This window comes from Suncus etruscus, chromosome 11, assembly GCF_024139225.1.
Source record: "Suncus etruscus isolate mSunEtr1 chromosome 11, mSunEtr1.pri.cur, whole genome shotgun sequence".
Lineage (NCBI taxonomy): Eukaryota > Metazoa > Chordata > Mammalia > Eulipotyphla > Soricidae > Suncus > Suncus etruscus.
In genome coordinates this window covers 76,924,915-77,069,093 of record NC_064858.1, presented here as the reverse complement: position 1 = coordinate 77,069,093, position 144,179 = coordinate 76,924,915, and the positions used below count along the sequence as shown (strand labels likewise).

At 41.2% G+C, this 144,179-nt stretch overlaps 3 protein-coding genes and 2 non-coding genes across 5 annotated transcripts in view; 1 reads left to right on the top strand and 4 right to left on the bottom strand.

The window, feature by feature from the left end:
- Positions 1-49,588, bottom strand: part of TMPRSS12 (transmembrane serine protease 12) — a 60,458-nt gene extending 10,870 nt beyond the window's left edge. The window contains exons 1-5 of the mRNA XM_049782967.1: positions 49,399-49,588; positions 47,539-47,731; positions 37,746-38,008; positions 14,626-14,768; positions 6,880-7,041 (exon numbers count right to left, since the gene is read on the bottom strand). Of these exons, the coding sequence (XP_049638924.1) occupies positions 6,880-7,041; positions 14,626-14,768; positions 37,746-38,008; positions 47,539-47,731; positions 49,399-49,588 (951 nt within the window). The remainder of the gene's footprint in view (positions 1-6,879; positions 7,042-14,625; positions 14,769-37,745; positions 38,009-47,538; positions 47,732-49,398) is intronic.
- A 23,186-nt stretch (positions 49,589-72,774) lies between these two features.
- Positions 72,775-135,959, bottom strand: ATF1 (activating transcription factor 1). The gene is made up of 7 exons (XM_049783584.1): positions 135,934-135,959; positions 112,933-113,033; positions 97,909-98,009; positions 91,817-91,947; positions 84,365-84,535; positions 84,124-84,283; positions 72,775-73,306 (listed from the first exon to the last, which is right to left on the bottom strand). Exons 2-7 carry the CDS (start codon positions 113,023-113,025, stop codon positions 73,162-73,164), a joined length of 801 nt encoding a protein of 266 aa, XP_049639541.1. The 5' UTR covers positions 113,026-113,033; positions 135,934-135,959; the 3' UTR covers positions 72,775-73,161.
- Positions 89,372-89,478, top strand: LOC126023671 (U6 spliceosomal RNA). Its single transcript, XR_007500771.1, has one exon. It is a non-coding gene; the product is annotated as a U6 spliceosomal RNA (small nuclear RNA).
- LOC126022115 (uncharacterized) lies at positions 117,407-129,522 on the bottom strand. Its single transcript, XM_049782965.1, is given in 3 exon segments — positions 117,407-117,435; positions 124,287-127,985; positions 128,064-129,522. Coding segments are annotated over 3 exon segments (5,187 nt in total).
- Positions 119,388-119,494, bottom strand: LOC126023415 (U6 spliceosomal RNA). The gene has a single exon (XR_007500539.1). It is a non-coding gene; the product is annotated as a U6 spliceosomal RNA (small nuclear RNA).
- Positions 135,960-144,179: the final 8,220 nt, after the last annotated feature.

Sequence of the window (144,179 nt, the reverse complement as noted above, 5' to 3'; positions counted from 1 at the left end):
AGACATGTGTGTGCAACCCTTGCTCATCACAATAATATAAACATAGGAAAAGAAATGAGGGAAGGAGATGAAGGATATGAGAGGTAGACAATCTTTAAAAATTCTTAAATGAGAAAAAAAGATGAATGTTTGAAATGGTGACCCGAAGCTGATGTACAGATGTACCAGAGCTCTCGCAATACAATTGCAGGTTCAAGTGTTGAAATTTGCCATGAGACAAATATCTCTTAAATTTATGACTTTAATACAGACAATGGATCAGGTGAGATGGCAAGCCCAGTTGGCTGGTTCTGCTCTTTCAAGTAATGACCCCTGAGGTGTTTCACAAGCAAGATTAAACCTGAAGGTCTGCAGACATGTCACATGGTCAACCTCCCAAACTGGCCTCTTCCACTCATGTGCTACCTCTTCACTCTGTTTGACCTATAGCTTCTTTACTGAAACTATACTTTACTGTACTTTAACTGAAACAGATCAAGGTACACTGTGTCCTGGGAGCCAATCTCAGAGCCACACCATGTGACCTATGCCACCGCAGCCTGCAGGGATGGGGAGAGACCTCATTCCTGATGGCAGAGGCAGGCAGCATGCAAGATCTTTAGAGCAGTTGGCCTATGCACTGAAATATGAAATGTTACTTAGAAATTTCAGGGGCCGGGCGGTGGCGCTCGAGGTAAGGTGCCTGCCTTACCTGCGCTAGCCTAGGAGACGGACCGCGGTTCGATCCCCCGGCGTCCCATATGGTCCCCCAAGCCAGGAGCGACTTCTGAGCGCATAGCCAGGAGTAACCCCTGAGCGTCACCGGGTGTGGCCCAAAAACCAAAAAAAAAAAAAAAAAATATTTAAGAAATTTCAAAGGTAGTCCTGCAAGCAACAGGCCTGTGAAATTGACTCTGGCCAGTGCTACATGGAATCCTAAGTCAACTCAACTGAAGTGAAGGAAGAATTGAGCAGAATTACTTGGGCCATGGCCAGTGACAAAAAGTCTGACTAAAGGGGATACCTTGCTGCCAATCTGACCCACCTGGCTAATGGGTCTTTTTCAATTTGTTTGGCTATGCTCAGGACTTACTCCTAGCTTAGTGCTCAAGAATCATACTCAGTAATGTTCAAGGGACATGTGGTGCCAGGGATAGAACCTGAATCCAGTAAGTACAAGGCAACTACCCTACCTATTATACTATCATTTCCTGATAAAATAGAATGAAATTGAACACAATATAAAGGTTATGATTTCTGTGGCACCTTAGATGACATATAGATCTGTGGAGCTGTTAGAGATTTCTAAAGGAATAACTGCAAAATGAATTGTCTCCTGGTGTGATGCCATGTCCTGAATACAGACTTGTCTGAGGGAATCTATACCAAAAATAATTTCAGCTAAATCAAGGAAAAGCATTAGTTTTAACTGCCAGATTATAAAAATGCAACCACAGGTAAGAATAAAATATAAAATAGCATATTTTATATTTATATATACATATTTAATATATTATATATTTTATATTTTTATACTTATATAAATATTTAAATTTCTAGAACAGTGAGGAAATTATTCTATAGTTAAAACTATATATTTATCTATATTTAAAACTGTTCTATATTAAAAAATACTTAGTATCCCTCTGTTATGAAAGTTGAATGCATGTTTAGTCACAGACTAAAGAGTCAATTTTCCGGGCCCGAGTATGGCACAGTGGGTAGGACATTTGACTTGCACTTGGACAACTTGGGTTAGATCCCAGCATCCCATATGACTGGCAGGAGTAATTTCTGAACTCAGATCCATGACTAATATCTGAGCACAGCCAGATGTGATCCCAAGACAAACAAAAATCAATTTTCCTCTATACTGAATCAATTTTCCTCAGTATTCAAAAATACTTCTCTTTTAAAGATACTTCACACCCTAAGGCCTCACTTGCCCCTGCACACCTGAGAGGACCACCAAACACTGAATAGCTGGATTGTGAACACTGGCTCCATCAAAGGTCAGCATTATAGTTTCTTGAAGCAATAGCCATTAATATGGCTGCAAGATAATCTCCCTTCCTCACTAGAGCTCCTCCAGAGATCTCACTGAAAGTGAGGGGATACTAAGAGTGAAGTGGAAAATGCTACACCTCAGACTATAAAAAGAACCATGGTTAAGTGCTAAAATCATGGGTAATAGGTGAATTTTGAAATCCTGAGGATACTCACCTACATTTCTCTATACGTCACTTATATAATCTCTCTGAATAGGGCTTTTGAGTAGAAATACTTAAGATTTTTAACAAACTCAAAGCAACAATAGGACAGAACACCAATAAAACACAAGGATGAGAATAGAAATGAGAAAACTACAAACAGAAATAACTGGATTGGGAAAAGTGGTAGGCAAAATTAAAAACTCATTCAATAGCCTCACCAGCAGAATACAGCTGCTTTGGACAGACTTAGTGAGCTCAAAGATGAGGTGAAGAAATCCTCTAGACAACAAAAAAATTAAAAAAAGCCTCAAAGCAAATAAAAGGTTGACAAGAGAACATCAGTGGGTTTGGTCCAAAAACAACAAAAGTGATTCCTGAGTACAGAGCCAGGAATAAGCCCTGAGTACCTTGAGTTATAGCACAAACAACAAAATAATAATTTAAAAAAGAACAGTGACCATTACCAAGAAACTAGTAAAAGTTTTAAAAGACAGTCCAGGCATGTGCAGAGGGACTGGGTTGTATCATCCACACCATATGTCACCCCAACACTACTGGGCAGCACTGGGCTATCAAGTTTAGCACCCAACTCCAAACTGTATGGTCCTCCCCGTCCTGAGCATTATAGGATATGTTGTGCTCAATTAAAAAGATTAAGTAGGTGCTGGAGCAATAGCACAGTGGGTAAGGTATCTGTTTGCATGTCAGAAAATGAGAAAAGTGTAATTGTGTATAAAAATGTATAATGTATAAAAACAATGTATAAAAACAAATGTTTTTATAACTAATGTATAAAAACAAAGTTTTGTTGTTGTTGTTGTTTGTTGTTGTTGGTTTTTTGTTTTGTTTTTTTGGTGGTTTTTTTTTTGGGTCACTCCCGGCAGTGCTCAGGGTTTACTCCTGGCTCCATGCTAAGAAATTGCTCCTGGCAGGCAAGGGGGACCAATGGGACTCCGGGATTCCAACCGATGACCTTCTGCATGAAAAGCAAACGCCTTACCTCCATGCTATCTCTCCGGCCCCTAAAGCTTTTTTTGTTTGTTTGTTTTTGCTTTTGGGTTACACCCGGCAGCGCTCAGGGTTTACTCCTGGCAGGCTCGGGGGACCACATGGGATGCCGGGATTCAAACCACCGTCCTTCTGCGTCTAAGGCAAACGCTTTACTGCTGTGCTATCTCTCCAACTCCCCCCCAAAAAACCCAAAGTTTTAAATAAAATTGACTAAACCTGATATTTAAAAAAAAAAATAAAACAAGAAATAAATTACTCCTGACAGGCTCCAGGTACCATATGCTATGTCAGGTATTGAACCCAGGTAGGCTGAGGACAAGGCAAATGCTCTTTCCACTGTGCCACTGCTCTGACCCCAGAAGTTTCTTAATATTAACAACATTCAGGACCACCAAATGAATCTTAATAATACTGAGTAGTATGAACAGGAAAAGATTAATCCATTATGATGAGTGCTTTATCACTACTTCCAACTAATTCCTTAGAATATCTTAGAATGGGTAAATTAAAATCTCTTTCAAAAAGTAACAGTCAGAGTTAGAGTGATAGCACAATGGCTAATGCATTTGCTCTGCATGCCACTCACCCAGTTTCCATCTCTGGCTTCTTCTAAGGTCCCTTGAGCACTGTCAGGAATGACTCCTGAGCACGGAGAAGAGCAAGAAGTAATCCCTGAGCACTGCCAGGTGCCCCCCCCCTCAAATAAAGCCAGTAATGATACCTTACAAAATTAATAGAAGGACAACTCACGTTTACTTTTGACTAAATCTAAAACTAGATGATTAAAGCAAAGCAAAACAAAACTATGAAGTGTGAGTGCATGTACGAACACACACACACACACACACACACACACACACACCACTTGACATTTGCTGGTTGAGTGTAAAAAGAAAGGTGAGAGGGAGATGTGAGTTGATTTATAGTAGCTAACTTTTTTTTTTTTGCTTTAACGATTCATCTTTAGGTCAGTCACTGTAAAATTTATCCCAGTATGGCTTTTCTCATTTATGCTTCGAGACACCTTTCCTCAACAGTTAAGTTAGAGAGTCCAAGAACAAATTGTTAGCTAAGACTTGTAAAAATTAAGGTTTAGAAAGTAGGTTAGAAGGATGCCCCACAGTCACAAAGTAATATTTGCCTAAAATAGTTATAAAATAATAGTACAAGGGCCTGACTGTTAGCACAGTGGTATTGCTTTTGCCTTGCATGCTGCCGACTTGGGTCCGACCCACGTTTGATTCCTAGCGTCCCATATGGTCCCCAAGCTTGCCAGGAGCAATTTCTGAGCACAGAGCCAGGAGTAACCGAGCATCTCTGGGTGTGACCCAAAAACGACAACAACAACAAAATACAAAATAGTATATTATTAAATTGAAGTTTAAATATAGTTATATTTAGATAACATTTATTTTATAACTATGATATAATAATTATAAAATCATACAAATAATGATAAAAATAAAACACAATTTTATTTTATTTTTTATTTATTTATTTGGTTAGTGCCACACCTGACTGTGCTTAGGGGTTACTCCTGGCTCTGCAGCCAGAAACCGCTCCTGGCAGGGTTGGGGGACCATATGAGATGCTGGGGTTCAAACCCAGGTTCATCCTGAGTTGGCTGTGCAAGGCAAATGCCCTACTGCTGTGCTATTGCTCCAGCCCCTACTATTTTATTTTCTGAATTTAAAAGTTAATTTGAGATTATCAGCACTAGTTCTCTCTCCCTCTCTCTGGTTTGGGGGCCAAACCAGGCAATACTCAGGACTTATTCTGGGCTCTGCACTCAGTGATCACTCCTGGTGGGCTCAGGGAACCATATGGGATGCTGGTGATCCAAGTCCAGGCCAGCTGTATGCAAAGCAGGCACCCTACCCACTGCTCTGGCTGGCTCTAGTACTTTTCTCATGGCACAAAAAAGAAAGATTTCCTCCCCTCAATTTATGAGGCATAACAAAATGATTCAAGTTATGTGGTTCTGTTTGAAGAAAAAAAGAAAAGAAAAAAGAAAACAAAGAGAAAAAACTGGGAAGAGTTCGTCTAGCGGTTATAAATATCAATTCAAAAGAAGAAAGGAAAAAAAGAAGAAAAACATAACAAAAACAAAACAAACAAAATAAAAACGGATGGTACCAGGACCAAACAGTCGTATGAACATTGAATATAAATAAAAAATAATCAGACTTGGGGCCGGAGAGATAGCATGGAGGTAAGGCATTTGCCTGGCAATCAAAAGGACGGTGGTTCAAATCCCAGCATCCCATATGGTCCTCCGAACCTGTCAGGAGTGATTTCTGAGCGTAGAGCCAGGAGTAACCCCTGCCAGGTGTGACCCAAAAACCAAAAAAAAAAAAAAAAAAAAAAAAAAATCAGACTTAAGCACCAAACCCAAAGTCAATGACAACAGAATCGATACCCAATCTACATCAAGCTATACAGAGGAGACCTGTTACACTAGCAGTCTGAGGTGAGGGGCAAAGAAGGGAGATATAGGATGCATACTGGAAACAAGGGTGGAAGGAGGACAACACTGGTGGTGGGAATACCCCTGATTCATTGTCACTATGTATCTTAAATATTACTGTTAAACACTCGTAATTCACTTTGTTCACAATAAAATTTTTTTTAAATCACTGAAAGTCAAAAAGAAAATTAACTTTTTTTTTGCAGGGGCACACACACAGTGGTAGTCAGGGCTTCTGGCTTTGTGCTCAGAAATCCTGGCAGATTCAGGGGACCATACGGGATGCCAGGGATAGAACCCTAGTCGTTGAGTGAAAGGCAAACCTTATGTGCTATTTATCGCTCCAGCGTCATGAAAGATAAACTTCAAACAAACTGCTTTAATGAGAATTTTAGGGGTCGGACAGGTGGCACTAGAGATAAGGTGTCTGCCTTGCAAGCACTAGCCAAGGAAGGACTGCGGTTCGATCCCATATAGTCCCCCCCAAGCCAGGGGCGATTTCTGAATGCTTAACCAGGAGTAACCCCTGAGCATCAAACGGGTGTGGCCCAAAAAACCAAAAAAAAAAGAGAGAGAATTTAAGAAATTAGCAAATGTTTATTTATCCAGTATGCTCTCATAACCAAAAACAAATAGATAATTCAAAAGAATAAAATAGTTTGGAAATATTTTGAATAAAATAAAATCTGACTTAGTGTTTTGACTAATTAACTAAAGAACAGCTTTCATGTTAAGTATGAATTCTTTAGTACATAGTACTTTATTATATATTTATTACATATTTAATACATATCTTTATTACATAGTATTCTTTGCATATTTAAAATATTCAGTTGCACATTTTATACAAACTCTACGAAATTTTATTCAACTCTAGGAATATTTTATACAAATTACAGGAAAGTATTCCAATTGCAAAATTATCATTATAAATACAACAATCAAATACATCAAGCGTGTGGTTCTGTGCCAAATTTATAATCACATATTTAATATGTCATCATCTTTTGCTCTACAAATTGCTCACATGAGAACTATAAAGTAATTACTTGCTAAGAGACTAGACAGTTTTCATTACGTAGAACATTAGAAGGGACACAATTAAAGGTAATGCTTCTTCAGAATTTCTTTATGGATTTAATTTAAGACAATATATACTAATGCTACAAAAACTAAGATATGTATATTAGATTTGCAATGGCTTTTTGCCCGGCTGAGTTGCTGGATCAACCAATTTTGGTAGAAGAACGGTGCGCTATACACACCAGGAAAATTTTGTCGACCACATCCGTGTCCATAACTGGTAATTCCCATTACAAAAAACTGCTCATGTTCTTGAAAGTAGCACATTAGTGGTCCACCACTATCACCCTATCAAAGAAGCCCCAAAATAGTGTTAATTACTTCTAGTTGCCTTTAAGTTAGAATGAGTTTATCATGATGAATATATATTTTTATAAATATACATTTCAATTAGACCTTAGAGTTAGAAAGACTCATATATATATATATATATATATATATATATATATATATATATATATATATATTGGTTTTTGGATCACACCCTGCAGCACTCAGGGGTTACTTCTGGATCTGTGCTCAGAAATCACTCCTGGCAGGCTCAGGGGACCATATGGGATGCTGAGAATCAAACCACTGTCAGTCCTGGGTTGGCTGCATGCAAGGATCATGCCTCATGTTACTCGGTGAAATATTAGCAAGATTTTTAGGAAAGGGACACAAGAAATTTAAATCCTATATTTCAAATTTCAGGGAAAAAAAAACAGAGAAAGATTATATCATGGGCAACTGCCTGGAAATTAAGTGAACAGAAGCAGGGAATAACAGGTGAGTGAAGAAATATTATGAAACTAGAAACACAAACAAAATACAGATAAATTGAACTTCATTAGAAAGAATAACCTTTGTGCTACAAATGATAATATTAATAAAGTGAAGGCAAATTGTAGAATGGGAGAAAATATTTGCTAACTTCAGAAAGATATATTTGTACCCTGAATAGATGAAGAATATTTCTGACTCAATAATAAAATTTAAATGGGCCAAAAATAGATATTTCTCATTACATGTACAACTGACTAATAAGTACCTGGAAAGATATTCAGCATCATTAGTCATTAGGTCTTTACAAATGAGATAGCATTTCATAAATCTGCACAGTTATAAATTATACGTAGCTATAATATAAAAGACAATAACAAGGACTACCAACATTTCTTTGTGGAGAAATTGCAAGCTTCATACATTGTACATAAGAATATAAAATGGGGGGCTGAAACAGTGGAGCAGTGGTAGGCCATTTGCCTTGCATGCAACTAGGACCTAGGACAGACAGCAGTTCGATCCTCCCCTGGTGTCCCATATGGTCCCCTGAGCCAGGAGCAATTTTGGAGCACATAGCCAAGAGTAACCCCTGAGCTGAGCGTCACTAAGTGTGGCCCAAAAACCAAAAAAAAAAAAAAAAAAAAAATCAACATCAATTCAACAATACCACTCCTACATGGAATTTTCAAGATAAATTAAAAATATAATTAATTGGGCCCGGAGATATAGCACAGCGGTGTTTGCCTTGCAAGCAGCCAATCCAGGACCTAAGGTGGTTGGTTCGAATCCTGGTGTCCCATATGGTCCACCGTGCCTGCCAGGAGCTATTTCTGAGCAGACAGCCAGGAGTAACCCCTGAGCACCGCCAGGTGTGGCCCAAAACCAAAAAAAGAAAAATATATATATAATTAATTATATTATATATTGATCACATTGTTCTACTTATATTTTATTCAATTATACTTAATTATTTATATTGTATATTAGTCATATACAATATAAATAATTTCCAAGAGAAATTAAAAATATACATATACAGGGCCAGAGTGACAGCACAGTAGGTAGGGTATTTGCCTTGTATGCAGCCTACCCGGGTTCAATATCCAGCATCCCATATGGTCCTCTAAGCCTGCCAGAAGTAATTTCTGGGCTCAGAGCCAGGAGTAACCTCTGAGTGCCACTGGGTGTGGCCCACCCCCAAAAAATATACGTAGACATAAAAATATGCACAAATGTTCTAGCAATAGTATTTAGTAATAAAAAAGTAAAAATTATTCAAATGGCTGTCAACTAATATGCAATAAGACATGTAAGTTCATGCAATGGCATAGTTTTTATCAATAGAATCTACAAAGTAGTAATACATAATCCAGTGTGAATAAACTATGAAAACTACTAAATGAAAGAATCAGTCATAGAATACCACATATTGAATGATTCCATTCATGTCAAAGAGACATTAGTAGTTTCTTAAGTCTAGAGGTGGGTAAAAGAATGACAAGTGACTCATAATGAGTACAGGTATCTTTTTTTTTAAGATCAGAAAAGTGTTTAAAGTAGATTATGGGGACCTAAAAGATAGTAAACAGGTAGGACACTTGTCTTGCATATATATGACCCAGGTTCAATCTCTGGCACCATGAATGATCTCCTGAGCCTGTCCTGGGTGATTCCTGAGAGCAGAGCCAAAAATAAGCCCTGAACATCACTAGGTGTGATATAAAAACAAACAAAAGAATATAAAATGATCATTAGGAGTTCAGGGCTCTTTTCCTGTGACATATTCCAAGCTAAGACAATTTGGAGATATTGGATATAACCTTCTCCTAAAAGCCATTCTAGGCTGTTTTTCTCTTTGAGAAAATCCATATTCTCTCTTGAATACATCTCGCTCTCTCTTTGTCTTTCCTCACATTTCTCTAAGTAAATTTCTTTAAACAAAACTATTTTACTTCACTATTTGCTACTCCTGAATTCTTTTTCTGTGAGGGAAGTAGATGTTCCTGAAAAGCTGAAATAAAGTTAAGATTGATTTTCCTTTTCCTGCAAAAAGCAAGTCCTCACTCCATCCTGAATGCAGTTTCCCAAGAATTTGGGTCATAGGGGCCTATTCCTGCACTGTGCTTGCCTTGCCTGTGACCAATCAAGTTCAATCCCTAACATCTCACATGGTTCCCTGAGTCCACCAGGAGTGACCCCCTCAGAGCAAGAATTAGCCCTGAAAATCACCTGCGGTAGCCCCAATACCAAAAATAAAAAAATAAACTCACTAGTTTAAAGGCATATAATAGGGCTAGGGAACAAGTTTGATGGGGGGAGTACATGCTTTGCATGCCAGACTCTGGGTTCAATCCCAGCACCATCTACCTAGTCTCCCAAGTCCAACCTAAAGTGATCTCCAACACCGAGCCAGGAATGGCTAGTCAAACACTGCCGATTGTGCTCTACAGCTCGAAACAAAAACAAAACAAAACAAAAAACAGGTGGCTGTTTTATCAGAAGACAATCCCCATATTTATGTTGCTTACAGGTTCAAAATAAAAGGTTGAAAAAGAAAACAGACAGACAAATGAAAGGTCCCAAAATGCTGGAATGTCATACTTATATCACACAAAACAGACATCAAACTAATGAGACAGAATAGGCATTAAATAACTATTCAAGGGGCCAGAGAGATAGCAAAGCAGTAGGGCAGGAGAATGGTGGTTCAATCCCGGCATCCCATATGGTCCCCCGAGCCAGGAGCTATTTCTGAGTGTGGAGCAAGGAGTAAGTCCTGAGTGCTGCTGGGTGTGACCCAAAAACCAAAGACCAAAAAAATAAATAAAGAAAAGAAAAGAACAGCGTGGGATCTCACATCCTGGTTCTCACCCTCCTCTCAGCTTGCCCAGATAAAAAGTACCTGGCTTGGGCCTGGCCAGGGGCAGACACCGGGGCCTGGTCCGACTGGATAAGAAGCCTAAGAAGAACAAGTTGGACAAACACCTCTACTAGGAGCATATGAAGAACCCTTCAAGCTGGTCCTCAAAGTCAGAGGAAAACAAAGTTACCAAGCGGGCCACGACTCCAACCTCTTCAATGACAAAAACATGAAGTCACAAGGATCAAAAGTGGAAAAAGAGAAAGAAAGGAGAGAAGTGGGTCTCCAATGAGAAAAAGGAGAGGAAGTGGTGATGAGTGAAGGAGGACAAAAACATCATGTACGTGTGAAGAATGAGGCATAAAAAGACTTTCAGTGTCGGGACCTGTGAGATTAGAGTTGTCTTCTGAGAAGCTTCTCGCAAGCTCAGCTCTTGAATAGAACAAGTAAAGTAGATACACCTTCAAGAAGCTTTGAGTCAATTGATAGACAACTGCAAAGGAAAGACCCATGTACTTTCTTTTCATTTCCTGTGACTGCTTTTACTGCGCCCAGCTATTCCATGATCATTAAACACCCAATGGATTTCAGTACTGTGAAAGAAAATATCAAGAACAATGACTACCAGTCAGTCCGTAGAAGAACTAAAGGATAACCTTAAGCTAATGTGAGCTAATTTACAACAACCCAGAGACAATTTATCATAAAGCTACAGCAAAGCTGTCACATTCAGGGATGAAATTTTTTAGCCTGGAAGGAATTTAGAGCCTGAAACTTCTTGACAAAATTTTGCAAAAATGTTGAAAGCAGAGAGGACAGACATCTTACAGCTGTGCTTAACTAAGAGAAAGGGAATACACTGGTGACTTTAGCATACACTTCCAAGAGTCCCTATAAAGAAAATAAAAAGACGGGGCCTGAGCAATAGCACAGTGATAAGGCGTTTGCCTTGCACATGGCCAATCAAGATGGACCCAGACTTGATTCCCAGCATCCCATATGGTACTCCAAGCCTGCCAGGAGCACAGAGCCAGTAGTGGCCCCTGAGTTCCCTAAGTGTGCCCCCCCAAAACAACAACAACAACAACAAAATAAAGACAAAGATATGCTTGATAACAGATGTAAAAGCAGTAAGTTAGAAAAAAGAGTAGGAGCAGACTGATCGTATCTTTAAAGAATCTAGAGAGAAGCTGATCAAGTGACTTGTTAATAGTCAGTGTGAGTTTGAAAGAAGAAAATAAGATGGGACAACAACATTGGGATGTCCTGTCTACCTGACTGTAGGAGAGTCAGACTGCCTTATGAGACTGGGAAAGACAATAGGAAGAATGCAGTCTGGAGTGAATATTTTTCAGGAGTTCAAAGAAGATAAGGGGAACAAAATAACTCTTATATTAAACTTAAATTATTGACCCTACAGTTTTTATGTTCCACATTATGATTTCACACTTGCAAATATCATAAAGGGCAAATCTGATTAAATCTATTCAGTGTATGGAGAAGTCTCTGATCTTCCAGATGACTTCACTTCAGGATCCATGAGTTTTGGGCTACATCCAGACAGTTAACTGAATGTTTTAACAAAAGGAAGGTACTCTAGAATCCTACAAGAATTGGAGATGATATCACATCTTTACCTGAAGATGAAGAACAGACTATGACACTTGATATAGTAAAAGAAAAAGAGATTACAGAAATAGAACTAGAGGGAACATTTGCAATCCAGCAATCAATACTGTTTCACAGCATTGAAAACACTACAAACTATGGTGCTCCCACCGAAGAATTTGACTCTGAGAAGCTGAAATGTACCCACTCCCAATCTAATTTGTCTCTGGGGTCCTTCATACAAGGGACCTGTATGCATCTGCTGAACTAATAGTAAATAATCTTAAAGAATGTGCACAGCAAGTAATCCCAGGTGATGTCCTTAGCATGTTTGGAGTTTGGAAAGCAATGAAGATTTCTGTCCCCTCCTCCATCATAGAAAGCAACTTGGTAGATTTGACACAGATTTTGAAGGTCTTCAAAAAATAAGCATGGCTGGGGCCGGGCGGTGGCGCTAAAGGTAAGGTGCCTGCCTTGCCTGCGCTAGCCTTGGACGGACTGCAGTTCGATCCCCCGGTGTCCCATATGGTCCCCCAAGCCAGGAGCAACTTCTGAGCACATAGCCAGGAGTACCCCCTGAGCGTTACCGGGTGTTGCCCAAAAACCAAAAAAAAAAAAAAAAAAAAAAAAGCATGGCTGAGTATGGATCTGATGAGGTAGAAAACTGACTGGAGGGGCCAGAGAAATAGCATGGAGGTAAGGCATTTGCCTTTCATGCAGAAGGTCATCGGTTTGAATCCCAGCATCCCATATGATCCCCCGTGCCTGCCAGGAGCAATTTTTGAGCATGGAGCCAGGAGTAATCTCTGAACACTGTCGGGTGTGACCCAAAAACCACAAAAAAAAAATTGACTGGAATTACATTACAGACTATATACATATTTTTTTCATTCTTTATAAATGTTTCTCAGAAGATGCAAAATATAAACTGTGTTTTTAATTAAAGAAAAATTCATTTTAATGTTCCAAGATTGGGATTATATTAGGTAATAAAGCTGAATCTCCATTAAAAAAATAAAAAAGAAATGATATAGGAATGTTAAAAAAAACACAAAAGATCAGTGAAACCATGAGCTGTTTTTCAGAGGAATAAACATGATTGATAAACCCTTAGATTCTTGAAAAAAAAAAGGGCAAAAATTCCAGTAAGCTGAACTAAAAATGAAATTACAATACCACGGAAATATAAATGACTGTAAGAGACTATATGAACAATTCCACACCAATAATCTGGGAAACTAAAAAGACATGGATAAATCTTTAGTCACATACTTTCTTAAAGCTGAACCAAAAAGTATAAAATCTTAACAGGCTAATTATTAGAATAGAAACAAAAACAATAATCAAAAATATCTCCAAAAAAGACAGATAGATGGCCAACAGGCATATAAAAAAGTGATATCACTTATTTTCAAGGAATGCAAATCAAAATGACAATGGGATACTACCTTACAATACCTATGAGAATGCCTACATCAAAAAGACTGGAAACAGGATGGGACTGGTTCAACCTCTGTGAAAAAGAATATGGAGAGTTTTAAAAAATATAAGAATAAAGCTTCCATATGATCTAGGGATTCCAATTTGATCTGTTCCAAGAACACAAAAAGTCTTATCCACGGAGATATATAGGATTTATGTACTTCCATCTTCAGTGCAGTGTTATTTAAAATAGTCAGTATTGGGCACTGGAAACAACCCAAGTGCCCAACAATAGATGATCAAGAAATTGTGGTTAATATAAATAATTGAATATTTCTCACTTAAAAGAAAAGTTGGGGTGGAGCAAAAGAAATAGACAGTACATAGATTAAGGTGCATACCCTCCATACAGCTGACCCTGGCCCAATCTCAGCACTACATGGTCCGTCAAAAAATTTCAGTGCACGGGGCCGGGAAGGTGGCGCTAGAGGTAAGGTGTCTGCCTTGCAAGCGCTAGCGTAGGATGGACCGCGGTTCGATCCCCCGGTGTCCCATATGGTCCCCCCCAAGCCAGGGGCGATTTCTGAGCGCATAGCCAGGAGTAGCCCCTGAGTGTCAAACCGGTGTGGCCCAAAAACCAAAAAAAAAAAAAAATTTCAGTGCTGTTCTGGAGGTCCCTGCATATGACTCAGTTAGCAGGTAATCCCAGGCACTGCAGAGTCTAAGAAACATCATAGCCTCAGGCACTGAACCCTGACTGGTCAAGAATTCCAGTAAGTGGAGCCTGTATCCCTTCTTAGAAGGTCCTTCCTGCCTCCCCTGCCCCCCAAAAAAGATGAAATCATGAAGCTCGCTGAAACTTGGATAGAACTAGAGGATATTGTGTTAAGTGAAATAAATCAAAGGGAGAACAAATGCCAGATGATTTCTCTCTGTTGTATATATATAAAATAAAACAAGAAAATAAACAATGAATAGTGAAAACTAATTCTTGATTCCATCAAAAGAGCTGAGCTTACCAAGTAAGGATGGGGATGGGTAGAGATAAAAATGTGGGTTGGATAATAATGAACCTGAGCATAGTGGTGGAGGAATATTGGCAGTGAAGGTAATGTAATTACATTTTATGCCTCGGGCATAAATATTAATATTATTTTAAACCATGTTGCTGCAAAATGTTTAATAAAATAATTCTAGTGAAAATTACTTGGTCTTACCCTGCATGTATCATATTTTCCATCTTCATCGCCTGCACAAAATGAACTATTAGGAACTATTCCCGCATAGCTAGTCACAGAATTGCAAATCGTTCGAGAAATATAATGAACTTGTGCCTCCTGTAAAATAGTTGTAATATTACCTATTAAAAAATCAAAAAATTATTTTGAATATTAGGCATTTTGAAATTATTTAGTGTTTACATTTAATAAGTTTAACAGATTTTAATGATTCCAAAGTGATTATTTCAACAATAAAGTAAAATTGTAAATGTATATGTACCTGTGTTGAATATCTGTACAATAGATGTATTTATACACGCCTATGAAGATTGTGGAAGAATGTTCATCAAAAGTGTATTTAGCTTACTCTAAGTTGTAGGAACTTCAGATGACTTTGTATTATCTTTGTTTAATGTATATCCTGAAGATCTTACAAAATGATCTTTCATTTTTACAAAATTAAGGTATATTAAAATTGGCAAGGATTAAACAGGTAAATGTTAAGATCTTTCTTAAGTTGCAAGTTGTGAATAATTATCACAAAATTTATAATGATGCTACCTTGAAGTATATAAATATAAAGATAAAAGAGATTTCAATTCATGTATGCCCAAAATTTCTTTCTTATTCCTGGACATAACATACCTTGGAGTAAGTGCTTCAAGGAAACCAGGGCCACACCCAATTATACACAGGGGATTATGCAAAGCTGGGGGCTGAATTCAGGACCTTGGGTGGGCAAGAAATACAGGTCAGTCCTTTATGTACCTCCCTGGCACCATAAAGTAGCTCTCTGTAACCAACAGGACAAACATAATACCTGACTCCAGGGCTGCACCTGACTCTAGGAATCATTATGGCTTCACTATCACCGGTTAATCTAAAGCTGCTATAACAGCAGTGTCTGATTCCATAGGCCACTGTAGTAATAAACTTTTCAGTAATTATTTCTTTTGGGTGCAGGTGAGTACATGGTTCAAGATATATAAACTTCTATTCACAGAATTTCATTCTACTAGCTACAATAAATCATCTAAGAGTAATCTAAGGGTATTCAAAGGTAATTTGGAATAGGCTGAAACCATTGAAAAAGGTCTCAAAATTCATTTCTTTACCTTTTGGAATTCAGGGACAATGTGGTGCCAGGAATCCACCTGGAGCTCCTGCATGTAAAATCTATGGTCTTACCTTTTTTGTTATCTCTCAGAGCCCTCCCCAGCATTTTTTAAACTGGAGCTACCAGTAAACCTATCCACTCTAATTGCATGAGTGTTCTTTAAGTGAAAATTAGCCTAAAGCCAGTTTCAACCTTAGGAGGACTGATAGCCTGAGATAACAGTCAGCATGCAGAAAAGATAGGAATAGTATAATAGGGAATATGTCATCAAGACATTCATATTTCTGAAATAAAGGCTTCTTAGAAGCTAGCCACATGGATGCAATTTATTAAAATAAAACAGCAATACTTGGGCTGGAGTAATCGTAGAAGGTAAGGTGCTTGTCCCAGAATCCCATATGGTACCAAGTACCACCAGGAGTGATGCCTAAGTACAGAGACAGATGTAACCCCTGAGCATTACCAAGTGTAGCCCCAAACCCAAAACCAAATATTTAAATAAACAAGCAAACAAAACACCACTGGGCCATAGAGATAGTACAATAGGTAAGGTGTTTAGCTTGCATGCAGCAAACCCAAGTTCAATCCCAACATTTCATATGGTCCACCAAGTACTGCCAGGAGTGATCCCTGAGCATAGAGACAAGAATAAGTCTTGAGTAGCACCAGCGCCAAGACCAAGATAAGTAAACAAATAAAGTATTATTGATCATGTAATAAAACATTATAACAGAGTATATAAGTTTTGGAATATAGTAACTAAATTGATATCTGAAGCTCAGCTATACTGTTTCCAATAATATATTTGTATAGGCCTTATAAAATACTGTGATGGGGGAGGTGAAGAGATAAGTCAAAAAACACATGGTGGGGCCAGAGAGATAGCATGGAGGTAAAGCATTTGCCTTGCATGTAGAAGGATGTTGGTTCAAATCTCGGCATCCCATATGGTCCCCCAAGCCTGCCAGGAGCAATTTATAAGCATAGAGCCAGGAGTAACCCTGATAGCTGCTGGGTGTGACGCAAAAACCAAAAAAAAGAAAAAAGAAAAAGAAAGGCACATGCTTTGCATGTTGATGCCTGAGTTTGATTCTTTAACATGTTGGGAGAGACCCTCCCACCCACCCAAGCATAGAGTTGAGTACTTTCCAACTCCAAACTAAAACAAAATAAGCAGGGAAAGGAAGGTATAGGAAGATAGTTAAAGTAGTAGAGCACATGAAAGGACCTGGATTTGATCTTGGTACAACATGTAATCCTAACCAATGAAAATCCAAGGGGTTCCTGAGCATTCCTGAAAGTGACCTCTATGAAAAAAAGTTAATACAGGGGAGTGGTGGAATAACTCAGTGGGAAGCATGCTTTGAAAGTGTAAGGCTGGGTATTCAATACTGAAGATGAACGTGAATCATGCATGATCCTAGCAACTCCTAGTCTATGATCACTGCAAAGGATTTTTGTTTTGGACTTTTTTTTTTAATATTTTATTTAGGGGCCAGAGAGATAGCACAGTGGTAAGGCATTTGCCTTAGGCGCAGAAGAATGGTGGTTCAAACCCCGGCATCCCATATGGTCCCCCAAGCCTGTCAGGAGCGATTTCTGAGCATGGAGCCAGGAGAAACCCGACCATTGCCGGGTGTGACCAAAAAAAAAAATTTTTTTTTATTTAAACACCTTGATTACAAATATAATTGTGGTTGGGTTTCAGTCATGTAAAGAACACCCCCCACCCCAATCACCAGTGCAATATTCCCATCACCAGCGTCCCAAATCTCCCTCCTCCTCACCCATCCCCCACCTGTACTCTAGACAGGCTTTCTACTTCCCTCATACATTCTCATTGTTAGGATAGTTCTCAATGTAGTTATTTCTCTAACTAAACTCATCACACTTTGTGGTGAACTTCATGAAGTGAGCTGTAACTTCCAGCTCTTCTCTTTTGTCTCTGAAAATTATTGCAAGAATGTATTTCATTTTTCTTAAAACCCATAGGTGGGTGAGACCATTCTGTTTCTATCTCTCTCCCTCTGACTTATTTCACTCAACATAATAGATTCCATGTACATCCATGTATAGGAAGGTTCCATGACATCATCTCTCCTGATGGCTGCATAATATTCCATTGTGTATATGTACCACAGTTTCTTTAGCCATTTATCTGTTGAAGGGCATATTAGTTGTTCCCAAGTCTTACTATAGTAAATAGAGCTGCATTGACTATAAGTGTAAGGAGGGGATTTTTGTATTGTATTTTTGTGTTCCTAGGGTATGTGGTATAGCTGGATCGTATGGGAACTAAATTTCCAGTTTTTGGAGCAATCGCCATATTGCTTTCCATAAAGGTTGGACTAGACAGCATTCCCACCAGCAGTGGATAAGAGTTCCTTTCTCTCCACATCCCTGCCAACACTGCTTGCTCTCATTCTGTGTGATGTGTGCCAATCTCTGTGGTGTGAGGTGGTACCTCATAGTTGCTTTGATTTGCATCTCCCTGATGATTAGTGATGTGGACCATTTTTTCATGTGCCTTTTGGCCATTTGTATTTTTTTTTGTCAAAATGCCAGTCCATTTCTTCTTCCCATTTTTTGATGGGATTAGATGGTTTCTTCTTGCAAAGTTCTGTCAGTGCCTTGTATATTTTTCAATATTAGCCCCTTATCTGATGGGTATTGGGTGAATAGTTTCTCCCACTCAGTGGGTGGCAATTGTATCCTGGGCACTATTTCCTTTGAGAAGCAGAAGCTTCTCAGCTTAATATATTCCCATCTGTTAATTTCTGCTTTCACTTGTTTGGAGAGTGCAGTTTCCTCCTTGAAGATGCCTTTAGTCTCAATGTCATGGAGTGTAATAGCTACGTTTTATATATATATATATATATATATATATATATATATATATATATATATATATATATATAGTTCTATATAACAAGGTATCAGGTCTGATATCAAGGTCTTTAATCCATTTGGATTTTACCTTCATACATGATGTTAGCTGGGGGTCTAAGTTTAATTTTTTGCAAGTGGCTAGCCAGTTGTGCCAATACCACTTGTTGAAGAGGTGTTCTTTGCTCCATTTAGGATATCTTGTTTGGTTCCTTTTATTGAACACTTTCTAATTCTATGATCTGCATCATTAAGCTATTCAGGTATGCCCCTTCTTCCTTCCTGATGTGTTTACAAAGCTATAAATTTTCCTCTCAGTACCACTTTTGCTGTGTCCCATAGGTTCTGATAGTTTGGGTCTTTATTGTCATTTGTTTCCAGGAAAGTTTTCATTTCCTCTTTGATTTCATCTCGGACTCACTGGTTGTTTACTAGTAGGCTGTTTAATTTCCAGGTATTAAGTTTTTCTTCTGTGTCCCTTTGTAGTTCACATATAATTTCAGAGCCTTGTGGTCAGCAAAGGTAGCCTGCAAAATTTCTATCCTCTTGATATTATGGAGGTATGTTTTATGTGCCAGCATGTAGTCTATCCTGGAGAATGACCCATGTACAATGGAGAAGAATGTGTATCCAGGTTTCTGGGGGTGGAGTATATATATATATATATATAATAATATATATATTAGGCCTCTTTCTTTCATTTCTCTTTTCAGGTCTAGTATATTTTTGTTGGGTTTCAGTCTGGTTGACCTATCAAGTGTTGACAAAGCCGTGTTGAAGTCTCCCACAATCATTGTGTTGTTATTGGTATCCTTTTTCAGATTTGTCAACAATTGCATTATATATTTTGCTGGTTCCTCAATCGATGCACATATGTTTAGGAGAGTGACTTCTTCCTGCTGTACATATTCCTTAATACAAAATGTGCATCTTTGTTCCTTACAATTTTTCTGAGTATAAAGTTTGCATCATCTGATATTAGTATGGTCACTCCAGCTTTTTTATGGGTGTTATTTGCTTGGATGATTTTCCTCCAGCCTTTTATCTTGAGTCTATGTTTGTTCTGACTATTTAGGTGTCTTTCTTGTAGGTAGCAGAAGGTTGGATTGAGTTTTTTGATCCATTTAGCCACTCTGTGTCTCTTAACGGGTGCATTTAGTCCATTGACATTAAGAAAAAGAATTGTCATGGAATTTAGTGCCATCTTTGTGTAGAACTTTGCTGTGTCTGTTGGTCAGACTTGTCTTAAAGTAGATCTTTCAGCTTTTCTTTTCAGGCTGGTTTTGAGTCTGTAAAGTTTCTGAGCTGTTGTGAAATTTCTGAGCTATCTGTGAAGCCACGTATACTTCCTTCAAACCTAAAAGTGAGTTTTGCTGGGTGCAGTATTATAGGCTCATTTATTTCATTCAGTTTTGTCACTATGTCCCACCACTGCCTTCTGGCCTTGAGTGTTTCTTGTGACAGGTCTGCAGTAAATCTCAAGGATGCTCCCTTGAATGTAATTTCCCTTTTTAATCTTGCTGCTTTCAGTATTCTGTCTCTATCTGTGGGATTCATCATTGTGAGTAGGATGTGTGTTGGGGTGTTTTTCCTGGGGTCTCTTTTAGCTGATACTCTTCGGGCATGCAGGATTTGGTCACATGTATTCTTTAGCTATGGCAGTTTCTCTTTAATAATGTTCTTGACCATTGATTCTTCCTGGAGATTTTCTTCCTGGGTCTCTGGGGACTCCACTGATTCCTAAGTTGTTTCTATTGAACTTATCAAAGATTTCTATTTTCATCTTTCACATTCTTTGAGTAATTTTTCCATTGTCTGATCATTTGCTTTAAGGCTTTTTTTCAATCTCTTCTGTTGTATGGAGCTGTTATGCATTGCATCTTCCAGCTCACTAATTCTATCCTCAGCTGCTGTTATCCTCCTGGAGAGGTTTTCCATTGACTCTTTCAATTCATCTACTAAGTTTTCAGACCTGTTATTTGACCTGTTATTTCAGTTTGGAATTTTCTAATTTCTGTCTTCATATTTTCCTCGTTCTTATTAGTGTTCTGTTCAACTCGATCTATGCTTTCTTTGAGTTCTGTGAATATCCTCCATATTTCTTCTCTAAACTCCATATCTGAGAGACTATCTAAGTGGTTGGCTGTTTTTGGGTCGTCAGAGTTGCCATCTTCATTCTCTATGCCTAATGTTGGCCTGTGTTGTTTCCCCAGTGTCACACTTCTATTGTTGGTTTTTCTACATGTTGTGGTGGAATTCATTGGCTAAATGATGTGCGTAGCCAAGTATCTTAGCAGAGTGGCCGCACTCCTCTGGCTCCACCCTTTGTGGGCAGGTCGACTCACCTCCAAGGAAGGGGAGCCCTCTGGCGATGAAGTCACACTGGATCAAATCTTAGGCCCAAGCAGGCAGAACAGGCAGAGAGGATAGTCAAAAGAGGTATATTGGCTCCATCCTTTGTGGGCGGGTGGATTCACCTCCAAGGAAGGGAGCCCTCCAGCGATGAAGCCACACTGGATCAAGTCTTAGGCCCAAGCAGGCAGAGCAGGCAGAGAGGACAGTCGAAAGAGCAAAGGATTTCTTGACTACAGCCCAGCCTTGTATATGTGAACACTTGCAACAAAGGGGCACAATCCCCAGAAAGCACTGCAAATAAAAGATATGCAAGTACCAAAGCCAGGAAGTGTGACTACTATGTGAGCATTGCAACTAATCTCTGATCTCCCTTGTGTTAGTCTAGTTAACATTACAACTAAAATGTGTAGTAACAAGCACCACAGCTGTGTGTGCATGTGTATAACCCCCATCCACTACAACAAAACAATACAGGAAAGGAGAGAGGGAATAATAAGATTATGCAGGGATTTTCAAAATGAAAGCAGAAAGAACCCAGAATTATATCTCTGTATCTGTCTCACTGGCCATTTAGAAAAAAATCAAAATTTAATATAGTGAGAGCAAAGCTTTATTTTTTTTATTTAAACAACTTTATTACATACATGATTGTGTTTGGGTTTCAGTCATGTAAAGAACACCACCCATCACCAGTGCAACATTCCCATCACCAATGTCCCAAATCTCCCTCCTCCCCACCCAACCTCCTCCTGTACTCTAGACAGGCTTTCTATTTCCCTCGTACATTCTCATTATTAGGATAGTTCAAAACATAGTTATTTCTCTAACTAAACTCATCCCTGTTTGTGGTGAGCTTCATGAGGTGGTGAGCTGTAACTCCCAGCTCTTTTCTCTTTCATGTCTGAAAGTTATTGCAAGAATGTCTTTCATTTTTCTTAAAAACCATAGATGAGTGAGACCATTCTGCATTTTTTTCTTTCTCTCTTTGACTTATTTCACTCAGCACAATAGATTCCATGTACATCCATGTATAGGAAAATTTCATGACTTAATCTCTCCTGACAGCTGCATAATATTCCATTGTGTATATGTACCACAGGTTTCTATATCCATTCATCTGTTGAAGGGTATCTTGGCTGTTTCCAGATTCTTGCTATGGTAAATAGTGCTGCAATGAATATAGGTGTAAGGAAGGGATTTTTGTATTGTATTTTTGTGTTCATAGGGTATATTCCTAGGAGTGGTATAGCTGGATCGTATGGAAGCTCGATTTCCAGTTTTTGGAGGAATCTCCATATTGCTTTCCATAAAGGTTGAACTAGACAGCATTCCCACCAGCAGTGGATAAGAGTTCCTTTTTCTCCACATCCTGCCAACACTGCTTATTCTCATTCTTTGTGATGTGTGCCAATCTCTGGGGTGTGAGGTGGTACCTCATAGTTGCTTTGATTTGCACCTCCCTGATGATTAGTGATGTGAAGCATTTTTTTCATGTGTCTTTTGGCCATTTGTATTTCTTTTTTGTCAAAGTGTCTGTCCATTTCTTCTTCCCATTTTTTGATGGAATTAGATGTTTTTTTCTTGTAAATTTCTGTCAGTGCCTTGTATATTTTGGAGATTAGCCCCTGGTCTGATGGGTATTGGGTGAATAGTTTCTCCCACTCAGTGGGGGCTCTTGTATCCTGGGCGCTATTTCTTTTGAGGTGCAGAAGCTTCTCAGTTTAATATATTCTGATCTGTTAATCTCTGCTTTCACTTGCTTGGAGAGTGCAGTTTCCTCTTTGAAGATGCCTTTAGTCTCAAAGTCCTGAAATGTTTTACCTACATGTTGTTCTATGCATCTTATGGTTTTGGGTCTGATATCGAGGTCTTTAATCCATTTGGATTTAACCTTCGTACATGATGATAGCTGGGGGACTAAGTTAAATTTTTTGCAAGTGGCTATCCAGTTGTGCCAACACCACTTGTTGAAGAGGCTTTCTTTGCTCCATTTAGAATTTCTTGATCCTTTATCAAAAATTAGGTGATTGTATGTCTGGGGAACATTTTCTGAGTATGCAAGCCTATTCCACTGATCTGAGATCCTGTCTTTATTTCAATACCATGCTGTTTTGATAACTACTGCTTTGCAGTACAGTTTAAAGTTGGGGAAAGTAATTCCTCCCATATTCTTTTTCCCAATGATTCCTTTAGCTATTCTAGGGTATTTATTGTTCCATATGAATTTCAAAAGTGCCTGATCCACTTCTTTGAAGACTGTCATGGGTATATTTAGAGGGATCGCATTAAATCTGTACAATGTGGGGCCGGAGAGATAGCATGGAGGTAAGGCGTTTACCTTTCATGCAGAAGGTCATCAGTTTGAATCCCGGCGTCCCATATGGTCCCCCGTGCATGCCAGGAGCAATTTCTGAGCACGGAGCCAGGAAAAACCCCTGAGCACTGCCGGGTGTGACCCAAAAACCACAAAAAAAAAAAAATCTGTACAATGCGTTGGGGAGTATTGCCATTTTAATGATGTTAATCCTGCCAATCCATGAGCAGGGTATGTGCTTCCATTTTCGCATGTCCTCTCTTATTTCTTGGAGCAGAGATTTATAGTTTTCTTTGTATAGGTCCTTCACATTTTTAGTCAAGTTGATTCCAAGATATTTGAGTTTGTGTGGTACTAATATGAATGGGGTTGTTTTCTTAATGTCCATTTCTTCCTTATTACTATTGGTATATAGAAAGGCCATTGATTCTTGTGTATTTATTTTGTAGCCTGACACCTTGCTATATGAGTCTATTGTTTCTAGAAGCTTTTTCGTAGAGACTTTAGGGTTTTCTATCATGTCATCTGCAAAGTGAGAGCTTGACTTCTTCCTTTCCTATCTGGATTCCCTTGATATTTTTTTCTTCCCTAATCGCTATAGCAAGTACTTCCAGTGCTATGTTGAATAGGAGTGGTGAGAGAGGACAGCCTTGTCTTGTGCAAGAATTTACAGGAAAAGCTTTCAGTTTTTCTCCATTGAGGATAATATTTGCCTCTGGCTTGTGGTAGATGGCCTTAACTATATTGAAAAAGGTTCCTTCCATTCCCATCTTGCTGAGAGTTTTGATCAAGAATGGGTGTTGGACCTTATGAAAAGCTTTCTCTGTGTCTATTGATATGATCATGTGATTTCTATTTTTCTTGTTGATGTTGTGTATTATGTTGATAGATTTACAGATATTAAACCAGCTTTGCATTTCTGAGATGAAACCTACTTGATCATAGTGGATGATCTTCTTAATGAGGCATTGAATCCTATTTACCAGGATTTTGTTGAGGATCTTTGCATCTGTATTCATCAGCAATATTGGTCTGTAATTTTTTTTTGGAAGCATCTCTGTCTGGTTTAGGTATCAAGGTGATGTTGGCTTCATAAAAGCTATTTGTAAGTTTTCCTGTTTTTTCCATTTCATGAAAGTATCTTGCCAGGATTGGTAGAAGTTCCCCTTGAAGGTTTGAAAGAATTCATTAGTAAATCCATCTGGGCCTGGGCTTTTGTTTTTGGGCAGACATTTGATTACTGTCTTAATTTCCTCAATAGTGATGGGTTGTTTAGATATGCTACATCCTCTTTATTCAACCATGGAAGATTATAAGAGTCCAAAAATGTATCCATTTCTTCCAGGTTTTCATTTTTACTGGCATAGAGTTTCTCAAAGTAGTTTCTGATTACCCTTTGGATCACTACCATATTAGTAGTGATCTCTCCTTTTTCATTCCTAATATGAGTTATCAAGTTTCTCTCTCTCTTTCTTTGTTAGTTTTGCCAGTGGTCTATCAATCTTGTTTATTTTTTCAAAGAACCATTTCTGCTTTCGTTGATATTTTGGATTGTTTTTTGGGTTTCCACTTCATTGATTTCTGCTCTCAGCTTTGTTATTTCCTTCTGTTTCCCTATTTTTGGATACTTTTGTTGAGTACTTTCTAATTCTATGAGCTGTGTCATTAAGCTATTCAGGTATGCTCCTTCTTCTTTCCTGATGTGTGCTTGCAAAGCTATAAATTTTCCTCTCAGTACCGCTTTTGCTGTGTCCCATAGGTTCTGATAGTTTGTGTCTCCATTGTCATTTGTTTTCAGGTTTTGATTTCCTTTTTGATTTCATCTCGGACCCACTGGTTATTCAGTATTAGGCTGTGGAACTTCCAGGTATTAAAGTTTTTCTTCTGTGTCCCTTTGTGGTTCACATATAATTTCAGGGCCTGTGGTCAGCGAAGGTAGCCTGCAAAATTTCTATCCTCCTCTGGGGCCGGGCGGTGGCGCTAGAGGTAAGGTGCCTGCCTTGCCTGCGCTAGCCTAGGACAGACCGCAGTTCGATCCCCTGGCGTTCCATATGGTCCCCCAAGCCAGGAGCGACTTCTGAGCGCATAGCCAGGAGTAACCCCTGAGCATCATGGGTGTGGCCCAAAAACCAAAAAAAAAAAAAAAAAAAATCGATCCTCTTGCTATTATGGAGGTATGTTTTATGTGTTGGCATGTAGTCTATCCTGGAGAATGTCCCATGTACATTAGAGAAGAATGTGTATCCAGGCTTCTGGGGGTGGAGTGTCCTGTATATATCTACTAGGCCTCTTTCTTCCATTTCTCTTTTCAGATCTAGTATATTCTTGTTGGGTTTCAGTCTGGTTGACCTGTCAAATGTTGACAATGCCGTGTTGAGGTCTCCCACAATTATTGTGTTGTTATTGATATTATTTTTCAGATTTGTCAACAATTTTATTAAATATTTTGCTGGCCCCTCATTCAGTGCATATATGTTTAGAAGAGTAATTTCTTCCTGCTGTACGTATCCCTTGATTAATACAAAATGTCCATCTTTGTCCCTTAAAACTATCCAAAGTATAAAGTTTGCATCATCTGATATTAGTATGGGCACTCCAGTTTTTTTATGGGTGTTGTTTGCTTGGATAATTTTCCTCCAGTCTTTTATTTTGAGTCTATGTTTGTTCTGACTATTCAGGTGCATTTCTTGTAGGCAGAAGAAGGTTGGATTGAGTTTTTTGATCCATTTAGCCACTCTGTGTCTCTTAACTGGTGCATTTAGTTCATTGACATTGAGAGAAAGAATTGTCCTGGGAGTTAGTGCCATCTTTATGTCGAAGTTTGGTGTGTCTGTTGGTCAGTCTTGTCTTAAAGTAGGCCATTCAGTTTTTCTTTTAAGAATGGTTTTGAGTCTGTAAAGTTTCTGAGCTGTTGTTTGTCTGTGAAACCATGTATTATTCCTTCAAACCTGAAAGTGAGTTTTGCTGGGTGCAGTATTCTAGGCGAAGCATTTATTTCATTGATTTTTGTCACTATGTCCCACCACTGCCTTCTGGCCTTGAGTGTTTCTGGTGGCAGGTCTGCAGTAAATCAAGAATGTTCCCTTGAATGTAATTTCTCTTTTCGATCTTGCTGCTTTCAGAATTCTGTCTCTATCTGTGGGATTCGTCATTGTGACTAGGATGTGTGTTGGGGTGTTTTTTCTGGGGTCTCTTTTAGTTGGTATTCTTCGGGCATGCAGGATTTGGTCACATATATTCTTTAGCTATGGCAGTTCCTCTTTAATGTTCTTGACCGTTGGTTCTTCCTGAAGATTTTCTTCCTGGGTTCTGGGACTCCAATGATTCTTAAGTTGTTTCTGTTGAGCTTATCATAGACTTCTATTTTCATCTGTTCCCATTCTTTGAGTAATTTTTCCATTGTTTGATCATTTGCTTTAAGGCTTTTTTCCAATGTCTTCTGCTGTATGGAATTGTTATTCATCTCATCTTCCAGTGTATTAATTCTATCCTCAGCTGCTGTTAACACATGGGAAAGCTCAACCATGTTTTTCTTCAATTCATCTACTGAGTTTTTCAGACCTGTTTTTTGACCTGAAATTTCAGTTTGGAGTTTTCTGATTTCTATCTTTATATTCTCTTGATTCTTATTAGTGTTTTCTTCTATACTTTCTTTGAGTTCTTTGAACATCTTCCATATTGCGACTCTAAACTCCTTATCTAAGAGACTGACTAGTTGGTTGGTCATGTTCAAGTCATCAGAGTTGCCATCGTCATTCTCTATGTCTGGCGCTGGTCTGCGTTGTTTCCCCATTGTCATGCTTGTATTGTGGGTTTTTCTACGTGTTTTGGTTGTATTCATTGGCTAAATGATGTGCACGGCTGGGAAGTGAAGCAGAGCGGCCAAGCTCCTCTGGCTCCACCCTTTCTGGGCTTATAAACTCACCTCCAGGGAAGGCTCCAGGGAAGGTGAGCCATCCGCAGATGAGCCACACACAGGATGAAATCAGGCCAAAAAATGGAGCACAGCACAGAAAACAGGCAGATAGGGGTGCTGGCATCTGCGTTCCAGCAGAGTACCACAAAGTTTTATTTCTAAATGGCAACTCCTCCAACATAGTTTTTTTTTTTTTATAAGAGTTTGTAAGTTATTCTTGAATCTTTTAGCTTATCATCTCAAAATTCATGTCAGGTTTTATCATTCCCTGTTTTCAGTTACTCAGCTGGAATTGACGGCTTTGATAATGAGTCTTTCAAGTCAAGAAAAAAGTATACCATTTAACTTACTTAAGTATTCTTAAATATTTTTAGAAATGTTTTAGGAAGTCGGTGATGTAACTCATTGACAGTGAACTTTTCTTGTAATTGTAAGAACCTAGGTTTGAAACTGGCATTATCCCCTAACTAAAAATTATAACTAAGATATGTTTTTTATTTTTATAAATATCTGTACTATTTTCTTATATGTATTTCTAGATATGTAATAATTTGTTGTTATATATGTCAACTTCATTTTCCAATATTTTATGAGGAAGTCTCAAATACAAAAATCAAATATTGTCTCAATGAACTTCCACATGTAAATACCTGCTACATAACTTTATTTTATCTACTGTTTCTTTAAGCCATTTACTCTGATAACTATTTATTTAGATATAATTTCAAAATTATATAAAAACAAGCAATAATAGTACAAAGAACTAGAAGTACCCTTTACTCAAAGCCACCAATTGTTTTCTTTTTCTCATATCTGCATTATCTCTGTGGTTCAGAATCATATGAGTGAACAGAAATATTGTTCTGTTCCTTATATCCTTAAATTCATGTGCATTTTTAACAACAAATATTTTTGTTTGTTTTGTTTTGATTTTTTTTAGCTACATCCAGCAATTCTCAGTGTTTTCTCCTGTTTCTACACTCAGGGATCATTCAAGGGACCATATGAATTGGTCATATTGAACCTAGATTAGTTTAATGTAATGCAAGCACCCTACTCATTGTACTATCTCTCTGGCTCCACAACAATGACATTTTTATGCAATCACAGTATAATTATTCAATTCTCATTTAAGCTTTAAATATCATTATATTTCTAGTTTTTTTCCTTTCCTTTTCTTTTTTTGGTTATTTTGAGTCACATCCATTGACCTCAGGGGTTATTCCTGGCTTTGCGCTCAGAAATCTCCTGGCTTGGGGCACCATATGGGATGCCAGGGATCAAACCCATGTCCATCATGGGTCAGCCATGTGTAAGGCAAACTCTCTACCACTGTGCTACCATTCTGGCCCTCTAGTTATTTTTCTATTATTGATTTATAGTTTAATTCTAATGCTATGAAATCATACAAAAGTTCCTTTTATATTTGGGTTATTTAGCTTTGCATAATAAAGCTGTAGCATGTACTTTATGTTTTTATTAATAGATAACATTTCGTTATAGAAATATTTTATTTATTTTATTTTATTTATTAAACATATAATTATCCTTTTACAGGTGTTCTTTTTATTAACTACTTTATTTAAATAACTTGGTTATAAAGTTGTTCATGATTGAGTTTCAATCATACAATATAAACCACCATTCACTGTTGCACATTTCCCACCACCAATGTCCACAGTTTCCCTCCCAACCTCCCCCATACCTGCCTCTGGGGTAGATATTTTATTTCTCTCTTTTTTCCTTTTGACACTGTGATTTGCTCTCTTGTTCATAAAGGGGTACCATGCATATTACTTTATCACCTTTCAGCACCCAGTTCCTGTCCAGAGTGATCAATTCTAATTATCACTGACCTAGTGGACCCTTCTCTACTCTAACAGCATTCCCCACTCTTTGTGGCAAGATTCCTACCATGGACTGATACTCCTTGCCCTTGTTTCTATTATCTCTGGATATTATAATCATACTATCTTTTTCTCCTTATATCCACAAGTGAGTGAATTATTACATGTTTGTTCCCTCTGACTTATTTTTTATTTGGCTCAATATTCTCCATATCCATTCATGTATAAGCAAGCTTAATGTCTTCAATTTTCCTAATAGATGCATAGTATTTTATGCTGTAGATGTTTCACAGTTTCTTTAGCAACCCATCTGTTCTCAACACGTGTTGTTCCCAGATTCTGGCCATTGTAAATAATGCTGGGATAAACACTGGAATGTTAAGCATGGTTTTGGGTTCTTTGGGTATATCCTTAGGAGTAGTAGTGATGAATCATATGGAAGCTCAAATTCTATTTTTTTGAGTAACCGCCATATTGTTTTCCAAAAAGGCTAGGCCAGTCCTCATTCCAACCAGCACTGAATGTTCCTTTCTCCTCAACACTGAGCCAGCACTGGTTGTTCTTGTTCTTTGTGATGTGTGTCATTCTCTTTAGCATGAAACAATATCTCATTGGTTTTTTGATTTGTATCTCCCTGATGATTAGTTATGTGAAGCATCTTTTCATGTGCCTTTTGGCCATCTGTATTTCTTCTTTGTGGAAATGTCTGTTCATTTCTTCAGCCCATTTTTGATGGAGTTAGATGGCTTTTTTTTCTTGCTAAGTTCTATCAGTGTCTTGTATATCTTAGACATTAACTCCTTATCTGATGCATGAATAGTCTCTCTCATTCAGTGGGTAGTCTTTGTATCTTAGTCATCATTTCCTTTGAGGTGCAGAAACTTCTCAGTTTAATGTAGTCACATCTGTTTATCTCTGCTTCCACTTAGTTGGCCAGTGGTGTTTCTTGAAGATGTCATGGAATGACATGCCTACATCTTCCTCTATGTACATATGGTTTCAGGTCTAATATGAAAATGGGTATAACCCATTTTGATTTGAACTTTGTGCATAGTGTTAAGGAAAGATCTGAGTTCACTTTTTTTTTGCATGTAGTTGACCAGTTTTCCAATATCATGTGTTGAAGAGGCTTTCCTTGCTCCACTTTGTACTTCTTGCCCTTTTATCAAAGATTAAATTATAAACCTGGGGATCAGTCTTAGAATACATAAGTCTATTTCCTTGATCTGAGGGTCTATTCCAGTACTATATTGAATAAATGTGGCAAAAGCGGACAACCTTGTCTGTGTCAGATTTCAGAGGAAAATCTTTTAGTCTTTTCTTATTGCAAATAATGTTTGCCATGAGCTTGTGGTAAATGGCTTTGGCTTAAATTCCCCTTCTTGTTGAGCTTTTTTTATATATTGGTATCATGTTGATTTGATGTATTATATTTATTGACTTGTAGATGTTAAACAACCCTTGCATCTCTGGAATAAATCCTACCTGGTTATGCTGTATAACATTTTGATGAGTTGTTGGATTCTATTTGATAGGATTTTGTTTGAGGATCTTTGCATCTGTGTTAATCAAACATATTGGTCTGTAGTTCTCTTTTGGGGGGCATCTCTGTCTGCTTTCGGTATCAGGATGATGTTAGCTTTGTAAAAACTATTTAGGAGTGTTTCTGTTTCTTCAAATTCCTGGAGAAACCGGAAAAGGACTGAAAGTGCTCTTTAAAGGTTTGAAAGAATTCACTAGGGCCGAGAAGGTGGCGCTAGAGGTAAGGTGTCTGCCTTGCAAGCGCTAGCATAGGACGGACCTCGGTTCGATCCCCTGGCATCCCATATGGTCCCCCCAAGCCAGGGGCGATTTCTGAGCGCATAGCCAGTAGTAACCCCTGAGCATCAAACGGGTGTGGCCCAAAAACAAAAAAAAAAAAAAAAAAAAGAAAGAATTCACTAGTGAATCCATCAGGGCCTGGGCTTTTGTTTTTGAGAATACTATTGATTACCATTTTAACCTCTCAATAGTGAAAAGTCTGTTCAGATATGCCAGATCATTTTGGTTCAATCTTAAGACATAATAGGATTCCAAGAATTTGTCCATTTCTTCCAGGTTCTATTGTTTTCTGGCATCAAGTTTCTCAAAGTAATCTCTAATTAACCTTTAAATTTCTGTAGTATCTGTACTAATCTCCTCTAAATTTCTAAATTGATTTATTAAGTTTCTCTCTCTCCCTTTCTTTATGAGTTTTACTAACAGTTTATCAATCTTGTTTATTTTTTTAAAGAACCAACTCAATTTCATTGATCTTTTGGATTGCTTTTTGGTTTCAAATTCATTAATTTCTGTTCAAAGCTTTATTATCTCCTATCCATTTAGATCACTTTCCAGTTTTATATGCTATGCCATTAAATAATTAAAAGTGTAATTTCCTTTTCTGATCTTGCTGCTTTTAGTATTCTATTTCTATGTGTGGTATTTATCATTGTGAGTAGGATGTGTCTTGAGGTGCTTTTCTTTAGCTCTCTTTTAGCTGGTATTCTTCAGGCATGCAGGATTTGGTTGCATGCAGTCTTTAGATCTGGGAGTTTCTCTGCAATGAGAGACTGCTGATTTTTGACTGCTGGTTCTTCATGGGGATTTTCTTCCTCTGGGACTCCAATGATTGTTATGTTGTTTCTGTTGAGTTTATCGCAGACTTATATTTTCATCTGTTCACATTCTTTAAGGATTTTTTCCATAATCTGAGTTTTTTGTTTTAAGATTCTTTTCCAACCTCTTCTGTTGTATGGGGTTGTTATACATCTCATCTTCCAGATCATTTATTCTGTCCTCAGCCACTATTACTCTGCTGGAGAGGCTTTCCTGTGAGATTTTCATTTTGCGAACCAAGTTTTTCAGTCCTGTTATATCACTTTGAAGTTTTCTTATTTCTATTTTCATATCCTCTTGATTCTTATTTGTGGTTCATTCAGTTCGATTCATGGTTTATGTTCTTTGGGAATTCTTCAGATTTCCTCTCGAGTCTTTATTGGAGAGTCTGTATAGGTAGTCAGCACTTTCCGGATCATCAGAACTGCCATCTTCATTCTCTATATATGGTGGAGACCCGCAGAGATTTCCTCATTGTGTCTTTTGCATTGTGATGTTTTCTAATGTTGTGCTGAGGTTCATTAACTAGAAGATATGTTCAGGGTTACAGGGGTCAGGGAGGGAACTCACCACACCACTGTTCAGCCCTCCTGCTGGTTCCCTTTAGGGTTGTAGGCCAGGTGCCTGCTGCTTGCCATCTCTGGGATTCTGGGGGAGTTTGATGCCTGTTGTCTTTGTTTTTGGTATCAAACATAAAAATTATTGGAAGACTAACGTCAAACAATTTTTGCTAATGTTTTATTCTATGAAGTTTTATGTTTTTCTTCTATGATTTTAGACCTTTGCTCAATCCATTTTGAATTAGTTCTATTTGTTTGATTTTTTTTTTTTTTTTTTTTTTTTTGCTTGGGGGACACACCAGGCAGTAGCCACACCAGGCTCAAGAATTACTGCTGGCTCTGTGCTGAAGTATCATTCTTGGCAGGCCTCAGGATCCAGAGAAAGAATCTGGGTTTATCATGTGCTAATTATTCCCATTTTGACTTAGTTTTTGTGTTATTTTCATTATTTTGTATGTGGGTATCCAGTTTGTCCCAATTATTTATAAAAGAACCTTGCCTTTACCCATTATATATTCTCAGCTCTATTATCATAAATTAAATATATATGATGTACAAAATATGCTTATTTCTAAATTATTGATTCTCTCAAAGTGATCTTTATGTGTTTCTGTGTTGATATAACTATTTTAACAGAATCAATGTATTCCTTATCCAGTTTCTTGAAATAGTTATATCTACATAACTGAAGTACATCAAGATCAAGACCGCTGACATTAGTGTGTGAGATTTGTGTCAATTCAACAATTGTATAGGTTTATGCAGTCTCCATCACAATTAATATATAGATCTAATCCATCATCACAAAAAGATCTCTTTAATGCTGCCTACTCTTATTATCATCAGAAACCATTAATGTGTCTATCTCTATTTTTTAATTTTTGCCATTTTTCAATTTTATATTTACAGAATTATAGAATGACTTTCTGACTAGCTTTTTATTTAGTATGATGCTATCATTATCCATATAAGTAACTGCATGTATCACTAGTCAGTTCTTTTTAATTGCTTGTTAAGGATTTACTAGAATTAATTTTTATTAACATTCACATGATATTTGCCTATGAAAGATATTTAGCTTGCTTTCAGTTTGAGAACATTAAAAATAAAATTTGTTAATCATTTTGATGAAGTTTTATATGAATATATATTTATTTCTCTAGGAAAGAGACTAAAATCATTTTATTAAAACTACATATACTTGTAAGAACAGAACAGAGTTAGATTACATTTATTGTTAACTAGACTTATGATTCCCTCAAAAGAAATATGTTTTTTCTTTACTTTTTTTTTTTTTTTGCTTGTTTGTTTTTAGGCCACACCCAATGATACTCAGGGCTTACTCCTGGCCCAATACTTACTCCAGGTGGTGCTGGGGATGGGAAAAATGGGAAACTACATGAGATTGAAACTATATTAAAAATTGAAACTAATTAGAAACTATAGGAGATTACAGAGGTATCAAGCATGTAAGGTAAGCATCCTACCAGTTGTACTCTCTCTCCAGTCTTAGAAATTTGTTCTTGGGGCTGGAGAGACAGTGCAGTGGTAGGGCATTTGCCTTGCATGCAGCTGATTTAGGACAAATCTCAGTTTGCTCCCCCGCATCCCATATGGTCCACAAGCCAGGAGCAATTTCTGAGAGCATAGCCAGAAATAATCCCTGGGAGTCACTGGGTGTGGTCCAAACACACACAAAAATCTTTGTTCTTAACAAAGTTTTTAAATATTCAGGCTAGGTTGCTCCAGATCTCCAGGGCTTCCCTGGTCCACATGCCTGGGCAAGCCAGCGAGGTGGGTCCCTTCGTGGGGCTTGAAGGTACCCTAGGCTTTCCCCCATTCCCCACTCAGTTCCTTAGGGAAGGTCTGGGTGGGGCGCTAAACTTTTGGCCTCCCAGCTTCTTGAAGGATCTCTTTCCTTGCTGGGAGCTGGGAGTCTCTAGCAGCATGGGTTTCGACAGGCCTCCGCCATGCTGGAGGCCTTCTTAACCAGGCCTTGGTACGGGACTTGGGTGACCCCAGCACCCTCTACCGCCTTGCTCCAGATCTCCAGGCCTTCCCCGGGCCACATGCCTGGGCAAGCCAGTGAGGTGGGTCCCTTGGCGGAGCTTGAAGGTACCCTAGGCATTCCCCCATTCCCCACTCAGCTCCTTAGGGAGGGTCTAGGTGGGGCTCTGAACTTTCAGCCTCCCAGCTTCTTGAAGCAGTCACTGGTAACCTTTTACCAGTCTATATTTTCAAAACCGCGCGGGGGCACTAGATACATTAATAGTACTCACTATCATTGAATTATGTTTTTATGTATGCAGAATATCCATTTTGTACTCTGCCCTTTCACACACCCCTACAAAAGATCATTTTTCTCTTTAACTCTCTTACCCCCTATCATCATTACTCCACATTTACCCTTTTTAGCTGAAGTACTATAGAGTCCTAAGTCACAGACCAAAGTGGTGCCCTGGAGTTAACACCCACCCAACTATCCCAAAAGGCATAAAAAGGACACGTATGTCTTTTCAACATTTTATGTGTGTTTCTTTTACGGCTATAACTTTTGCTGAATATTTTCTTATACAGTGATGATTTCCCCCCTCCCCTTTTTTATCTTTTCTTCTCTTTGTGAACTGTTCAATAGAGAATTTGGTGAAAGAGTTCCTCAGTTTAATGCTTATGTTTGAACCAAGTCATGGGTATTGTTGGACGTGTTCTTACACCCCCATATACTCTGATAACCCCATGTGGCTTTATTTCTTGTTTGCATAGGCACACTAAAACAGGAAAATACTATACATACAAATAAATTCTTATCTAATAGAGATGGGGACACACAAATCTTGTAGTGCAATGGGACCTTACACCCTGAACATTGACATAAAGACCTGGCACAGGCCTCAGAAGAATGGGCATTCTTCATTCACCCCTGATCTAGGGAAGATATCTATGAAACATCCAAGGTTGTCTATAACATCACGTGGAGGCAATCCTCTACCAGGGAAGACCCTACCGCTGCTCTGACATCGACCTACTCAAAAGAGACTTCCCTTAACACTGAGAGACTTAACAACAACAATGGCCTGTTACTGGACAGGGCTTTCTGTATTGCCCCTTAAATGTGAGGTGAAACTAGAGAATACTCCACACCAGCCTGACTTCAATGTAAGATGTGCAGATTCCAGGATCTTTAATACAGAAACCTGATGCCAACAATAGAAACTGCATGAGCAATAAAACTGTATTGGCACTACAGACAATGACGTGGATTGAATAAACTAGTTTGCCTGGAGCCTAGAGTTGGTCTTATGCCAGGAAACTTCAGGGGTAGGGTCTCCTTTTCCTTTCCATGTCCCCCATATCTTGGTGGGCCTATGCAAACAATATTTGCCACTCTAACACCGTTTTTATTGTGCTCTTTTTACTAACCCACCCCCCAAAAAAAACCTCTTAAACTTTTGATGTTAACTTAAACTAATATGCATGAAAATATAAAAAAAATACTATGCCTTCAATGTATAAGGAGTCACATAAATCTCATGGCTTTAGGATGCTTTGTGTACTGCTAAGAAATGTTATAATGTACTACAATCTGGGGACTGGTGGAGAAAGTAATTGTACATGGGTTCTGCCTTATTTTTCTTAATGTTCTTTGACTGTAAGTTCAATATTTAGGCGTTAGCAAGGAGATTTCTTCTGAGAACTCTGTTTATGGGCGATTGTTCTTTCACTGTAACTTTACCTTGTCCTCTTTGCATCATTGTTCTTATAATTAAAAATAAAAAATTAATCAAAAAAATTCAGGCTAGGGCTGGAGCGATAGCATAGTGGGTAGGGCATTTGCCTTGCATGCAGATGACTCAGATTCAATCCCTGGCATCCCATATAGTCCCCTGAGCCTGCCCAGAGTAATTTCTTTACCCAGAGCCAAGAATAACCACTGAGCACCACCAGATGTGGCCCCAGAAATAAATAAATAAATAAATATTCAGGTTGTAGAGCACAAAGACTTAAGTTCCTAGCCTCTAAGACTTACAATTTCTGTTTTGTTAATTAGAAATAATAATATTAACTGCCCCAAAGGTATGTTAGGAGTATGACATAAAAAAATATTGGGCCGAAGCAGTGGTGCAGTGATAGGGTATTTATGTTGCATGCGGCTGACCTAGGAAGGACCGTGGTTTGATCCCTCAGCATCCCATATGGTCCCTGAGCCAGGAGCGATTTCTGAGTGCATAGCCAAGAGTAACCCCAGAGCATCAATGGTTGTGGCTCCCCCTCAAAATATATATATATATATATATATATGTATTTTAGAACATCATATACAACAAAGTAAATGGTCTGAAATAGTAGCTGTTATTACCAAAAGCAGATACTATTTTATTTTTTTCTCCCATTAGTTCAGTTAGTCAACATCTATTGCTCCTTTATGTACCAAGTTCATGCCAATAAATCTGTTTGATAAACTAGATATTAAATAAAAAAGAACGTTAAATTTTATTACTTACAACCTAAAAATTGGCAATTATGTCAAAGTTGACTATTACATATGACTCTTTGAAACTAAAGAAACACTTAGAACCATAATTCTTTTGTTGTTTTGTTGTTTTGCTTGTGGGCCTCTTATGATGCTATTCAGATATTACTTCTGTTTCTGCATTCAGGGATTACTTTTTTCTTCTTTTTTTTCAGGGATTACTTTTGGCTCTGCACTTAGGAATCATTCCTGATGAGTTTGGGACACCATAAAGTATTCCAGGGATAGAATTCAGAATGTTCATGGGTAAAGCAAGTGCCCTATCTGCTGGCCTTTTGTTCAGGCCCATTGGAACTACGCTTCTTTCTGAAGTTGTTTTTTGTTTGTTTTGTTTGTTTGTTTTGGTTTGGTTTTGGTTTTTGGGCCACACCCAGTGGCACTTAGGGGTTACTCCTGGCTATCTACTCAGAAATAGCTCCTGGCAGGCACGGGGAACCATATGGGACACTGGTATTCGAACCAACCACCTTAGGTCCTGGACTGGCTGCTTACAAGGCAAACACCACTGTGCTATCTCTCTGGCCACCTTTCTAAGGTTTAAAAGCTCAAATATTTTATCATTATACTCAAAGAAAGTTTCTGTTTATGCATTGGAATATTATTTTCTCTCTCAAGAAAACTTTTTTTAAAAAAAAAATTTTCCTTTTGGGGTCATAAGAGAGTGGGTAAGGTGCTTGCCTTGCATGTGGTGGACCCAGGTTCAATCCCCAATATCCCATATGCTTCAGTGTGTACCACCAGAAATAATTCCTGAGCACAGAGTCAGGAATAATCCCTGAGCATTATTGAGTGTGGCCCCAAAATCAAAATAAAATAATGGTTTCCTTTCACTTGTTTATAGTGACCAATTTTTCAAATTCATGATATAAAATAAATATATGTACATATATATGTGGATTTATCCTCTGTCAATAACAAATAAGTTTATAACAATAAAACTCAAAGTTAAATTACCTTCCTCTTTTGTTCTTCCCCAACCACTTACATAACACTGAGTGTTTTGGTCCAGTTTTTGGAAAACATTAAAAGGTAGACAGATGGGCTGTATATAGTCATTATATGTCACTGCTTTTTTTAAATGAAGAAGTGCAACATCATTTAAATAAGTTTCCAACTTGAAATCAGGATGGATAATGATCTCTTGAACTATCATCATTTTGGGTCGTTTCTCATATATAATATTAGTTCCAATCACAACTCTCCACATGTCTGGATCTCTAAAAAAGAGTAAATATTTTCATAAGTATGTTTACATAACTAATACAGAATTATAATATGTTGTTTTTCTCACATTAAACTAATAAAAATGTTAATTCTATTTCTATGTAACAAAGTCATATCAAATGAAAGAGAACATGTTTTGGGGCCAGAGAGATAGCATGGAGGTAAGGCGTTTGCCTTTCATGCAGAAGGTCATCAGTTCGAATTCAGCATCCCATAAGGTCCCCCGCACCTGCCAGGAGCAATTTCTGAGCGTGAAACCAGGAGTAACCGCTGAGCGCTGCCCAAAAACAAAAAAAAGAAAAAAAAAAAGAGAACATGTTTTAATGTAAGAAAGGAGTAAAATATTGAAAGAAAGTTTTAAAAAATCCCATATGATCCAACTATACCACTCCTAGGCTTATACCCTAGGACTGCGATGGCGAACCTATGGTATGTGTGCCAGCAGTGGCACGTGAAGGCCTTGCAGCTGGCATGCGGGAAGGTCCACAATTAAGATATGCGGCATGTGCCGTATAGTTTTTAATATTAAAATCTTGTTATTGATGCCTGAGAGATAGCATGGAGGTAAGGCGTTTGCCTTGCATGCAGAAGGATCGTGGTTCAAATCCCAGCATCCCATATGTTCCCCCAAGCCTGCCAGATGCGATTTCTGAGCATAGAGCCAGGAGTAACCCCTGAGTGCTGCTGGGTGTGGCCCAAAAACAAAAATAAAATAAAAAAAAAACTTTTTATTAAGGTTTAATTGACGTCTTGCACTTTTGAGGAAATTCTTTGGTTTTGTGCAGCAGTTTGGGCATTCGAGCTCAAAAAGTTTAGCCATCACTGCCCTAGGAATACAAAAATGCAATACAAAAATCCCTTCCTCACACCTATATTCATCGCAGCACTATTTACAGTAGCCAGACTCTGGAAACAACCAAAATGCCCTTCAACAGATGAATGGCTAAAGAAACTGGTACATATACACAATGAAATATTATGCAGCCATCAGGAGAGATGAAGTCATGAAGTAGAGGAAAAAGCCATTAAGGAATCAATTCCATTTAAAATAGTATTTAAAATTATGAAATATACATAGGAATTAACCTTACAAGAGAACTGAAAGATCTATACAATGAAAACTTCAAAATGCTTCAGAAATAAATAGAAGAGGACTTAAGGAAATGGAAGAATATCCCATGCTCTTGGGTAGGAAGAAGCAACAAAATCAAAATGACTATCCTACCTATTCTACTATAGAGGGTCAATACAATCCCTATCCAAATTGAGACATCATTTTTCAAGGAATTAGAGCAATCAATTATAAAGTTCATTTGGGATCACAAAATACCAAGGATAGCCAAATCTCTTCTAAAAAAAAAAACAAACAAACAAAAAAACAAAAAAACAAAAAAAACAAGAAACTGGGTGGCATTTCTCTACCTAACCTGAAGCTTTACTATAAAGCTGTAGTCATCAAAACAGCATGGTACTGTAACAAAGACAGAGTATCAAATCAGTGGGTTAGAACAGAATATCCAGAGAGACTGCCCCAAATATATAGCCAACTAATATTTGACAAAGGATCAAAGAACCTGAAATGGAACAATGACAGCCTCTTCAACAAATGGTGTTTGAAAAACTGAGTAACCACCTGCAAGAAACTAAAGATTGATCCATACCTCACACTCTACTCAAAAACCAACTCAAAATGGATTAAAGACCTGGAAATCAGACCTAAATCTATAAAGTTCATTTAGGAAAAAATAGGAAGAACACTCCAAGACTTATACCTCAAAAAAGTCTTTGATGATGGAATGCTAATGGCAAAAATAATAGCAGCAAACCTAAATAAATGGGACAACATCAAGCTAAAATGTTTCTGCATGGCAAAAGAAATACTGGCTAAAATTAGAAGATAGTTAACAGAATGGGAAAAAATTTTCACACTTGACACATCAGGTAAAGTATTAATATCTAGGATGTACAGAGCACTCAAATACATGAGCTTCACAAAACCTATTAAAGCCATAGAAAAATGGGGAGAAGAAATGAACAGACACTTTTCCAAGACCAACAGATGGCCAAGAGACACATGAAAACTTGTTCACCATCACTTATCATTAGGGAAATCCAAATCAAGACAACAATGAGTTGCCACCTGACACCAGTGAGGATGGCATACATCAAAAATAATGGGTTCAATCCCTATTGGTGGGATTGTGGTAAGAAAGGAACTCTCATCCACTGCTGGTGGGAATGCAGCCTGGTTCAACCCTTATGGAAAACAGTATGGAGAGTGCTCAGTGAACTCAGAATTGAGCTGCCATATGACCCAGCAATTGCACTCCTGGGTATCTATCCCCTAAATGAAAGGATATCCATCCCAAAGTATGTATGCACTCCATTATTTATTGTAGCAATCAGCACAATAGCCAAGATATGGAACCAACCTCGATGCCCAACCAAAGATGAGTGGATCATGAAGATGTGGTACTTATACACAATGGAATACTACATACCAGTTAGAAATGATACAATCATGGATTTTGCAGCAACATGGATGAACCTACAGAATACTATGTTAAATGAAGTAAGCCAGAAGATGAAGGATAAATACAGAATGATAGCACTTTTCTGAGGTACATAGAATATACACTATACATACATACAATATTCTGGGAATAAATAAATGGTCTAATAGGGTAGCAACTCCAAGCACTGTAGTTGCCTGCATCTACTGAGAAGAAGTATATGAAACAAACGGAAGAGGAACAACACAAAGCCTTGACGATCCTTTATTCCATAAAGAAACCAGCAACAACAGAAACAACGAATTAGTGAACAGGTATGTAATCAGCCTTTTTCAGCAATGGCCTGTAAGCTTATACACAGATATAGATGAAGAATAGGATTAGGTGCCAAGAGACTCAATATGTTTTAATGCCTTAATCTTACTTGGTATAAAATAACTTCTCGGGGCTGGAGAGATAGCACAGCGGTGTTTGCCTTACAAGCAGCCGACCCAGGACCCAAGGTGGTTGGTTCGAATCCCGGCATCCCATATGGTTCCTCGTGCCTGCCAGGAGCTATTTCTGAGCAGAGAGTCAGGAGTAACCCCTGAGCACTACCGGATGTGGCCCAAAAACCAAAAAAATAAAAAAATAAAAATAAATCAAAATAAAATAACTTCTCAGCTGCTCTATCCACAGGGATTCTTGGATATGAAGGGTGGACACCCTAATTTGACACTTTGGTGCTCAGTCATACTAGATACCATATTCAGTTTGCATTATGAAAATGTCTGGATAAAACAATCCAATATATCTTCTTTCTCTGATATATGTTCTCTAGTAGGACATGAATCATATGATCATTCAGACCACTAAAACAGCCAATTGCTAACCACAGATTTATATTACAGGACCTACTCATCTAACATGCTCGGGCAAATTAACATTTCCTTTCTCACTCTTTCTCTCTCATTCTCCCTACTTCTTTTCTTCACCCCTTTTTCTTCTCCCTCTTCTTCCTCATCCTCAATGCAATCTATGTCAAATAAAACCCTCACTGATAGTTCCTCTTTTAGGAAAGGATTCTTTTTTTTTTTTTTTTTTTGGTTTTTGGGCCACACCCGGTAACGCTCAGGGGTTACTCCTGGCTATGCGCTCAGAAGTCGCTCCTGGCTTGGGGGACCATATGGGACGCCGGGGGATCGAACCGCGGTCCGTCTCCTAGGCTAGCGCAGGTAAGGCAGGCACCTTACCTCCAGCGCCACCGCCCGGCCCCAGGAAAGGATTCTTGACGCAGTGAACAATACTACGTTAGGTAGCCACCTACATAAGTAGACCTCATTAACACATTGTTTAGTACTCAACATGTGAAGACTATGGTATCCTAGACTGCTCCAGGTTTTGTTTTTTGTTTTTTTTTTGGTTTTTGGGCCACACCCAGCGGTGCTCAGGGGTTACTCCTGGCTGTCTGCTCAAAAATAGCTCCTGGCAGGCATGGGGGGGGGGGGGGAGGGACACATATGGGACGCCGGGATTCAAACCAACCACCTTAGGTCCTGGATCGGCTGCTTGCAAGGCAAACACCACTGTGCTATCTCTCCGGGCCCTCCAGGTCTTTTCTAATGCTGAAATCTTCATTTAGCAAGGCCCAAACTCATCACTGACAGATTGTCTGGAAACTGGGAAAACCTCCCAACTCTGATGCACCAAACAATCTCTTTAATTTGATTTATTAAATTTATGATTAATTAATTTTACTATATTTACCTATTTTTTTGTTCTCTCTCTTATCTGTGGCTCTTGCTTCTACTGTCTCCTACGCTATACCTAAGCTAATTATTCATCTTAACTCAACCTGCCTCATCACTGACCTCATCATGATTCCTTGCAGGGACACTGATCTGCTCACACTTCAGGTACGCTGGTTGTTAGGCTAACCACACCAGGGCTTTTTCTGGAGTGTGGGCACCCTCCCTGTATTTTCCTTCTTCCAGGAAAGCCTGGCAGCTATAACCATGCCCACAAATGCAGTCACCATGTTCGAACCAGGCCTTCTTCCAAGGAGCCCTGAAACTGAGTATATGTTCCTAACATTTATAATATTGTGGCTTTGAATTTCTGGATAACTTCATTTGTTTGATGCTATCATCCCTAAAGTAATACCCCAATTTAATAGACTGGACATATACAAGACTTTACTAAATCTTCTGCTGTTATTTTAATGACTTCATTGCTAATACATTAATTTTCACAAATGAGCTTGCTACTGTGCTTTTTTCTCTTCTCTTCCAATTTTTTATATTTTTCTTTCAATTTTTTCAATAACTTTGCTTTCATATATCTGAAGCAAATATGTTATGATCAACTATGTCAGATGAGATGCATTCTTCAAATTTTAAAAATAAAAATAACTGCAGTTTAGATTATATGATTACTATTGTGTTAATACTTATGGTTTCAGTGTACAAAGTTATTGCATCACCACCACTACCAAAGTACCCAGTACTCTCCAAGATTCTCTGCTACTGTCAGTCCCAGTCCTCCACCTTCCACTCTCCAATCTCTGCCCCACACTACTTGGTAGACTCAATTTTGAATTCATAATCAAGTATTTATTATCATTACATATTGTCCATTCTCATATTTTGTTGCAATATATATTACAGAAGAGTGGGATCATTCAGTATTTATTTTGTAAATTCAGTTTTGCAATCATAGTCAAGAATTTGATGGGGCCGGAGAGCACAGCAACAGCAGTAGGGCATTTTGCCTTGCACGCAGCCAATTCAGGACATATGATGGTTCGAATCCCAGCATGCCATATGGTCCCCTGAGCCTGCCAGGAGCAATTTCTGAGCACAGAGCCAGGAGTAACCCCTGAGCTCCACCGGGTGTGACCCCCCAAAAAAAAACATTGTGATAATTATATACTGTCTATTCTCATATTTTTATTACACTATATATTACAAATAAGAGATAATCCAGCATTTGTCCTTCTCCATCTTACTTCATTAATATGATGCCTTCAGTTCCACCCAAGCTGCTTTGAGTTGATTTTATCTTTTCCTATTACTGCAGTGTTGTGTGTATATATCTCACAGCTTCTTTTTTTTTTTTTTTTTTTTTTTTTTTTTTTTTTTTTTGGTTTTTGGGCCACACCCGGTAACGCTCAGGGGTTACTCCTGGCTATGCGCTCAGAAGTTGCTCCTGGCTTGGGGGACCATATGGGACACCGGGGGATCGAACCGCGGTCCGTCCAAGGCTACCGCAGGCAAGGCAGGCGCACCTTACCTTTAGCGCCACCGCCCGGCCCCCTCCTCACAGCTTCTTTATCCATCTATCCATCATTGAATATTTGGATTGTTTCCAAATGCTAGTTATTGCATTTAGTGCTGCAATAAACATAGGTATGCATATATCTTTTTGAAATAATGTTTTGTTTGGGGGCTAGATGTCAAGAAGTGCAATCACTGGATCACTTGAAAGCTCTATTTTTAGCATTATTTTGAAGAACTCTCCATGTTATTTTACATAGAGGCTGATCCAACTGACATTACTGCCAACATTGAATGAGGGATCCTTATTCACATTTCTATCTACACTAATTGTTTCTTATCATGTTGCTATATGAATTCTCACAGTGTAAGATCTCTGTCTTTTTAATTTGCAATTCCCTAATAAGTGATGAGAACCATTACCATATTCCTATTGATCATCTGTATGTCTTCTGATATCTGTTCATCTCCTCTTCTCATTTTTGATGGGGTTATGATGTTATTTTGATGAGTTCCAGTCTCTCTAGTGTGAGGGAGTATCTCATGGTTATTTTGATTTACATTTCCTTGATTAATTGTATAGAATATTTTGACCATTTGTATTTCTTCTTTGAGGAAGTTTCTGTTCATTTCTTCTCCCCATTATTTTTGATGGAGCTGGGGTTTTATTCTTGTAGAGTTCAAACCAGTTTTTTTGTTTTTGTTTTTGAGCCACACCCGGCAGTGCTCAGGGGTTACTCCTGGCTGTCTGCTCAGAAATAGCTCCTGGCAGGCACGGGGGACCATATGGGACACCGGGATTCGAACTAACCACCTTTGGTCCTGGATCGGCTGCTTGCAAGGCAAACGCCGCTGTGCTATCTCTCCAGGCCCTCAAACCAGTTTTTTATATATATATTTTGGATATTACTTCTTTATTGGATAAGTGGTAGGCAAATAATTTTTCCAGTCTGTGGCTATCCTTGGATTCTGATACTCTTCCTTTGAGGTGCAGAAATTTCTTAATTTAATATGGTCCCAAATGTTTATCATTGTTTCCACATGTTTTATCAGTGGTGTTTCATCCTCTAGCTTCAATGTTTTTGAGAGTTCTGCCAGTATTTTCCTTTATGGATCCTGGTCTGATATCAAGGTCTTTATTCCATTGGTTTGTATGGGGTTTGTTAAAAAAAAAAGATCTGAGTTGTTTTATTTTTGTTTTGGGGGGTTTTTTTGTTTTGTTTTGGCTTGTGATCAACCAGTTTCCCAACAGCATTTGTTGAAGAGGTTTTCCTTGCTCCATTTCATATTTTTTGTTCCTCTATCAAAGATTTACTGACTCATACCTGTGGGTTATATATATAAAACTTTCTTATTCCAAAACTACAATTTTAATTACTAGTGTTTGTAGTAGTAATTAACTTTGAATATAACTTTAAAATTGAGGAAAGTGTTGCCTCCCATCTTCTTTTAATTACTCCTGATGGTGCAGAGGGGCCTATATCAGGTGCTAGGGATAAAACCCAGGTCAATCATGTGTAAGGCAAACACTCTCCCCACCCATTCCATAAGCAGAGAATGTGTTTCTATTTCTGTGTCCTCTCTTATTAAAGGGAAATCTTTTACATTCCTATTTTTTTTTGTTTTGTTTTTGGGCCACACCCGTTTGATGCTCAGGGGTTACTCCTGGCTAAGTGCTCAGAAATTGCCCCTGGCTTGGGGGGGCCATATGGGACACTGGGAGATCGAACCACGGTCCTTCCTTGGCTAGTGCTTGCAAGGCAGACACCTTACCTCTAGCGCCACCTCACCGGCCCCGGGGAATCCTTTACTTTAATGTTGCAAGAGTCCATATAGAGGATAGAACACTGAACTATAAGTGGGCCTTTGAATATACATATATATATATATATATATCCGATCCATATTTTGCAATAATTTAGAAGCTAAAAGAAAAAGCTTTCCATGGGCCATAGTGATATCACAGTGAATAGGGTGTTTGCCTTGCACATGGTCAACCTGGATTTGATACTGGCATCCCATATGGTCCCCCAAGTCTGCCAAGAATAATTTCTGATCACAGAGTCTGGAGTAACCCCTGAGTGCTGTCAGGTGTGGCCCAAAAACAAAACAAAAATGAAATAAAAATAAAAATAGTTGAGGAAGCATCAAACTGACAAAGTAGTTTGGGGCAAGTTCTATAAATAAAGTTTTATTTGATCACAGGCACATTCAGTCAGTTTTTTTTGTTTGTTTGTTTGTTTGTTTTTTGGGGGGGGTTTGGGCCACACCTGGCGGTGCTCAGGGGTTACTCCTGGCTGTCTGCTCAGAAATAGCTCCTGGCAGGCACAGGGGACCATATTGGGACACTGGGATTCGAACCAACCACCTTTGGTCCTGGATCGGCTGCTTGCAAGGCAAACACCACTATGCTATCTCTCCGGGCCCACTCAGTCAGTTTTGTATCATCTGTGGCCACTTTGATTGTATAAGTAGTAGAGTTGAGCCGTTGTGGTAGAGACTGCACAATCTGCAAAATCTAAAATATTTACTATCAAAGCAATATTACAGCAAGTGGGGACTTGATTTGTAGGCAGCCTACCCATGGTTCAATTTCTGGCACCACATATAGTCCCACAAGTCCTGCTAGGAGCATAGAACCAGGAGTAAGCCCTGGGCACTGCTGCATGTGACCCCAAAACAACAACAACAAATAAAATATTTACTATCATTAAAGGAAATGTTTATCAATCTCTTATTTAAAGGATTCATAAACTTTTTATATTATTGCTTCCCCCCCTTATATTATTGTTTTATATTTAGGCACTGTAATTTACAATAGTGTTAATATTAATTAAGAAATACCACATTAAAAAAAAAAAAAGAGGTTAAAGTTTAGGGCCCGGAGAGATAGCACAGCGGTGTTTGCCTTGCAAACAGCCGATCCAGGACCTAAGGTGGTTGGTTCGAATCCCGGTGTCCCATATGGTCCCCTGTGCCTGCCAGGAGCTATTTCTGAGCAGATAGCCAGGAGTAACCCCTGAGCGCTGCCGGGTGTGGCCCAAAAACAAAAAAAAAAAAAAAAAAAAAAAAAGAATACTACACCACAACCACCAACAGAATAGCAGTATCCAGTATCTCTCCACCACTATCTCTAAGTCCCCTTTCATCTAATCCCCAGTTACTGTAGTAAAAACTTGTACAGTTCTCAGCCAACAATATTATTAGTTATTGCTATTCCCTTACTATGTATCCTTATATTCCACATGAAGATAATTCTGTATTTGACACTGTTAAATAATTCTTTAAAAATATTCAGAGTAGGGCCCGGAGAGATAGCACAGCGGCGTTTGCCTTGTGGTTGGTTCAAACCACGGTGTCCCATATGGTCCCTCGTACCTGCCAGGAGCTATTTCTGAGCAGACAGGCAGGAGTAACCCCTGAGCACCGCCGGGTGTGGCCCAAAAACCAAAAAAAAAAAAAAAAATTCAGAGTAGTGAACAGAGCATTGGCGCAAGTGGTAGTGCGTTTGCCTTGCAAGCGGCTAACCTAGGAGAGACTGCGGTTCGATCCCCGGGCATCCCATATGATCCCCCAAGCCTGGAGTGATGTCTGAATGCATAGCCAGGAGTAACCCCTGAGTGTCACTGGGTGTGGCCCAAAAAGAAAAAAAAATTCAGAGTATTATTTTACGGCATTGTGGCTACTTGTAAATAGAACTTAAACAAAATATCCCCTAAGATAGTAAAACAGGAATTATATACTCTAAATACATACCTAATTTTAATGCAGTGAGCAGCTGTGAGAATCCACCTTTCAGCTACTAAGCAACCTCCACATACATGAACAAAGTCTTTCTCAGTTTGAATTTGCAGACTAACAATCCATGGCCAGGAACCATTTTGAGCATCTTTACCCCCTATAATCCGAGAGCCTTCCCAGACAGTATTAAGCGGTGCTTTTCCACAACCTAAAAATAAAAACAAATTATTATTTGGTCTGAACGTCTTTCATTTGTATAATTTCCTAACCACAACACACTGACATATTTAAATTTTTGTTTGTTTTTGGGACACTCCTGGTGATGCTCAGGAGTTACTCCCAACTCTGCACTCAGAAATCATTCCTGATGGTGCTTGGAAGACTATATGAGATGCTAGGGATCAACCCAGATGGCAACATGCAAGGCAAGTGCCTTGCCATTGTACTATCTCTTCAGTCTAATAACTTTTTTTAACCTATTTTTTTAAAGCAATGGGTTAGGGAGATAGAAGGTATGACTTGAGCATGTGCTTTATAAGGAGGGGCTCTGGGTTCAATTCCCAGCACTACACCCAGTATCCACACTTTGGATACTTTCAGAAATGTAATCAAACTCCACCAGATGAATGCCACCCATATCCCCTGCAAAACAAAAATCCTTAATAAAGATGGATACCTGAGGGGCCTCAGTGATAGCACAGTGATAGGGTGTTTGCCTTATATGTGGCTGACCCAGGACAGACCTGGGTTCGATCCCTGTTGTCCCATATAGTCCCCTAAGCCAGGAACGATTACTGAATGCATAGCCAGGAGTAATCCCTGAGCGTCACCAGGTGTGGCCCAAAAACAAAAACAAAAAAAGATGGATACTTGAAGCATAAATATGTATTTTTCAAAAGAACCACAAAAATAAATAAATAAATAAATAAATAAACTAAAAAGATGCCCAGAGGACTAGCACAATAGCTAAGCATGCCTGCCTTGAATGTGTTCAAATCCTTAGGGCCCCATATGCAGGTCATGAGCTCAAATCCTTGTGCCCCAGATGCAGAGTCAGAGTTCTGTTTGCATTTGATGCAATACTACCTGTAATCTGCCAGTAGCACCACAACCAAATATATGTAAGCACCACTGAAAAAGGGATGCAACCCAGAGTCACACTAAAAAGACATGAGAGCCTTGGGGGAGCACACCAACTTCAGAGATAGAAACCACAATGAACACCTCTAGTATGCAGATGCATCACAACTTGATGTGATCCTCATAACTGGGGTTAAGAAGGAATGTGTGAGCACTACAACCAGGCAGGAGAGCAACACATGTCCTCACTACATGAATAATGAAATGAAGGGATTTTTTTTCCAACACCAAATCCTTAATGGAGAGATTAGATAAGCATGCCTTAATTGGTGACATAAGATAGAAGACAGTAAATCAATGCAATTCGTTAAATTTACAACACTATTCCCTCCCCCCCCCAAAAAGCATTAAAATTAGAAAAGTTTCACTGACCAGACCATTGCTTTGTGGTGAAACAATGACTTGATCAGGAATTTGTGAATCAAGAACAAGTTCTAATAACTACCGTTAGGTTAACTTTTTTCAACTAGAGTGAAAGGTCACCTAGCTGGCCTTACAACTCAAATCTGATAAATTATCAGAAAACATACACACATGCACCCCACAGCAACAGACACTAACATATTTTCCAGCACTCGGCATGTGGTGTATACCATTTCACTCATAAGTGGACTACATCTTTAGAGGTGTTTGTCACACACAGAAAAGAAAGGAATGGCCCAAATTAAAACACTACAGTAGTAGAGAAAAGGCAAGGAAGAATGTTTCAAAGAGAGGATGGAACGGATCTACTACCCTCTGCGTCCAGCTTTCTCCTTTCTAGGCCAAGCCGGGTCTTGTGACCCACCCTGAAAGTCTTGGGTTGCTTCCGCAGGGCAGGAAGGGCCTGTTTGGGCATAGTTTCCAGCCGACTCCCTTCCGAGGAGTTGAGTTCATAGTATGCGAAAACTAGCACCAAGATAGCTCTCAGGAGTCGCAGCCCCATCTGGGAACTCAGTAAGAGCAAGATGGCAGCAGGGACATCCGGGATCCAGAGAGGTGTGTGAGACAGCTCTGGGGGCGTGGCAATGGCTCGGTGGGCGTGGCTACGGGTTTGGTGGGCGTGGCAGAGGATTGGAGGGCTTGGCACAACGGAAGGCGGGGTGCGGGGTCTGGAGGGGCAGAGCGGGAGGCAGCACGTCAGGACTATCGGGCTTGGCCTGTGGAGGCAGGTCGGGAAGCCTATTCAGGTAGAGGCCACAGGACTGGCAAAGTTGCCCTGTTGAGTGGCCTTCCAGTTGATGGCATTTTCGAGACAGACAGGATTTGAGGTTTCATTAGCTGGTGAGACTTTTAGTTCCTAGACCCGATTAAATGTGTTGGTCTATGGAAGGGGAGCTGCTGGAATCACTGACCACAAGCTACACGCGTTCAGTCCCTTCAGCTTCTAATCTGAGAAATTCATCGTTTTTGGTCCATGGAAGAAGTCTTGAGATGCCCATTTGATAAGCTTGGGGGACAGGATGCAGATAAATGCACATAAGTGACTCTAGTTAATGGATCCAGTTAGCAAGTAGAGAACCACGTCATACTCAGTATGGTGCAAATAAATAAATATATAAGTATCACAAACCTAGCTGTTTAACCCAGAGAAAAATTTTTGTTTTGTTTATCTGTTTGTTTAGAGTCATACCTGGCAGCACTCAGGATTACTCCTGGTAGACTTGGGGGATGTCAAGGTTCGAACCTGGGGTCGGCCAAGTGTAAGGTAAACGCTCTAACCGCTGTACTATCGCTCTGGCCCCCAGAGAAAACAGCACTTACTCCTTGGTAAACCTGATATATCTAAGCCTAAAATGAATTTCAAACACACAGACACACACAGACACACACACACACACACACACACACACACACACACACACACACACAATGGTGTGGGCTCTGGCAGCCTGGGAATGCTGTTTATAGTAGGGGAATGTGCGTCTCACCTACAACAGTCAAGAAGAAGTAGAGGCCAGAGATTGAACCAAGATTGGCCACATGCAAGACACCCTATCTGCTATGCTATCACTTTGGCCCCTACAAATAATTTTAATAAAAATACTTTAGAATCTCTCCCCAAACAAAGTCCTAATCCAGATAGGTTTGCAGGTGGTTTGTCAAATCTTCAGAGAAAAATTACTGCAGTTTGATGTTCCAAAATATCAAAGAAATAGAAATACTTCATAATTGGAGTTAAGAGGGAATCTTCTACAAACTTAACATTACACTAACACCTAAGGCAGATGACACATTCCTAAAAAAAGAAAACCAGATCACTCTCTTCAGACCAATCTCAGACAAATTCTGAGACTGACTTGTGGATCAGTTGATCAAATATCAATTGATCTTTGATAAAGGGGCAAGAAAACATGAAATAGAGCAGACCAACTCCATGACATTGAAGCTAAAGGCATCTTCAATCATGAAACACCAATAACCAAGCAAGTGGAAGTAAAGATTAACAAGTAGAACTATATAAAACTAAGACGTTCAGGGTCAAGGGGATGGGTAGAGTATATTACAGGGAGTAGGCCCTTTGCCTTATATGTAGCTGATCGTGGTTTGATCTCCAGCATCCATATTGTTTCCTGAGCACCTTCAGGAATGATTCCTGAGTGCAGGAGTAACCTCTGAGCACCTCCAGGTGTGCCCCTCCAAAAAACCCCCACAATTTTAAATATCTAAGAATCTTCTGCACCTCAAAGAAAATGGTGAGTAGGATACAAAGCCTACCCATAGAATAGGAGAAACTATTTACCCAATATCCATCTGTTAAGAGGTTAATAACTAAGATATTAACCTGCTGTTAGGCATGCATCACAAAGAACAAGAACTATCAATGCTGGTTTAAATGAAGGAAAAAAGGGACTATTATTCACTGTATATAATTGAACTCATCTGGTATTTGTTTTTCTTCTCCTGACTTACTTTGCTAAACATATCTTTCATTTCCATCCAAGTTGCAGTAAATTGCATAATTTTATTGTTCCTTGAAGCTGCATAGTATTATTTCATACATTCATTATCCACTCATCTGTCATTGGACATCTTAGTTGATTCCATGTCCTAGCTATTGTGTCAAGTGCTGGAATGAATAATTGTGTGCATATGTTCTTTGGAATGAATGTTTTAGTATCCTGGGTAGATACCAAGGAGTAGAATTAGTAACCAGCCCCAATATTTCTTTTAATGTTCATAAATTCTATAAGAATATAATGTAACATAACATAATATAACATAACAACATAACATAATATAATATTGGTGTCCTTGATCTTTGTATATAGCTTGCTATATATTTTCAATTTTATTCATTTTTCAGTTTTTATAGATTTATCAATTTTATTCTTCTGCTTCATTAGATTAATGTTTAAAGAGGTTTGTTAAGGCTGTTATTCTTTATTAGTAATAGGATTTAGATAGCATATAGTTGATTGATACAGCAGATAGCAGTTTGCTCTAGTTTTCTATTGATGGCATATTAAGATTAATGCACCACTCGTACAGGTCTCTTTTACAAATCTTTTATTTATCGTACCAAGTTGGTAAAGGCAGGCAGTATGAAAGGCAGCCTAGTCATTAACAAAGAGAGAAAGGGGGGCAAAACTGGCGCCTTCCAAACTGTGACCAGGCATATATACATTAGGATTCCCATATCTTAGTTTTTTTTTGCAGATTAGTTATACCCAGTAAGATCATCTGATTGGAGCAATCTAGCTGTATATGAAAAAATGAGGCTATATATTGATTGGGATAACCATCAGATTACACAGGTCCTTATATAGGCATGTAAAATGATGCTATCCCTTTATACAAAATGTGTGGAGGATTACCAATCAGATCACACAAGTAAACTAGGGTGTGTAATATGGTCCCCTAGAGGTTTGGCCCCTCTAGTCCCTCCTTGCTCACTTCTTCTGTAACAGTATGTGTGAAATCATGAAAGCATGAAAGGTAAGCACTGTTAATGGACTGTTACTGGTCAGTGAGCCTCTAAACAAGGCATCCACATTAGTTATGGTAGTAAAAAAATTCACTTGAGTTTTATGACACTGCAAAATCTCATCCTCTATTATAACTAGGTAAAATAAGTGTAGGTCAGTCTCAGGTGTCATCCAAGAGAATTTTAGCTCATTAAGCAATTATTTAAATACTTTAACATCAAAATCATACCCATTGACACCATGATATTTCATAGTTTCAGGGAAACCCATGAACATGGCTAAATATGATCAGGTTTGGGGCTGGAGTGATGGCGCAGCTGTAGGGCATTGCTTTGCACTCTACTGACCCAGGACAGACTGCAGTTTGATCCCCCTGCATTCCATATGGTCCCCCAAGCCAGGAGCAATTTTTGAGCTCACAACCTGAGAGTCACAGGGTGTGGCTCAAAAAAAAAAAAAAAATTATATATATATGGTCAGGATCTCAGACTCAGGTATTTGGTGGGAAAACAAAAAAAGCAAGAAGTTTGAAGCCAAAAAGAAATAAAACAAAGACAGCTTTGATATTTTCTTTTGGACCTCTACTCTCTGCACTTGTGGGAACATCATTTCTACTCTCTTTCTTTAGAAACTGTATTTAGCTGGAGAGATAGCACAGTGATAGGGCGTTTGCCTTGCAAGCAGCTGATCCAGGACCAATGGTGGTTCAAATCCCGGCATCCCATTTGGTCCCTGTGCCTGCCAGGAGCAATTTTTGAGCACAGAGCCAGGAGTAACCCCTGAGCACCGCCAGGTGTGGCCCCAAAAAACCAAAACCAAACAAAACAAAACAAAACAAAAACAAAAACAAAAAAGAAACTGTATTTAACCCTTTATGTGTGTGTGTGTGTGTATTTAACCCTTGAATGGACATTTTCTCCTTCAGCTTCTTAAATAAATGTTTGCTTTAATTATTTCAAACTCTCGATAAAATTCTTTTTCAGGGAGACAAGAATCAGGGACCAAAAGTACTATAAATGTCCATGCCCTGGTTTCCCCTCATGCTTTATCAGTCGTGCCTACATTAATATTTGGAACCCTATGAAATGAAAATTATGTGGGGAGAGTAGAAATTTCAAAGCATAGCTGAATCAGAATGCTAGAGAATTTTTAATTCTTTGCATTCTCCTACTGTAATAGGAGAAAAACAAAGGCTTTTATAATATAACTACTGTGTATTTGGAGATGCCTTGAAATGGTTTAAGCAGGGGTCTCAAACTCTCGGCCCATGGGCCATTTGTGGCCCTCCATACAGCATTTTGTGGCCCTAGAGGAATCTTTTTTTGTTTTGTTTTGTTTTAGTTGTTTGGGTCACACCCCCCAATGTTCAAGGCTTACTACTGACTTTGCACTCAAGGATCATCCCGACTTTGTCTCCTGCAGCCCCAGGTAAATTAAGTTTGAGACCCCTGGAAGGCATCACTCTAAATAACATCTTTAGCAAGAAACAAATAAAAATTATGTACGTGTGGAATCATTAAAATATCAGGTAATTTATTTTATTCTTTTTGTACTTTTGTTGTCACTCTTATTTTTCTTGTCTTGTCTTGTTTTATTTTTTTCTTGTTACCTTTTTCTTCTTTTTTCCCTTTCTTCTTCCAAATGAATATTTACAACAGCTAGATGGACTCCTCCAATATCTTTTCTTATATCTCCAATAGAGCCATATTACTGGAATCATCTTGATTATCCTCATAATTGGAGATGGGAAAATGGATGGTACCAACTTATGACTATAAGTTCATTTGGTGGGAATAAAAGAATCCAAAGTCAATAACAACAGAATTGATACCCAATCTACAACAAGCTATACAAGGGGGAACAGTTGCACTAGCATTACAGGGGGTAAAGGAGGAAGATGTGGGATTCATGCTGGGAACAGGGTTGGAGGAAAGATAGCACTGGTGGTGGGAATGCCCCTCATTCATTATCACTATGTGCCTTAAATATTACTGTAAAAGATTTGTAGTTCACTCTGACCACAATAAAATTTTTTTTAAAAATCAGGCAAAATACAATAAATAATGGGATGGTTATTATTACAATTTAACACATCTTTGCTTTTGAAAAGAGCTTCTTGATATAGATGGCAAGACACCCTTACAAATTAGATATCTTTTAATAATGTAAATTTTCTTCACTAAGACAACTTCTACTTGTTTAGGCATTTTTACTGTAGAAATTTACAGTTAATTTATATGTTAAACATATATAAATTAAACAAGTTAATTTATATGTTAAACATGTTTGATATTGGTATGTTCTGCTGCCACTACATTCATGGAAGGAGGGAGAGAGATACAAAGAGAGGGAGACAGAGAAAGAGAAGGAGGGAAGGGGGGAGAGAGAAGAAAAATGTCTGCCCCTGAGGGAGGGCCAGAGAGAAACTGGGGACATTGGTGGGAGGGATTTTGCACTTTTGAAGGGCTTTGTACATTGTATGACTGAAACTCAATCATGAACAACTTTGTATCTGTGAATAAAACAACAGTATTATTAACAGCATTGAAATCATAGTGTTTAAAAAAAGGGGGAAATATAAATGGAACACCAGGCTCCAAATGAGGATCTGGTGAGATGTGGGTCTGGAAGCACACAGTGAAAAGGTACAAGAATGGGTTCAGGAAATCAAGCACTTAAGCCAGGAAATCCACCACACAAGCCTTCTGGCTCCTAAGAAGGAAAACAGCTTAGTGGAGGAAGCCTGAAAAATGAGTGCCTGCCTTCCTCAGACCCCTGCTTTTATTGACAAAACCAGGAAACACCATAGCGTGGGAAAGGAATACCAAGTAGGGAATAATCCAATAATAACCTCACCAGATCATACCCTAGGGTGGAGTATGAATATTGATTAAGGTGGGACCAGTAATCCAACAGAGGAAATTCTCTTTTTACACTATTAAGAAACATAATCTAGTGGTCACCTTTGCTACACGTACGCAGAGTGAGTGGAGAGAGGAAGGCCAAAGTAGAAAAGAAAAGAAAATTTGTGCCTTAAAGGACATGGTTGGGCCAGTGGAATAGCTCGCGAGCCACATGCGGCTCTTTCCACGTTTTATTTATTTTTTATTATTTTTATTTTAATTATGACAACAAAGATGCAAAGAAAGAGGACAGGGTAAAGTTACAGTGGAAGCCCAATCACCCATAAACAAAATTCACGGTATTCCCATCGATGATATCCCAGCCTTGAACTTTCAGCCAAAGAACATTGAGAAAAACAAAACTAAACCCATGTACAATACAATTACTTTGTCCCTCAAATCCCCAGTTGTAGTACATACTATTTCTTAGCAGCACACAATATAATCTAAAGACATTAGACTTATGTAACTCCTTAAACATTGAGGGGAAAGTACATTTCTCTAGTTCCATGCACATGCTTACTAGTTTAAGTTAACCTCAAAAGTTTTAGTGGGTTGTTTTTCTTAAGGATTGGCGTCAAGGGAACTTAGTAAAAAACGGTATTAAAGTGGCATTTGTTTGCATAGGCCCACCAAAACATAAGGGACATGGAAAGACAAATTATGGTCTAAATACAAGGAGACCCTACCCCTGAAGTTTCCTGGCACAGGACTGACTCTAGGCTCCAGGCAAACTAGTTTGTCCAATTCAAGTCATCGTCTTTAGTGGCAATACACCTCCATTCCTCACATAGTCTCTGTTGTTGGTATCATGCTTCTGTATTAAAGATCCTGGAGTCTGCATATCCCATATTGCAGTCAGGATGGTGCAGAGCATGCTCTCGTTTCACCTCACACTTAAGGGGCACTAGAGAGAACCATGTCCTGTAGAGCAGGTCATTATTGTTGTCAAGTCTTCTCCGTGTAAACGGAAGTCTCTTTTTAGGGGGTCGATGTCAGACCCTTGGTAGTGTCTTTCCTGGTAGAGGACTGCTTCCAGCTGTTGCTATAAAAGACCTTGGATGTTTCGTAGATAGCTTGCCTGGTTCCGGCGTGAATGGAGGATGCCCATTCTTCTGAGGCCTGTGCCAGGTCATTATATCAATGTTCAGGGTGTAAGGTACATTGTACTGAGATTTATTAGATAAGGACTTATCTGTATGTATGGTGTTTTCCCATTTTAATGTATCTATGCAAACAAGGATCAATGCCATGAAGCGTTATTGGTGCATCTGGAGGCAATAGGAATAAGACCAGCAATTTCCATGACATAGTTCAATCATAGGCATCAAACTGAGGGACAGTTCCAACAACAATCCTTACTATACAGCTTACAAAGAAAAGACAAGATGAAAAGTGGATAGAAACATCATGGTAGAAAAATATATAGAAAGTTACATCAGTTAAAGAAAATACCCATAAAATATTCAAAAGATATATGTGTTCAATATGTGTTCAATTTGTGTCCTTCTAAATAGTTCTGGGATTTGTTAGAACTACTGTATGTCTTAGGTCAGAGATTAAAACTATGTGTTACTAAAGTTAAGAAGGATAAATCTGGGGTACTGATGGTTGGGAGGAGCAGATAGTGGGTGGCAGATAGCTGCTCACTGGAAATTTCATACCAGATAGCTGCTCAGCTATACTCAGCTATACTCAGGCTGTCACTGGAAATTTCATACCAGTCTTTCCACGTTTTAATGCGGCTCTTCTGTGTGCCGGGCAGCCTCTCCAGGAGTCAGGACTCCGCTCCTAGCCTCTGTCAGTGCGCGCCCTGTGTGCAGCCCCGGCGCCCCGCTCCACACAGCTTCAGTCGGGTCATGTGGTATGGGGGGGAGGCGTGACTTTCTGTGTGGAGAAGGAAGATGACAGTGTACCATCCTATGTATTTTCGGTTTTAAAAATGTGGCTCTCAAAATAAATTTTAATCGTGGTTTTGGCGAGATTTGGCTCAGTTGAAAAAAAAAAAAAAAGGTTGCCCATCACTGGAATAGCTCAACAGTTAGGAAAGCATCCCCTGCAATGCATGGTCCCTCCAGCACTAGGATTGATACCTGAGATTCCAACTGCTCATAGGAATTTACATTGCATAACATTTTCTAGTTTGCTTCTTGTAGAAATTTTAGTACTTTTGTTGACTTGTTGCCATTACTCCAATTGTTGTTCCTTGTGTGCTGTGGCAGGGTTTTTTGCATGGGTGCATTATATTGGAAAAATTATAGGTTCAGAAAGTTTTTAGCCATTAAGGATGGGAACTCAAATTACTTAGTAACACAGGGAGGTTCTCCACTTGAAACATCATGTCTTGGATTATTGACTTAAGCTCCCATCTCTCAGACATCAACCAAACTCCCCTGTACTTTGTACATTACTTTTGGATTTTTCATGGGCTTCTGCATGGACTTTACCTAAGGAAGAAGAGCTTGAAATAAGCTCAGGTATCCATCAGTGTCACATTGTAGGTTTCTCCCCCAATGACCTTTGGGGCACTCCTACCGTCAACCAGGTAGGAACTCAAAACTGTGCCCCCAAAATGGGCGTTCTTGCCATCCTGGGTATGACTTGAAAATAAACTTCACCTTGTCTGCAAGGCGGACTTTCTGATTCTCTTCCAAGGATCTCTGACTATGGATTACTTGGGACTTCCCAACGGCTTCTTTTTTTTTTTTTCTTCCCCCAATGGCTTCTTAATCTCTATAACCTATTAGATATATGATCTCTGAATTCTGGCTCCATCATCTGATCTACAAAGGAAGACCTTCTAAGAACCTTTCAGCATGTACTCTGGGGGTTGTGAAATAATTTTCTCTGGACCTTGTAGTTGGTTCCTTGACACGTGTTTCTGAATTTGGACACTGTTTTTAGGCCTAAAAGTTTTTTCTTTACAATTTTCCTTTTGATGCACCTATGCAAATTGCTGCCTTTTGTTTAGCTTAGTTTTTACCTTGTCTTTTTAGAGCCCATTACTCATTTTTTATGTTTTAATTTTTAGACTAAAAAAAGGAGAAAGTGTGAAGTATATTGAGGTCTTTTTATCAGTTCTCTTTAGCATCTGTTCTCTTTGACTGGTTTTCCCTCTCTCCTTGGGGGAGGGGTATGAGATAGAATAAGTGGGAGGCAGGTAGCTGAGAGAGCAGCTTTTTTACTGTAGGCTGTTTGCTCTTAGGGTGGAGCCGCTGACTTGTTGGTGAACTGCTTGAGTATGAGTTTCTTGCCTCTTTTTACCCTCTTATCTGTGTGGATTATTTACTGCGGACTAATATAACTGAAACAACTTCCCCTATCCTTACTGGATAGGGGATATGGGGTTTACCTTTCTCTTTTGGGAACTGTGGAATAATCAAACCCTAACCCAACATCCAGAAAATCAAACGCTTCAGAAATGACCAGTTCCAGAATATCAGTTCTGTAGATGAGGGAATTCGTCCTGCTCTCACTGGACTTCATAATTTAGGAAACACTTGTTACATAAATTCAGTGCTGCAATACCTGTATAATATTCCTAGTTTGACTGATTACTTTTACCAGAACCATTATAAGGACGACATTCACAGATCAAATTCTTTGGAACATAAAGGCAATGTGGCAGAAGAGTTTGGTAATACTATAAAAGCCTTGTGGTCAGGAAAGCACAGGTATATCAACCCAAAAGACTTTAAGATGACCATTGGAAATGGGGAGAATTACAATAGAGAAATGGGAAACCGAGCATATACAAATCCAAGAAATACACCCAAAAGAAATATACAAAAGATGAATATACTTCAGAGTCCAATAAAATTATTTGAAATAATGAAAGCCATGAAATCCGTCCATGGAGACTTGAGAAGTCTGAACAAGTGGTTCATAAGCAAAACTCCAAAAGCCATGGATCTCTTCAAAAGGCCAAACCCAGAAGCTTGTAGCTGACTATGGCGGAGAGAAGGGAGATTATGCATAAAGAAATTTAAGGGCTAGGGGCCGGAGAGGTGGCGCTAGAGGTGTCTGCCTTGCAAGCACTAGCCAAGGAAAGGACCATGGTTCGATCCCCCGGTGTCCCATATGGTCCCCCCAAGCCAGGGGCAATTTCTGAGCGCGTAGCCAGGAGTAACCCCTGAGCATCTAACGGGTGTGGCCCAAAAAACCAAAAAAAAAAAAAAAAAAAAAAAAAAAGAAATTTAAGGGCTAAAAGGAGAAAGGATTAGATCTGGCAGTGTTTTGCCTACGTGTTGTTCTATATGTTTTATGGTTTCAGGTCCGATATCAAAGTCTTTAATCCATTTGGATTTTACCTTCGTACATGAGGTTAACTGGGGGGCTAAGTTAAATTTTTTGCAAGTGGCTAGCCAGTTATGCCAACACCACTTGTTAAAGAGGCTTTCTTTGCTCCATTTAGGATTTCTTGCTCCTTTATCAAAAATTAGGTGATTGTATGTCTGGGGAACATTCTCAGAGTATTCAAGCCTATTCCACTGATCTGAGGGCCTGTATTTATTCAAATACCATGCTGTTTTGATAACTATCACTTTGTAGTAGTTTAAAGTTGGGGAAAGTAATTCCTCCCATATTCTTTTTCCCAATGATTGCTTTAGCTATTCTAGGGTGTTTATTGTTCCAAATGAATTTCAAAAGTGCCTGATCCACTTCTTTGAAGAATGTCATGGGTATCTTTAGAGGGATCGCATTAAGTCTGTACAATGCTTTGGGGAATATTGCCATTTTAATGATGTTAATCCTGCCAATCCATGAGCAGGTTATGTGCTTCCATTTCTGGATGTCCTCTTATTTCTTGGAGCAGAGTTTTATAGTTTTCTTTGTATAGGCCCTTCACATTTTTAGTCAAGTTGATTCCAAGATATTTGAGTTTGTGTGGCACTAATGTGAATGGGGTTGTTTTCTTAATGTCCATTTCTTCCTTATTACTATTGATATATAGAAAGGACATTGATTCCTGTGTATTTATTTTGTAGCCTGACACCTTGCTATATCAGTCTATTGTTTCTAGAAGCTTTTTCGTAGAGACTTTAGGGTTTTCTAGGTAGAGTATCATGTCATCTGCAAACAGTGAGAGCTTGACTTCTTCCTTTCCTATCTGGATTCCCTTGATATTTTTTCTTCCCTAATCGCTATAGCAAGTACTTCCAGTGCTATGTTGAATAGGAGTGGGGAGAGAGAACAGCCTTGTCTTGTGCCAGAATTTACAGGAAAGGCTTTCAGTTTTTCTCCATTGAGGATATTTGCCACTGGCTTGTGGTAAATGGCCTTAACTATATTGAGAAAGGTTCCTTTCATTCCCATCTTGCTGAGAGTTTTGATCAAGAATGGGTGTTGGACCTTATCAAATGCTTTCTCTGCATCTATTGATATGATCATGTGATTTTTATTTTTCTTGTTGTTGATGTTGTATATTATGTTGATAGATTTACGGATGTTAAACCAGCCTTGCATTCCTGGGATGAAACCTACTTAGTGTGGAGGATGCAACATACCCTCACCATCACTGCAGGATTTTTATCCTCAAAATGGCAAAATGCAATATGTGTTTAATTATTGTTAAAATTATATGCTTTTGTGTGAGTGTTTGTCTGTTTTGACAGGTCACTGGGTAGTGTGTCTCTCTGATTCACAGTTTAAAATTTTGGCTCTTTGTGTCGAACTTGTTCGCCACCCCTGACTTAGAACTAAGGTGACAAAATACTAGAAAATACTAGCAGTTTAACAAAAATACTAGCAATGAATTTAAATAGGGTAAAAATAAATAAGACGGGGCCGGAGAGATAGCACAGTGGTTAGGCGTTTGCCTTGCACGCAGAAGGATAGTGGTTCAAATCCTGGCATCCTATATGGTTCCCCATGCCTGCCAGAGGTGATTTCTGAGCGTAGAACCAGGACCCCTGAACGCTGCCGGATATAACCCAAAAACTAAAATAAATAAATAAATAAGACAACTTTCTTCCCTGTTACCCACTGCTGTCGTAAATAATCAGATACAAGTTTTACATTTTAAACACCTACAATTCTCTACTTAATAAGAATGCTAATCAATTAAAAGGGAAAGAAAGGGGAGATAAGAAACAAACTGAACACATGGGCCAAAATATGATAGAATTCTGTCAGTGGTCATAATAAATGTAAATGCTTTAGGTATTTTATTAAATGCCTAAAAGTAGAGCGGGATAGTAAAGGGTAGTAAAGTGCACTAGCACTAGGATAGTCAACTTGAGCGGTGAAATAAAATTGAGCTATATATATGGCATATAGTGTAATCTAAAATATAAGCAGACAGTAAAAGCATGGAAAAAGTTAACATTTGCCAAAGAAAGAAAACTGGTATAGGGCCCGGAGAGATAGCACAGCGGTGTTTGCCTTGCAAGCAGCCGATCCAGGACCTAAGGTGATTGGTTCAAATCCCGGTGTCCCATATGGTCCCCCATGCCTGCCAGGAGCTATTTCTGAGCAGACAGCCAGGAGTAACCCCTGAGCACCGCCGGGTGTGGCCCAAAAAACCAGAAAAAAAAGAAAAGAAAACTGGTATAGCAAACTTGGGTCTCCCAAGTGGGAAAGAGGATGGGAGTGGAAATAATCTTGTCTTGTTTCTTTTAATCATCTTTATATATATATATATATTTTTTTTTTTTGCTTTGACTTGGAATAAGTTCTATGATGGAGCATATTGCTTGGTTAAATTGAAATATACATTTTAATTGTGAAATGTCTTGTGAATTTGCCAATCCCTAGAGTTGAACCAAAATACTTCTGATGTCAGATGTCAAGGACATGAGGTTCTATGCAGGTGCTGTGAAGCTGCCTTGAATCAGGTCTAAATTGTGTATAAATTGCAGTAGAAAGAGTATAATTTCTGCTTAGTTCAAGGGATTTACTCACTTGTCCTTATAAATTCAGTCATGAGAGCAGAATTTCACCTAAAACCCATTTTTAAGTTTTTCAAATCTTGCATGATCTCTGACAAGAATAAAGGTAAAATCCACATGGATTAAAGACCTCAATATCAGATCTGAAACTGTAAGATATGTAGAACAACACGTAGGCAAAACACTCCAGGACATTGAGACTACAGGCATCTTCAAGGAGGAATCTGCACTCTCCAAGCAAGTGAAAGCAGAGATTAACAGATGGAAATATATTAAACTGAGAAGCTTCTGCTCCTCAAAGGAAATAGTGCCCAGGATACAAGAGCCACCCACTGAGTGGGAGAAACTATTCACCCAATACCCATCAGACCAGGGGCTAATCTCCAAAATATACAAGGCACTGACAGAACTTTACAAGAAAAAAACATCTAATCCCATCAAAAAATGGGAAGAAGAAATGGACAGACACTTTGACAAAGAAGAAATACAATTGGTCAAAAGACACATGAAAAATGTTCCACATCACTAATCATCAGGGAGATGCAAATCAAAACAACTATGAGGTACCACCTCACACCCCAGAGATTGGCACACATCACAAAGAATGAGAACAAGTAGTGTTGGCAGGGATGTAGAGAGAAAGGAACTCTTATCCACTGCTGGTGGGAATGCCGTCTAGTTCAACCTTTATGGAAAGCAATATGGAGATTCCTCCAAAAACTGGAAATCGAGCTCCCATACAACCCAGCTATACCACTCCTAGGAATATACCCTAGGAACACAAAAATACAATACAAAAATCCCTTCCTTACACCTATATTCACTGAAGCACTATTTACCATAGCATGATTCTGGAAACAACCAAGATACCCTTCAACAGATGAATGGCTAAAGAAACTGTGGTACATATACACAATGGAATATTATGCAGCTGTCAGGAGAGATGAAGTCATGAAATTTACCTATACATGGAATCTATTAGCTGAGTGAAATAAGTCAGAGAGAGAGAAAAATGCAGAATGGTCTCACTCATCTATGGGTTTTAAGAAAAATGAAAGACATTCTTGCAATAATAATTTTCAGACACAAAAGAGAGAAGGGCTGGAAGTTACAGCTCACCTCATGAAGCTCACCACAAACAGGGATGAGGTTAGTTACAGAAATAACTACATTTCGAACTATTATAATAATGAGAATGTACGAAGGACATAGAAAGCCTGTCTAGAGTACAGGCGGGGGTTGGGTGGGGAGCAGGGACACTTGGTACATTGGTGATGGGAATGTTGCACTGGTGATGGGTGGTGTTCTTTACATGACTGAAACCCTAACAACACAATCATGTATGTAATCAAGGTGTTTAAATAAAAAATATATTTTAAAAAAAGTCAAAAAAAATCCCATTCAAAATACTACCAAGAAATTCAAATACCTTAGAGTCAACTAAAGTAGTGAAGGACCTATACAAAGAAAACTATAAAAGAAAAACAAACCCACAAACATTGCTTCGAGAAATGAAAGAGGACACAAGGAAATGAAAACACATACCCAACATGGGTTGGGAGGATTAACATCATTAAAATGGCAATACTGGGACCGGGCGGTGGCGCTAAAGGTAAGGTGCCTTGCCTTGCCTGCGCTAGCCTTGGACGGACCGCGGTTCGATGTCCCGTATGGTGTCCCATATGGTCCCCCAAGCCAGGAGCAACTTCTGAGCACATAGCCATGAGTAACCCCTGAGCGTTACAGGTGTGGCCCAAAAACCAAAAAAAAAAAAAAAGAAAAGAAAAGGCAATACTTCCCAAAGCATTGTACAGATTCAATACAATGCAATCCCTCTAAGAATAGCCATAATATTCTTCAAGAAAGTGGGTCAAACACTCCTGAAATTCATTTGGAACAATAAATACCCAATAGCTAAAGCAACCCTGATGAAAAAGAAAATGGGAGGCATCACTTTCCCCAACTTTAAGTTGTACTACAAAGCAATAATGATTAAAACAGCATGGTACTGGAATCAAGACAGATCCTCAGACTAATGGAATAAACTTGAATATCAGAGAATGACCCTCAGACATACAGTCAATTAATCTTTGATAAAGGGGCAGAAGAATGGCTAAAGAAACTGTGGTATAGCTATACAATAGATACTGTGCAGCTGTTAGAAAAAAAATAAAGTCAAGAAATTTCCTTATACATGGATGAAATAGTCTCCTTATACTTGGAGACTAGTGCGTTGAATGAAATAAACCAGAGCGAGAGAGATAAACACAGAATAGTCTCACTCGAGAGCATAAAAACCGGCTAACCTTTGCAAAAGCTGGCTCCCTGTGTGTGACACCAGGTGGGGAAAATCCGCAAAAGTACACCGGCCCAGTGGGGCTCAGCTGTGAAAGACTGTGAGTGTGACCTGTCTATGTCTGTCTACTGTCCTCTTGCGTGAAACTCTTGCGAGTGGGGCAAAAAGAGCCTCCAGAAACCTCGCTTGCCCAGACGCCATTTTCAGGGAGGGACTTCAGAGCATAAAAACCGGCTAACCTTTGCAAAAGCTGGCTCCCTGTGTGTGACACCAGGCGGGGAAAATCCGCAAAAGTACACCGGCCCAGTGGGGCTCAGCTGTGAAAGACTGTGAGTGTGACCTGTCTATGTCTGTCTACTGTCCTCTTGCGTGAAACTCTTGCGAGTGGGGCAAAAAGAGGCTCAGAGGAGCACGGCCGCTCCGCTTCGCGGCCGTGCACTCTTTCTAAGGAAAGAACTCCATTGCAACAAGAAGGAAAAATCACACTAAGAACGGCGCTATATCACAGAAGCAAACATTTCTCTCTGGACTGTCTTCTCTGTTGCATGCTCGGGCCTAAGATTTGTCCCAGTGTGAGGCTTCATCCACGGAGGACTCCCCTCCCTTAGAGGCAAGTCAGCCCATCCAGAAAGGGAGGAGCCAGAGGAGTGTGCTGCCTACATCATATAGACAATGAATACCACTACAACACGTAGAAAAACCCACAATACAAGTGTGACAATGGGGAAACAACGCAGGCCAGCATCAGACATAGAGAATGAAGATGACAATTCTGAGGACCAGATAATGACTGAACAACTAATCAACCTCTCAGATAAGGACTTTAGACTAGCAATATGGAAGGTGCTCAACAGACTCCAAGAAACCATGGATCGAGTTGAACAGAACACTAATAAGAACCAAGAAAATATGAAGGCAGAAATGACAAAACTCCAAACTGAAATAACATGTCAACTAACAGGACTGAAAAAGTCAGTAAACGAAGTGAATGACAAAATGGATAAGCTCTGGGACAGGGTATCAGAAGCTGAGAATAGACTTGGTGCTGTGGAAGATGAGATACATAACAATTCCATACAGCAGGAGAGATTGGACAAAAAACTTAAAGCAAATGAGCAGACAATGGAAAAATTAGTCAAAGAATGGGAACAGACGAAAATAGAAGTCTATGATAAGATCAACAGAAACAACTTAAGAATCATTGGAGTCCCAGAGACCCAGGAAGAAAATTTCCAGGAAGAATCAATGGTCAAGAACATCATTAAAGAGAAACTTCCAGAGCTAAAGAATATATGTGATCAAATCCTGCATGCCCGAAGAGTACCAACCAAAAGAGACCCCAGAAAAACCACCCCAAGACACATCCTAGTCACAATGACAAATCCCACAGATAGAGACAGAATTCTGAAAACAGCAAGATCAAAAGGGGAAATCATGTTCAAGCAAGCTTCCCTGAGATTTACAGCAGACCTGTCACCAGAAACGCTCAATGCCAGAAAGCAGTGGTGGGATATTGTGACAAGACTGAATGAAATGAATGCTTCACCCAGAATACTATACCCAGCAAAACTCACTTTCCGGTTTGATGGAAGAATACATGGTTTCACAGACAAAAAACAGCTCAGAAACTTCACAGACACAAAACCAGTCTTAAGAGAAAAACTGAAAGACCTAATCTAAGACAAGACTACCCAAAAGACACACCAAATTTTGAAATAAAGATGGCGTTAAATCCCAGGACAATTCTTTCTCTCAACGTCAATGGACTAAATGCACCAGTTAAGAGACACAGAGTGGCTAAATGGATCAAAAAACTCAATCCAACCTTCTGCTGCCTACAAGAAACGCACCTGAATAGTCAGAACAAACATAGACTCAAAATAAAAGGCTGGAGAAAAGTTATCCAAGCAAACAACACCCATAAAAAAGCTGGAGTGGCCATACTAATATCAGATAATGCAAACTTTATACTCAGGAAGGTTGTAAGGGACAAAGACGGACATTTTATATTAATCAAGGGGTACGTAGAGCAGGAAGAATTCACTCTCCTAAACATATATGCACCGAATGAGGGGCCAGCAAAATATTTAATACAACTGTTGACAAATCTGAAAAATAATATCAACAACAACACAATAATTGTGGGGGACCTTAACACGGCTTTGTCAACACTGGACAGGTCAACCAGACTGAAACCCAACAAGAATATACTAGACCTGAGGAGAGAAATGGAAGAAAGAGGCCTAGTGGATATATATAGGACTCTCCATCCCCAGAAACCTGGATACACATTCTTCTCCGATGTACATGGGACATTCTCCAGGATAGACTACATGCTGGCACATAAAACATACCTCCATAAGATCAAGAGGATAGAAATTTTGCAGACTACCTTCGCTGACCACATGGCTCTGAAATTATTTGTGAACTCCAAAGGGACTCAGAAGAAACACTTTAACACCTGGAAGTTAAACAGCCTCATGCTCAATAACCAGTGGGTCCGAGATGAAATCAAGGAGGAAATCAAAAGGTTCCTGGAAACAAATGACAATAAAGACACAAACTCTCAGAACTTATGGGACACAGCAAAAGCAGTACTGAGAGGAAAATTTATAGCTTTGCAAGCACACATCAGGAAGGAAGAAGGAGCTTACCTGAGTAGCTTAATGACACAGCTAATAGAACTAGAAAATGCTCAACAAAAGGACCCAAGAATAGGAAGACAGAAGGAAATAACAAAGCTGAGAGCAGAAATCAACGAAGTGGAAACTCAAAAAACAATCCGAAAGATCAACGAAAGCAGAAGTTGGTTCTTTGAAAAAATAAACAAGATTGATAGACCACTGGCAAACCTAACAAAGAAAGAGAGAGAGAGAAATTTGATAACTCGTATCAGGAATGAAAAAGGAGAGATCACTACTGATATGACAGAGATTCAAAGGGTAATCAGAAACTACTTTGAAAAACTCTACGCCACTAAAAATGAGAACCTGGAAGAAATGGATAAATTCTTGGACTCTTATAATCTTCCACGGTTGAAGGAAGAGGATGTAGCATATCTAAACACCCCCATCACCATTGATGAAATTAAAACAGTAATCAAATGTCTGCCGAAAAACAAAAGCCCAGGTCCAGATGGATTCACTAATGAATTCTATCAAACTTTCCAAGAGGAACTACTGCCAATCTTGGCAAGACTCTTTCATGAAATTGAACAAACAGAAACACTTCCAAATAGCTTTTATGAAGCCAACATCACCTTGATACCTAAACCAGACAGAGACGCTACCAAAAAAGAAAATTACAGACCAATATCACTGATGAATGCAGATGCAAAGATCCTCAACAAAATCCTGGCAAATAGGATTCAATGCCTCGTTAAGAAGATCATCCACGGGGCCGGAGAGATAGCATGGAGGTAAGGCGTTTGCCTTTCATGCAGGAGGTCATCGGTTCGAATCCCGGCGCCCCATATGGTCCCCTGTGCCTGCCAGGAGCAATTTCTGAGCCTGGAGCCAGGAATAACCCCTGAGCACTGCCAGGTGTGACCCAAAAACCAAAAAAAAAAAAAAAAAAAAAAAAAAAAAAAAAGAAGATCATCCACTACGATCAAGTAGGTTTCATCCCAGGAATGCAAGGCTGGTTTAACATCCGTAAATCTATCAACATAATACACAACATCAATAACAAGAAAAATAAAAACCACATGATCATATCAATAGATGCAGAGAAAGCATTTGATAAGGTCCAACACCCATTCTTGATCAAAACTCTCAGCAAGATGGGAATGGAGGGAACCTTTCTCAATATAGTGAAGGCCATCTACCACAAGCCAGTGGCAAATATTATCCTCAATGGAGAAAAACTGAAAGCCTTCCCTCTAAATTCTGGCACAAGACAAGGCTGTCCTCTCTCACCACTCCTATTCAACATAGCACTGGAAGTACTTGCTATAGCGATTAGGCAAGAAAAGGATATCAAGGGAATCCAGATAGGAAAGGAAGAAGTCAAGCTCTCACTGTTTGCAGATGACATGATACTCTACTTAGAAAACCCTAAAGACTCTATCAAAAAGCTTCTAGAAATAGACTCATATAGCAAGGTGGCAGGCTACAAAATTAACACACAAAAATCAATGGCCTTTCTATATACCAATAGTAATAAGGATGAAATGGACATTAAGAAAACAACCCCATTCACAATAGTACCACACAAACTCAAATATCTTGGAATCAACTTGACTAAATATGTGAAGGACCTATACAAAGAAAACTATAAAACTCTGCTCCAAGAAATAAGAGAGGACACACGGAAATGGAAACACATACCCTGCTCATGGATTGGCAGGATTACATCATCAAAATGTCAATACTCCCCAAGGCATTATACAGATTTAATGCCATCCCTCTAAAGATACCCATGACATTCTTCAAAGAAGTGGATCAGACACTTTTGAAATTCATTTGGAACAATAAACACCCTCGAATAGCTAAAGCAATCATTGGGAAAAAGAATATGGGAGGAATTACTTTTCCCAACTTTAAACTGTACTACAAAGCAACAATTATCAAAACAGCATGGTATTGGAATAAGGATAGGTCCTCAGATCAGTGGAATAAGCTTGAATACTCAGAAAATGTTCCCCAGAGATACAACCATCTAATTTTTGATAAAGGAGCAGGAAATCCTGAATGGAGCAGGGAAAGCCTCTTCAACAAGTGGTGTTGGCACAATTGGATAGCCACTTGCAAAAAATTAAACTTAGACCCCCAGCTAACATCATGTACAAAGGTAAAATCCAAATGGATTAAAGACCTCGATATCAGCCCCAAAACCATAAGATATATAGAACAGCACATAGGCAAAACACTCCAGGACATTACAGGCATCTTCAAGGAGGAAACTGCACTCTCCAAGCAAGTGAAAGCAGAGATTAACAGATGGGAATATATTAAGCTGAGAAGCTTCTGCACCTCAAAGGAAATAGTGCCCAGGATACAAGAGCCACCCACTGAGTGGGAGAAACTATTCACCCAATACCCATCAGATAAGGGGCTAATCTCCAAAATATACAAGGCACTGACAGAACTTTACAAGAAAAAAACATCTAACCCCATCAAAAAATGGGGAGAAGAAATGAACAGACACTTTGACAAAGAAGAAATACGCATGGCCAAAAGACACATGAAGAAATGTTCCACATCACTAATCATCAGGGAGATGCAAATCAAAACAACGATGAGATACCACCTCACACCCCAGAGAATGGCACACATCACAAAGAATGAGAATAAACAGTGTTGGCGGGGATGTGGAGAGAAAGGAACTCTTATCCACTGCTGGTGGGAATGCCGTCTAGTTCAACCTTTATGGAAAGCGATATGGAGATTCCTCCAAAAACTGGAAATCGAGCTCCCATACAATCCAGCTATACCACTCCTAGGAATATACCCTAGGAACACAAAAATACAATACAAAAACCCCTTCCTTACACCTATATTCATTGCAGCTCTATTTACCATAGCAAGACTCTGGAAACAACCAAGATGCCCTTCAACAGACGAATGGCTAAAGAAACTGTGGTACATATACACAATGGAATATTATGCAGCTGTCAGGAGAGATGAAGTCATGAAATTTTCCTATACATGGATGTACATGGAATCTATTATGCTGAGTGAAATAAGTCAGAGAGAGAGAGAAAAACGCAGAATGGTCTCACTCATCTATGGGTTTTAAGAAAAATGAAAGACACCCTTGTAATAATAATTTTCAGACACAAAAGAGAAAAGAGCTGGAAGTTCCAGCTCACCTCAGGAAGCTCACCACAAAGAGTGATGAGTTTAGTTAGAGAAATAACTACATTTTGAACTGTCCTAATATTGAGAATGTATGAGGGAAATGTAGAGCCTGTTTAGGGTACAGGCGGGGGTTGGGGGGGGGGAGGAGGGAGATTTGGGACCTGGGTGATGGGAATGTTGCACTGGTGATGGGTGGTGTTCCTTTTATGACTGAAACCCAAACACAATCATGTATGTAATCAAGGTGTTTAAATAAAAAAAAAAAAAAAAAAAAAAAAAAAAAAAAAAGAATAGTCTCACTCATATGTGGGATTTAGGAGAAAAAAAAAAGATATAACACCCAGACACAATAGAAATGAGGGCTGGAAGGACCAGCTCATGATAACAAGCTTATAGTGGTAGAAGCAGTTAGGAAAATAACTACACGAACAGCTATCACATCAACAATAGAAAAATATAATATGCCGGTTTCAAAGGCAGGCAGGAGGTGGGGGTGGGAAGATATGGGGGAGGGGAAACAATGATGGCAGGTGGTGAAGGGGGTATGCATTTTATGGCTGAAACTCAATTACAAACATGTTTGTAACCATGGTGCTTACATAAATTATCTGAAATAAAGTAGTACAAAAAATAAGAAATAAATAAATGATCCTTCTAACAGAATTTTTTCATTAGTATAAGCATAAACTTATCAACTGAGTCAGGATTTCTCAACAGCTATTTATGTCCTAATATTTACAAAATAAAGACTATAGTCATCATTATTATAATTCGGATTATATCAAAGCTATAAAATATTCTTCCAAAAAAATTTAACTGGGGGAGGAGGAAGTGCTGGGAATTAAACCCAGGGCCACTCACATGCGGCCACAACACGTGCTCTACCACTGAGTCACATTCTTGAATCCAGAAATAGATTTATTTTCACTTTAAAAGTAGAATAGAGGGTCAGTAATACCTGCAAGGCAAAAGTGCCTAAACTGCAAACCTTAAATGATTAAGCCATAAGTTCAATAAGATAAACATCCCTCAAATATCATCTAAGCATCAGGATCCAAGTGTGTGTGACCTCCAGTCACTGAACAAAAAAAGAAGGGGTGGGAGAAGAAATAGTAGGTATAGTTATAGCAGGAATAGCAAATAGGGCTCTTGCCTTGAATGTCTTGTATACTTGGGCTTGATCCTTAGCTTCCCATATGGTCTCTGGAGCCTACCAAGAGTGATCTCTGAGTACAGAGCCAGGAGTAAGCCTCGAGCATTGCTAGGTATACCCCCCCAAAAAAGAAAAAAACTCCTATAATGCTAAATAAATGGTAGTTATAGGTAACAGAATGATCATCAGAAACTTGTTATTCATATATTAAGCAATATATTTTACATTCAACAAACAATTTTATCAAATCTTTTAATTTCATAGACAATATGATACATATTGTGTAAGAAGAGCACAATAGTTACCCAGTACAATTGCAAAATATATACCGTTTGGAATACAGAATTTAAACACTGGTATGTTGAAAGTAGTTTTGAACTTCGTACAAATTGTATACAAAACTAACAATTCAAATATTAGCCAATCAGAACTTTACTTCCCATAATATAAAAATCATACTTTGAGATGCAAAATGTTTGTACTAAACAATATAAACAATTAAAATAATCATTAAAAACTAAATATTAGAATTTATAAAGATTAGCTATAAAAATATATTGGCAGTTGCTTTCCTTATAAATGTACCTTTGACTACATTACAAAATAGATTCTTAACATAAAATTGTCTTTGTAACTGTGCTATTTTAGAATCTGAAAAAAAACTGAAATTGATTATAAAATCCTCTTAGAAAACTTTGGTATACAACTTCAGAAGGTTTTTAAAAAATACTCTAATATCATGTCAAGGGCTTGTAAACATTCCATTCTATTAAAGCACAACAGAGTAAAGTATATTTAACTGTGGGCAGAACATAGAATCAAAAAATATTTATTATGTTTGATTCTACAATTAATTGAAGCAAGTCAACAGTCCAAGAGTAAGCAAAAAAGAAATCTAGAAGTGTCAAATTTTAGAACAGTTTTTGTTCTATTCTGATAAAAAAATATATATGTTATAGAACTCCACTGTCTCATGTACCTCAGATACCTTTTAGGACAAGGTCTCAAAAATAGATAACCAAAGCCCAACAACCTTCAATCTTAAGATCCATAAATAAACTTAAAAATAAAAAACATTTAAAACAATCAAAACACATAATTTATATATCTAGTATGTATTAGCTTTCTTTTATATTTGTAATTTAGAATTTATCGGCAGAAACACAATTAAAAGGGGAAAATTTTAGGAAAAAGAAATGCAAACCTACAGAGTAAAATGATTTTTAAAAACTTCAATGTACCAAATTTCATCTTATCTGCCAAAGGTGAGTTATTGACCACTGCTGGTATCTAGAAAATTCAAATTGCTAAAAATTCATTTTCTGCTTCTTGAATAAATTTACATTTTGCTGGTTCCAGATGTATCACTTATTCTTTGAGGTCATTTAACACTTTATCCTGTGTCTTTAAATTTCTTGTGTAAGATATCCTTGAGTTGCAAAAGCCTATAAAAGCTTCATTTTTGACCTTTTAATTATAAAACTCCACGAAAAATAAAGAAAATTCATCTAATTTTTAGGTAAGTCCGTGAAAATATTTTCTAAGAATCAAACACTTTTATGGGAATAAAGATCCTTCAAAGTTTTTAACTCTTCTATTAGAGTTTTATTTTGATTTTCCAGAACAGCAACTCTATTTTCCAGGCATTTCACATATTCCTTCTTCTTTCTGCGACATTCTCGAGCAGCTTCCCTAAATAGAAACATTGGATATTTTATTAAAAACCAAGTAAAAGGTTTGAGTTCTCTAAATAATAAATGCATATCAGTTATTTTTCCTGGTCATCTTTTCTCATTAAAAATAAAATTAAGGGGCCGAAGTAGTGGCGCAAGCAGTAGAGCATTTGCATGCAGCTAACCTAGGACAGATCAAGTTCAATGCCCTGGCGTCCCATATGGTCCCAAGCCAGGAGCAACCCCTGAGCGCCACCAGGTGTAGCCCAAAAAAACAAAAATAATATAAAATAAAAATATGAAAAATAAAATTAAGGTGTCGGATAGATAATACAACAAGTAGGGCACTCGCCTTTCAGGTAGGCCAATCCAGGTTTGATCCCCAGCATGCCATATGGTCCCCCATGCACCACCAAAAAATAATTCATGAGTGCAGAGTCAGAAGCCACTCCCAAGCATTGCCAGATGTGGCCCAAAATAAAATAATAAGGAAAAGAAAGAAATTAAGGTATCATCTATATAAGTGAGATACTAGAGATTCAGTATAGAATTCAATCCATCTGGCAAATGCTGGTATAACCTACTTCCCTATCAAGACAAACATTTTACTGCCCCAGAAAATTCCTAATGAATCCTGCACCCAAGCAACTACTACTATCCTGATAGTTTTGACTATTGACCCTTTCCCTCACGCTGGAAATTTTAATAGCACAATATAGTATACTCCTGTGTCTGGTCTTTTTATTAGTATATTTTTGGGGCCACACCTGGTGACGCTCAGGGGTTACTCCTGGCAATGTGCTCAGAAATCACTCCTGGCTTGAGGAACCATATAGAACACTAGGGGGTTAAACTGAGGTCCATCCTAGGTTAGCACATTAGCACATGTAAGGCAAACGCCATACCGCCTACGCCACCACTAAGGCCCCTAATAGTATACTTTTGAGATTATTCACATTAGCACAAGGTGGTTTGTTCCTTTTTCATTGCTAGATATATTTCACTATATGAACAGAACCAGAATTTACTCTTTGGACTTCCAGTTTAGTTACAAATATATTGCGGGTAATCTCTTTGTGTGCATATGTCCCATTTCTATTGAGTACATATGAAAAAGTATGGATACTCTGGCTAATCTTTTGCATTAATGTTAGCTTTTAAATTAATTTTTGTTTGAGTTTTATAAAGTTCTTTTTTTTTTTTTTTTTTTTTTGGTTTTTGGGTCACACCCAGCTGTGCTCAGGGGTTCCTCCTGGCTCTATGCTCAGAAATCGCTCCTGGCAGGCTCAGGGGACCATATGGGATGCTGGGATTCTGCATGAAAGGCAAACGCCTTACCCTCCATACTATCTCTATGGCCCCCGAGTGTTATAAAGTTCTTTTTTTTCTTTTTTGGTTTTTGGGCCACACCTGGTGACGCTCAGGGGTTACTCCTGGCTATGCGCTCAGAAGTCGCTCCTGGCTTGGGGGACCATATGGGACACCGGGGGATCAAACCACAGTCCGTCCTAGGCTAGCGCAGGCAAGGCAGGCACCTTACCTCTAGCGCCACTGCCCGGCCCCCGAGTTTTATAAAGTTCTTGAAACTAAATTTCTATATGTACTCTTGGAAAACATCTATGAACATACAAGTTTTATATTTATAAAAACATAAAAGGTATTAGAGCGTTTTTATAATAAGCATAATTGATACTATCTATAACTGCTTTTACTTCTGTTTATTTTTTATTTTGAGGGAAGAAGGGTTGAATCGCACCTGGCTATACTTGGTAATTACTCTGGCTATGTTCTCAGGGTTCACACCATAATCCACTCCATATATTATCTCTCGAAACCCTATTCCATTTCCATGTTACCCCTACTAATATCATGTGGACATTTTGGGGCTATTTTATCTTTTGGGGGGGGCTTTTTTGGAGGAGCCACTCATGGTGGTGCTCAGGGGTTACTCCTGGTTCTGCACTCAGAAATCTCCCCTGGCAGGCTTGGGGGACCATATGGGATGCCAGGAATGGAACCCAGGTCTATCCTGGGTTGGCCGAGTGTAAGGCAAACGCCCTACTGCTGTGCTATCTCTCTGGCCCCTATTTTGTTTTTCTTAACCACTAGTGAAACTGAGCATCTTTTTTGCAAAGATTCATTGGTCCTTTGGATCTTATGTAAGCTGCTTTTTGTCCATCCATACATTTCCATTCATATATCTTGCCCATTTACAATTAGACGTTATTAAAAAAAAAAAGTAACCTAATAAGTCTTTCTGCGTTATGCATAGATTCTTGTATATAGCCTTCTTTCCTAATCTTACAACTGACTAATACAGTTTTTTTTCTTTTCTTTTAATTTTTTTTAGATATACCCAATTGTGCTCACAGATCACTCCAGGCAGTTTTTAGAGAACGAATCATATGGAGCAATGAGGATTGAATTCAGGATGGCTGCAAGCAAGGCAAGCTCCCTGCCTACTTACTCACTGTAATATCTCTCCAACCCCAGACTAAAATTTGGGGGGGCTACACCCAATGGCACTTGGGGTTTCTCCTGGCTCTGTGCTCAGGAATCATTCATGGTGGTGTTCAGGGAACTATATAGATGCCAGGGATCAAACCCAGGTAGCTGTAGGCAAAGCAAATGCCCTAACTGCTCCAGCATCCCAGACTGATATATTTTTTTATGCTTTATATACATACTCTTTTTCTTGCTTCCCCTTTTACCACCACCGTCCCCCCCACCCCCAATTTAAGTCTTTCTAAAATTTTGTGTACATGGCATAAAATTTTATTTTAAAAAAGTGAGGCAGGGCAATGCTCAGAGGCTATCCCAGCTCTGTTCTTACATCTCCAACAGTGTTTGGGGGGAGCCATGTGGTGCTAGGAATTGAAGCATGTGCTCCAGTCCTTTAAGTAATCTCCCCCAATTTAACTTTTTTCAGGTGTGGAGTTGTTTCTGATTCATTTGTTAAATTAGTCATCCTTTACTAGCCTACTTACCTGGCAGAGAAACTGTATCTAAACTCTATCATTTGTTAATGATAAAGGGACTATTCAGTCCCTTTGCTGTTATTAAGTTTCTATTATCACAGACTTACAGTTATGTCAGTGTCTAATAAGACAAGTAACATATTACTGTTCTTGACCATTCATGGATACTTATTTCTTCATGTATTTTTTTTTAATTCCACAAAGACTTATAAATTCTATTTTGGATCACATTTAGATTTATTTGTGTATTTTAGGAAGAACTGACATTTTAAGTGTCTTTATCTAAGAAAACACTATTTCCTATTTATGTGGAAGAGATAATATAGGGATTAAGGTCTTTGCCTTGCTGACCTGGGTTTGATCACCAGCATCACATATGGGTCCCAGAGCAATGTCAAGTGTGATTCCTGAGCACCAAAAATTTTTGTTAATTATTTTAAAAGAATATTTTATATTTGTTCAGATACTATTTTAAATCTTAGTAAGAATGTTTTTATAAGGGGCCGGAGAGAGAGCATGGAGGTAAGGCGTTTGCTTTGCATGCAGAAGGTTGGTGTTTGAATCCCGGCATCTCATATGGTCCCCTGAGCCTGCCAGGAGCGATTATTTATTTCATTATTTCATTCTGAGTGTAGAGCCAGAAGTAACCCCTGAGCGCTGCCAGGTGTGACCCCCAAAACCAAAACCCCCCCAAAAAAGTGTTTTTATTGGCTAAAAATGTGTCTCAATGATAGAATACTTGCTTGTACAGGTTTTAATCTCTGGCATCACAGGAAAAAAAAGGGGGTTAGAGTTGTAGATACTATACCTTCTATAATCTTAAGAGTTTTTATTAAGAATTTTAAGAAATAAGGGCCAGAGATATAGCGCAGCAGTAGGGCATTAGCCTTGCAAGTAGCCAATCCAGGATGGATGGTGGTTCGAATCCCGGCAACCCATTTGTTATCCCATACCTGCCAAGAGTAATTTCTGAGTGCAGAGCCAGGAGTAACTCCTAAGCAGTGCCAGATGTGGCCCAAACAACCCCCCCACTAAAAAAAAAAAGCAAAAATTTTGTTGGGGGCCCGGAGAGATAGCAAAGGTGGTTGGTTCAAATCCCGTGTCCCATATGGTCCCCCGTGCCTGCCAGGAGCTATTTCTGAGCAGACAGCCAGGAGTGACCCCTGAGCACTGCCGGGTGTGGCCCAAAAAACCAAAAAAAATTACTTTATGGGGCCGGGCGGTGGCGCAAGAGGTAAGGTGCCTGCCTTGCCTGCGCTAGCCTTGGAAGGACCGCGGTTCGATCCCCCGGCGTCCCATATGGTCCCCCAAGCCAGGAGCGACTTCTGAGCGCATAGCCAGGAGTAACCCCTGAGCGTCACTGGGTGTGGCCCCCCAAAAAAAAATTTTGTTGGGTCAGAGATAGTACAGCAAGTAGGGCACCTGCCTTGCATGCAACCAACATGGGTTCTATCTTCAGCATCCCATATGGTTCCCTGAATTCCATCAGAAGTGGCCCCTGATGCAGAGTGTAGAGCCAGGAGTAACCCTTGAGCACTGCCAGGCGTGACCCAACCCCCCAAAAGAAATAAACTTTTTTGCAAGTTGGGTAAATGCTATCTAATGTGGTATTAATTTCCATTTTGTTAATATCAATTTATTAATGATTATTAATTAATCAATTTATTATTAATTTCCCTTTTGTTAATATTGATATGGATAGAAAACATTTTAAATTATCAACGATGCTTTCTGAGAAATGTCTGTACATTGTGTTACTTTTTTTTGCTATTTTTTTCTTCAGTTACATTTATTAATTTACAAGACAGGGCTCAAAGACAGCACAAAGAATTGGGGTGCATGCTTTGCATGCAGAAGCCCTGAGTTTGATCCCTGGCTCTGCAAGGTTCCTTGAACACCTCTGCAACAGAACTCAGAGCAAGAGTAACAGAGTACCACCAGGTGTTGCCCAAAACAAAAATAAAAACAAGCTATTATTTTAAACAAATGTCTTTTTATAACTAGATATTGTTACAAATATCTTATATTGTTTAAAGTTTATATCTTCACTGACATTTTTGATAAATAGAAGTAATCAACTTTAATGAAGATTCATTAATCTTTTATGATTTGATAGGCACTATTGTGTTTAAAGAATCTTTTCCTATACATAAATCTATGAAACTATACATAAAACTTTTTACCTAAAAGTTTAAATACTTTCTATATACTTTCATATTTTAATTAATCTGGGATGATATTTATGTATGTTTGAAGAAAGCCAGTAAAAAATTTCTTTTTTTTGGTTTTTGGGCCACACCTGGTGACGCTCAGGGGTTACTTCTGGCTTTGCACTCAGAAATCGCTCCTGGCAGGCACGGGGGACCATATGGGATGCATCTGTCATGAATCAGCTGTGTGCAAGGCAACTGCCCTACCGTTTTTGCTATCTTTCCGCCCCATTTTTATACAAACAAACATATTCTAGTACCATATATACTGGAGTCCTGCTGTTCCCCAAGTAATCTCAATTATTCCATCAAGGTTTCCTGTGTTCATGGATCAGTTTCTAAGCTCTTAAATATTATTTCATGGGGCCGGGCGGTGGCGCTAAAGGTAAGGTGCCTGCCTTGCCTGTGCTAGCCTTGGACGGACCGCGGTTCGATCCCCCGGTGTCCCATATGGTCCCCAAAGCCAGGAGCAACTTCTGAGCATATAGCCAGGAGTAACCCCTGAGCGTTACCGGGTGTGGCCCAAAAACCAAAAAAAAAAATATTATTTCATTAATTTATTTATCTCAATGATATTTTATCACACTTTCAATAATCACAACTTTAAATAAAATAGTATCTCCTCACCTTATTCTTGTCTGGAATGTTTTGGCTGTTCTTGGCCCTTTACTCTTCTATAAATATTAGAATCAACTTATCAAGTTTGTCAAACAACATGTTTGAGTTTTGTTTGGAACTGCTTTGAATCTATGGATTATGGTAATTGAGAGAAAAATAGACATCTTCATAATAGTGAGTTTCCATTTTTATGGACACAGCAAATTTTTCCATGACTTTACATTTTTAAATATTTTCACAAAATATCCTGGAAATCTTTCATTAGATAATTTTGCTCAAGGGTCTGTTGATAACATAAATATTATCTTTTTTTGTTTGTTTGTTTTTGGGCCACATCGGGTGTTACTCAGGGGTTACTCCTGGCTATGTGCCAGAAATCGCTCCTAACCATATGGGACGCTGGGGATGGAAATCAAGGTCTATCCTGGGTCAGCCACGTGCAAGGCAAACACCCTACCACTGCGCTACCACTCTAAATGTTATCTTTTTAGTAATATTACCAAACTCCATTGCTGTAAAAAAATGCAATTATCTTAAATTTTTGAAAACTGATTTTATATCTAGAAATTTAAAAAAAAAATTTCTTCTAAAAGTTCCTTTTCTTTTTTTTTTTTTGGTGGTTCTTTGGGTCACACTGGCAGCACTCTGGGGTTGGTTACTCCTGGCTCTCCACTCAGAAATTGCTCCTGGCAGGCTCGGGGGACCATATGGGATGCCGGGATTCAAACCACCATCCTTCTGCATGCAAGGCAAATGCCCTACCTCCATGCTATCTCTCCGGCCCAAGTTCCCTTTTTCTTTTCTTTTCTTTTCTTTTCTTTTCTTTTCTTTTCTTTTCTTTTCTTTTCTTTTCTTTTCTTTTTTGGTTTTTGGGCCACACCCAGCAGTGCTCAGGGGTTACTCCTGGCTGTCTGCTCAGAAATAGCTCCTGGCAGGCACGGGGGACCATATGGGACACCGGGATTCGAACCAACCACCTTTGGCCCTGGATTGGCTGCTTGCAAGGCAAATGCCACTGTGCTATCTCTCCGGGCCAAGTTCCCTTTTTCTTTGGGTTTTTGGGTCACACCCAGCAGCACTCAGGGGCCACTCCTGGCTCCATGCTCAGAAATCGCCACTGGCGATTCGAATCATCGGCGCCCCAAGTTCCTTTTTTTTTAATGAAAGGAAAATTTTAAGTTTTACCTCTTTCGTTTAAAACCTTATCATTTCTCCCATGACCCAATCCCTGCATTTTCTTGTTTTACTAATTGTCAAGGGTTTCCAGTACAACATTAAACAAACTGATTCCTTTTCTAAATTTCAAATAGCATGGAGTTAATTCTACTGGATATTCTAAGCAAAGATATTTTTGCTAATAATTCGTTTTATTTTGTTGCCAATGTTTTATTTCCTCCTCCCAATTTTTTTTTTTTTTTTTGGTTTTTGGGCCACACCCGTTTGACGCTCAGGGGTTACTCCTGGCTATGTGCTCAGAAATCGCCCCTGGCTTGGGGGGACCATATGGGACGCCGGGGGATCGAACCACGGTCCTTCCTTGGCTAGCGCTTGCCTTACCTCCAGCGCCACCTACCCGGCCCCCCCTCCTCCCAATTTTATCATTCTCTAGATTTGTCTTTTTTTGTGTGTGTGGTTTTTGGGTCACACCCAATGATGCTCATGGGTTACCCCTGGTTATGTGCTCAGAAATCGTTCCTGGCTTGGGGGACCATATGGGATGCAGAGGGATCCAGGGATTAAACCGTAGACCATCCTAGGTCAGCCATGTGCAAGGCAAATGCTCTACCGCTGCCACACAGCTCCAGCCCCTAGACTTGTCTTTCGTGATTTTCAGTAATATCCTATTTTACTTTAAACATGGAAGACATACTTCATTCATTCTTTTCTATCAGAGAACTGAAACCTTCATAGAATTCTTTCTAGTAAACAAAAAAACAAAACAAAACAAAACAAAACTTTTCTGCAGATTCTTGCTCCCCAGTGGCAGTGTAGTATAATCTAAGACTCTATATTCTGAAATCAGTATAACCTTAACCTTAAATATATTTTATTCCAGGAGATCAGGGAAATAGTAAAGCGTGTAAGGTGCTTGCACACAGGTGACCAAGGTTCAATCCAGTTCCCCATCCCTATCCCCAGCACTGCCAAGAATGATTTCTGAATGCAGAGTCAGGAATTATCTGAGTTTCACTGGGTGTGGGCCTCCCTCTTTCTCCCTGGGCCAAAAAAAAAAGTGTCCATTTTATGTATCTATAGACCTTAGCTTACTCAGTGCAAAAACCTAAATATTAACATCTAATTATATGAAAAATTCACAAAAGTTTGGTGTCATGAAGTCCTAATTTCCTTGGATATTCTGTGATTTCTCAACTTGTATGAGAATGTATTAAAGTCTGTGCTGAGGTAGTTTACTTGCAAAAACTATGAACTCAAATCAACTAAAAATCACAACGAATGAGGGGAGTTGTAGGGACACTCCCAACAGTGCTCACTCGAAGCTACTTCTGGTGCTTAGGGGACTATATGTGGTATTTGAACAAAATTTATGGCCACATGCAAAGCAAGTACCTTAGTCTCTGCACTATTTCTCTGGCCACTAAAATGATAATTCTTTCCTATTTTGGTTTTGGTTTTCTGGTTTGGGGCCACACCATGCAGAGCTCAGGGTTACTCCTAGCTTCGCACTCAGGACTCACTCCTAATGGGCTTGCAAGACCATATGGGATACCAAGAAACTGAACCAGGGCAAAGCAAGAACCCAATACATGTACTATCTCTCCAGCCCTTAAAATAACAGTTCTTGATATAGTCCTTGGTTATAAGGTTGTTCATAATACAGGGTTTTTTTCCACAGATAAAGTTGTTCATGATTGAACATACAATGTACAATAATATTTAATTTACCAGTGTGTATTTTCCCCAATGACCCTTTTATCCATCCACTTTCACCAAAGAATAGTTTTTATATTTCATCAAGTTTATAAAAATTATGTAGCTGATGGGGCCAGGGAGGGAGGGCATTTGCCTTGCATGCAGGTCAGTGGTTCAAATCCCGGCACCCCATATGTCCCCCAAGCCTGGCAGGAGCGATTTCTGAGTAGTGCCAGGAGTAACCCCTGAGCGATGCTGGGTGTGACCCAAAAACCAAAAACAAACAAATTATATAACTTAGGTCATATTGATGGACAAAATTCTTGTTCTAGTAATTTTCAATAAGTCTTAGGTTATCTAAGTACACAACTCTATCAGCAAAGAAATATATTTTTCTACTATTTATATAACATTATGTTCTTATCTGGCTTTATTTCTTAAAACCTCCATAGAAACAACAAACATACCAACATACCTTTTTTTTTTTTTTTTTACTACCAAGTTCATTTACAACAATGCTTCTTAGTTTTTGTATAGAAACATTTTATCTTGAAATAATTAAATGTAATCATCTGGTCCTTCTAGAGAAAATTTGTACTAATTTCAGAAAATCATCTTTATTATCGAAAATTACTTACCACAAGTAATAAAAAATATAATCATACTGTTAATTTTTGTGTTTTTGTTTTGTGTCGGCACAACTGGTGATGATATTAGGGGGACTCTATGTGTTGCCAAGGATGAAACCAGTTTCAACCACTTACAAGGCAAGCACCTTACTGTATTATCTCTCTGGCCCTATATTTCTTTAAAAAACTGTTGTACTATGGAGGTTTTCTTATTTTGTTGTTCCTAATAAATTATTTTTTCTTTTTCCTTGAATCCAATAAAGGTTAAAAAGCTATCTATATATTCTTCATTTTAAAAAATAAACAGGAGGGCCCGGAGAGATAGAACAGCGGCGTTTGCCTTGCAAGCAGCTGATCCAAGACCAATGGTGGTTGGTTCGAATCCGGTGTCCCATATGGTCCCTCGTGCCTGCCAGGAGCTATTTCTGAGCAGACAGCCAGGAGTAACCCCTGAGCACCACCGGGTGTGGCCCAAAAACCAAAAAAAAAAAAAAAAAAAAAAAAAACAGGGGCCGGAGAGATAGCATGGAGGTAAAGCATTTGTCTTGCATGCAGAAGGTTGGTGGTTCGAATCCCGGCATCCCATGATTCCCCTGTGCCTGCCAGGAGCGATTTCTGAGCATAGAGCCAGGAGTAACTCCTGAGCACTGCTGGGTGTGACCCAAAAAATAAACTATAGGGGCCAGTAAGGTCTTTTGCCCTGCACACAGCCAACCTAGGACGGACACAGGTTCAATCCCTAGCATACCCTATGACCCCCTGAGCCTGCCTGGAGCGACTTCTGAGCACAGAGCCAGGATTAATCCCTGAGTGCTGCCGGGTGTGGCCCACCCCTCCTCAAAAAAAGAAAAACTGGATTTTCATATTTGCTATGAATGTGGTATACAATAAATCTTAAAATGAAAATAAATATTAGGGAAGAGGGCCAGATCATTGCTGATTTTTCATCATCAGAGGTACATTCTTTTTTTTTTTTTTTTGGTTTTTGGGCCACACCCGGTGGTGCTCAGGGGTTACTCCTGGCTGTCTGCTCAGAAATAGCTCCTGGCAGGCACGGGGGACCATATGAATCACTGGGATTCGAACCAACCACCTTTGGTCCTGGATCAGCTGCTTGCAAGGCAAATGCCGCTATGCTATTTCTCCGGGCCCAGAGGTACATTTTAAAAGCATTTCTATCTCAGTATGTAAGATTATATATTATGCAGAATCTATTAAATCTTTCCTTCTCTTATGACAGTCAATAGCAGCAAATTATTTTATTAATTCTGTCAGTGCAAATAAGAACAAAATATAATCTGAAAAGCACACTTTAACAGGCCTTTCAAAAAATAAAAATAGAAGAATTCTTTTATATTAAATAAGGGGAGTGAATGATAATAAAATGAAAGTAACTAGACACACCTAACATTCAATAAAATAAAGCTGACAAACCTCTTATTTCTAACATATAATGCCAACTGGCACTGACTACATTTTTGAGTTTTTGCAAAGACATTACCATTTTGGCAGTATAGTTAAACCACTTACCTGTTTTTCATCAACCTTATTTCTCTTTTCAATTGAGGGTCATCTGTCTTAGTTGTCTGAGAGGCAAGAGTCACAGGAGATGTCATCACTACAGTCTGTGGCAGTGAAGTACTTGAAGGTGTGGTACGGATCTGATACGTCTGCATATCTCCTGATGCAGCTGTGTGGTCAAAAGAGTATAATCTTAAGACTCTTTCACAGTACTTAGGTGTGCTTTTCATAAACATTTACACATACTTACTCTGTACAACCACCTGGTTGCTGGGCACAAGTATTTGCTGTCCATCAGAGGTCTGTGCATACTGGAGAATTGTTGGACCTTGCTGAGTACTGCTTGAATTTGTCATGGTTAAAGCCATGCCATCTGTGCTTGGACTGGCCAGCTGTAAGGCTCCATTTGGGGCAATGGCAACTTTAATCAAAGAGAGAATATATTATTGTAATTATATAATGCAAAGAATTGAAGAAAAGCAACACCATTAAAACACGTTTTAGACAGTTTTCTTTTCTTTTCTTTTTTATAGCAGAGACTATGCTCAGGGATCTCTTCTTGGGAGAACATATGTGGTGCTGAGGACTGAACCAGAGTCAGCTGCATAAGGCAAGTGTCTAAATTGCTATACTATCTCTCCTGAATGCAGAACTTCTTGCTAACTGTTGACTAGTAGGAGTGTTATTCTCTTTAGTTGATGTAATTCTAACAAAAAATAAAACAACATTTCTTTTAAAAAATTCATGGTTTGGGGCCGGAGAGATAGCACAGCGGTGTTTGCCTTCCAAGCAGCCAACCCAGGACCCAAGGTGGTTGGTTCGAATCCCGGCGTCCCATATGGTCCCCTGTGCCTGCCAGGAGCTATTTCTGAGCAGAGAGCTAGGAGTAACCCCTGAGCACTGCCGGGTGTGGCCAAAAAACAAACAAACAAACAAAAATTCATAGTTTATGGACTGGAGAGATAGCACAATGGTAGGGCGTTTGCCTTGCATGCAGCAGATCCAGGACAGATGGTGGTTTGAATCCCGGCATTCCATATGGTCCCCCATGCCTGCCAGGAGCTATTTCTGAGCGTAAAGCCAGGAGTAATGCCTAAGTGCCGCCGGGTGTGACCCAAAAACAAAAAATGTTGTAGTTTAGTTGCACTTAGCTTCCAACTGTACAATTAAAATAAGAAAAGAAAGTAGCAATGAAGAGATAGTAAGATGCTTGATTTTAACATAGCCATCCCCAATTCAGTTCCCAGCATAGCATATGACTTCTTCCAGGAGTACTGCCAGGTATGACTCACAAACCTAAACTGAACTGCTCTCTCTCTCTCTCTCTCTCCTCTCTCCCTCCTCTCTACTCTCTCTCTCTCTCTCTCTCTCTCTCTCTCTCTCTCTCTCTCTCTCTCTCCCCCTCCCTCCCTCCTCTCTCCCCTTCCCTCCCTCCCTCCCTCCCTCACATACACACCTCTAAAGTTCTATGAAGAATTCCATGCTAAATATTAATGACTTCTAATCAATTCAGGACATTAGAAAAGGACCTAGCAGCTGGCTCATATTGGAAAAGCAGGGCTAGAGAGCTAGTATAGAGGGTAAAGCATTTGCCTAGTGTGTGGCTGCCCTGGATTTTATCCCCAGAATCCATATGGTCCACCAAACCCTGCCAAAATACATTTATAATTTGTAACAAAAATACTTCTGTATAGAGACTATGGAGAAAATTCAAATAGCATTAAACAGTTACATAATTAAAAAGTAGTGCTCTTCAGCGGCGTTTGCCTTGCAAGCAGCCGATCCCAATGGTGGTTGGTTCGAATCCCAGGGTCCCATATGGTACCCCGTGCCTGCCAGGAGCTATTTCTGAGCAGACAGCCAGGAGTAACCCCTGAGCACCGCCGGGTGTGACCAAAAAAAAAAAAAAAAAAGTAGTGCTCTTTATATACAGTTCTATTTTTTTCTTTTTCTCTTTTACAATTCTATTTTTTTTTTTTTTTTTTTTTTTGGTTTTTGGGCCACACCCTGTGACGCTCAGGGGTTACTCCTGGCTATGCGCTCAGAAGTTGCTCCTGGCTTCTTGGGGGACCATATGGGACGCCGGGGGATCGAACCGCGGTCCGTCCTAAGCTAGCGCAGGCAAGGCAGGCACCTTACCTCCAGCGCCACCGCCCGGCCCCATACAGTTCTATTTTTTTTTTTTTTTTGGTTTTTGGGCCACACCCGTTTGACGCTCAGGGGTTACTCCTGGCTATGTGCTCAGAAATCGCCCCTGGCTTGGGGGAACCATATGGGATGCTGGGGGATCGAACAGCTGTCCGTTCCTTGGCTAGCGCTTGTAAGGCAGGCACCTTACCTCCAGCGCCACCGCCCGGCCCCTACAGTTCTATTTTTTAAGAAACTTTTTGAAGGCACACTCAGCCATATTCTAGTGTGTCATGGAGTGTCAGGGATCAAATTTAGGCAGATACATTGTAAATGCTATAATATCTCTCAAGTATAGCAATTACATATAAAATGAAAACGAGGGCCGGAGCTATGGCACAGTGGTAGGGCATTTGCCTTGCACACAGCCAACCCCAGAGGGACCCTGGTTCCTGGTTTGGTTTTCAGCATCCCACATGGTTCCCCAAGCCTGCCAGGGGCGATTTCTGAGCGCAGAAAGGCACATGAAAAAATGCTCATCATCACTTATCATTAGTGAAATCCAAATCAAGACCACAGTGAGACATAATCTAACACCAGTGGGAATATTAAAAATACTGGGAAAAGGGGGCCGTAGCAATTGTGCAGCAGTAGGGCGTTTGTCTTGCAATGCAGCTGATTCAGGATGGACCTGGGTTCGATCCCCAGTGTTCCATATGGTCCGAGCCAGGAGCGATTTCTGAGTGCACCGCCAGAAGTAACCCCTAGCATCACCAGGTGTGGACCCCCCCCCCCCAAATAAAAATACTGGGAAAAGGAGGTCCAGAGAGATAGCACAGCCATAAGATGTTTGCCTTGTATGCGGCCAACATAGGACGGACCCTGGTTTGAATCCTGGCATCCCATATGGTCCCCTGAGCCTTCAGGAGTGACTTCTAAGTACAAAGCCAGGAGTAACTACTGAGCACGCACCAGGTATAAAACAAACAAACAAACAAACAAAAAAACCTGGGAAAATATCAAAATATCAAAAATACTGGTAACAATCTGTATTTTGCAAAAAGGAACTCTAATTCACTAACGGTGGTAATGTTGTCTGGTTCAACCCCTGTGGAAAACAGTATGGAAGTTTCTCAGTAAATTCAAAATCAAGCTGCCACGACCCAGCAATTTCCCTTTGGGGATTCGATCTCCAAAACAGAAAAACATTTATTTGAAAGAACATATGCCACACCACAATAACAGGGTGGTGAATGTAGATAAAATGATATGAACAGTAATACTTCATTAACAACAGTGCAAACCAGTGTCTAAAAGGAAGAGAGGGAGAGAGAGGAAGAGAAAGAGACCGTGAGCGAGAGAGAGAGAAATAAAGAGAGGGAAGTTACATGCCCGAGAAGCAGGCAGGGGAGAAGGAAACTGGGGATACTGGTGGCAGAAAGTATATATTTGTGAAGAGTGGTGCAAATTTTAAGATTAAAATTCAGTCATGAACAACTTTGTAATCATGGTGTTTAAATAAAAGAAAAAAAATATATGGCACACCACTATTCATCCCAGCACAGAGTACAATAGCTAAGATTTGGAATCAACCTAGATATCCAACGGATGAGTGAATCATGAAGATGTATAATGAAATATTACATAGCTATAAAGAATGGTGCAATTATACAATTTGCTATAACATGGTTGGAACTGGAAAATATCATGTTAAATAAAGTAAGCCAGAAGAAGCATAAATATAGGATGATACCACTTATATGTGAAGGATATCATGAAAAAATGCAATTGTTTAAATCGTTGCTTAGACCACTGTTGGCCCCATGGTATAGTGAGAAGAAGAAAAAAATTAGAGTGTGAAAAAGAACAAAAAAAAAAAGTGTGAAATAACAGGGGATAGGGGTCAAGGGGATTCAGGTACATTGGTGATGTTAAGGAAGAATAGAACTAAATAGCCAAACCATGAAGTCAACAACACTGATATCAAGAGACCCAAACTTTAACAACCAAACTAAAAAGGGCCTATTATGATTGCAGTGGGGGTAGGTGTGGGTGGAAGGGTGGAAGGGAACACTGAGGAAGAAAGATTGACACTAGTGGTAGGATTAATGCTGACATTCTTATGCCTAAAAGTCAACTTTGAATAACTTTGTAAATCACAATGTAGGGAGGGAGAGGGAAATATTTTTCCAATGGGAAAAACCTTAAAGATGGAAAAGCCATTAAAAGCATCAACTTATTAGATAAAAGTCATTCAAGAAAGTAAATTTGATTACATTTAAGTATGTGTGTGTTATTTTTAAATTTTATCCTATGTATGTCAGAAGCAAAACTAAAAATTAAACCTGAAAACATAAAAAATACCGTATTTGCCGGCATATAAGATGACTGGGCGTATAAGACTACCCCCTGATTTTGCAGTTAAAACATAAGTTTAGGCCTATATTCGCTGTATCAGACAGAATGTTCCTGTGCTGCAACTGTATGTACCACAGTGAGCCAATCACAACAAGCAAAGGTTCAAAGGTTATACTGTCATAGACGTTCTCTCTGACTCTGGCCAATCTGAGCAGGCTTTTTACAGTATAGATTCGGTCCAGACATTGTCTAATTTGCATGCATAAAAAGCCTGCTTAGATTGGACGAGTTAAAGAGGCGGTCCGAGCAGCCTTGCAGTGATTGGTGCAGGATCGAGTTGGAAAATTCATTTTGTGGCAATATTCAGACAATTTTCGTTTAGCGGCATATTGAAACATTTTTCGGGATATACTCGGTGTATAAGACGACCCCCGATTTTCGGTTGACTTTTTTTTTGTTTCAAAAGTCATCTTATACGCCGGAAAATACGGTAAAGTCAATTTCCATTTAAAAAATATTTCTATATCTTACATATTTAGAGAAAAACTGGTGTCCGTGTTTTTGTTGGTAGCTTACTATCCTTTAGAACTTCTGATATTCACCAAATAAAATTATATATATATATTCAATTGTAAAGACAAATAAACTTGAAAATATAGAAAAGGCTAACAAGTATCTTCAGTTTCCCCAAATATCATTTTAATAAATCAACAGGTCTCAAAAAATTGTAAGTGCCAGGGGTCATGGAGATAGTTCAAAAGGCCTGCATCCAGTACTTGCTTAGACAGCACATATACTAAAACTGGAACGATACAGAGAAGATTAACAGGACCCCTGCGCAAGGGTGACACACAAATTCATGAAGCATTTCAAAAAAAAAAAAAAAAAAAAAAAGGCCTGCATGCAGAGGTCCCAGTTCTGTCCCTAGCACCATGTGGTTTCTTCAAGCACCTTAGTGTACACCGTGATGCTTCCATAATTTCTGGGGAAACCCCTTTATACCTGCAAATGTTGTTATATTAAAAGAAGATGCTTGAAGAATGTTAAATATAGATATCTAGATTTCTATATGTGTCAAGTATTTGTCTATCAGTCTGTTTCCTCTAACAGAAAGCTTTCCTCAAAAGACAAGATTCACATTTGCTTTTCTTGTAAACTTACCTAGTCTCCAGATACTCTTAAACTAGTAAATACTTACTTAATTTTTATAACTATATTTTAAGATAGAGCTATTTACTTAAGTTGATTAGTTTGGTTATTTTGACTAACACACTGTAAATTAACTACAATCAATTAAAAATCATAATACAATCTTCTTTAAAGTGTGATAATTTTTTAATTATGTAACTAATCCAAATAATTTCTATTGCCATTAAGACTTTACTTTTGGGGGCCAGAGAGAGTGCACAGCAGTAGGGCATTTGCGTTGCACACAACCAATTTAGGACTGAGGGTGTTTTGAATCCTGGCATCCCATATGGTCCCCCATGCCTGCCAGAAGCGATTTCTGAGCACAGAGCCAGGAGTAACCCCTGAGCATCACTGGGTATGGCCCCCCCAAAAAACAACAACAAAAAAAAGACTTTACTTTTTAAAATAATCACCTCGGGGCCAGATCAGTAGCACAGTGGTAAGGCACTTGCCTTGCATGCGGCTGATCCAGAACGGCCCTCGGTTCGATCCCAGCATCCCATATGGTTCACCAAGCCAGGAGCAATTTCTGAACGCATAGCCAGGAATAACCCCTGAACATCACCGGGTGTGGCCCAGAAACCAAAAATAAAATAAATAAAATAAAATAAAATAAAATAGTCTCCTATAAGAGGTGATATTATTGGGGGTAAAACTAAGACACATATAAACCTAAAATAGAATTTTGGTTCCATCATTTTAAAACACACTGATTTTCCTTAAAATTATTCTGATTCTTTAAGCCTTAGTTCTGACATAAATTAAGTTTCCACTTCTCAAAATTGTTTTAAGGAATAAATAAGATAAGAGGAAAGTATTTGCACTATTCAGACTAAAAATGTTACTTTAATCTCTCAAATTATAATAATATTGGTTAAAGTTAATTCAAGGATTACCTATATACTCGAATATAAACCAAGAATTTCTAGCACAAAATTTGTGCTAAAAACCCAAACTTGGCTTATACTTGGGTCATATAGGTTAATTGAATCAGTGCACCGAATCAAATGCATGTAGTGAGTGTCCAGTTGTCTTCTGCCCTCGCTGGAGGGGGCGGTGCCTCAGCTTAGTCCACAAACCCAGGCTGAACTGAAGGTAGGTGGCTCAACTAAACTGTATGCCACTGAACTATTTAACCCACAATATTCTGTGCTTTGTATGAGACCAACAGCCGTGATGATGATATCTGCGAACTCAGTGATGATGACAATGTCTATGCCGATACCCTCACATCATATACAGCTGAAGCTCTGGACATATAGATGAGGAGGAGAGGAATTCAGTTTTGAAGGATTTTGACCTTCGTGATTTAGCTTGATTACCTGGTAAGCAACAGTTTTCTGCACTTTATTTAAAGTTTTAAAGTTATTGTTGATAGTTTACAGTTTTTCTTTAGCAATAAATATTAAAAAAAATTTAACCTTGGGCCCGGAGAGATAGCACAGCGGCGTTTGCCTTGCAAGCAGCCGATCCAGGACCAAAGGTGGTTGGTTCGAATCCCGGTGTCCCATATGGTCCCCCGTGCCTGCCAGGAGCTATTTCTGAGCAGACAACCAGGAGTAACCCCTGAGCACTGCCGGGTGTGATCCAAAAACTAAAAGAAAAAAAATTTAACCTACTGATTCCTCAATTACTGTAATTGTTTTGGGTATATATTTTTATTTTTGAAATTTAACAGTGGCTGCTGCATTTTCCACCTCAGCATATACTCGAGTCACTAAGTTTTCCCAGTTCTAAGGGTAAAATTAGGAGGGGGGGGCGTTGGCTTATACTCAAGTATATACGGTATATGTCTCTTTCCTTGCATTTGATAACCTGGTAGCACATGGTGATTCCAAGCACCACTAGGAGCAATCCCCAAGCAGAGCCAGCCAATAGCCCCTGAGCACCACTAGGGTGTTGCTCAACTCCCTGGCCAAAAAGAAAACTTGTAATAGCTTTTCTGTACACCATTTCTTTCTGTGGAAAAGTTAGTGTATCATGTAGAAAGTTTGTGTATCATGTAGAAATTGATTCCTATACATACTGTACTGTCCAGTGCTAGTCTGATAGATGGGAGTTGGAACAGACATAGAAGTGAGAGCAGAAACTCCAGGGTTTTCTCCGTCTCCTTTTCTGCCCCGGGTATCTTCAGAAGATAGGTCTTTCAAAATTTTTCTGTGGAAAATGGAACTTAATTAATGTTGGGGAAGAGCATTACATGAAGAGATTGTTAAATCATTTTACAACCAATAATCTTAACTAGACACCAGGCCTTCCTATCCCAGAAATTATCTTTTTATTACATATCTACTCCAGGCTACTTTAGAGTATGACTACTTGAAAAGTGACATTAAACTAATATATAATGTCCTTCAACTTAGGAATCTAAAATGTCCTTTTCCCTATAGGAGAAATTCTGTTGAGATACTTATTTAGTATTATCCATTTTCTAAATAGTGTCAAAATGCTCTTCATTAAAAAAGATCATATTGGGGCTTGTGCAGTGGTGCAAAGCGGTAGGGTGTTTGCCTTGTGCGCGCTGACCTAGGATGGACTGCAGTTTGATTCCCCGGCATCCCATATGGACCTCCAAGCAGGAGCGATTTCTGAGCACATAGCCAGGAGTAACCCCTTAGCGTCAGGGGGTGTGGCCCAAAACCCAAAAACAAAGATCAGGTTTTTTCATTCTTCAATTCTTTTTTTTTTTTTTTTTTTTGGTTTTTGGGCCACACCCTTTTGATGCTCAGGGGTTACTCCTGGCTATGTGCTCAGAAATCGCCCCTGGCTTGGGGGAACCATATGGGACGCCGGGGGATCGAACCGCGGTCCTTCCTTGGCTAGCGCTTGCAAGGCAGACACCTTACCTCCAGCGCCACCTACCCGGCCCTCATTCTTCAATTCTAAAGTAAAACATACTTTTCAGAAATAAGACTAGATACTGTAAGATTGAAAAGTACTTTTTCCAGTACTATTAATTAAAAATTCATAGCATCAGTGGTAACAAACTTTTTAACACCGCCCCCCCAAAAAAGAGCCCATAGACCAGAGCAGGGGTGGCAAACAAAGAGCCAAAATTTTAAACTATGAGAGTCAGAGAGCCACACCATGCAGTGACCTACCAAAACAGACAAACACTCACACAAAAGCATATACTTTTAACAATAACATATTAAACACATATTGCATTTTGCCATTTTGAGTGAGGGTCAAAATCCTGCAGTGATGGTGAGGGTGTGCTGCGTCCTCCACACTAAGAACTAATGGCAAGATGTGACACAACATGTGACACACGGGTCACCCGCCCCCCCCGAGCCCCTCCCCCCCAGCTTGCTGGCCCATGCAGATTCACTTTCAAGTGTGAAGAAAGTATACATAGCTTTACGGATAAACAACAGCTAAGAAACAATGCAGACTCAAAACCAGCCTTAAAAGAAAAACTGAAAGGTCTACTTTAAGACAAGACCGACCAACAAACACACCAGACTTCTACACAAAGATGGCACTAAATCCCATGACAATTCTCTCTCTCAAGGTCACTGGACTAAATGCACCAGTTAAGAGACACAGAGTGGCTAAATGGATCAAAAAACTCAATCCAATCTTCTGCTGCCTATGAGAAACACACCTGAATAGTCAGGACAAACACAGACTCAAAATTAAAGACTGGAGGAAAATCATCCAAGCAAACAACACCTTTAAAACAATTGGAGTGGCCATATTAATATCAGATAACACAAACTTTAGACTCAAAAAAGTTGTAAGGGACAAAGATGGACATTTCATACTAATCAAAGGATATGTACAAGAAAGAAATCACACTCCTAAACATATACACAGCCAATGAGGGACCGGCAAAATATTTAATACAATTGTTGACAAATCTGAAAGAATATATCAATAGCAACATAGTAATTATGGGAGATCTCAACACTACGCTGTCACCCCCTTGATAGGGTGAAACCCTATCAAAAATATACTAGCTCTGGAAAGAGAAATGGAAGAAATGGACTTGTTTATATATATAAGGCATTCCATCCTCAGCCTGGATAAATATTCTATTCCAATGCACCTGGGTCCAGGATAGACCACATGCTGGGTCATAAAACATACCTCCACAAAATCAAGAGGATAGAAGTCATGCTAGGGCCGGAGTGGTGGCACAAGCGGTAAGGCATCTGCCTTGTGTGCACTAGCCTAGGAAGAACCGCGATTTGATCCCCCAGCGCCCCATATGGTCCCCCAAGCAGTCACAATTTCTGAGCGCATAGCCAGGAGTAATCCCTGAGTGTCACTGGGTATAGACCAAAACCCAAAAATAAATAAATAAATAAATAAATAAATAAATCCTGCAGACTACCTTCACTGATCAGAAGGCACTAAAATTAGACATGAACTATAAGGGACACAGAGAAAAACTTTGACACCTAGAAATTAAATAGCTTACTACTAAACAACCTGTGGGTAAGAGAAAATCAAAAACATTCCTGGAAACAAACGACAATGAAGACACAAATTATCAGAATTTATGGGACACAGCAAAAGTAGTACTGAGAGGAAAATTTAGAGCATTGCAAGCACACATCAGGAAGGAAGAAGGGGCCTACCTATATAAATAGCTTCATGACACAGCTTATAAAATTAGAAAATGATCAACAATGGAGCCGGCAAGGTCTGCCTTGCAAGTGCTAGCCAAGGAAGGATGGCAATTGGATTCCCGCCCCCATATGGTCCCCACAAGCCAGGGGCAATTTCTGAGCATTTAGCCAGGAATAACCCCTGAGCATCAAATGAGTGTGGCCCGAAAAAGCAAAAAAAAAAAAAAAAAAAAAAAAAAGAACAAAGCTTAGAGCAGAAATCAATGAAGTGGAAATCCAAAAAACAATCTGAAAGATCAACAAAAGCGCAAGTTGGTTCTTTGAAAAAATAAACAAGATTGATAAACCACTGGCAACTCACAAAGAAAGGGAGAGAGAAAAACTTGATCAACCGGATTAGAAATGAAAAGGTGGGGGGGGGGGCGGTGAGGTGGCGCTAGAGGTAAGGTGTCTGCCTTGCAAGCGCTCAAGGGCTGAATAAGAATGAGGTAGCATATCTAAACATCCCCATCACTATAAAGGAAATTAAAATGGTTATCAAAAGCCTTCCCAAAAACAAAAGCCCAGGCCCAGATGGATTCACTAATGAATTCTTTCAAACCTTTCAAGAGGAACTACTACTACCAATCCTTTTTTTAGGCTCTTTCATAAAACTGAAAAAACAGGAACACTTCCAAATAGTTTTTATGAAGCTAATATCATCTTGATACCAAAACCAGACAGAGATGCTACTAAAAAGAAAATTATAGACCAACAACGTAACATGTGGCTTCGACTCACAAATAGCCAATCATTAGATTATTTCATAATAAATAATTATAATAAATAATTTAGTTGTGTTTGATTCTTATTCAAGAGAATTGCTTTATATATAGTCAATATAGGCACAGAGTTAAACTCTTTTTTAACATTTTTTTTTTTTTTGGTTTTTGGGCCACACCCATTTGACACTCAGAAATCGCAGCTTGGGGGGACCATATGGGACGCTGGGGGATCGAACAGCAGTCCATCCTATGCTAGTACTTGCAAGGCAAGACACCTTACCTCTAGAGCCACCTTCCCAGCCCCTTTTTTAACATTTTCTAATGGTGGTGTACCTTGTGACTTTTTTCATGGAAACAGTGTGCCTTTAAAAAAATAGTGTGCCTTTGCACAAAAAGGTTGAAAAACACTGCCCTAGAAACACAAAATACAATTCAAAAATGCCTTACTCACACCTTATTAATTGCAAAGCTATTTACAATAGACAGACTCTGGAAACAACTAAGATGCCCTTCAACAAATCAATGGCTAAAGAAACTGTGGTACATATACACAATGGAATATTATGCAGCCATCAGGAGAGATGAAGTCATGAAATTCTCCTATACATAGATGTACATGGAATCTATTATGCTGAGTGAAATAAGTCAGAGGGAGAAAGATAGACACAGAATACACTCACTGCTCTATGGGTTTTAAGAAAAATTAAGGACATTATTGTAATAATCCCCAGAGACAATAGAGATGAGGGCCAGAAGGACCAGCTCACAATATGAAGCTTACCACAAAGAGTAGTGGTGCTGTTAAGAAATACACTATCGGGCCTGGAGAGATAGCACAGCAGTGTTTGCCTTGCAAGCAGCCGATCCAGGACCAAAGGTGTTGGTTCGAATCCCGGTGTCCCATATGGTCCCCCGTGCCTGCCAGGAGCTATTTCTGAGCAGACAGCCAGGAGTAACCCCTGAGCACCACCGGGTGTGACCCAAAAACCAAAAAAAAAAAAAAAAAAAAAAAGAAATACACTATCAGGCCCAGAGATATAGCACAGCGGTGTTTGCCTTGCAAGCAGCCGATCCAGGACCAAAGGTGGTTGGTTCGAATCCTGGTGTCCCATATGGTCCCCCGTGCCTGCCAGGAGCTATTTCTGAGCAGACAGCCAGGAGTAACCCCTGAGCACCACCGGGTGTGGCCCAAAAACCAAAAAAAAAAAAAAAAAAAAAAAAAAAGACATACACTATCATGACAATTGTAATGAGTGAGAGAAGTAGAATGCCTGTCTCAAATAAAGGCAGGGGTTGGCAAGGAGGGAGGTGGGATATTGGTGGTGGGAATGTTGCACTGGTGAAGAGTGTGTTGTGTTTATGACTGAAACCCAATTACAATAATGCTTGTAATCATGGTACTTAAATAAAGATTTTATATATTAAAAAAATAAATGGGGCCGGAGTGGTGGCGCAAGCCATAAGGCGTCTGGTTTTGCTAGTGCTAGTCTAGGACAAACCAGAGTTCGGTCCCCTAGTGTCCCATATGGTTCCTCAAGCCAGGAGCGATTTCTGAGCACATAGCCAGGAGTAACCTCGGAGCATCACTGGGTGTGGCCCCCCCCCAAAAAAACAAAAGAAAAGAATTCCACAGAGGAAGAATGGAAGGGAAACTGGGGACATTCGTGGTGGGAAAGTACACTAGTGAAAGGAAGTTGAACACTGTATGACTGAAACTTAATCATGAACAACTTTGTTACTGTATAGCATGATAATTTATTTAAAAAACTTACTTAAGGGGTCGGAGAGATAGCATGGAGGTAAGGCGTTTGCCTTGCATCCAGAAGGCCAGTGGTTCGAATCCCAGCATCCCATTTGGTCCCCTGAGCCTGCCAGGAGCGATTTCTAAGCATAGAGCCAAGAGTAACCCCTGAGCATTGCCGGGTGTGACCCCCCCAAAAAACAAACAAACAAACAAAAAAACCTTACTTAAAAAAAAGAGGCCAAAGTGGTGGCATAAGCGGTACTTTAAAAATTACACAGCGAGGGGCTGGGCGGTGGCGCTGGAGGTAAGGTGCCTGCCTTGCCTGCGCTAGCCTAGGACGGACCGCGGTTCGATCCCCCAGCGTCCCATATGGTCCCCCAAGAAGCCAGGAGCAACTTCTGAGCGCATAGCCAGGAGTAACCCCTGAGAGTCACAGGGTGTGGCCCAAAAACAAAAAACAAAAACAAAAACAAAAAAAAACAACAAAAAAAATTACACAGCGAAAAAAAATTACACAGAAGGTACTAGAGAGATAGTATGAAGGTAAGGCGTTTGCATGCAGAAGGACGGTGGTTGGAATCCCAGCATTCCATATGGTCCCCTAAGTCTGCCAGGAGCGATTTCTGAGCGTAGAGCCAGGAGTAACCCTGAGCGCTGCTGGGTGTGACCCAAAAACAAAACAAAAAAAAAATTACACAGAAAAAAAATACCGACCCTGGTCTTGGAAATGGGTACACAAAGGTCCAATATGTAAGAATAAAAAAATTATTTTCAAAATTCAAATATGAAAAAATAATAATTCAGTTCATTTCCTAAAACCTACAATCCTTTCATGTTGCCATTAAAGTTAACTATCTAAAAGTAAATATAGCAATCTAAGACACTGCAAGAAAATAGGACTAAATTCCTCAGTACAGAGTTGAATCTCTCCATTAATGATCATTTTCCTGTACACAAAACATGCTTCTTATTTTACAGCACTTGCTTTGCACAGCACTATTCAATTTGGAAGAACAACAACACATATACTCACCTATAAGACGGACGTCGTGCTAGGATCCCGTGGGCTTTCTGTGAAGAGCCTATACTGTCTGACGAGTCCTGAGATTCCTCGCTTTCTGATAAAGATGATGCCTGAAAACCAGAATCGACTTTACTATGATGAACAATGCAAGTGGAAAATGATTAAATGAAGGCTTTGCTTTTTCAAAAAAATGATCCCTTGGGCAGGAGTGGTAGCAAAGTGGTGGGGCATTTGCCTTGCATTTGGCTGACCCAGGATGGATGCCAGTTCAGTCCCCAGAGCCAGGAGTAATTTCTGAGCCAGAGCCAGGATTAACCCATAAGAGCCTCAGAGTGTGGCCAAACAACAACAACAACAAAATGATCCCTTGCTATGTAAATTCACTTGTCATTACATCTACGGTCTACAAGCAAGGCACAAAAGGACTAAAAAAAGAGAGAGAAAGAAATAAGGGGTGGGGCCGGGCGGTGGCGCTGGAGGTAAGGTGCCTGCCTTACCTGCGCTAGCCTAGGAGACGGACCGCGGTTCGATCCCCCGGCGTCCCATATGGTCCCCCAAGCCAGGAGCGACTTCTGAGCGCATAGCCAGGAGTAACCCCTGAGCGTTACCGGGTGTGGCCCAAAAACCAAAAAAAAAAAAAAAAAAAAAAAAAAAAAAAAAAAAGAAATAAGGGGCAGGAGAGATAGCCTGGAGGTAAGGCATCTGCCTTCTAAGTGGAAGGATGGTGGTTCGAATCCCGGCATCCCATAAGGTCCCCTGTGCCTGCCAGGGGCGCAATTTCTGATCCTAGAGTCAGGAGTAACTCCTGAGCACCGCTGGGTGTGGCCCAAAAAACAACAACAAAATAATAATATGATGCAGTTCAGCAGGAGAGCACTTATCTTGCATATGTAAAGCTCTGAGTTCTATCACTGGCAATTTGGAAATTAAAAAAATAAAAGACTCCTTGAAGAGGCCTTTAGTCTCAATGTCAAATGCAAATCAAAACAACAATGAGGTATCATCTCACACCACAGAGATTAACACATATCACAAAGAACAAGAACAATCAATGCTGGAAGGGATGTGGAGAGAAAGGAACTCCATTCACAGTTAGGGGAAATGCCATCTAGTCCAGCCTTTATGGACAACAATATGAAGATTCCTAAAAAAACAAAACAAAAAAAAAAAAAACTAGCAATTTAACTCCCATATGATCCAGCTATACCACTCCTAGGGATATACCCCAGGAACACAAAAATATTATTAAAAAATCCGTTTCTTGCACCAATATTCATTAAAGCGCTATTTACAATAGCCAGACTTTGGAAACAACCAAGATGCCCTTCAATAGATGAATGGCTAAAGAAACTGTGGTATATATACACAATGGAATATTAGGCAGCCATCAGAGAGTTGACATCATGAAATTTTCCTATACATGGATGTACATGGAATCTATTATGCTGAGTGAAATAAATCAGAGGGAGAGAGATAGAAACAGAATAGTGTCACTCATCTATGGATTTTAAGAAAAATAAAAGACATTTTTGTAATAATTCTCAGACAATAGAGATGAGCTGGAAGGTCCAGCTCACGAAAGGAAGGTCACCACAAAGAGTGGTGAGTGCAGTTAGAGAAATAAATACACATACACAACTAACATAACAATGTGAATGAATGAGGGAAGTAGAAAGTTTGCCTCAAATGGGGGGGGTGGTAGGAAGGTGAGAGATTTGGGGCATTGGTGATGTGAATGTCGCACAATCATGTTTGTAATCAAATTGTATAAAGACATTAATTAATTAATTAATTAATTAATAGAAAAAAGAAACCTATCTCCCAAATAACACTTGCCATCTGGGGAATGCTACTTGGGGACACAAACTATTTCATGAGAATATAAAGACTAAACTCTAATTATCCTGTTTCTATATTGATACATATTTCTCATAGCTTTTAAAAATATATTTGTGCTAATTGATTTCAATTCTGAACATGTTAATGTTAAAAACTATTAGATAACTATTACATATGACACTGAAGAGAATGCTAGATTTACATGCCCTCAAGTAAGGAAAGAGATCTGGGATAGACACATAAATCTGGGAATCTAAAGTCCTTTCGGGGATCCATAAAGCACTAAGATTGGTTGGACTCATTAAGGGAAAAAAAAATAGAGAAGTGAACCAAGGATAAAATCCAGGAACATTAACAATAAATAAGAAATGAGAACCAGCCAGGAATCTGAGACCAAGCCATCAGGAGGCAGGAAGCTTACCAAATGAGATATCCATAGAAAACCAATATAGTCAGTAAATTGAGGACAAAAGATTGATAAACTGTGGAGCTGGAGAGATAGCACAGCGGTAAGGCATTTGCGTTGCACAAAGCCAATCCAGGATGGATGGTGGTTCAAATCCCAGCATCCCATATGGTCCCCTGTGCCTGCCAGGAGTGATTTCTGAGCACAGAGCCAGAAGTAACCCCTGAATGCCACTGGGTGTAACCCAAAAACTAAAACAAAACAAAACAAAAAGATTTATAAACTATCAAATATAAAAGGTAAAGTAACCTATATTCATTGCAGCGCTATTTACAATAGCCAGACTCTGGAAACAACCAAGATGCACTTCAACAGATGAGTGGCTAAAGAAACTGTGGTACATATACACAATGGAATACTATGCAGCCGTCAGGAGAGATGAAGTCATGAAATTTTCCTATACACAGATGTACATGGAATCTATTATGCTGAGTGAAGTAAGTCAGAGAGAGAGAGAGAAAGACGCAGAATGGTTTCACTCATCTATGGGCTTTAAGAAAAAATGAAAGACATTTTTAACAGTATCTCAGAGAGATGAGGGCTGGTAGGTGCAGCTTATGACATGAAGCTCTTCACATAGAGTGATGAGTGCAGTTGGAGAGATGACTACACTAAAAACTATCATAACAATGTGAATGAATGAGGGAAGTAGAAAGCCTGTCTCGAGTACAGGTGTGGGGGGTGGGGAGGAGGGAGATCTGGGGAATTGGTGGTGGGAATGTTGCACTGGTGAAGGGGGGTGTTCTTTACATGACTGTAATCATACAACTATAATCATATTTGTAATCACGGTGTTTAAATAAAGATAATTATAAAAAAAGAAAGGTAAAGTAAATCAGACCATTAAAGTCACTGGGAAGGGCAGATATACAATTAAAAGATTTTAGTAGTATTATTTCACTCACAACTTGAGTTAATAAATATATATGTACATGAGGCCAAAGGATAGCACAGCAGTAGGGTGTTTGTCTTTTACGCACAAGACCTGGGATAAACCCGGGTTCAATACCCAGTATCCCACTTGGTCCCCTAAGCCTGCCAGGAACAAGTTCTGAGCGCAGAGCCAGGAGTGACTCCTGAGAGGCACCAGGTGAGGCCCCAAAACCAAAAAAAAAAAAAAGAAAGAAATATATACACCTACATGTATATGGCAAGCACAGTAAATATTAAAACTACTAATAAACTCCTTGTGAACCATGTCAAATCAATAGCCATAAATTTTAACTATAATCTCTTAACAGTTATAACAAGTTATTTTCTATTTTAAAAATGTATACAATTTCCCAGTATTTGTCTGAAGTGATATGACACCTGTTTTTTTGTTTGTTTGTTTGTTTTTGTTTGATTTGCTTTTTGGCCCAAACCCGGTAACACTAAGGGTTACTCCTGGCTATTAAGCTCAGAAATCACTCCTGGCTTTGGGGACCACATGGGATGCCAGGGGATCGAGTCGTGGTCCATCCTAGAATAGTGCGTGCAAGGCAAATGCCCTACTACTTGTGCCACCGCTCCAGCCAACACCTGTTGGGTTTTTTTGATTTTGGTTCTTTGGGTGCTGGTGCTCAGGGATTACTCCTGGCTCTGAGCTCAGAAATCGCTACTGGCAGGCTCGGGGGGCCATATGGGATACCAGGATGGAACCGCCTCTGTCCTGGGTCAGCCTTCTGCAAGGTGCTGTCAACCTGGGACAGATCTGGGTTTGATCCCCAGCAACCCTTATGGTCTCCCAAGTCTACCAGGAGAGATTTCTGAGCAGAGAGCTGGGAATAACCCCTGAGCACTGCCAGGTGTGCCACCCCCCCACAAAAAAAAAAAGAGTAGTCAGAGAGAGAGCACAGCAGTAGGGCATTTGCCTTGTACATGGTCAATCTGGGATGGACCGGATTTGATTCCCAGCATTCCTAAATAGTCCTCTGAGCCTGGCAGGACAGATTTCTGAGCACAGAGCCAGGAGCAACCTCTGTGTGGTGCCAGGTATGGTCCCAAAACAAAACAAAAAAGGCTTTTTTTCTTCCTAATTCATTTCAAGACACATTCCTTGAGTTTTGCCCATCATGGAGTACAACAGACCTTTCTTATACTGATTCACACTACAAGGCCTCCACATAAAGTATTCCTCCATACCCTCAGGAATAACTTCTTTTCCAAGGAAGTTAACATCTACTCATTTCTCAGATTCCTCTCAAAGTTCATTTCCTTCAGGTAATCTGTCCTACTTGGGAAAAGGTCAAGCCTTGATTGCAGACTCTTACTATGCAGTAACCTACTACATTTGGCAACACTGAAGAGGGTCACAATTTCACATGTGGAAGAACAATGAATCCAAGTCTTACCTTCTCTACTAGAGTAAACACCATAAAAAAAGTGATTTACTGCTTCTTATTGTTCAGCATTTTTAGCTATGTCTTAACCCAACTGCCACACCAATTAATAAAACATTGCTTAATGAATTATGAAATAATTCCTGATTTTGAAAATTAAACTTAAGGCCCGGAGAGATAGCACAGCAGCGTTTGCCTTGCAAGCAGCCGATCCAGGACCAAAGGTAGTTGGTTCGAATCCCGGTGTCCCATATGGTCCCCCGTGCCTGCCAGGAGCTATCTCTGAGCAGACAGCCAGGAGTAACCCCTGAGCATCGCCGGGTGAGGCCCCAAAACCAAAAAAAAAGGAAAAAAAAAAAAGGAAATTAAACTTAGTAGGGCCAGAGCGAGGTAGGGTGTTTGCCTTGCAAACGGCTGACCCAGATTTGATCTCCGGCATCCCATATGGTTCCTCGAGTACTGCCAGGATGATTCCTGAGTGAAGAGCTAAAAGTGACCTATAAGCATTGCCAAGTATAGCCCCTCAAAAAAACAAACACACAAACAAAAAGAAAATTAAACCTTGTGAATTCCTACCATTTCCCCTGGGTATTTCCCTGATATTTCTAACATAAAAATCCCCATTTCTTTATATCAGGGCATTTGACCACTTTTTTCCTTAGCCAAGCAAAAATGAGGGATGGGGCATACCAGGCTTCTAATATCATTTTCTCAGGCCAGCATGTTTTCTGCTGAAAGTAACACATGTTTTCTGCCACCAGTTTTAGTAGGGCTATTCTCATTGCTGACAAACAACTTTCTTTTAGCCTATGCCTTAATTTTTAAATAAAAGAACTAGAATTAGGGAGGTAGTTCAAAGACCTGAGTACATGCAAGAGATTCAATTCCTATCACCCAAGGAAATCTAGTATGGCCCCCAAGTACTGTGCCAGGAGTACCTGAGCACCAGGTATGGATCCAAAACTAAACAAAAAGTCAAGAGATGGAGAGATAACACAGAGATAGTACCAGTTCAATCCCTGGTACCCAATGCTAGGAATAATCCCTAACACAGAATCAGGAGCATGCCCTGAGCATTGCCAAATGTGACCCAAAAAACAAGAACAAAAACCAAGAGAACTAATGAGATAGATGGAGGATGTAGTATTGGAACACTCTGCATAAAAATTTATCACTAACAATACTGAAAATCAGAGCACCTAACATTTTTAAATAAATTTGAACTAGAGAGTCAGTATAGTAGCTAAGACACTTATCTTGCACATAACCAACCCGGGTTCCATTCACAGCACCACATATGATTATACAAACCCCACCAAGGAGTGATCACTGTAAAGAGAGCCAGGAATAAGTGCTGAGCAGAGTCAAGTATGGTCCAAAAACTAAAAAAATACATGAAATAAGTAAATGTAAAAAAGTTCAACAAACCAAAGAAAGAATATTCATTTACATATTACCTAGAGAGATTTAAGAGTATCACCAGTGGTGTTCCACACACACACGAATATGTACTATATATTTTTTTGTTTGGGGGCCACACCCAGCAGTGCTCAGGGCTCCTGCCAGTACTCAGGTACTCAGGAATCACTCCTGGCTGGCTCGGGGGACCATATGAGATGCCAGAGATCAAACCCAAGTCAGCCACGTGCGAGGCAAACGCCCTACCCGTTATGGTATCACTCTGGCCCACAATGCTTCATATTTTGAAAAAAAAAATACACGTGTGTGTATGTGTGTGTGTATCTGCACATGTACAAATCTAGGCAATATCACCCTTTGAGATACAGTACTAAGAGTCTGGAAAGAAGAAACATTAAGATACAAAGTGCTATATATATGTTAAAACAGAACAATAGATATGTTATGTTAAAATAGAACAAAATGTTAAAATAGAACAAAAGATAACAGGGCAAATAAATGGTTCAAAGGACTGCATCGTATGTGTGAAGGCCTAGGATCACTCAGGTAGCTTGGTGATCCTCCCTGATACCAATAAAGCTGAGCAACAGTGCATTGCCAGGCCTGAAAATAGAATCCTATCACCAGAAATGGTGTCTGAGTCTCCAGACATCACTAAGAAGTCCTCTTTACCCTCTCAAAAAAAAGGGGGGGAGGAAACAATAGAGAGTTATACTCTTCAGAGCAAATTGCGAAGATACAGGTTAAAAAATTTAGAAGCGGGCCGGGCGGTGGCGCTAAAGGTAAGGTGCCTGCCTTGCCTGCGCTAACCTTGGACGGACCGCGGTTCGATCCCCCGGTGTCCCATATGGTCCCCCAAGCCAGGAGCAACTTCTGAGCACATAGCCAGGAGTAACCCCTGAGCGTTACTGGGTGTGGCCCAAAAACCAAAAAAAAAAAAAAAAAAAAAAATTTAGAAGCTAGAGCAACTGTGCAGCAGGTAGGGCACTTGCCTTTATCTCAGCCAATCTGAGTTCTATCCCCTGCATACCATATGACCTGATTGCTAAATGCAGAGCCAGGATTAACCCCTGAGGTTCACCAGATGTGACCCAGAGACATAAAGTAGGGAGAGGGGCGGAAGTGATAGCACAGTGGTAGGTTATTTGCATTGCACGCAGACAACCTGGGACAGACCCAGATTTGATCCCCAGCATCTCATATGGTCCCGCGAACCTGCCAGGAGCAATTTCTGAGTGCAGAGCCAGGAGTAACACAAGTGCTGCAGGGTGTGGTCAAAAACCAAAGGGGGGGGGGAGCACAGGGGTTAGGGGGATGACGACAGAGTAATAGTAGGGTAGGATTATCTACCACACACCTGACCTGAGTTCAATCCCTGGCAACTCAAATGGTCCCCTGAGCATCACCAGGAGAAATTCTGAGTTGTCAGTAGCAACCCCTGAATACTGCTAGATGTGGCCCAAGCAAAAAAAAAAATTTTTTTATTTAATATCATTTCTATAATATATGCTTTGAATTATAGCAACTGTTAACCCCCTCACCTGGGATCAGAAAGTGAAGCTGTCAGGACTGCCTGACAGTACAGTGGCAGCACCAGGGTTTAGGCTTATAGCCTTATGCTTTTCCTAGGCATTTTAAGTCATTGAGCCATATTCCAGATCAAGTATTGCCTGAAAAGCAAAACTTTCATACCAAAAAAAAAATAGGACATGAGTATATGATGATGTGTGAAAAAGAGAAGATATATTATGTGGCAAAAAAAAAAAGAAATCAATCAATCTTTCATCTATAAAAATATTGTTAAAGAATCCGAGAGACAGACCAGACATTAGGGCACTTGCTTTGCTGACTTTCAATCCGTGGCACAACTTATACTACCAGAATTACTCCAGAATAGAGTCAACAGACTCTAAACTCAACCTTCCAAAACCCCTGCTGCCAATTTAAAAAGAGGTAAGAAGGGGCAGGAGAAATATAGTACAGTGGGATAGGCTCTTGCCTTGCATGTGACCAACCCAGATTTGACACCCTATATCAATAGTCCTCAAACTACAATCCTCGGGCCACATATTGTATTTATTCCCATTTTGTTTCTTCACTTCTAAATAAGATATATGCAGTGTGTATAGAAATTTGTTCATAATTTTTGTTTTTACTATAATCTGGCCCTTCAACAGTCTGAAGGACAGTGAACTGGCCCCCTGTTTAAAAAGTTTGAGGACCCCTGCATATGGTCCTCAAAGCCCCACCAGGAGTAATCCCTGAACAGAGAGCCAGGAGTAAGCTCTGAGCACCTCCATGTGTGGCCCCAAAATAAAAGTTAGGACAGAAATGGAGAAACAGAACAAAGGAGAAACGTCTTGGAATTGGGACAATTCTCCATGGAGTTTTTCTGCAAGTCATCTGAACAGAGGAACTGGCAACTGTTATTCAAAACTAGTTTTCAAGGATGTTTGTACAGTGATCAGATTTGGATTCCAATTCCTTTTAGGATTACAATTCCTGGGGCCGGAGCAATAGAACAGCGGGTAAGGCGCTTGCCTTGCACGCGCTCGACCTGAGTTCGGTCACCGGCATCCCACATGGCCCCCCGTGCATGCCAGGAAGGCGTCCTGAGCAAAGCTAGGAATAGCCCCTGAGTATAGCCGGGTGTGGTTAAAAAAAGACAAAAAAAAAAGGAAAAAAAAAAAGGATTACAATTCCTTTCAGGATTACAATTCTTTTCAGGACAAAGAGCAGATCTGTCTGAAATTCAGAATAATGAAGGTAATGCTTTATTCAGAGTAAAATCTGGACACATCACATGATATCTTTAAAAGTATGAGGTCTCGGGGCCGGCGAGGTGGCACTAGAGGTAAGGTGCCTGCCAAGAAAGGACCAAGGTCCGATCCCCCAGCGTCCCATATAGTCCCCCCCAAGCCAGGGGCAATTTCTGAACGCTTAGCCAGGAGTAACCCCTGAGCATCAAATGGGTGTGGCCCGAAAAACCAAAAAAAAAAAAAAAAAGTATGAGGTCTCAGAACTAGAGAGGTGTGGCAGGCACCTTGGGTGTTTGCCTTGCATGTGCTAACCTAGGACGGACCGCGGTTCGATTCCCCAGCGTCCCATATAGTCCCCCAAGCCAAGAGCGAGTTCTGAGCGCAGAGCGAGGAGTGGCCCCTGAGTGTGTGCTTGCCTTGCAAGCAGCCGATCCAGGACCTAAGGTGGTTGGTTCAAATCCCGGCATCCTGTATGGTCCCCCCGTGCCTGCCAGGAGCTATTTCTGAACAAATAGCCAGCAGTAACCCCTGAGCACTGCCGGGTGTGGCCCAAAAACCAAAAACCAAAAAAAAAAAAAAAAGTAATAAGTCCTTTTTTTCTGGGGCCTTAGCAATTCTCCATGACTTCTTATCAAAGGTAACAATGAAAGCTGAAAGTCTGAAACTATTAACTGTGTTTAAAATAAGTAACAATTTAATCTAGGAACTGGAGAGATTAGGGTTCATGCATAGCATTTAACTGATCCTTTTTCCATTTCTAGCAACATGACCTATATAGCCCTTGAGCAGTAATGCTGTGGCCTGTCTCTGAACTGCCTGAGCCCAGGTTAATAATATTTGCTGATAATTGTCCCTGAGCCTTATAAGCATCAAATAATTGGGGACAGGGGGATTTAAAAATAATTAAAATCTCTGACCAGAGATTTAGTACAGTAGGGCACCTCCCTTACATGCAACCAATCTGGGTTCCATACCTGACACCCTTTATGGTCCCCGGAGCCCTGCCAGGAGTGAGCAGAGTAGAACCTGGAGTAAACCCTAATGAGAACTGCTGGATGTGGCCAAAACCAAAAAAAAAAGGGGGGGGGGGGACCAGAGAGGTAGCATGGAGGGAGTTTGCCTTTCATGCAGAAGGTCGTTGGTTTGAATCCTGGCATCCCATATGGTTCCCGGAGCCTCCCAGGAGCGATTTCTGAGCATGGAGCCAGGAGTAACCCGGGCGCTGCCAGGTGTGAAACCCCCCCCCCCAAAAAAAATCCATGCCCAATGAATAGAAAATGATGTTGAAATAAGCATTTTCAATAAGCAAAATGAGAGAGATCATCACTATCAGTAGGTTGATATCAAAAGAAAGTCTGTAACAGAAGTTTCTAAAATCAAGAGTGACTTACTACATTTGAAATTTGGAACTGTAGCAAACGGTGAATGCTACTGACATCTAGTGGACATAAAACTTAAATGCAAGGGTCAAAGCAATAGTATAGAGAGCAGGGAGGGCATTTGCCTTGTATGCAGCTAACCCGGGTTTATCCCTGGCATCCATATTGTCCCAGAGCACTGCTAGAAATAATCCCTGAGTGAAAAGCGAGGAATAACCCCTGAACAACGCTGGGTGTGGCCCAAAAGAAAAAAAAACAACAACAAATGCAGTCGCTCAGAACAATAATTATCTGCCCCTATTTTTTTTCCCCTGAAGTTTGTATAAGAAGCGTAGTTTTTGGTTTGTTTTTTTTCTTGGTTACCTAAAACTTATTTTATTTTAATGATATCTTCTATTTATTGTATTATACTTGAGTTGGTAAGTTCACAATCATTCATAAACTCAGCAGGCATTTTCTTTGTTTTTTGGTTTTTGGGTCACACCCAGTGAGTGACCTGGGGGACATATGGGATGCTGGGATTTGAACCATCTGTCCTGGGTCAGCTGTGTGCAAAGCAAACACCCTACCGCTGTATTATCTCTCCAGACCATCAGCAGGCATTTTCTTGAGTACATGGCAATGTGAAAGGCACTCTAGCAAGGCCTGGAGCAGAGGGTAAATAGGGTCCCTATTTCCTCAGAATTTGCATTTTGCATGTTACATTTGCATATGCTACCAATTATCTGTTCAGACTTTTTAAGGACATCAATTCTGAGACCAAGCTGACTAAGACTTGATTTGCTACCTCACCTCTGACTGAATATACGTAATTCTAGATATGTGTCCCACCTGATGAACTCATATGCCCACCAACCTAGCACCTGAGATAAACAGGAGTAAGCACTAAGCACAAATGGATGTGGCCCAAAATCAAAATAAGTAAATAGGAGCCGATGTACTTAATAAAGAGGAAGAACTAGGAAAGAACTAAATATATATATATATATATACACACACATATACATATATACATACATACATATATATATATACATATATGTTGGAGGGGTGTCATTTTGCTGAGGTCCAAAGTAATAGTACAGTGAATAGAGTGTTTACCTTGCACATGGCCAGCCTAAATTCAATCCCCAGCAGCTCATATGTTCCCCCAAGCCTGCCAGGAGCAATTTCTGAGCGCAGAGCCAGGAGTAACCCCTGAGCACCACCAGGTGTGACCCAAAAACCAAAAAATAAATAAAATAAATTAAAAAAGGTTAAAAGCATAAAATTATTTTTAAAATTTGATTGTGCTCATGGCTTACTTCTAGCAATGCTCAGTGAATCATCTGGGGTGCCACAGATTGAATTAGAATTACTACCATCTTCACCCCAATACTGCTTTTTGAGGTGAAAAAAAAGAGAAAAGTGGGGCCGGAGAGTTAGCATGGAGGCAAGGCATTTGCCTTGCATGCAGAAGGACGGTGGTTCGAATCCCAGCATCCCATATGGTCCCCTGAGTCTGCCAGGAGCGATTTCTGAGCATAGAGCCAGGAGTAGGAGTAACCCCTGAGCGCTGTAGGGTGTGACCCAAAAACCAAAAAAAAAAAAGAAAGAAAGAAAGAAAGAAAAAAAGGAGAAAAGTAACGTCCTTAGAAAATGCTTCATGAGTAGCAGAAGAGATGCCAAGCTGATGAAAGTAATAGATATATTGATCTTTGTTTTGTTTTTTGGGTTTTGGGCCACACTCAGCAGTGCTCCTGGCAGGCTCAGGTCTGTCCTAGGTCCGCCGTGTGCCCTACCGCTGTGCTATCGATCTGGCCCCCGGTATGTTGGTCTTTGAAAGCCAAGATCATCCCAGTTCTATAGATCTTGGAGAATATAGCTGTACAATACTTCTACATTATACAATACTGAAAACCCAGCACAGTAGAAACATAGCATATTAGATAGGAAAGTAGTAAGTCACTAAAACAGTTAATACAGAAGACTCAACTAGCAACCTAAGGATTTACTAGTTGTCTAGCTCAAAAAAATGTCCTCAGACAATAAATTTAATAACACCACTGTGTAATATAGCAATTTTTACCAATTTTCTTTTGATTCCTACTTAGCTTTTTTTTTTTTTTGAGGAGGATGTGTGTGTCCATACCCACTGTGTGCTCGGGCTTAATCCAGCTCTGTGTTCAGGTATCATACCTGGCAGGAGTGACCATATGGGGTGTCAGAGATCAAGTATGGGTCAGCGGTGTGCAAGGCAAAAGCTTTTCTATGGCTCTTACCTTTTCACTTGCCACTTTGTTGTAACAAGCAATATAAAATGAATCCTTTTGTACCTGCTAAGAGAGTAGGCTTTAGGAGTGAATGGGAAACTGGGGACAATAGTGGAGGAAATTTCACACTGGTGGTGAGATTGGTACTGCAACAGTGAATGCCCAAAACAACTATTATGGACAACATTTTAAGCCAGGTTCCAATAGTTAGGGGTTGGGGGACCATGGAAAGTCTTTACAAGTCAGAAAAAGACAACAGAAATAAGTGTGTTATGGTCCTTGAGTTGCCTGGGAGGGAAGGAGGATAACAGGAAAAAAGTAGCAATATGGTTTATGTATTTATTGTCCAAACAAATACAAAAGTTGAGGGGATGAAATAAAAGTAATAATTCAAAAGAAGATAAGAGATGAAAAAGCAATCAAAGTTTATTCCATTCAAAATAGTGTCCAAAACAAGTATTTAGGAATCAACTTAACAAAAAAGGTGGAGATCTGTACCATAAAAATATCGAATTACCTAAGAAAGAGATGAAAGTATTAGGAAATAAAAAAATATTCCAAAAACAAACTAACTAACAACAACAAAAACTCCAAAAAATATTCCAAGCTCCTAGGCTGGAAGAATACTGTCAAAATGACCTACTTAAAATACTGTATAGATTCAATGCAATTACAATCAGAGGCTGGAGCAATTGTACAATGGATAGTGCAGTTACCTTGCACAAGCTGACCAAAATCTGATCCCCAGCCTCCCATAAAATCCCCATCCACCACCAGGAGTAACTCAAGTGCTGAACTAGGATTAAGCCCTGAATACAACTGGGTGTAGCACCCCCCCCAAAAAAAAACCCTCAAAACTAAACAAAACAAAAAATTAATAGAATATCTAAATTCATGACATTCCTCAAGTATGAATAAGTACACATGTCATAATCCCACAGAGAAGGGGCATCTGGAGCAGGGTCACCGCATGAAATAATCCAAACCAGGCTAAAGGTGAAACACATGTAGTCTGGCTATCTTCTACCTTGTATCCAGAGCTGCCTGCCAGAACTGTAGTTTTTACTGAGTACAGAGACCAACCCCAGGTGAGGGAGTAAAGATAGAAAAGGCCTATTCTGAGACAGTCCTGCCCAGGTTTGCTTGAGACTTGTAAAACTATCTCTGCTTTTGAGTAAAACCAAGTTGTAAACAAAGAAACCAGGGATGATCTTTGTTCTGAGTATAAAACAAAAAGGTGTAACATAACGCTCAAGGACTTAGAATAATCAGCAATACCATATGGTCCGAGCAGCCTTGCAGTGACTGGTGCAGGATCGAGTTGGAAAATTCGTTTCGTGGCAATATCCAGATGATTTTCGTTTAGCGGCACATCAAGATATTTTTCGGGATATGCTACTCGACGTATAAGACGACTCCCGATTTACAGTTGACCCCCCCCCCCCCCCCCGTTTCAAGTCGTCTTATACGCCGGCAAATACGGAAATGCTTCCTATCAATTGAATTGATTCAGGCTTATCTCCTGTAACAATTCATCTCAGTCCCAACTTCAAAAAGCCAAATAACTTTTTTGTCTTATGTATCAACAAAATTTGTCTGGAAGAAAGCAATACTCATTCTCCATATAATATGAAATTTAATGCTGGAGAGAGTACAACAGGTAGGGTACTTGCCTTGTACACCCACTGAGTTTAATCCCTGGCACCCCATACAGACCACAAGGTCCACCAGAAATGCAAACATTTTTTTTGGGGGGGAGGCCATACCCGGCAGTGCTCAGGGGTTACTCCTGGCTCCATGCTCAGAAATTACTCCTGGCAGGCACGGGGGACCATATGGGACGCCGGGATTCAAACCAATGACCTTGTGCATGAAAGGCAAACGCCTTACCTCCATGCTATCTCTCCGACCCCAGAAATGCAAACTTAACATAGAGCCAGAAGTAAGTCCTAAGCACTGCTTACTAGCCCAAAAACCAAAAACAAAATAAAATTTACTTCTCCAATTCTTAGGATACATATACTTAATTATACAACACTAAATATATTCTATAAAGGAAAACAAAATCTAATGATCTTATCAAGGGGTCGGAATGACAGCACAGCAGGTAAGCCGTTTGTCTTGCACACAGCTGACTCAGGTTCGATTCCCAGCATCCCATATGGTCCCCAAGTATGCCAGTATCCCTGAGTATCCCTGAGTGCCACCAAGTGAAAATCAAAAAAAGATCTTATAAAAAATTTGATTACAATCTATCTTCCCTCCACACATTTTAATATTTTAGTCTTTTTCCTTTGGTTCTTTTTCTTTTTTTGTTGTTGTTTTTGGTTTTTTGGGGGGCCACACTCAGTGGCACTTAGGGGTTGGTTACTCCTGGCTCTCTGCTCAGAAATCGCTCCTGGCAGGCATAGGGGACTACAGTGGATGCCGGGATACGAACCACGTTTGGTCCTTGGTCGGCTGCTTGTAAGGCAAACGCCCTACCGCTATGCTATCTCTCTGGGACCCCTTTGGTTCTTTTTTTGAATATTATAAACTAAAGAACTAAAACAACAATATTCCTAACTCATTAGATATTTTCGCTGGTTCCTATCTTACCTGTTGAGTAATATGAGAAATATGAGATCCCTGAACAGTTGAACCAGGCTGAGATGCAGTCTCTGAGGTGCTATTTTTGTGGGAATCTTCCATAATCAACTCTACAGGAAAACAAAAGTCAGTTAAAAAGTTATGTTCTAATTTCATTTTTTAAGACATTTTAAAAAAAAGACATTTGTTTTGTTACATTAATACTTTTTCAGGGGACAGATGAAGCTTTTCTACAATGTGAGCTTATCTCAATCTAGGATTCCAGACCTCTTTGCTATGAGTGTGCAGCCATCTAATTTTTTAAAAACGAGGGGAAATATCAAAAATGGGGGAAATATTTTAAAAATGAGGGGAAAAATGTACGATATATCACATACTTGTGTAAAATTTGTGAGCTGACTGTCTCAATGAGAACTGGTAGTTATTATAGTGATAGAAAAAAAGAAACACCCTTAAAATATAAATACTTGAAATTTTAAATTTTTTATTAACATGAATATTTTTAAATTTAACAAATAGCACATATATACATAAAATATTGACTAGGATGAGAGACAGTTTAACAGGCTGAATACATTCTTGCAGGTGGTAGGTGCTGATTTAATTCCAAGCTCTACAGTTATCCCAAGCAGTCAAGAGTAGCTCCTATGGGCTCCTAAGGTCCTCAAAAACACCAAAAATAGGGCCCAGAGAGATAGCACAGCGGCGTTTGCCTTGCAAGCAGCCGATCCATGACCAAAGGTGGTTGGTTCGAATCCTGGTGTCCCATATGGTCCCCCGTGCCTGCCAAGAGCTATTTCTGAGCAGAGAGCCAGGAGTAACCCCTGAGCACCGCCGGGTGTGGCCCAAAAACCAAAAACCAAAACCAAAAACAAAAAAAACACCAAAAATACGTCATGACTAACTTTTCAGATGTTATATCACTCAATAAGTACAGTAATCTTCCTGTTCATAGACAAAATTTATTTCTAAAGTCTATTGAGCAGTTCTAAATATTAGAATTTTTGTTTTGGAGCCACACTGTTAATGCTCAGGGCTTACTCTGGTTCTAGCTAGACTCAGGGATCACTTCTGACAAAGATCAGAGACCATGAGGTTTAGGGACTAAACCTGGGTCAGTCATGAGTGCAAGGTAAACCCTTTACCAGCTGTACTCTTTCTCCGGACTCATAATTATAGTTTTATAGAGAATCACTGTACAAAGACAAACAATAGAACTATTGTTTTATGGGGGAGTGGCCTTCTTTCCTTCTGCATGTCAATACTCTTTTCTAATATGGAAAATTTACCACACAAAGGAAAAATAGATACCATTATCTTAATTACAATATTGTCTCATGTCTTTTCTGCTAGATTTTCAAAATCACCGAGGTCAAGAGATAGTACAAGGGATTAAATCAATTTTCTTGTATGCAGCCAATCCTGGTTCAATCCTCAGTACCACATAAGATCCCCTCAACACTACCCACAGGAGAGACTCCTAAGCATAGAACTAGGAGTAAGTCAGGTGTGGTCCCAAATCTGAAAATAAAGAAAAGTGTAAGTATGCTGTATGTGCAATTTTGTACCCAGTTTCCATCTGTCACAAAGATTTTCTAGATTTTCAATAAAAACTGATTAGAGGTCCATCAACGAATGTATGCAATTTATTTTATTTTATTTTATTTTGGGGGGGAAGTGCACACATGGAGAATGCTCAGGGGTTACTCCTGGCAAGCTCAGGGGATGCCAGAAATAGAAACCATGTCAGCTGCACAAGATAAATTCCATACCTGCTGAACTATTTTTCTGGACCCACAATTAATACTTAATTTTTAATCAACAAAATGTACTGAAATTTTTTTCTATAACTTAATTATTACCTGGACTGGATAAATAAAATAGTACAGCAGGCAGATGCTTAACCTACCAGGAATCTAATTAGGAATGATCCCTGAACAAAAAGCCAAGAGTAAGTTCTGATTACTACTTGGTGTGGACAAAACAAAAACCTTTTTCAGGAATGAACCGATTATTATTATTAGTAGTAGTATTAGTAGTATTAATTTTAATTTGGACCACACCTGGTAATGTTCAGGGGTTACTCCTGACTCTGCACTCAGAAATTATTGGAAGTGGAAGTATTGGGATGTTAGAGTTGAACCTGAGACTGAACCTGGGTCAGCAGCATACAAGGCAAATGCCTTACCAATGGTACTATCACTCTGGCCCCAGGAGTGCAATAATTTTTAATCTACACTAATATAAATGCAATCCACAAAATAAACAGAGATAGCAATAAGTATGCAATTCTATTTTCCTGGGGGTGAGGTAGAAGGGGGCTTCTGGGCCACACCCAAAAGTTTTCAGTTTATTCCAGTTGGTACTCAAAAGAACATGTGTAGTAACTGGAATCAAGTTAGGATTGGTCACTAGCAAAGCCAATGTCTTAACCAGCCCTGTAAAGATGGAATTAAAGATGAAATTATACATTTCCTGTATATATATTGGAAATGTTTTGGGTATAATTTTCATTTACTTTGGGGTGAAGGGTGCCAATCCATGATGCTGGGAGCCACCAACACTACCTCCAGGGCTGGAGAGAGCACAGCGGTAGGGAGTTTGCCTTGCATGCAGGATGGTGGTTTGAATCCTGGCATCCTATTTGGTCCCATGAGCCTGCTGGGGGCAATTTCTGGCATAGAGCCAGGAGTAGCCCCTGAGCACTGCCGGGTATGACCCAAAAACAAAAACAAACAAACAAAAATAAGATTACCTCCAGATACACTCAGTACAGACATGTAGTACTAGGGAATCAAAACTTAGTTCCTCTGACTATCAAACGTGTTCTCTGAGTTATTCCCCAGTCCCTGGATTTTTTTTTTTTTTTTTTTTTTTTTTTTGGTTTTTGGGTCACACCCAGCCCTCTGACTATCAAACGTGTTCTCTGAGTTATTCCCCAGTCCCTGGATATTTTTTTTTTTTTTTTTTTGGTTTTTGGGTCACACCCAGCCACGCTCAGGCGCTACTCCTGGCTCTATGCTCAGAAGTCCCTTCTGGCAGGCACGGGGGACCATATGGGACACCAGGATTCGAACCAACCACCTTTGGTCCTGGATCAGCTGCTTGCAAGGAAACGCCGCTGTACTATCTCTCCGGCCCCTGGATATTTTTTTTTTTTTTTTTTGGTTTTTGGGCCACACCCTGTGACGCTCAGGGGTTACTCCTGGCTATGCGCTCAGAAGTTGCTCCTGGCTTCTTAGGGGACCATATGGGATGCCGGGGGATCGAACCGCGGTCCGTCCTAGGCTAGCGCAGGCAAGGCAGGCACCTTACCTCCAGCGCCACCGCCCGGCCCCTATTAATGTTATCAGAGTATAACCATTATTTGACCTTTATCTTAAAGCTTTTATTTCTAAAATTTAGGTTATATATATATATATTTTTTTTTTTTGGTTTTTGGGCCACACCCTGTGACGCTCAGGGGTTACTCCTGGCTATGCACTCAGAAGTTGCTCCTGGCTTCTTGGGGGACCATATGGGACGCCGGGGGATCGAACCGCGGTCCGTCCTAGGTTAGCGCAGGCAAGGCAGACACCTTACCTCCAGCGCCACTGCCCGGCCCCAGGTTATATTTTTTTAAACTTCATTTAATTATTGATTAATTGATTGGTTGTTGAGCCACACCCAGCAGCGCTCTGGGGTTACTCCTGGCTCTGCTCTCAGAAATCAACCCTGGCAGGCTGGAGGACTATCTGGGTGCAGGGAATCTAACCTGGTCCCTCCCGGATAGGCAACATGCAAGGCAAATGCCCTACCACTGTGCTATCTCTCCATCCCCAAATTTAGGTTATATTGACAATCTATTGAAATACTACTCAATATATATTTCAAATACTGCTCAAATTTTTAAAAGAATAGGACAGGGCTGGAGAGATAGCACAGAGGTAGGGTGTTTGCCTTGCACACAGCAGACCCAAGATAGACGGTGGTTCAAATACCGGTATCCCATATGGTCCCCCATGCCTGGCAGAAGCGATTTCTGAGTGCCCCTGAGCGCCGCTGGGTGTGGCCCAAAAGCCAAAAACACTTTTTCCTTGAACAGAAAAGAAGAATTTTTTTTTTTTTTTTTGGTTTTTGGGTCACACCCAGCAGCACTCAGGGGTTACTCCTGGCTCTATGCTCAGAAATTGCTCCTGGCAGGTTCAGGGGACCATATGGGATGCTGGAATTCAAACCACTGACCTTCTGTATGCAAGGCAAACAAACGCCTTACCTCCATACTATCTCTCTGGCCCCCAAAAAGAGAATTTTAATAGCTGTGCTATCACCCCAGTTCATGTACACATGCATTCTGTAAAAATATTTTCCCAGGCAGAAGCTATAAAGCTTAATAAAGAGACACAAACCCCAATATGGAATCATAAGAGGACAATAAAACATTTTCAAATGAGTCATCAATAGAAATAGGTTTTAGGGTACTGAGAAATCACACCAGGATTTCTTAGGAATTGTTTAATGAGTACGGAATTTCTGTACATTGGATGCACAATGCAATATACTTATCACTAGTGAACTGCATAATTGTAAATGGTTAAAATGGCAGAGCCAGGGAGATAGCTGTGGTCAGGTGTGCAGACCTGGTTGCAGTTTTAGCAGATGGAACACTACTGTATAGGTCTGGAGGCCCCACACACTGTCCAGTGGTGGTCCTAGAGGTCCACAATACTATAGGGCAGGGATGACTAACCTTTTTGAGCCCAAGTGCCCAAAATGCCCCACAAAACCAAAGAATTTCCTCAAAAGTGTCAGCACGGGCCCGGAGAGATAGCACAGCGGCGTTTGCCTTGCAAGCAGCCGATCCAGGACCAAAGGTGGTTGGTTCGAATCCCGGTGTCCCATATGGTCCCCCGTGCCTGCCAGGAGCTATTTCTGAGCAGACAGCCAGGAGTAACCTCTGAGCACCGCGGGTGTGGCCCAAAAACCAAAAAAAAAAAAAAAAAAAAAAGTGTCAGCACGTCAATTAAACCTTAATAACAAGATTTTAGTATCTAAAATCTGTGGCATGAGTTGCATATCTTAACTGTGGAACTTCCCGGGTGCCAGCTGCAAGGCCTTCGAGTGCCATCACTGGCACGCGTGCCATAGGTTCGCCGTTGCGGCTATAGGGTCTAAGCCAGGGGTCTGCAACCTTTCAGACATAAAGAGCCACTTGGACCCGTTTCCGAAGGAAACTGGGAGCCGCAAAACCATTGCAACATTTAAAACAAATATAACACTGCATATATTGTTTCTTACCTTAATGCTATATACGTCACCAGGTACGGCTGCCTCCATTGGCTCCGCTCCTCAGCTCCGCCTCACTGCTATAGATATAGCGGAGAGAAGCGGAGCTGAGATTAAAGCAGTATTTTTTTTTTCTGACATCGGCTCCGGAGCCGCGGCAAGCCTTCAAAAGAGCCGCATGCGGCTCCGGAGCCGCAGGTTGCCGACACCTGGTCTAAGCAGTACACCTCAGGCTCCAGTACTGAACTGTTCAATCTGTCATGTATTGCTGGGAGTGGTACCTAGCTCCATGAGCACTATTTTGGACTCCCAAATAAATTAAAATGGAAAAAATTTTAAAATGGTACTTGTTATCTGTGTATTATTTTGCCACCAGTAACTTTAATTTCTCAAATACATCTCAAAAAAAATTTTTTTTTTGGTTTTTGGGCCATGCCCGGCTGTGCTCAGGGGTTGCTTCTGGCTATCTGCTCAGAAATAGCTCCTGGCAGGCACGGAGGACCATATGGGACACCGGGATTCGAACCAACCACCTTAGGTCCTGCATCGGCTGCTTGCAGGGCAAACACCGCTATGCTATATCTCCGGCCCCTCAAATTCTTTTTAATTTTTATTTTGACCATATTGGCTTACATATCTTTCACAGTAGTATTTTAGGTACATATTAACACTGAATCAGGGGAATACCCATCACCAAATTTGTACCCCCCCCCCGCCCCACCCCCGTTCCCTTCCTGCAACCCATATCCCCCACCATCACCCCCCGGGCTGCTAGAGTAGGTGGTCCCCTCTTTGTCTAGCTTACTATTAGTGATCATATATCAGTTTGGTCCTGGTACCCTCCCTTGTTTCCCTCTCTATTTGAGAGGCGGAGCTAGATAGTTCCAGGTATGTGGTTTGTTTGAAGGAAAGAAAAGCAATAGAATGGGGTAAAAAAAAAAATCAGAGCCGGGAAGGTGGCGCTAGAGGTAAGGTGTCTGCCTTGCAAGCCCTAGCACTAGCGTAGGACAGACCTCGGTTCAATCCCCCAGCGTCCCATATGGTCTCCCCAAGCCAGGGGCGATTTCTGAGCGCATAGCCAGGAATAACCCCTGAGAGTCAAACGGGTGTGGCCCAAAACCAAAACCAAAAAAAAAAAAAAAATCAAATATGCTGAAAATGGACAGAGTCCCTCTAGATGGCTTTCAACCTCAGTTTGAAAAAATATGGAACACTTCATGAATTTGCATGTCATCCTTGCGCAGGGGCCATGCTAATCTTCTCTGTATTGTTCCAATTTTAATATATGTACTGCCAAAGCGAGCACGCCACCAGTAACTTTTTTAATGGATCAGGGAGAAAGCTTAAAAGGCTGAAACACATACTTTGTATGTGAGAACTTTACATTTAACCCCAGCACTATACGGTACCCTGACAAGCCACCAAACATCACAGGTTTGGCTCATAAAGAAAGAAAAAATGTTGTTTAAGGATGGGCTGAAAAAATGTTGTTTAAGGATGGGCTGGAGCAGTGGTGTTAGCCTATGACTACAATTCTATCCCCAGCATCCCATATGATCTCCAAAGCCAGGAGAGATTTGTGAGCGCATAGCTCCTGAGCGTCACCGGGTGTGGCCCAAAAACCAAAAGAAAAAAAAATTATGTTTAAGGGACCAGAGTTGTTTAAGGGGCACTGTGGAGCAGGTAGGGTTTGTGCCTTGTATGCAGCCAAACCAGGTTCAATCCCCAGAATCCCATATGGTCCCCCAAGCCCACCAGGGGGACTAACTTCTGAGCGCAGAGCCAGGAGTATCCCCTGAGCACCGCAGGTTATGGCCCCCAAACAAAAGTTTAAGGAATAGGGCAGGAGAGATAGCATGGAGGTAAGGCATTTGCCTTTCATGCAGAAGGTCCGTGGTTCAAATCCTGGCATCCCATATTGTCCCCCGTGCCTGCCAGGAGTGATTTCTGAGCATAGAGCCAGAAGTAACCCCTGAGCACTGCCGAGTGTGACCCAAAAACCAAAAAAAAAAAAAAAAAAAAAGTTTAAGGAAGATCAGGAGGGCAGGAGAGATAGAATAGAGGTAAGGCATGTTTGCCTTACATGCAGAAGGTCAGTGGTTCGAATCCCGGCATCCCATATGGTCCCCCAAGCCTGCCAGAAGCGATTTCTGAGCAGAGAGCCAGGAGTAATGCCTGAGTGCTGCCAGATGTAAACCACCCCCACACCCAAAAAAAAAAAAAGAAAAAAGAAAATAAAAAGAAAGATAGATTAGGAGAAATAAACAGTGCCAGAAGACACCTGACTTGCAAGCTATGGTCAACTAATTCAAATTCCTGGTATCTTCACGTACACTGAATGTGATCCCGGGTAGCTCTGCTGTCGATAATCCCTAGTCAGAGATTTACAGCTATCCCATAGCTCAGTTTTTTGAGTATGGAGCACAGTAAGCAACCTAAAACAACCAGAACGTGTGTGTAAAGCCTGGAGCTGGAGAGAGTTCAAAGGTGTGGAATCCATTCTACATGTAGGAGGCACAAATTTAATTCCCAGAACTACATGGTACCACAAAAGACCTCCAGCAAGCACAACTAACTAAAAGAGTCAAACTCTTCAGTGAGTACCACAGCCAAATGTGAGAGCCCAAACCTGATGGATGAGATACCCCATTACCTAAGATAAAAAATGTGTGTGGCCAAGGCTGAGTAGGCAGTTACTCCTAACTCTGCTCAGAAATTATTCCTGGGGAATAATTAGAGTGGTGGCTCTGCAGGGGTTCCAACTTGCATTTGCGGCCCTCCATACAACATTTTGTGGCCCTGCCCTAGAGGAATCTTTTTTTGTTTTGTTTTGTTTTAGTTGTTTGGGTCACACCCCCCAATGTTCAACTGACTTTGCACTCAAGGATCACCCTGAATTTGCCTCCTGCGGCCCCCAGGTAAATTGAGTTTGAGACCCCTGCTCTAGAGGTAAGGTGTCTGCCTTGCAAGCACTAGCCTAGGTGTACCATATGGTCCCCCAAGCCAGGAGCAATTTCTGAGCACAAAGCCAGAAGTAACCCCTCAGCGTCAAAGAGTGTGGCCCAAAAACAAAAACAAAAAAAGAAAAAAAAATTACTCCTGGCAAACTTAGTAACCAAATGGAATGCTGGGGTCAGCTTTGTGCAAGGTAAATGCCCTCCCTGCTGTGCTATTGCTATGGCCCCAGAACTGAGTCTTTTGTGCTCAGCAAAATCACTGCAAAGGTCAGAGCCCAACTGATAGTATAGCAGGGAAAGCACTTGCCTTACATGCAGCTGATCCAGGTTCAATCCTGGCATCCCATATGGTTGCCTGAGCCTGCCAGGAGTAATTCTTGAGCACTGCAGGTGAAAGAACTCCCCCGCAGGGGAAGTCCGCTCCAGGCTCAGGATATGCGCGTACCCAAAGAGACTCGAAGACCAGACTTGCTGTAATAACACGAGGGATTTTAATATCTCAGCATGCTGGAGACCGAATCTCATAACTCAGGACCGAGTAGAGAAGATTCGGCCCCCCTTTAGCATTCAGCAAAGCTTTTATAGGGTAAAAAGTCTATACATATCATGGGAACACACCTGCCAGGAAGGAGGCATTTCTCCTTATCTCCCGCCACAAAAGAAGTTATGCGTCAGAGCCCAGGAAAGAGGCATTTTGTTTTCCCTGTGTAACAGATGGGGCAGTGTTTGCCCCTGGGGTCATGTGCGTATCTTTGTCCTTCCCCTGACGGCATATGTCTAATTTAAAATGAGGGTCTTCCGCGAATTGTGGTGGTTAGTTCAAAGGAAGGGGAGTTAGGGAGTGGGGGAGTGGGAAGGTTCCCAGGGAAAGGAAGGGGAGCTAGGGAGTGGGGGAGTGGAAAGGTTCCCAGGGAAAGGAAGGGGAGCCAGGGAGTGGGGGAGTGGAGGAAAGGGAAAAGTGGAAAGGTTCCCAGTGAGCTTGAATGAAGTGTAAATTAAGGCACTTTAAGGAATTAGCTTAGTTGGGATCTTTCTTAAGGCACTTAATTAAAGTGTAAATTAGGGAAGTTAGAGTGCTTAGCCGGGAGCTTTCTTTAGGAACTTAGAGAAGCTTAGGGCTTGGCTTAATTCTCTTAGGAAGTGCAAGTTAGGGAGGGTGCCTAGTTTTTTCTTCTGTTTGCTATTTTCCAGTTCTTACTTATATTTATTATTTTCTTCACACCTTTTCATCCCCCACTTTTTTTTTTTGCACATAGCTCTAATCTTAGAGCATCCCTTCATTCTGCTGATATTGCTGTTTGAGAACCATTACATGGACTGTATTTATTCTTTGTTTCACAAAACTAACTAACTTATTTAAAATGCAGGGACCGAAAGTAAGCAGGAAGAATAGGATTATTAGGGGTCCTGTTAGAGTGGAGATAAGAGTTGTAAACCAAGGGGATCTGTTAAACCATCCCTCAAACCAGCCCTGATGAGAATCCCTTTCCAGTCTGCGTTTGTCTAATCTTTCTCTTAACTTTGCCATGGAGTCTCTGACGACTCCGGAGTGGTCTGCATAAAAACAACATTCTTCCTTCAAGGCTGCACACATTCCTCCTTTTTTTAAAAACAAGATATCCAGACCCCTTCTATTCTGGAGGACTACCTCTGATAGGGATGTGAGAGACTCTTCGAGCTTAGTGATGGATTGCTCTATTATTTCTAAGTCTGCATTCATTGCAGCACGCAGTTCAGTATAGTAGTGGGGCATTTGGACTAGGGCGGAGGTCCCAGTCCCAATTCCTGCTGCGACCCCCAAGCCTAGAAGGACTGCCAGTGTAATAGTTACAGGTTCCCTTTTTCAGCGAGCTCTTCTGTCAAACTCATTCACAAAAGACTCGCTATCATGGTACAAGAGTCTAGGGACTAGCTGGACTAAAATACAGTAATCCTGGAGATTGTTGAACACGCTGGTGGAGATGCATGGGGTGAGTCCCGTGTTACAGGCCCAAACCGTGTCTGGAGGGGGAACGAGGTATCGCCCCCGTGTAAAGGATGATTGTAGGGTTGAGCTGCAGAGGTGCTTTTTATCAGGGGGAACGGTACCTAAACAGAGGCCCTGCCCAGACACGGCAGCTAAGGTTAGCTTTCTGCTCCCTCCCCAGGCACATACAGAGGAACTTTCGCTTTCGTTAAAGGTTCTATTTTGGGCAATTCCTTCATAGTAGGGGGGGCTTGAGGCGTAACAGAGCCAGCAAGATTGGGTGATATCAGAATTGGTTCGGTTGAGTACCAAGAAGGCTCCTTCTATTAAGTTTAAAAGGCGGTTTTCCATCCCTGGGGGGGCAGGGGCGTTTTTAGATTCATGAGTCTGGGTTGTTGGGTCCGAGTTTAGGGGCTGTGAGGAAGCAGGAGTAACAGGGACTAGTGTTGGCCTAGGCTTGGGTAAAGGCTGGGTGTCCGTTAGGACGGGGTTGGGCCCTATTGGCTGAGAGGGAGGATTTTGAATTTTCAGTCTGAGTTTGAATGTGAACCCCGGATCGGTTCCAGAAACGTAAAATCTCAGGCCCCACTGTTTTCCTTTTATCCAGCCGCCTTTTTCCTCCCTCCCTTTCTGCGTGAAAGTGATGTTTAGGGTGTCACCTTTACTACCTCTAACTACTGTAATGAGGTCCCAGCTGGAAGAGGGGTTTCAATAGGCAGTGCCAGAGGTTTCACATCCCCATGCTTTACAAAAGAAACTTTCTATCCCCCTGCTTTACAAAAGAAACTTTCTATCCCCCCACATTGGCGACCTTCCCTCTTAGACTGTTTTTTCCTGGGGCAAACATAGAACGATGCCTGCCGTAACTTTCTCTGCTTTGCCAAGGAACTGCACCCTGGCAGGTCGGCTACGTACTGGCCCCTAGTGTACACTCCCTGTGAGAGGGCTCGTTTCTGAAAGACGACTTTTTCCTGGGGAACCGTTTCAGGTGACTCTTCCGGGATGTCCCATGCCTCTACACCAGCAATGAGGGCGCAAACCTCGGGGCGCAGTGGTGGCCACCAAGTATACGGGGGGGCCACCTTGGAAATGCTCCACACAGTGTCTCCAGCCTGGGAAATGACTTCCCAGGTCAGTGTCATAGGAGCGTGGGGGTTACCGCTCTGGGCAGAGGCGACGGCGCAGGCGAAGTTTAAGAGGATTATCAGTTGCTTCCACTTTCCATTCATCCTTAAGCTTTTCAGCAGGAGCTTTCTTTGTGTGTGACGCGTGGATCCAGGCAGCAATTCCGTCTACTTTCACAGCTGTTGGGGTGGTTAACAGTACTAAGTAGGGTCCCTTCCACCTGGGCTCGAGGGTTCCCACTCGATGACGTCTAACAAGGACCAGATCACCGACTTGGATCCCGTGTGGCACCGCAGGAGTCCCAGGTGAATAGGCTTCTTTAATCTGGTCCCAGATCTGGGTGCGGACAGCCTCTAGAGCCTTAAGGTGGATAAACAAAGCAGAGGGTGAGTGGGAATCTAAGGCGGGGTCTAATACTCCGTCTGGTCTGGTCAAGGGGGGAGGTCCCCCAAAAAGGATCTCATAGGGAGTGAGCCCGAAACGTCCGGGTGTGTTTCGGGCTCTGAGGAGCGCAAAGGGAAGGAGGCCCAACCAGTCCTTCCCGCCGGTTTTAATAGCCAATTTAGTGAGGGTCTCTTTTAGAGTTCTATTCATTCTCTCTACCTGCCCTGAACTCTGGGGTCTATAAGCGCAATGCAATTTCCAATTGGTCCCCAGCTGTTTGGCCAGTTCCTGACTTACCTGGGCGACAAACGCGGGCCCGTTGTCGGAGCCGATTACCTTGGGTATCCCGAACCGGGGCAAAATTTCTTCCAGAATTTTTTTCGTGACCACCTGGGCAGTTTCAGACTTTGTGGGGAAAGCTTCAACCCATCCGGAGAAGGTGTCTATGAAGACTAGAAGATATTTATTGCCATACCTACCAGGAACGATTTCTGTGAAATCTACTTCCCAGAAGACTCCTGGTCTGTCTCCCCGCAGCCGTTTTCCTGGTTCTACGAGCGGGTGGTGGGCATTTGTTAGAACACAGGCTTTACAGGACTGGGTTACTTGTTCTGTTATAGTTCGTAGTCGGAGTACGTGATAATTGGAGGCTTTTACTAGTTCGCACAATTTTTTTTTTCCTAAATGTGTTAGGTGATGGATACTCTTTACATAGTATTCACCTTCTTTATGAGGCAAAATGATTTTGTTGTCTTTAGTTTTTGCGATCCCATGGCAGTCAAATCCGTTGGATAATCCTTTTTCCTTTAGGCGTTCAATTTCCTCACAGTCTATTGGTGTGTAGTTTAGACTGAAATTATCTTCTTTTGGTTGGGGTTTCTTTCGTTGCTCACATAAGGCACAGGAGACAGTTCCTTGTGCGGCTTTCTTAGCAGTGTGATCTGCCATTCTGTTCCCTGCTGCCACGGGGTCCATTCCTTTTTGATGTCCAGGACAATGAATAATAGCTACCTTTTTCGGCAGGTGTATGGCTTCCAAGAGAGCAAGGATTTCTTCCTTGTTCTTAATTTCCTTTCCTGCAGCCGTGAGGAGTCCTCTTTGTTTGTAGATCGCGCTGTGAATGTGAGCGGTGGAAAACGCGTATCTGCTGTCGGTGTAGATGTTAATAACTTTTCCTTCTGCCAGCTCAAGGGCTTTTGTCAAAGCTTGTAATTCAGCTTTTTGTGCCGAAGTCCCCTCAGGAAGGCTGCTGGCCCATATTACTTGCTTCCCATCCACTATGGCTGCTCCGGCTTTTCTTTTTCCATCCATGATGAAGCTACTACCATCTGTGTACCAATTCGGCGCCCCATGCCAGGGCAGATCTGTCAGGTCTCTCCGGGTTCCAGTTTCCTCAGCTAAAATGTCTGTGCATGAGTGTACCGGCTGGGATCCGTCTGTCTCCGGGAGCAGGGAGGCGGGGTTAAGAATAGCAGGCGGTCCGAACGTTATACGGTCGTTTAGCAAGAGACTTTGGTAGTGAGTTATTCGGGCGTTGGTTAACCAACGGTCAGGAGGCTGCCTGACTATACTTTCTAATGCATGGGGAGCGACTATAACTACATGCTGGCCCAGAGTAAGTTAGTCAGCGTCTTTTACCAGGAGAGCCACCGCTGCGATTACCCTCAGACATGACGGCCAGCCGCTTGCCACTGGGTCGAGTTTTTTTGACAAGTAGGCTACTGGTCTTTTCCAAGGTCCCAGGGCTTGGGTTAGCACTCCCCGAGCCACTCCCGCACGTTCGTCCACATACAGGGTAAAAGGTTTGGTTAGATCCGGCAGGGCCAGGGCTGGTGCTGTGAGTAGAGCAGTTTTAATTTTTTTAAAGGCTTCTTGACACTCCTGTGTCCAAGCAAAGGGAGCTTGATCCCGTGTAAGTGGATACAGGGGAGCGGCTAGGGAGGCAAACCCAGGTATCCAAAGTCTACAGAAACCGGCTGTCCCCAGAAATTCCCGTACCTGCCGTGGAGTCTTGGGGACAGGAATGGTAACTACTGTCTTTTTTCTGGCTTTTGTGAGCCACCTCTTGCCGTCTTTCAGGACATACCCCAGGTATGTTACTTCGTTGCGGCACAACTGAGCTTTCTTGGCCGACACCCGGTACCCTAACTCACCCAATTCTTTTAGGAGTTCTCTGGTTCCTTCTTCACACGCTTCCTTGGTGGATGCTGCCAGCAGGAGGTCATCAACATACTGAAGAAGGGAGACTTGGGGGTTCCGAGCCCTGAAGGGGGCCAGGTCCCTATGGAGTGCCTTGTCGAATAGTGTGGGGGAGTTTTTAAAACCCTGGGGCAATCTAGTCCATGTCAGTTGTCCAGTGTGTCCCCCTTCCGGATCTCTCCACTCAAAAGCAAACATCAGTTGGCTGCTGGGGTGTAATTGGAGACAGAAAAAAGCGTCTTTTAAATCTAGCACTGTGTACCAAACCCGCTCCGGTGGGAGGGAACTCAGTAGATTGTAAGGGTTAGGCACAGTGGGATGCAAATCCTGGGCCCTTTTATTAACCTCCCTTAAGTCTTGTACTGGTCGGTAGTCCCCAGTGCCAGGTTTCTTCACCGGCAGCAAAGGCGTGTTCCAGGGAGATCGGCAGGGTACTAGAACTCCTTGCTGTATCAGCCTCTGGATGTGGGGACGGATGCCTTCCTTTGCTTCTTTACTCATGGGATATTGTCTCACCGAGATAGGTGAGGCATGCGCCTTCAGCTCTACCACTATCGGGGGTACTTGTTTAGCCTTGCCAATTCCTGCCTGTTCAGCCCAGACCTCAGGGAATTGGGTAAGCCATTCTGAAGCAACTACTTCTCCAGGCTTTGTTTCATGGAGGCGGTATTCCTCCTCAAGTCCGACTACCAGACAAGTCACAGGAGCTTCCCCCAAAGTTACTTCAGGTCCCTCAGGGGTAAACTGAATTTGTGCCTTTAATTTGGTCAGCAAATCTCTTCCCAGGAGGGGCGCAGGGCACTCAGGGATGACCAGGAAGGAGTGAGTTACTCGGCCCCTCCCAACGTCCAATTTTCTTTTTGTAGTCCAATGGTAGAATTTGCTGCCCGTGGCCCCCACAACCATGGTTTCTTTTGTTCCTAATTTTCCTAGGGGCCTGGTCAATACCGAATGTTCAGCTCCCGTGTCCACCAGGAAGTTGATGGGAGTCCCCTCTACTGGAAGCATTACCCTGGGCTCGGGGAGGGGGACCGAGCCCCGTCCCCCCTAATCATCGAGAGCCAGGACCTTGTTCCTCCTGAGTTGCTTTTTCGGGCACTCCCTTGCCCAGTGTCCTTTTTCTTTACAATGGGCACACTGATCTTTTTCGAGTGGACGGTCAAGTCCTTTTTCTTTACAATGGGCACACTGATCTCTATCGAATGGACGATCTTGTCCTCTCGGGGTTCTTCTTGCCCTGTCGCCCAGGTGCCCTGTCTGCCTGCTTCTTTCTCTTTCTGCTATACTATCCCCTACTACTGCAGCCAAAATTCTAGTTAAATTTCTCTCTTGTCGGCGATCACGCCGGTTCTCTCTGTTCTCTATCTCTTTCTTTTCTCTTTCCTTTTTCTCCTCCTCTGTTTCTCTCTTGTGGAACACTTTCTCTGCCTCCTTCACTAAGTCTCGCAACGAATAATCTTGAAGTCCCTCTAGCCTCTGTAGCTTACATTTTATATCTGTGGCTGACTGCCCAATAAAGGCCATTGCTATGGCCGCCTGTTGTCCCTCTGAAGCTGGATCAAAAGGAGTGTACCTCCTATAAGCTTCCATTAGGCGTTCCAGGAAAACCGAGGGCGGTTCAACTGGACCTTGGACAACCTCTCTTACCTTAGCCAGATTCGTGGGGCGTCTTGCAGCCCCTCTTAGACCAGCAATGAGAGCCCGGCGGTAGACGGTGAGGCGCTCCCTACCTTCTGCGGTATTGAAGTCCCAGGTTGGCCTGGTCAGTGGAAACCCTTCATCTATGAGGTTAGGGAGATTAGTGGGAGTCCCATCGGCCCCCGGGACGTTTTTCCTGGCTTCTAGGAGGACTCTTTCTCTTTCCTCTGTCGTGAAGAGGACCTGGAGCAGTTGTTGACAGTCGTCCCAGGTGGGCTGATGCGAAAACATGAGAGACTCGAGGAGTCCCGTCAGGGCAGAGGGATTATCTGAAAAGGTGGGGTGCATAGTCTTCCAATTATATAGATCTGCCGAGGAAAAAGGCCAGTACTGTAAAGGGGGAAGCTGGTCATCTCCTGGCGGGGGCCCCATTGCCCGAAGGGGGAGGGCAAGAGACCGTGACTCGGAGGGGCGAACAGTTTCTGGACTGCGGCCCTTCCGGCTCCGGGTTCCCCCTGCTGGTCCCGGTTCGCGTGGACCGGCCGCCGGGGGTTGCCCCACAGCGACGTGTGGCACGTTAGGTTGTGCCGGCTGGGGAGAGGATTGAGGTTGGGAGTACGGAGGGGGGGAGAAGTCAAGAAGAAGATCATTGTCTATTTCAGGGTAGAGGGGCGGGGGAGCTGAAGGTCGGGGGGGAACAGGCAAGTTGGGCTCGGGGTCTGAGGCTACTGCCATTATAGTGGAAGTTGGCTCAGGGCGGCCAAATATCCAGGGCTTGACCCACACTGGTGGATTCTGGACGAGGTCCTGCCAGACGAGAATGTAGGGTATTTGGTCCGGGTGTCCCCCTTCAGACTGAAAAATGACCTTTCTTACTGCGGAAATAAGAGAGAGGTTAAAGACACCTTCTGGCGGCCAGCCGACTCCAAAGGTTGGCCATTCAGAGGTGCAGAAGGTCTGCCAGGGGCCCTTCCGTACCCCGACAGACAGATTGTGAGCCCTAGCTTTTACGTCAGTCCAGTGGTTAAGGGTTAGAGTCAAAGGAGTCGTCACGGTCTGTCCCATCTTAGTCCTAATTTCAAGGAAAACTGACACAGAAGTTACAATCAAGAGACAAATGACCCAGAACAAGCGCCGTTCCCGCGTTGCCCAAAGGCACTTCAAAGAGTCGGATGGCAGGGGCCTCCGCCGCCAGCCTAGTTCAATGAGGAAGCTATTCTCCTCGCGACTCTCCAGACCAGGGGGGTACACCAGGCGTCCCTGGTCGTCCCCGCTTCCTCCCGGGACGTCTCCCAGGGTGATCGGACGGTGGACACCCGGACACGTCTGTCTTTATCCACGAAACCTCAGACTTGCTGAGCGTCCGTAAAGCCGAAACTGCGATCGCGCCAAACCTCAGAGAAAAGTACAGCCAGAAGCAAACGAACCCAGACTAAGTAGACACAGACACAGACACAAGAGCTCACCTCCAAGTGGGTCTGGGGTCTCTGGGTGGTCGCAAATCTCCCGGCCGAGCCCCCAAATGAAAGAACTCCCCCGCAGGGGAAGTCCGCTCCAGGCTCAGGATATGCGCGTACCCAAAGAGACTCGAAGACCAGACTTGCTGTAATAACACGAGGGATTTTAATATCTCAGCATGCTGGAGACCGAATCTCATAACTCAGGACCGAGTAGAGAAGATTCGGCCCCCCTTTAGCATTCAGCAAAGCTTTTATAGGGTAAAAAGTCTATACATATCATGGGAACACACCTGCCAGGAAGGAGGCATTTCTCCTTATCTCCCGCCACAAAAGAAGTTATGCGTCAGAGCCCAGGAAAGAGGCATTTTGTTTTCCCTGTGTAACAGATGGGGCAGTGTTTGCCCCTGGGGTCATGTGCGTATCTTTGTCCTTCCCCTGACGGCATATGTCTAATTTAAAATGAGGGTCTTCCGCGAATTGTGGTGGTTAGTTCAAAGGAAGGGGAGTTAGGGAGTGGGGGAGTGGGAAGGTTCCCAGGGAAAGGAAGGGGAGCTAGGGAGTGGGGGAGTGGAAAGGTTCCCAGGGAAAGGAAGGGGAGCCAGGGAGTGGGGGAGTGGAGGAAAGGGAAAAGTGGAAAGGTTCCCAGTGAGCTTGAATGAAGTGTAAATTAAGGCACTTTAAGGAATTAGCTTAGTTGGGATCTTTCTTAAGGCACTTAATTAAAGTGTAAATTAGGGAAGTTAGAGTGCTTAGCCGGGAGCTTTCTTTAGGAACTTAGAGAAGCTTAGGGCTTGGCTTAATTCTCTTAGGAAGTGCAAGTTAGGGAGGGTGCCTAGTTTTTTCTTCTGTTTGCTATTTTCCAGTTCTTACTTATATTTATTATTTTCTTCACACCTTTTCACAGGGTGTGCCGCCCCCCCCCCCAATTTTTTTTTCACCACAAAAGGGAAAGAAAAAATGAAATAAAACCATTAATCTTAAAAAAAAAAAGGGTGGAATACAAAACTAAAACTACAGATGATATATAATAAGCTACAATACATAAGGCTCTTGCTATATATATGCTTTCAATCCAGGTTCAATAATGGCACCAATATATGGTCCCCAGAGCACCACCAGGAATGACTCTTGAACAAAGAGCCAGGAGTAGCCCTGAGAAGTGCCAGATGTGGCCCCAAAAATATCTCGTCAATATTTTTTAAATTTCACATTTTAGTTGAGTTGAGGAGAACAAATATGAAAGGGGTGACAGGAATCAAAGGGTCTCAAGTCCATTGGTGGTGTCAAGAAAAGACAGAACTGATACCAGAGCAACAGAACAGCGGGTAGGGCTTTTGCCTTGCACACGGCCAACCTGTGTGTGATTCCTGGCTCACAGCCTGACAGGAATGATTTCTGAGCACAGAGCCAGGAGGAACCCTTGAGCACCACTGGGTATAGCCAAAAAAAACAAAACAAACAAACAAAAATCAAACAAACAAAAAAAACAGAACGAAATATCCAGGCCAGAGACAACAACAATGAAATGGATTCAAACTTTTAATGACCAAAATTAAAAATGGGCCTGTTATGATGGCAGGCTGAGTCAGGGAGCGGTGACATGGGATGCACTCTGGAAAATTGGTGAAAGGAGGTTGACACTGGTGATATCACTGTATGTATAACTGTGAATAACAACTTTGTAAATCATAACAGTTTAAATTAAAAAAAATTAATTCCAAATTTTAGGGCTGTAGCACTAGTACAGTAGGTACAGTGTTCACCTTGCCAACTGGGTTCTATCTCCACATCCCAAATAGACTAGGAAAAAGTACTGAGTGCAGAGCCAGAAGAAATCCCTGAACAAAGGCAGGTATAGCCCCAAAGCTAAAATAGTAATTAAAAAGAAAAAAGAACTTTTTTTTTTTTTTTGAAATTTGGGTCACACCTGGCAGCGCTCAGGGGGTTACTCCTGGCTCCACACTCAGAAATTACTCCTGGAAGGCTCGGGAGACCATATGGGATGCCAGGATTCGAACCGATGACCTTCTGCATGAAAGGCAAACACCTTACTTCCAGGCAATCTCTCCGCCCCCCCCAACCCACATTTTTTTTTTTTTTTTTTTGGTTTTGGGCCACACCCAGTAACGCTCAGGGGTTACTCCTGGCTATGCGCTCAGAAGTTGCTCCTGGCTTGGGGGACCATATGGGACACCGGGGGATCGAACCGCGGTCCGTCCAAGGCTAGTGCAGGCAAGGCAGGCACCTTACCTTTAGCGCCACCGCCGGCCCCACCAACCCACATTTTTAAAGGAATGTTAACTATATATGTACCTGCCCTTAGTCTCACTGATCCGATCCAAGTCTATATATTCTTTATTTCCTCAATCTCTTTTTGAGATCAGAAAGTCATTGTTTTTTGGTTACTCTGTGGTACTGAGAAGAGGGGTAATTCCAGTGATGTGTCAGTTCCAACCCAGGGATCCTGCATGCAAGCATGTGCTCCAGCCTTTTGAAACTTCTCTCTAGCCCCAGAAATTAATTTCTAGATTGAAGGTATTGTTTTAAACATTAAGAAAAGTATAAAAGGGCCCGGAGTGATAGCACAGCGGCGTTTGCCTTGCAAGCAGCCGATCCAGGACCAAAGGTGGTTGGTTCGAATCCCGGTGTCCCATATGGTCCCCCGTGCCTGCCAGGAGCTATTTCTGAGCAGACAGCCAGGAGTAACCCCTGAGCACCGCCGGGTGTGGCCCAAAAACAAACACAAAAAAAAAAAAAAAAAAAAAGAAAAATATAAAAGACAACTTCAAAACATATGCTTGAGTACTTTATAAAGGGGCAACTCCCAACAATGCTGTGAAGGCCTGGGAACCCTGAAGCTTCTCAAGAGGACCCTCTATGTGCTCAGGGGGCTATAATTAATAGTGCTGGAAGGAAAGATGCATGTGGTGTGGAGGATTAATTCAGTGTCTTGTACCTACTTGGATAATGTGCTCTACCGCTTAAGCTACCTCTCAGGCCAAAAAAATATTTTAATGGGGAAGGGGTAGAGGGGAACACCAAGTGGTACTCAGGGAACAATGGTGTCATGGATCAAACCTGCGCCTCCTGCATACAAATCATGCACTCAGCCCAGAGTGAGCTATCTCTCCAGCCCTCCTAAAATATGTATTTTATTTTATTTTTTTGGTTTTTGGGCCACACCCGGTAACGCTCAGGGGTTACTCCTGGCTATGCACTCAGAAGTCGCTCCTGGCTTGAGGGACCATATGGGAAGCCCGGGGATCGAACCGCGGTCCGGCCTAGGCTAGTGCTGGCAAGGCAGACACTTTACCTCTAGTGCCACCACGCTGGCCTCAAATATGTTATTTTTTTAAAACTAGAAATAAATTTAGTAAGTTGAATCCTCATTGCAGCTGTGATCTTGATGTCAAACACTCTCACTACAGTCCCAAATTCTTTTTTTTTTTTTTTTTGGTGGGGGAGGGACACACACACATCCAGCAATGCTCAGGAGTTACTCCTGGCTCTGCTCTCAAGGAATTACTCCTGGTGGGCTCTTGGGACCACAGGAGGTGCCAGGGATGGAACCCACATCTGCCACATGCAAGGCAAGCACCCTAACTGCTGGGATAAGGCTCCACCCTGTTTCTGTGCTCCTTCCCCAATATTAAGGCACCTCAGAACAGTGCTTGTCTCAGGTGAATGTATTCTGCAAACAGCAGATCCTCAAACTGGTGGTAAATAGTAGGCTTCAACAAACAGAATACATCTAATCTGAAGAACTGAAGAAGGCCTTAGAATTAGAACCTCACTTAATAGGAGTGTTTTAGATTCCTCATTCCTCTTGGCAACATTCCTCTGCTCAACATTTCCACAACTGAGGCTCATTATCTCACCTCAAAACTGCTATTAGTCATACTCAATTTCTTCCAGAGGTTCAAATATATATATATAGCTTGCTTCTCTCACCTTAAGGCTTTAACTATGTGATTTCCTTTGCCAGACACATTTCCCTACTTTGAATGTGGCAAACCATAGTGTTAGTCTTCTAGACAAACTTTCCTAACCCCTTCCAGTATGGTCTAGAACCCTTCTATATACCTACTCTCCTATCATGGCATTTGTAGCAGTATTATAATGACTTTATAATGAGCCACGAGCATGTAAAGTCGGGGTGGAGGTAGAAGAGTGAATAGAACTAAATCCTGGGGTCGGAGAGATAGCACAGCAGTTGGTCGTTTGCCTTGCTCAGGCCAAGACCCTCGATGGTTCGATTCCGGGCATCCCGTAGGGTCCCCGGAGCCTGCCAGAGGTGATTTCTGAGCACAGAGCCAGGAGTAAACCCTGAGTGTCAACATTTAGATGAAAATGATAGGATTGACAGATAAAACAATTCAGGAACAAGAAAAACACTCAAGGGGGGCAGGAGCGATAGCACAAGCCGTTTAGAAGTTAGCAGCCAACCCGAGATAGATTCCCAGCACCCACCCCATATGGCCCTCTGAGCCGGTCAGGAATAACCTCTGAGCACTGCAGGTGTGGCCCAAAAACCAAAAAGATAAAAGGCAAAACACTCAAGAAATGGAAATGGCATTACGATGGATTCCATGTCCTAAGTATTTTTGAGAAGGGATTCCCACCTCAGGGAAGTCCGGCAGAACTGCGCAGACCCAACATCAAGAGCCGTAAACAGCGTCAACAGCCTTAAGACAACAGATTCGAACAGTCTCTCAGTACTTGCCCAGATTTTGCGTATCTCTGGTGTACCAAAACTCTCAGGATCACAAGTTTTGTGAAGATCCAGAAACGTACTGGAATAGCTCTGATCTCAGGCCAGACCCATCGGGGACACAGATGCTCGTCAATGCTCTCTATGCTGTAAGCGCCCTATTCTTAGACCACGACTCAAAACTTATAACCAGGGCCCGGAGAGCTAGCACGCAGGTAAGGCGTTTTTGCCTTGCATGCAGAAGGACGGTGGTTCGAATCCCGGCGTCCCCCGAGCGAGCCTGCCAGGGGCGATTTCTGAGCGTCGAGCCACAAGGAGCCCCTAAGTGAGGGCTGCCGGGTGTGACCCCAAAACAAAAACAAACAAAACTGATCACCAAGCTGAGCTGGGGCCTCACACTGCGGGAGGGAGGGCGTGTGCCTTGACCGGGATTCAATCCGAGGCATCCCATCGTCCCGGGAGCCTGCTGGGAAAGATTCCTGGGTGCAAAGCCGGCGGTAGTAAGCCCTGGACGCTGACGGGTGTGACCCCAAAACAAAACAAGAAGTTAGCTTAGCTAAAAAGTGCGCCAGTGGTGCTGTCCGCCTTACGGGGTGGCAGGCGCCGGGCAGCGACTTAATTCTGCGGAGAAAAGGCCAAGAGGCAAGCAGAGAGACAGGCGCCCTCGGGCCGCTCCAGGAGTTCCCCAGCTCCCCGAGAGGCTACGACCGCCCGGGACAGGGTTCGAGGGCTGGGGGAGCGAGCGTGTGGCCTGCCGTCTCCCGGGCGACTGTCAAGTCAACTCCGCCCAGGGGCCAACAGTCGGAGCCTCGCGGGGTTCCTCACGCACGACTGAGGTCACGGCGCTCCCGCGCACCCTCAACCCGGGTTCCTCGCCCCCAAGCCCCCGCCGAGACCTTGGACGCAGGGGGAAGCGCTCGCCTTGGGCCGCGAAGGAAAGCCACCCTCGGGCGGGCGGGCGGGCGGGATCGGGGCCCTCGACTTTAATTGAGCAGGGCGGGCGTGCGGGCGAGGGGCGGATGGGAGGAGGCGGGACGACCAACGACTCGAGGGGTGGGTGGGTAGCGCGGCCGCGGAGGCGCGAGGACCGGAAGCGCGCGCGGCCGCCGCGCCCAGAGGCCCCGCCCCTGCCGCCGCCGCGCCCGGAAGTCCTGCCCCTGCCGCCGCGCCCCTCCCCCACGCCGACGCCAACGCCCGCGCGCGCCGCGCCGCGCCGCGACCCTCCTCCACACGGCGCGCCGCTCGCCGCTCGCGAACGTTCCCGCGTCCTCCCCGCCCTCAGGCCCCCTCCCCCGAGCCGCTCACCTTCCCTGAGGCTCCCGGCGTGCCGAGCCGAGCTGCAGGGGCGGAACTTCCACTCCCCTTCCTCCGGAGGATCCCACTTGGCTTCGCGGCCAGCCCCTCACGCGGCCCGGGATGTGCCCCTGGCCCTCAGGCGGGCGGGAGAGTCAATGTCACCGGACGTTCGGCGGCTCTCCTCAGGCTGCCGCGGCCTCCGCAGTCGGAGCCGACTCCCGCGGCATGATCTCCGCGCCGCTACTTGAGCGCGGCCGGGGGCGGGCGGGCGGGCGGGGAGGGGGCGAGCGGTGAAGCGAGGAGCCCGAGGGGGAGGGGAGCGAGGGGAGGGGACGCGAGGGCGGAGCCTCCCGCGCGGCGCGGCGCGTTTGCGTCATCACGCCGCGCGCGGCAGCGCCGCCATCTTGCGCCTCCGACTTGCCTCGGGCCCGGGGAAGGTGCTGGGAGGTGACTCTGCTCGCCGAGTTGACTGGAAAAGGTTTTTATTGTTATTAGGGGCCTGTTTGGCGCCCCGTCGCCGCCGCCTCTCATCTCCTCACTCATCGTTCCCTTTCATCTGGCCCATGGCGTCCAGAAGTTGTTTTCCTTGGGCGGCTTTCTTATGGGCCCAGAGCTGCTGCTGCTGCTGCTGCTGCTGCTGCTGCTGCTGCTGCTGCTGCTGCTGCTGCTGCTGCTGGCCCGCCAAGCCCTGACTGAACCGTCTGCGTGCTGTAGAGAAGTGACTGGCAGCGCGTAGCTTGCCCCCAGATCAGCATCTTAGTTCTCGGAATTAGGTTTTTGTTTTTGTTGTTTGTTTGTTTGTTTTTTACATCCTCAAAGAGCATGGAGTCGTAGCTTAAATTCTTGTGAAAAGACTGACAAAGAGGGCCTGGAGAGATAGCACAGCGGCGTTTGCCTTGCAAGCAGCCGATCCAGGACCAAAGGTGGTTGGTTCGCATCCCGGTGTCCCATATGGTCCCCCGTGCCTGCCAGGAGCTGTTTCTGAGCAGACAGCCAGGAGTAACCCCTGAGCAACGCCGGGTGTGGCCCAAAAAAAGGGTGGGAAGGGGAACCATACCTGGTGGTGTTAAAGTGCCCCAGGGCAACTATCCACAGTATTTGAGGACCGCCAGTGCTACCTCCCTCTAGTACTATAGGGTGTATGTGGTACCCTTGATTTATTCAGCTCCTCACACATAATCAGTATGTATGTTATGACTTGAGTCATCTGTCCTTTACTAAGTTTGGTTTTTTTGTTTGTTTTTTTCTGACCACACCCATTTGATGCTCGGGGGTTATTCCTGGCTACGCGCTCAGAAATTGCCCCTGGCTTGGGGGGACCATATGGGACGCTGGGGGATTGAACCGTGGTCCTTTCTTTGGCTAGCGCTTGCAAGGCAGACACCTTACCTCTAGTGACACCTCGCCTGCCTCCCTTTACTAAGTTTTAACACTCCCATCCTGCCCCTAAAAAGCTCCCAGATTTTCCTGGTTTTACTAGCATTAAATATTCAATGTAGAAAAGTGATTGAGTCCTTCTGAATACATTAAGGCAAATAATGTGATTGAAAACAAAGATTCCAAGGATCTGGTTCATGTGTCATGAATTCAGCAAATCTTGTTAACTATTAAGTTACTGCTCTTATTTTAGATTTTTAGTTTTGCTTGGGTGCTACACTTGAAGTGGTGGGACAAAACCTTTTGGCACTGGAGATGGTGCCCTGGTCTGCAAAACATGAACTCCGTCCTCTTTAAGCCACTTCTCTAGCCTACTTATTTTAGATTTTTTTCTTTATTAAAGCACCATGATTATATACATGATTGTAATTGGGTTTCAGTCATAAAAAGAATACTCCCCTTCCCACCACCAAAGCCCCCACTCTACCTCCTTTCCTACTCCCTGCCTGTAATCGAGACAGGCATTCTACTTCTCTCACTCATTAACATTGTGATAGTTAGTGTAGTCATCTCTCTAAATAAATTCACCACTCTATGTGATGAGCTTTACATGGAGAGCCAGTGTTCCAACCCTCATTATGTTGTATCTGAGCATTGTTACAATAATGTCTTTGGTTTTTATTTGAACCCATAGTTGAGGGGCCGGAGAGATATGCTGACCCAGAATTGCCGGTGGTTCAAATTCTGGCATCTCATATGGTCCCCCAAGCCAGGAGCGTTTTCTGAGCCCAGTGCCAGGAGTTATCCCTGAGCGTTGCCTAGTGTGACACAAAAACAAAAACAAAAAAAGATAGATGAGTTACTATTGGATCCTCTTTGCATTGGATCCATTTGCTAGATTTTTGTTAAGGATCTTTGCATCTATGTTTTCAGAGATATTGGTCTGCAGGGTTTGTTTTTTTTTTTTTTTTTTTTTTTTTTTTTTTTTTTTTTTGCAGCACCTCTGTCTAGTTTTGGTAGGAAGGTGATATTAGCTTCATAAAAACTAGAGTGTTGGGGCTGGAGAGATAGCATGGAGGTAAGACGTTTGCCTTTCATGTAGAAGGTCATTGGTTCAAATCCTGGCTTCCCATATGGTTCCCCGTGCCTGCCAGGAGCTATTTCTGAGAAGATAGCGAGGAGTAACCCCTAAGCACCACCGGGTGCGGCCCCCCCCCCCAAAAAAAAAACAAACAAAAAAAAAACTAGAGTGTTCCTGATTTTTCAATTTCATGAAAGAGCCTGAAAGGATTGGTAATAGTTCCTCTTGAAAGGTTTGAAAGAATTTGTTAGTGAATCTATCAGGGCCTAGGCTTATATTTTTGGAAAGACTTTTGATTACCATTTTAATTTCCTCAGTAGTGATGGGTCTCTTTAGATATGCTATATCATCCTGGTTTAACCATGGAAAATTACAAGAGTCCAAGATGGGGCCGAAGCATGGTTAGTATTATCTGTACTTTCATCCAAGTACATGGAGTAGAAGGGTGCTTTTAGTAAGTTGCAAATAAGCTGTTGACTAGTATCAGCAGCCATTCGCAAAACCCTATCCTTTGCAATATTTCTGCTTAGTGGCATCTCAGAGATGCCCTGCACAATTTTATCCTTGTTTTGAAATCATGGAAAAGTGAATTACTCCCAGCCAAAATTGCCTTTTTGATAAAATCTCCATCAGAGAGGGGCTTACTATGTTTTGCCATGCACAGTGAAATTTGAAAGCTGGCAACTTTAAGATGATTAGATTTTGAAAGACAGTTGCTGGGGCTGGAGAGATAGCATGGAGGTAAGGGGTTTGCCTTGCATACAGAAGGTTGGTGGTTCAAATTCCAGCATCCTATCCCTGAGCCTGCCAGGAGCGATTTCTGAGCATAGAGCCAGGGTAACCCCTGAGCGCTGCCAGGTGTGACCCCCCCCCCCCCAAAAAAAAAAAAGAAAAAAAAGATTGTTCCTAAAACTAAGAGATTGGGAGTGATATTTTTTTAATTTTCCTACAAGGAACTCTTTGAGCTAAACCAAGTTCAGCAACACTGTTATGGTTGGTCTCAAAGTGACATTTGACACTTGATGTGCAAGACACAACACTTCCATTACACATAATATACAATGCTTTCCCACTGCATTCAATCACTCCATATGTCTCTGTCCAAGCCTTTTGGGATGGTCTTCCACTATCTGTTTTTGCTTTTTTTGCTGTACTCATTTTCTTTGTTCAAGACTTCAAGTCTACAAAAAGATAAAATTTGTATAATAAAAAGCATCTAATGAAGTGCTGTATACAAATCCGTCCCCATAAAAAATATGTGATTGGGGAATTTTACTACTTGTAGACATCCGTTTTGGTCAAAAAATATACTCTCCAGGTGAAAAAAGCTGCTTATGATGATTGCATAGAGAAGTTCAGTAAGCTGAGAGAAGGGCTAGGCTCTCTGAACAACCAACACACTAATCCACTGCACTGTACCTCAATATAGCAAAAAACTCAATATAGCAAAAAACAACAAAAACAAAAACAAAAAAACAGTAAAGTGTATATGTGGCCCTTCACAGTGCTTTTATAAACACCATGATAAAATAACAAAGGCTCCAATGAAAAATAAAAGTCCTTTTCCCATATACTCAGGTCACCTCTTAGTTGTTATTGTGATGAATCCAATGCTTTAGTCATTAATGTGATTAATCCAGTTTGCAGGTCATTTTATTTGGGGAATCGCAGTCACTTCTCCAATACATCAAGACTACAAATAAAACATCTCTTCTTAGTCCTCTGCTGTCACAAACCTCCAGCTCACTAAGGTTGGACATTGCTGAGCTGCCTTTTGTTATCCGGATTTTTCATTGTAAAAAGCTTAGACCCCGTGATTTGGTTTTATTGGTAAGCGCTTGTGTTTTTAGTTTCAAAGGTTAGAGTCTGTCATTGCTTTTATAGAACATTAAAGTTTGAACATATCACACGATTATCTTTCCTGTGCATCTTCCTTTAAATTACATTGTTTTCTGGAGGATCGTTGGGTGTTCAGCATTCCTTTGGGAGTTTTATGTGACAGCAGAGGATATTTTAGTCATAGTCTTTATGGATCTTCTCTCCCCACTCCCCATGTCCCATCTTTTCTCTTCCCTTCCCCATGTCCCATCTTCTCTCTTCCCTCCCCCATGTCACATCTTCTTGTGTGTTGGCTGTTGCACTCCTTACTTATTAGTGGCTGGCTGTGCCTCTCAAGCGTGCTTCTGCATTTTAGCCCTGCCCTTGGACTTCTATGGGTGGGGCCTGCATGAGGAAATCTGGCAATGTGTTCCTAGAGGCTGCCTGAACCACCGGGACTGTGAGAAGCAAAGTCTCATTCCCCACCTTCTGAACCCGCCCAGGTACTCTCACCTATGGCACCAGCGTTGTTCTGTCTCTCCTGGCGGGAGACTTGAGAACTGGAGATGCAATCTGCATACTACATCATTTATTATTACAGTAGGTAAACTTCTACTTTGCCCTACCTGTGCTGCCCAAGTTTAATTGGACCAATAATACTAATGTTAATTATAAACTTACCTGGGCTCCTTTTAAAAAACCTATTAAATTATCTGGCTATTTGTCTAGGTTAGGGTTACACAAGTCCATGGAAGATACAGAGGTTTTTACAGAGGAACACATTATTAGACACATTAACATCCCCCCCATATCCTCACCTCTCTAGCATGGGAGCACTAGGAACTGTTCCTGATTACAGATGTCCTGCAAATACCCTATCCACTGTGCAATCATTCCATCCCTGTAATGTGTTCTTGTATCTTCTGAAAGACAGTTCTTTCTAGTTTTATTTTTTTAATAAATCTTTAAGCACCATGATTACAAGCATGTTTGTAGTTGGGTTTCAACCATAAACAGAATACCACCCTTCACCAGTGCAACAGTCCTACCACCGAGACCCCCCTCCTCCCCCAGTCCTCTTTCTAGTTTTAGTTATTTCAGTGCCTGTGTTTAGTGGGTAGCAACTGAAATATTCTAAATTGTTTATATAGCTTAGAGTCATTCATAGGGTTACCAATTTTTTTGTTTTTCTGGGCCACACAGGGCAGTGCTCAGGGGTTACTCCTGGCTCTGCACCTAGGAATCACTCAACTTGGGTCACTCTACCCACTGGCTCCAAGGATTGTATTAAATATTACAGAGTCCTTGAGGTGGAAAGATGGATGGATGGATGGTGCCTGCAGCCCCTTTAGGCAGGCAGGTCTGAGGGTTCAGCGTAATGGTGAGGAAAAGATCCACAGCAGTCAGTAGAAGTCAGGAGACATAAAGCTTTATTAAAAGGCCCTAACCATCGTACCTAGCTTCTAAGCTAAACAGCCTCTGCATCCATGCAGTCTCTGATATCTGTGCTGCTTCTTCCTGCTGAGTCTCTCATCTCCAAAACCTCTGTCCTCCCCCCCCCAACCCCTTAAATTAAAAACCACAGACCCCTCCCAGCTGTGGGACGGTCTCCGTCTCCAGGTGAGATAAGCAGGAAATTGTGGAATGCTAACATAGCAACAAAGTTAAAAGTGTATAAACGGGCCGGAGAGATAGCACAGCGTTTGCCTTGCAACCAGCTGATCCAAACCAAAGGTGGTTGGTTCAAGTCCCGGTGTCCCATATGGTCCCCCGTGCCTGCCAGGAGCTATTTCTGACCAGACAGCCAGGAGTAACCCCTGAGCACCACCGGGTGTGAAACAAAAAATAATAATAAATTAAAAGTGTATAAACAAAATATCAGCTTTTTCCATAAACAGAACTTTTCTGCATACACCTGTAGTTTAAAATTCTTTTTTTTTGGGTTTTGGGTCACACCCGGCGGTGCTCATGGGTTACCCCTGGCTGTCCGCTCAGAAATAGCTCCTGGCAGGCACGGGGGACCATATGGGACACCGGGATTCAAACCAACCACCTTTGGTCCTGGACCGGCTGCTTGCAAGGCAAATGCCGCTGTGCTATCTCTCCGGGCCCAGTTTAAAATTCTTAATGCTATTTAACCAACCACTCATACTGGAGCATCCTAATTCCTTTCATTAAACTTCCCTAAACAAAATTACAAGAACATTTATGCAGAAAATAGTTTGAAAAGGGTGAAAACAGGCTACTACATTAAGATGCACCATGAAACATTATGCAGTTAGGAATTTTTTTTTTTTTTTTTTTGGTTTTTGGACCACACCCGGCGGTGCTCAGGGGTTACTGCTCAGGGGTTACTCCTGGCTGTCAGCTCAGAAATAGCTCCTGGCAGGCACAGGGGACCATATGGGGGACCATATGGGACACCGGGAATTAAACCAACCACCTTAGGTCCTGGATCGGCTGACTGCAAGGCAAACACCGCTGTGCTATCTCTCCGGGCCTTGCAGTTAGGAAGACTATAAAAACTATAAAGGAAAACTATAAAACACATTTAAACCAGCAAGACAATGATGCAACGGGTTAAGAGATACGCCTGAAACAAAGTTAAGATGCAGGTGGTGTTAAAAATCAGCTTTTCAGTTGGGCTTTGCTGGCCTGTTCGCTTTGGCACCACAGAACCCCGGGTCCTAAAAGCGGTCAGGAGCCCCGTGCGACCCACCTCTACTCTAGCCTGCTCTGGAGTTCCCCACAACCCCCTGCCGCTGGGAGTTTAAAGCGTTCAAACCTGAAAGTCCGTTAGTTCCAAGGCCGGAATCCCTGTCAGGGGCTGTAGGTCGTCATTCGGATGTCAGTCCGCCAACAATGAAGTCTTTTTGCTCATCTTTTTCCAATAATATCTTTTTTTTTCCCCCAAAGAACCCAGAGACGTTAACCTCCCCCCAACTTTCTGCCTATCTCACCTGGAGTAGGGAGACCTTCCCATAGGTGGAAGGGGTCTGTGGTTGTTACAGGGTTGCCTGGGGGGAGAGAGGGAGGGTAACAGAGGCTCAGCAAGGAAGACACTGCCTGGAGAGATGAGAGACAGGATAAATGTAGGAGGAGGAGAAAGGCTGTTTAGCTTAGAAGCCATCTGAGATATGCACGTGGCAGTTAGGGCCTAAATAAAGCTGTATGTCTCCTGACTTCTATTGACTGCCTGTGCACCATTTCCTCGCCATTATCCTGAACCCTCAGACTTGCTTGCCTAAAGGGGCTGGAGGTGCCAGTCCGGACTCCATGCACCATCAAGGACTCTATAATTAATATTTAATACAACAGACTACCATTTAAAAAACAAACTAGGAAATGAAGAGCAGAGTATTACTCTAGGAAAATCTTAAATCCAGTGGATTTTTAAAAAAAATATTCAAATTACAATGAATAGTTAAAAAAGATCTTTTGGGGCCAGAGCAGTGGCACAGGCTGTAAGGAGTCTGTCTGCCTTGCGTGTGCTAGCTAGCATATGACAGACGGCGGTTCGATCCCCAGGCATCCCATATGAACCCCCAAGCCAGGAGCGATTTCTGAACGCATAGCCAGGAGTAACCCGAGTGTCATCGGGTGAGGCCCAAAAACCAAAAACAAACAAAAAAAACTTTCACTTTTCAGTCCTTTGAGTGAAGACCCTCTCACAATTACTAATGAACTACTCTTGGGCCAGAGAGATGACTCAACTGATAGAGGCCAGGGCTGGAGTGAGATACTATGGTGGGTAGGGTAGTTGGCTTGGGCTTGAGGAACTGACTATAGGTAACAGGGATCCATGCTGAGTCAGTTATGTGCAAGGCAAGCACCTTGCCTGCAGTGACCCTGAAACCCCCCCCCCTCCCTGCTCTGCACTCATAAGTTGCTCCTGGCAGGCTCAGGAGACCATATAGGATGATGGGATTCGAACCACCTTCTGTTCTGGACTGGCAGGGTGTAAGGCAAAAGCCCTCCG

What these genes read in the sequence shown, in the direction of transcription:
- ATF1 (XM_049783584.1), bottom strand. Translation starts at nt 113,025, where the DNA reads ATGGAAGATTCCCACAAAAATAGCACCTCAGAGACTGCATCTCAGCCT. An exon ending in TTTCTCATATTACTCAACAG is followed by an intron (nt 98,010 to 112,932) that starts GTAAGATAGGAA and finishes TCTGGTTTTCAG; the next exon opens with GCATCATCTTTATCAGAAAG. An exon ending in GCACGACGTCCGTCTTATAG is followed by an intron (nt 91,948 to 97,908) that starts GTGAGTATATGT and finishes CATTTTCCACAG; the next exon opens with AAAAATTTTGAAAGACCTAT.